Below are 136953 nucleotides of genomic sequence, written 5' to 3' on the forward strand. Positions count from 1 at the left end.
TTGAACTCTCTTGGCTCTTCCCAGTGCTGACATGCCTTGGCCAGTGATCCCACTGTGCAAATCTGGTGTTCCTGCTGCCTGGCATTCTCCTGCCTTGGTGAGCAAAGCGCGGCTGCGGGCCAGGGTGGAAATGGTCGATGGGTGAGATAATTCCTGGGATGCTTGTTCTCTGCTTCCAGCCCTCTTGGGCCATGTGGCAACCATCATAATTTCCTGTTAGCATGGACAAGAGCTGTAGCATCACCCCTAAGACTGCTGAGTGCTCAGTGGATCTCTTCTCCAAAGCAGGGGCTGATTGTGGACCTGGCAGAGGTTCCTTGCTAAAAGAGAGCTTTGAGTGGTAGCTCGTGGTGGGTTCCCCTTAAGCTGGAAGGGTGGCCCTTGCTCATCATTTGAAATGTCCTGTCCCTGCACCATAATGTGACCTGCAGGACCTGGGGGTTGTGAGTGATGAAACCAGCTTCAATAAATTTTATGATACTCTCCTACCAACAACAAGCAATAGTGAGTGTTCCCTGTGAAGCTTGCCCTAAATCATAGAACCTGGAATGGTTTGAGTTGGAAAGGACCTCAAAGCCCATCCAGTCCCACCCCTGCCATGGGCAGGGACACCTCCCACTGCATCAGGGGCTCCAAGCCCCATCCAACCTGGCCTTGAACCCCTCCAGGGATGGGGCAGCCACCACTGCTCTGGGCAACCTGGGCCAGGGCCTCCCCACCCTCACAGGAAAACATTTCTCCCTAAGATCTCATCTCAATCTCCCCTCTCTCAGCTGAAAACGATTTCTCCTCATCCTCTCCCTGCCCTCCCTGACCAAAAGCCCCTCCCCAGCTTTCCTGGAGCCCCTTTCCATACTGGAAGCTGCTCTAAGGTCTCCCCACAACCTTCTCTCCAGGCTGAATAACCCCAACTCTATCAGCCTGTCCTCGTAGAGGAGTTCCTCCAGCTCTCGGATCATCTCCATGGCCTCTTCTGGACCCTCTCCAACAGCTCTACGTCCTTCCCATGCTGAGGACTCCAGAACTGGACACAGGGCTCCAGGTGAGGTCTCGTAAGAGCAGAGCAGGGGGTCAGAATCCCCTCCCTACCCCTGCTGGTCCTGTTATCTCTGATACTGTGTTAACTTTGCTGTAACATGAGGAAAAAAAGATATCCTGCAGCTGGATTCTCCAGAGGGGGAGCCACCTTCTGGAGGTCACCAGCTTTGCAAAGAATAGAAATGACTAGATGAGCCAAAATACTTTCAGAATTAGACATTGCATGGTGCCTATGGAAGGTGACATTCGTTTGACCCTTTCTTTTGCTGGGCAGACTGTCTAGCTTGAAAATAACCAAAGTTCACTTGCTTTTTGTGTTGTTTCACTTCTCCACCTGTTTTGTTGTCCTGTGGATGCTGTTATTGCTGCTGCAGAGGTAATGACAGCAATTGAGGTTCCAATCACTCAAAAGAGCAATTGATGGAATTGATCACAGTGCCTGACCTTGATTGGACTAATTATCAGCTCTAAGCCAAGTGGGAGGCCAGCTCAGGTGATCTGTAAGTGTGTTTGGGTGTGGTGAACTCCCCAGGTGATGCTTGGGCCAGACAAGGCAGCCCTGGGACCCACTTCTTTTGTAAGCTGGTAATGGTGTTGTTTACTGGATTCTGAACATCTGCCAGGATTTTCAGCTGTTTCAGCTTCCTGTGGGAAGGGATGTTATTAAACTCATTCTCAATCACAGACAGTGTCTTTTGGTGCTTGCCCTGACCTTGTTCTCTACCTCTGCTCTCCAAGTGAAGAGGTCCCCAAGGTTCCAGCCCTTGGCTCTTCCCAGGAGCACTGATTGCTGCTGGCTGGTACTGAAGTTCTAGCAACTCCTTTGCTTATTCCCACCGTAGATCTTGATCATGAAGTCACCCTGATATTTCTCCTCTATTTATATCACAGATGCCATGTATATTGACTATTTTCCTTTGTGGGCGGCAGCTTCATATCGATAAAAAACATCATGTTTTCTTACACCACCTGGTCTATTTAACCCAGAGCTCATCCCAGTTTCCCCTACATCCTTGTCTATTTTCCTACATCCTGTATCTCCCCTTCTCCTGAAACCCTTTGGAGATTCCATCTCTGCCTTGCTCCTGCATCACACACCCCAGCTGGAAGGCATCAGCTGCAGGTTTGTTGTGTGTGGAGGAACCAGGACTTGCTCAGCCTTTAAAAGATCACAGGGATCAGAGCTGAGTTTTTCGCATTGGATCAGAGAATAAAGTCAAAAAAAACGGAATAAGCTTCTACCGTATCCACTCGCTGCAACTGTTAGTAATAACAGCAACAGGAAAATAACTTCATTGCGTTTGCGTGTTGTTTAATAAATTGATACTTTCACGTTCTTGTAGAGGAAATTGACGGCTATCGTAATCATGATTAGTATTTTCTAAATAGCTAATTTCATATTATAGGTGGTTACAAGTAAGTTGTTGACTTGTTTACCTTCCTATTAACCCAGAACAATTAGCCATTTGTTAAGATAGCCATTACTCATTTGTTAACGGGATTGCAAGGTAAAGTACTACTTTATTTTCTATTAGAAGAAAATTTGCTGGTCCAGACCTGAGACTAAACCCAACCCTTAACAGAGCTCACCCCTCTCCCTGTTCCAAGTTTCTCAAGCAGGAAAGACAAAGAAGGGAAGTGACCTCCCCCTAGAAGCAGGGGACATACCCCACGCCAGGTAGAATTCATCCTGCCTATCTCCAGCTTTCTCGAAACCAAAGTTCTCATCCAAAGCCATCACGGGCTCCCTGCACAGTCCAGGAGAGAGATGGCAGATCCAGGGGCAGCTCTTCTTGTCCTTCATGAGGTTTCTCACCACTTCTCACTTCTTATCTCCCTAGCTTACCTGGCTGTCAGTGTATTTATGAACGGAACACTTGATTCCAGTGTATTCCAGGTTGGCCTCTGTGGCCCCTGACATCTTGGTCTCCACCCTATTCTATTTGTTACCTCTCGTCCACCCAAAATGAAATCACTCGCATGCAAGCAGAGACCGTGGAATGGTTTGGGTTCGAAGGGACCTCCAAGCCCATTCAGTTCCACCCCTGCCATGGGCAGGGACACCTCCCACTGCATCAGGGGCTCCAAGCCCCATCCAACCTGGCCTTGAACCCCTCCAGGGATGGGGCAGCCACCACTGCTCTGGGCAGCCTGGGCCAGGGCCTCCCCACCCTCACAGGAAAACATTTCTCCCCAAGATCTCATCTCAATCTCCCCTCTTTCAGCTTAAAAACCATTCCCCTCATCCTCTCCCTGCAATCCCTGATCAAGAGCCCCTCCCCATCTTCCCTGGGGTCCCTTTCAGTCCTGGAAGCTGCTCTAAGGTCTCTCCAGAGCCTTCTCTTCTCCAGGTTGAACCCCAGCCTGTCCTCACACAGGACGTTCTCCAGCCCTCGGGTCATCTCCGTGGCCTCCTCTGGGCACTCTCCAACAGCTCCATGTCCTTCCTGTGCTGGGGGCTCCAGAACTGGACGCAGAGCTCCAGGTGAAGGTGTCATAAGAGCAGAGCAGGGGGTCAGAAGCCCCTCCCTCCCCCTGCTGGTCCCCCTGCTTTGGATGCAGCCCAGGGTACCATTTGGCTTTCTGGGCTGTGAGCACACATTGCCAGCTCACGTAGATCTTCTCATCCACCAGACCCCCCAAATCCTTCTCTTCAGGGCTACACAATGTAATGTTGCTTATTACTTTATTAAATGCTGTGGTCCTCTAGTTACTTCCTTATGCCTCTATTACAGAGCAGCTCATGACAGAGAAGCCAGTGATGGGTACTGTGCCAAGTTCCTGCTTATCTCTCCTCTGACCTCGCCTTGTTTGGAGTGGCTGGCTCTGCCTCCTCACTTTTGATCCACCCTGGTCCTGTGCAATTCAACTGAAGCATTTCCAGAGGATGCTTCTGTTTATTGAAGACAGAAGAACTTTTCCCCTCCCCTCCTGCAATCCCAACCAGCTGAACTCCATACCCACTCACATCAGTCTATGCAGGACAAAGCCCTTCCAGCTTGGGGAGTTCCCAGACCTCCTCTAATCGCAGTTTCCTTCTCTGGAAGCTTCATTTTACTGTGAAGAGTTGAGAACTTGCATAATTCTGAACATGCCCTGATGCGAGGTGATTTTCTTAGGGTCTAGCAACAACCTTCAGTCCCACCCAGACCTAGGTCAGGATGAGGAGAAGTGATGCCTGGTCTCTGTGGAGCATCGACCACGTGTGTGGGATCAGATTTGCGTTCCCACTATGAAGTTTCTGTATAATCAGTACAACATATTCTCACAGGGAAGGTGTTCTCCATGCTGGAGGACATCAGGATTAGAGCGGCATAAACCTTTGGTATAACACCAGCATTTCACTTCTGTTTTGTCATTACGGGTTTTTGGACACTTGTGTTGATTTTGACAACCTCCACTTGCAACCTAGGAAGTCAATTGTACCCTGGGCTGCATCCAAAGCCATGGGACCAGCAGGGGCAGGGAGTGGATTCTGATTGCTCTGCTCTCATAAGACCTCACCCAGAGCCCTGTGTCCAGTTCTGGAGTCCTCAGCACAGGAAGGACACGTAGCTGTTGGAGCGAGTCTAGAGGAGACCATGGAGATGATCCCAGGGCTGGAGAACCTCCTGTATGAGGACAGGCTGAGAGAGTTGGGGTTGTTCAGCCTGGAGAAGAGAAGGTTGCGAGGAGACCTTATAGCAGCTTCCAGTATGGAAAGAGGCTCCAGGAAAGCTGAGGAGGGGCTCCTGAGCAGGGCCTTGATCTTCCTTTCTTCTCTCCTCGGAATCTCTCACTGGCCATAGAAAAGCATGGTTGTTAGTCCCTGTGGGAGAAAATGGAAGTCTACACGCTGAAAGATGTTTTCAGTACTGTGCCTGTGTGATCTCAGTCCCATTTTCTCTGACCTAGGGCCCTGCTCACACAGGTATTTAGGCAACAAGCAATCAAGATCTGCTGTTTCAATCCTACGTGTGAACATCTCTCTGCTTTATCTATTTACAGCCATTAAATCTAAGCACTGTATTTGTTAGAATCATAGAATAGTTAGGGGTGGAAGGGACCTTAATGATCATCCAGTTCCAACCCCCTGCCATGGGCAGGGACACCTCCCACAGGATCAGGGGCTCCAAGCCCCATCCAACCTGGCCTTGAACCCCTCCAGGGATGGGGCAGCCACCACTACTCTGGGCAACCTGTTCCAGTGCCTCCCCACCCTCATTGTGAAGAAATTCTTCCTAATGTCCTGTTTAAATCTGTCCCTCTCCAGTTTATCCCCATTCTCCCTCATCCCATCACCACAAGCCTTTATGAACAGCCCCTCCCCAGCTTTCTTGGACCCCCTTCAGGTACTGGAAGGTCTCTATAAGATCTCCTCAGAGATTTCTCTTCTCCAGGCTGAACAACCCCAACTCTCTCTCAGCTCATTCTCATATAGGAGGTGCTGCAACCCTTGGATTATCTTTGTAGCCTCCTTTAGACCCGTTCCAACTACTCCATCTCCTTCCTATGTTGAGGACTCCAGAACTGGACACAGTCCTCCAGATGAAGTCTCACAAGAGAGGATAATGTGCTATTGTGCTGCTCTGCTCTGTGTCCGCTGTTCTGGTGTGCAGTGGTTATTTGATAGTAATGAGTACATTACTGTACTTAATTTATCCGTGCTCTGCTTGGTCAACATGGTTTGTTAAGGTCAGTTTGGCAGTGGTGAAGAGTAACTAGAACTTTCTTCTGAGTCATCTGCAGGAATTTACTTGTTTAAGCTTTTATTTGAGCTGATGAAAATGGTTCTGCGAGAATGCAGAGGCATCTCCTTGGGCTTTAGGCTACTTACTAGGATCCAGTATTGCTGTTGAGGGTGACTGGAGGAGGCAGAGATAGATGTGAGGTGTGGATGGTGCAGATTCCTGTAAGAGTTGTGCTCAAAGAGCTAAAGCTTGGGTTTGTTTGTGAATAGTCTTTATTGTTTGAAAATATTAATCCTTGACGTGGTCCCTGTGACAGAGGACAACTCAGCTTGCTTTACCGTCACCACCAGAAAGCCAAGAGTTGAGCGAGCTCTCCAGTTTCCATTATGGTCCATAGAGGGAAACCAGAACATCCAGAAAGCCAGAAAGTCTTCTCCGGGCAGGAGGAACATCACCAGCTGCTTCGTGGACTGTTCTGGATGGGAAGAATAGTACATAGAGGTTCTGTGCTTGCTCCAACAGCTGAACAAGAAGCCCAGGCAGTCAAATTTACATGGATAATTTTTTCTTAAAAATTCTCAACAATAAAAATCCAGGTTGACTCCTATGGCTTTTTAAGGAGCCCTTGAAGACTTCCACTCCCTGGTAGATTCTGTGACAACCCATCTTCATAGAAAGGTTGTTTGTTGAACTTGTGGTCCTTTTTTGGCCCATGCACATTGGGAACCCAGAGAGTTGGGGTGAATGGAGCTAAGTCCAGTTGGTGGCTGGTCACAAGAGGTGTCTCCAGGGCTCAGTGTTGGTACCTGTCTTGATATCTTTATCCATGATCAGGATTGGGGGATTGAATGCTGCCTTGGTGAGTTTGCTGATGACACCAAGATGTGAAGGAGTGTTGATCTGCTGGAGGATAGGAAGGTTCTGCAGAGGCAGCTGGACAGGCTGGATCCATGGACCAAGGTCGGTTGTATGAGGTTTAACAAGGCCAAGTGCCAGGTCCTGCACTTGGGACACAACAACCCCAGGCAACGCTCCAGGGTTGGAGAAGAGCAGCTGGAAAACTGCCCAGTGGAAAAAGACATCAGGGTTCTGGTCAATAGTGGCTGAACATGAGCCAGCAGTGACCCAGGTGGCCAAGGAGGCCAACAACATCCTGGTTTGGATCAGTCATGGGGTGGCCAGTAGGAGCTGAGAATGGATCATACCCCTGGACTCGGTGCTGGTGAGGCTGAATCCTGGTTCAGTTTTGGGCCCCTCAATCCTAGAAACACCTTGAGTGGCTGGGGCACATCAGGAGAAGGAGCCCAGGGGTTCTGGGAGCAGCTGAAGGACCTGGGGCTGTTTAGTCTGGAGATGAGATGGCTGAGGGGAGACCTCATCCCTCTCTGCAGCTCCTGGAAAGGACGACAGAGCCAGGCAGGTGCTGGGCTCTACTCCTAAGGAGCAAGTGGTGGGATGAAAGGAAATGGCCTTAAGTTGCACCAGGAGAGGTTTAGATCAGATATTGGGGAAAATTCCTTCACAGAAAGGGTTGTCCAGCCCTGGCAGAGGCTGCCCAGGGGGGTGGTGGAGTCCCCATCCCTGGAGGGGATCACAAACTGTGCAGCCGTGGCTCTTTGGAACATGATTTAGAGGACATGGTGGGGTTGGGCTAATGGTTGGACTGGATGCACTTGGAGATCCTTTTCAGCCTTCACGATTCTATGGACTGTTCTGTTGTTTCTCTTAAAGAACCACAGCAGGAGCTACCCTGGCACATCTGAGAGCAATGCTAACTCATCATAGGGAAGAGGAACATATGACAGGAAGCTCCCCCTTCATCTGCAGGATGTATGAACATATCTCGGGATGCATGGCTGCTTCTGAAGCCAGCTCAACAGGTTCAGGTGTGGCTTCGTCTCATGTGCCAAAGCTGAGCTGGTGCCAGTAATGGTCACAACAGCATCCTACATGCCATGTTCTGGATTATGTGGCACGAGGGGAAGGATGCCTGCTTATCTCATACATGGCATAGAATCACCAGGTTGGACGAGACCCACTGGATCATCGAGTCCAACCATTCCCATCAATCACTAACCCATGTCCCTCAGCACCTCGTCCACCCAGCCCTTAAACCCCTCCAGGGAAGGGGACTCAGCCCCCTCCCTGGGCAGCCTCTGCCTGTTCCCAATGACCCTTTCTGTGAATTTTTTTTTCCTGATGTTCAGCCTAAACCTCCCCATGTGGAGAAGGCCTCCTCATGGAGGACAGACCATCTTGGAGATTAATGCAGTGGTTCTACCTGAATTCCCACCTGGTTTGCTTCACGCAGTGAGATTATGTATGTATTTAGGGCAGTGATTTTGGATAGACATCTCTTTAACCACCATCCCACATGAAGCCGGCTTGTTCGGTCTGTGGGTGTTCCCTCCCTTAAGTCATAACTTCCTTCCAACATTCAGGTGGATGATCTAGAGCATTGCCTGGTCATGGAGCATTGGAATGAGCCCCTCACAAAATGACATGAGCAGGGATGAAGAGAATATCATCCAAAGCAGTCATTCAAAAACTCAACGGACAGGTGAAAAGCAGCAACCATCAAGAAACTCTTGTGCGTGGTGCTGGGGAACCATTAGTTAAGGCAAACGAAAGGGATGTTTTAGCTCAGATCTCACAAGGAAAATCATAGAATAATGGAATGGGTTGGATTGGGTTGGGTTGGAAGGGACCTTAGAGCCCATCTGGGCCCAACCCCTGTGCTAGGGGCAGGAACACCTTCCATTAGACCAGGTTAATCAAAGTCTCATCTAACCTGACCTTGAACTCCTCAAATCACGGGTCATGTGCATGGAGTCTCCCCTCCTCCTGACAAGAAGTCGTATATTGTCCTCTTAATCCTTACCTGAGCCTAATAATGGCTCCAAAGTCACACAGCAGTTTCAGTCTCAGCGTCTCCTCAGGAGTAAAGGAGAAGAATTTACATGGGTTTCTCTTGAGATGCTTTAGGACAATGTGAAGGGCCTGGAGAACAAGACTTAGGAGGAGCAGCAGAGGGAACTGAGGTTGTTTAACCTGGAGAAGAGGAAGCTGAGGGGAGACCTCATCACTCTCTGCAGCTCCTGGAAAGGAAGTTGCGGTGAGGTGTGTGCTGGGCTCTTCTCCCAAGGAACAAGTGATGGGACGAGAGTAAATGGCCTCAAGTTACACCAGGGAAGGTTTAGATTGGATATTGGGGAAAATTCCTTTATGGAAAAGGGTTGTCAAGCCCTGGCAGAGGCTGCCCAGGGCAGTGGGGGAGTCTCCATCCCTGGAGGGTCTCAAAAACCATGTGGCCATGGCACTTGGGGATATGGTTCAGTCAGCTTAGTGGGATTAGGCTGATGTTTGGACTGAATGAGTTTAGAGGGCTTTTCCAGCCTTAATGATTCCATGATTCTATGATGTACCAGCATCTAGAAACCACTGAGCCACAATAAAGTGCAACAACTTAGGGTTCTTCAGCCTGGAGAAAAGAAGGCTCTGAGGAGACTTTATAGTGACCTTCCAGTACCTGAAGGGGCTCCAAGAAAGCTGGGGAGGGGCTGTTCACAAAGGCTTGGGGTGATAGGACAAGGAACAATGGGTATAAACTGGAGAGGGGCAGGTTTAGACTAGACATTAGGAGGAAATTCTTCACAATGAGGGTGGGGAGGCACTGGAACAGGTTGCCCAGAGCAGTGGTGGCTGCCCCATCCCTGGAGGTGTTCAAGGCCAGGTTGGATGGAGCTTGGAGCCCCTGATCCAGTGGGAGGTGTCCCTGCCTATCACAAGGGTATGGAACTGGATGATCTTTAAGGTCCCTTCCAACTCAAACCATTCTATGACTTTATGAAGATAGATTTTGTGTAAAATCCTAAAGCTTTGGCAAAGCTCTCCCAGACATGTTGCAATGAATCCTGATTTCCAGATCTCCGTCCCTAATTTTTAAAATCATGGTCATCAAACATTTTTTTTCTGTTGCTATTATTATTATATATATAATTATTCATTCCAGTGGGACACAGAATGCTTAAATCAAGTCAGGTTTCTATATAATTACATTAAAAAGGGGAAATTCAGCAGGACACCTGGTTGAAATTCTCTGTGAAATGCAGGTAACTTGTAAAGTCCAATTACGAAAAGCAGGTCCAGTTGGTCATTCTTGGTGTGAGGCTTTAAGAGACCAAGCTTGGAAGGGAAAAGCAGTCCTTCTTGTTTGGTTGTCTGGAAAACACTGTGTCTAGTGCTTGGAAAGCCCTTTATCTGGACACTGAGCATCCAACCCTTGCCCACTTCTAGATCTATGAGCTAGTCTAATAACAGCCACTCTCATAACCTCTACCTGCAACCCTTTCATTTAGGGGATTTATGAGGCACTTTCCAAATGGAGCCAGAGCCAGAATTACAAAGCCCTGACCACATAACATCTATATAACTGAAGGGTTCACAGTGCAGCTTTATCCAGCACCTCTGGAAGGAAGAACATCCCTTTCAGCTCCTCTTTATGTTGTGTAGGGGACAAAGGGGGAGATCTTGCTGTGTAGAAATTCATAGAATCTTGCAATGGTTTGGGTTGGAAGGGACCATAACGATCATCTAATGCCAACCCCTGCGATGGGCAGGGACACCTCCCACTAGGTCAGGCTGCCCAAGGCCCATGCAACCTGGCCTTGGATGCTTTCAGGGAGGGGGCATCCCTACCTTCCCCAGGAAACCTGTTCCAGTGTCTCACCAGCCCCATCATGAAGAATTTCTTCCTAGCGTCTAGTCAAAATTGTTCCACCAGTGATTTTGGAATCAGTGTACCAGATCTCAGTTGTCTTCTTGAGATACTGGTCAAGGCTGAAGGCTCTCAGTGGCATTGTGGGCAGAAGGATTTGGCTTCCAGATGCTTTTTAATGAGACTGCGGCCATTGAGTCTGCACCAGAGTGGGCTTAGACTGGAATGGTCGAGGAGAAGAGGGAGGGATGGATCAGGCAGGTACTCACTGGGAGAATCTGGGTAGAAAAGCTTGAATCCCACCTCTGTATTTGATATCTCAGCTGTCCAGTAGTATGGCCATTAAAAAACCCACTCCATAAACAGGCAGCTTGAGTTCACGATGCAACAAGGAAGAGCAGGAGCAGGCATAGCAGAAGGGCCAAGGGTCTTTGTATGTGGAAGTGATGGATCATCAGTTCCCTAAAGGTGACATTGTCTTAATCATTAATGGTTAAAAGTTTGGTTTAATTGTTTAAAGTTTATCTCAGAGCTTTCTCTTTCCCATTTAAAAACCCACATCCATTTGATAGGAATGGTTGGACTCAATGATCTGGTGGGTCTCTTCCAACCTGGTTATTCTATGATTCTATGTTTAAAGTGAAAACTGATGCAGAGAGACTCCACTTTTACATTTTCTTGATCCTAGTTCATATTTATGAGCCAAAGGCAGTTTCTTTTTACTGCCATTAGCAAGAAGACTTAATCTCAGCACCTTCTGTCTCGCCGCAGCCTTATAGAGGCAACACTTACTCATGGGTGGTAATACTGGGAATGAGAGAAAAGAGAAGATGGGAAGCTAAGGGAGCTGTTGTCTTTCTGTGGTGGGCGCTCCTGGGGATGTGGTAAAGCCAGGTAAGCCCCCAAGTCAATGTGAGGACAATATCAAGGCCTCGTGTCTCATGAAAGGCCAAATAGGTGGGGGAATTTGAGAGGACAAACCCCGGTAACATGCATATGGAAGCATGGCGAAATGGATAACTGCGAGCTGTAATTAATGATGGAGGGCAGGCCGATGAGATAAGGAGATCTCATCTGAGCAAAGCTGATGAGTCAAGCAGGATTTGAGGAATTTCACAATTCCTCCCTTGCTGTGTGGTGTTTACTCTGTCCTTTCTTCAGGCAGCTGTTAATTGGTGCCTAATGAACCAAACCAAATAACAACATTAACAGACCTGCTAATTACCACGGAATGGAGACTAACTCCTCCAGAGCGTATAAAGGAGAACTTCCATCACCCCCACCAGACACAGTGAGGATCCTTCACTCTCGTTTCTCCTCCTGCTCTCTCATCTTCTCTCCACGCTCCGAAAACGACGCGATGAGCCATCATTTCTTCAGATTTGGGGATGGCAATTTCAGTTCTTCTTCTGCTCACTGTGGCACGCTGGGTGGCAGAAGTTCATTCATCCTAGGCCGTTGTGAAGACAATAGAGGAGAAGCAAGATACAGTGGTTATGGGTATGGTTACGGCAGCAGGAGTCTCCACAACCTTAGCGGGTTTAGGAGTGTTCCTACCTATGGAGGCTATGGAACAGGATATGGAAGGTGCCTGGGAGTTGGTGGTAGGAGAGATCTGGATATGGGCTTTAGTAGAAGATATTTTGTGGGAGCTTTTCCAGGTGGCGAAGCAGGGCTTGGTAGCATGTCTGGAGGAAGCTCAGGCAGGGAGGTCCTTGGAAGAGGCCTTGGAGAGCAAGGAGATGAGCAGGGTTTGGGGCAGGCTGGTGCCAGCAGAGGCATCGAGGAGGTCCGTGTCAACACCAACCTGCTGAGGCCAATACAATTGCAAGTTGACCCCGAGTTCCAGAGAGTGCGGTCAGATGAGAAAGAGCAGATTAAGGCTCTGAACAACAAATTTGCATCGTTCATCAGTAAGGTGAGTCCCTGATCTCTTTTTATTTGTTATCCAGGAAGGGGAAAACATGAGGAGCGCTGCTCTGCCCGTGTGAGTAATGGGGACACCTCTACATCACATCTTCTCCCCCCAAAATCACAGCATTGGCCAGATTGTCTTGCACTGGTGGGAAAATCCTAACAACTCACTATAAACGCTGCCACATGAATCACTCCCATTTAGCCCTGGGATAAGTTTCTCTGAGTTGTCATTTGTGGCAGGACAATAACAAACCACCGGGATGTCACTGACACGTTAATTTGCTTCCCTCTGGAGGAAAAGGAAAAGTAATGATCTGGGACCTGGGAATGGTTGGTGCTAGCAGGAGAAAGGGGTGATGGACTTGGCCATCTGTGGTACATTCCTGTTTCTTTTTCCCAAGCAAAGCAAAATGTTGCATTTCTCTGAATTACAAAACAACAAATGATCTCTTTGCTTGGAGGTCCTGGCCTCTTCCAGGTGGCCAGTGGCCCTCACACCTTTATTCTTTACCTATTCCCTTGGTCTACACTACAATATTTTCACCTCTGTCTGTCATCTTACCTTCTCATTCCTTTCTGCTCCCAGACACGGGAACAAAACAGCTGCAGAAACTCTTCCACCCTCGCACACTTGGCATGTACCTTTGGGTGGGGACGTGTGCCTCTGCATAGGGTGGAAGCTTCTATTTCTTAGGCTTTGAAGACCGAAGGGCTTCTTGTATTCCATGACAAGAAAAGGCGTTGATTATACCCAGAAGTTCTAAGCGTGCTTAGGCCTGAAAAACAGAATCATAGAATCACAGAATGGGTGGGAAGGGACCTTAATGATCATCCAGTTCCAACCCCACTGCCATGAGCTGAGACACCTCCCACTGGATCAGGGGCTCCAAGCCCCATCCAACCTGGCCTTGAACCCCTCCAGGGATGGGGCAGCCACAACCTCCCTGGGCAACCTCTTCCAGTGCCTCACCACTCTCATGGTGAAGAAATTCCTGCTTATATCTAGTCTAAATCTGCCCCTCTTCAGTTTATACCCGTTGCCCATAGTCCTATCACCACAAGCCTTTGCAAAAGGTCCCTCCCCAGCTTTCTTGTAACCCCTTTCAGATACTGGAAGGTCGCTGTGAGGTCTCCTCAGAGCCTTCTCTTCTCCAGGCTGAACAAGACCAACTCTCTCAGCCTGTCCTCATATGGGAGGTTCTCCAACCCTCTTATCATCCTCGTAGCCTCCTCTGGGCATGTTCCAACAGCTCCATCTCCTTCCTATGTTGAGGATTCCAGAACTGGACACAATAATCCAGATGAGGCCTCACCACAGAGGCATCTTTGTTTCAGAAACCTTCTGGAAGTCAATTGCCAGGTTACAATCTGTTCGGTGTCTCAGCTGGAGAGATGTTATCTCTCTGGTTTTATGAATAGACCATGTTAAAGGTCTTTCTGACCCTCTTCTCTAAGGCAAAATGTATCTAGGAAGAGAGCATATCTCCATGGTTTACTGTCTCATGTATTAAGTCTCCCTTAATGCCAATCACCCTCTTAGATATCGTACATTTAAAGCCAGCAAAAATTTGAGTGTCAGCTTTGAGAAGCAGCAACAAAATCATACCCTTCTTATGCAACAAACTGGGGGGGAAAAAGAGGTGTTCCTTCCTTGGTCTAAGCTGCCTTGTGTGTTGGTATCCGTGTTACTGCAGTTGGTCCCACCTGACAAAACCTCTAGATGTTACTGGAAATATTGATTAGGATATAGAGTCTAATGCTGATGTCGGTGGTTCCCCAGTGCTCTCCAGTGTCTGAGATGCTCTTCTGCTTTGACTTTCAGGTTCAATGTCTCGAGCGGCAGAACCAGGCTCTGATGGCCAAATGGGAACTTCTGCAGCAGCAAAGTTCCCGACCAGAGGAGAGCAGAAATATCACCTCTTTCTTCCAATCTTACATCAACAACCTGCAGAGGCAGCTAGAAACACTCCAGAGCCAGAAGGAGCAGCTGGATCCAGAAGCGTACAACATGCTCCAGCTTGTTGAAGATTATAAAAAGAGGTGAATAATCACAAATATGGGAAAAAGCATAGTGTAGAGTAGGAGTCTTCCAAGGCAATGGTCATCGTGCCCTGAGATGGCACAGCTCGGCTTTGCACCTTCATGAATTTTGTAGCTGTTACAGCATCACTCTGCAACAGGTTCATTGTGGGACTTGACTTGGATTCTGGAAGAATAAAGGGGATTTGTTGAGGGTAGAATGTGGAATGGTAGAGAAGAATTGAAGGCCTTGTATACCCATCCCGCTCTTCTCCTGTCCTCCTTTATGCCTTTCCTCCCCCAGGCAATGGGTAACCTAGAGCTTCTTGTTTCTGCTGGTGATTGTGGAGTCGTGGTCAACCTGGACAGCCAGGAGGGGCAGGGCAGGACTGAGTGGTGGGGGTCAAGTTGAGGAAAGTCATCACTTTTTCTGGCTTAGCTGCACCCCAAAAGATTGTAGATGTCCACATCTCTGAAAACAGGGGATCACAAGGTGTTAGAACTGGTCTGTATCACACTTTGTTGGCTAATTTAGGCTATAGATTTGCAGAGATCTTGAAATTATTTTTGCAGCTGACAGAAATTACATTTAAACAGAAACTTGACACATTCCCTTTTTGGATGATCCCCTTCGGTTTCTGCCCCCTTGACTGGAAAAGGGGCAAGAAGACAGGCAATGAATAACCTATTTCTTTTCTCTGCTGGAACAGGTTCGAGGATGAGATCAACAAGCGCGCGTCCAAAGAAGAGGAGTTTGTGGAGCTTAAAAAGGTGAAGTAATTCAAGACATTGAGCTAAATCAAAGCCTCAGAAATCAAGTAATAACTGAGCAGTTGCTGATGTTTTCAAATCCAGGTTCTTTGTTTAAATTTATCTGACTCTCCTCTAACTGAAGTCATTGAATACCTGAGCTTTTTACTGCAAGACTGGAGGGAAATCATTTCCTTTAGAGACTGACTGGGTCCTTTGTAAGATGGATATCTAAAACGTGCTGCACTTTCTGTGCTCAGTCAATCACAGCCTAGATGAGACATTGTTATTAGCAATTAATTAATGTGTATAGATGATGTAAACAGAATAGAAAATTCAGATAACATTGTATTAGAAGAACTGATGAAATCCATGTTTCTGCCTTTTACCCTGTTTCCAAGAACACATTTATTGGCACAGTAATTTTGCTTGGTTCCAAGGTGTTCTTTTCTTCTAAAAGTTAGAAACATTTACTGTGTTCCAACTGCTTTTCCAATGAAGTCTGGGATTTGTGGGTCATTGTTTGACTTCAGGAATGAAGGCTGTGAAAAACCATACCAAGTCTTGCAAACATTGGTCATCAGTAGAGAGTTTGCCATCAAAGAAATAGAAATATCCCTGTGGCTTTGTTTTACAGGAGCTGGACAATGCCTACATGGGGAAAATGGAGTTTGATGTTCGTGTGGAAATACTGAAGCAACACCTTGAGTTCCTCAGATGCTTACATGAAGCTGTGAGTATGCTTCTCAGGTTAAAAACACCCTCAGCTCTCAAACCTCTTGTGGGGGTTCTCAGAAATGTCACCTGAGCAGGATTTTTTAGGCTGGGGTGGAGAGCGGATCATCGACTTTTGATCATTGATCATTTTGATCATTGAATTTTGATCATATAAAGTCCTTTTTCATCTATTAATGAAAAGGGGTTCTGGTGGGTCATGAAGGATGGAAAAGACTCTTAAAAAATAAAACTGGTGGTGGAACAATAGGACTTGGGAGATGCAGGTAGAGAAGTTCCAGTGGGTAATGGTGAAAAGTGGCTATTTCTTTCCTTGTAACACAATCTGGAAAGTTCACATGGACTGTTAAACCTCTAAATCTTGTTTTCCTTGCAGGAGCTCTCCCAGCTGCAAACAGTAGTTGGCAACACCAATGTCATTCTGTCCATGGACAACAACAGAGAACTGAACATGGATGGCATCATTGAAGAAGTCAGGCAGGAGTACGAGACAGTTGCTCAGAGGAGCAAAGCTGAAGTGGATGCCATGTATCAGGGCAGGGTGAGTGGACAGGAACATGATAGAGGGGTAAGTCTGTCTGCTCAGTGGAAAAGAAACCCGAAATATCTGTTCTCTTCTCTGCACATCAGTTCCAGGACCTCCAGAACATGTGGGTAAATCAACGTGAGCAACTGAGGACCAGTTATCAGGAAATTCAGGAATATATCAGGCAGATCCAAAGACTACAATCAGAAATTGAAATGGCAAAGAAAAAGGTAAAGTTGATACTTTCCTACATGAACAAATTTACTCGCTTTTACTGGGGTCTCCATGTGGTATAACATGGCCTGACCTTTGGAGGCAAACCTAGAGATGATGAACCTACAGGAAAGCTGTGGAGGGTCTCTGGATCAGGGAGAGCAGTGATAGGATGAGGGGAAGGGTTTTGAGTTGAAAGAGGGGAGATTGAGATGAGATCTTAGGGAGAAATTTTTCCTGTGAAGGTGGGGAGGTCCTGGCCCAGGTTGCCCAGAGCAGTGGTGGCTGCCCCATCCCTGGAGGGGTTCAAGGCCAGGTTGGATGGAGCTTGGAGCCCCTGATCAGTGGGAAGTGTCTTTGTCCACTGCAGGGGGTTGGGACTGGATGGGTTTTAACATCCCTTCCAATCCAAACCATTCCGTGATTCTACGATTCTCCGTTCTCTCTTCAAACTGAAGCAGGTTTTGATTTTGGCTTTCTACATCGAGATTTCATTTGGGATAATTTACCCAGCCTCATGTATCTTCTGAGTTCTGTCCTCGAGGCAGGTCTTTTAATTTCCAAGTTCTGTCAGAAGAGTTTGAAAATCCCCTAGAAAGGAAACAGACACATTCTGTTTGTGCCCCTTGCAGAATTCTGGCCTCGAAGAAACCATCAAAGATGCTGAGCAGCGTGGAGACTCTGCTGTCAAAGATGGCTTGGAGAAGCTTCAGGAGTTGGAAAATGCCCTGCAGCAGGCCAAAGATGACCTTACTCGCCTTCTCCATGATTATCAGGAGCTTCTGAATCTGAAATTGGCCCTAGATATTGAAATTGCCATGTACAGATCACTCCTTGAGGAGGAGGAGAACAGGTAGGTGTAAACTCTTCATCTTGGATAGAAGCAGCGTGTTCCACTTGGATCTGCTGCTGGAAAGAGTGACTGAGAGCCTAGCCTGACTTCATTTTTATTGGATGCACTATCTCACTGTCCCTTTTCCTCCACAGGATACAGGAAGGCTCACCAGCCACAGTCTGTAAGTATCTCAAGACATTGCTTTGATTTAAGAATTCTGTTGCCGTTGTGTTAATTGTGGTGCTGAACTCTCACTACCAGAAGAACCTGTCTTAGCTCCTACCTCAGTTCTTTGGGGAAATGAAGCAAACAGTAGAATTGGGAGTGTGTGAAGACCCATGTATGTGCATTAATACGTCAACACTGAGCCTCTGACTTAAGGACTTATTCGCTGATATCAACCACATTTGGTGGAAGTGGGAAACATCTCACTCATTCCACAGGTCTCTGTGGTGTACATCAGAATTGAAGGAAAGTCAAAATCTAGTCCTAAACTTTGTGGGAGTTGGAGGCCAGTTAGAGGAGAAGGATGAATGTACTCTTGGTCTTCATAAAGAAAGGGCCACACCGAGTGCTCATGGGTAGAGAAAGATGTAAGTCCTGTTGAACATAAGCTAATGAAGCCAGAACCTCATGAGAATTCATTTCATATCTACATCTAGTAATGGAGATCTCTATTGTCTCTTGTCAAAGTTGGGACACTTACACTTGAGTTGGTACAGTGATGACCATCCGTAAGGACATATATCAGCAGGGCTTACTAGATTTTGGGGTAAAAAGAATAAACTAATTTCCATTTCTTCTAGGTGTCATTGGCCACAACACGAGCACTTCTGCAGCCTTTGCAGTAGGACCTGGAGGTGTGAAAAGTGGAGGCGGGGGAAGCTCTGGCAGTGGCAGCAAGATCTCTGGAGGAGGAACAGGCAGAAGATCTGGAGGATGCGGATCCAGCTCTGGTGGCAGCGGGTCTATTTGTGGAGGAGGAGGACACACAGGATATGGAGGCATGGGAGGCTCAGGAAAAGGAAGCTCCATGTCTGGAGGTGGCCACAGCTCAGGCAGTGGTGGATCCATCTGTGGAGGAGGTGGCTCAGGTCATGGAGGGATGGGAGGCTCAGGAAAGGGAGGCTCCATGTCTGGAGGTGGCCACAGTTCTGGGAGTGGTGGTTCCATTTGTGGAGGAGGTGGCTCAGGTCATGGAGGGATGGGAGGCTCAGGAAAAGGAGGCTCCATGTCTGGAGGTGGCCACAGCTCAGGCAGTGGTGGATCAATTTGTGGAGGAGGTGGCTCAGGTCATGGAGGGATGGGAGGCTCAGGAAAGGGAGGCTCCATGTCTGGAGGTGGCCACAGCTCAGGCAGTGGTGGATCAATTTGTGGAGGAGGTGGCTCAGGTCATGGAGGGATGGGAGGCTCAGGAAAGGGAGGCTCCATGTCTGGAGGTGGCCACATCTCAGGCAGTGGTGGTTCCATCTGTGGAGGAGGTGGCTCAGGTCATGGAGGGATGGGAGGCTCAGGAAAGGGAGGCTCCATGTCTGGAGGTGGCCACATCTCAGGCAGTGGTGGTTCCATCTGTGGAGGAGGTGGCTCAGGTCATGGAGGGATGGGAGGCTCAGGAAAAGGTGGCTCCATGTCTGGAGGTGGCCACAGCTCAGGCAGTGGCGGATCCATCTGCGGAGGAGGTGGCTCAGGTCATGGAGGTATGGGAGGCTCAGGAAAGGGAGGCTCAATGTCTGGAGGTGGCCACAGCTCAGGCAGTGGTGGATCCATCTGCGGAGGAGGTGGCTCTGGTCATGGAGGGATGGGAGGCTCAGGAAAGGGAGGCTCCATGTCTGGAGGTGGCCACAGCTCAGGCAGTGGTGGATCCATCTGCGGAGGAGGTGGCTCAGGTCATGGAGGGATGGGAGGCTCAGGAAAGGGAGGCTCCATGTCTGGAGGTGGCCACAGCTCAGGCAGTGGTGGATCCATCTGTGGAGGAGGTGGCTCAGGTCATGGAGGGACGGGAGGCTCAGGAAAAGGTGGCTCCATGTCTGGAGGTGGCCACAGCTCAGGCAGTGGTGGATCCATCTGTGGAGGAGGTGGCTCAGGTCATGGAGGGATGGGAGGCTCAGGAAAAGGAGGCTCCATGTCTGGAGGTGGCCACAGCTCAGGCAGTGGTGGATCCATCTGTGGAGGAGGTGGCTCAGGTCATGGAGGGATGGGAGGCTCAAGAAAGGGAGGCTCCATGTCTGGAGGTGGCCACAGTTCTGGGAGTGGTGGTTCCATTTGTGGAGGAGGTGGCTCAGGTCATGGAGGGATGGGAGGCTCAGGAAAGGGAGGCTCCATGTCTGGAGGTGGCCACAGCTCAGGAGGAGGAGGATTTGGTTCTGGCAGTGGCAGATGCAGTCCCCATGGTGGAGGGATGAGCTCTGGAGGAGGTATGAGCTCTCGTGGAAGCAGCGGCTCCTCTAGGAGAGGTTCCATCTCTGGAGGTAGTGGAGGAGGTGGCTCATGCTATGGTGGTGGAGGAAGCTCAGGCAGTGGAGGTTCCATGTCTGGAGGTGGCCACAGCTCAGGAGGAGGAGGATTTGGATCTGGCAGTGGCAGATGCAGTCCCCATGGTGGAGGGATGAGCTCTGGTGGAGGGATGAGCTCTGGAGGAGGGATGAGTTCCGGTGGAGGCAGCGGCTCCTCTAGGAGAGGTTCAATTTCTGGAGGTAGTGGAGGAGGCGGAATCTCAGGTCATGGAGGGTCGAGTTATGGCAGTGGTGGCTCCATTTGTGGAGGTGGTGACTCAGGGTTTGGAGGTGGAGGAAGCTCAGGCAGTGGTGGTTCCATGTCTGGAGGTGGCCACAGCTCGGGAGGAGGAGGAGGATTTGGCTCTGGTAGTGGAAGCTGCAGTCCCCACAGTGGAGGGATGAGCTCTGGTGGAGGCAGTGGCTCCTCTAGGAGAGGTTCCATCTCTGGAGGTAGTGGAAGAGGTGGCTCAGGATTTGGAGGTGGAGGAAGCTCGGGCTGTGGAGGCTCCATGTCTGGAGGTGGCCACAGCTCAGGAGGAGGAGGATTTGGTTCTGGCAGTGGCAGATGCAGTCCCCATGGTGGAGGGATGAGTTCTGGTGGAGGCACTGGCTCAGGTAGGAGAGGTTCCATCTCTGGAGGTAGTGGAGGAGGTGGCTCATGCTATGGTGGTGGAGGAAGCTCGGGCAGTGGAGGTTCCATGTCTGGGGGTGGCCACAGCTCAGGAGGAGGAGGATTTGGCTCTGGCAGTGGCAGATGCAGTCCCCATGGTGGAGGGATGAGTTCTGGAGGAGGCAGCAGCTCTGGTAGGAGAGGTTCCATCTCTGGAGGTAGTGGAGGAGGTGGCTCATGCTATGGTGGTGGAGGAAGCTCGGGCAGTGGAGGCTCCATGTCTGGAGGTGGCCACAGCTCGGGAGGAGGAGGATTTGGGTCCGGCAGTGGCAGATGCAGTCCCCACAGTGGAGGGATGAGCTCTGGTGGAGGCAGCGGCTCCTCAAGGAGAGGTTCCATGTCTGGAGGTAGTGGAGGAGGAGGTGGCTCATGCTATGGTGGTGGAGGAAGCTCCAGCAGTGGAGGTTCCATGTCTGGAGGTGGCCACAGCTCGGGAGGAGGTGGATTTGGGTCTGGCAGATGCAGTCCCCACAGTGGAGGGATGAGCTCTGGTGGAGGCAGTGGCTCTGGTAGGAGAGGTTCCATCTCTGGAGGTAGTGGAGGAGGAGGTGGCTCATGCTATGGTGGTGGAGGAAGCTCCAGCAGTGGTGGTTCCATGTCTGGAGGTGGCCACAGCTCAGGAGGAGGAGGATTTGGCTCTGGCAGTGGAAGTTGCAGTCCCCACGGTGGAGGGATGAGCTCTGGTGGAGGGATGAGTTCTGGTGGAGGCAGCGGCTCCTCAAGGAGAGGTTCCATCTCTGGAGGTAGTGGAGGAGGAGGAGGAAGCTGTGGTCACGGAGGGTCGAATTATGGCAGTGGTGGCTCCATTTGTGGAGGAGGTGGCTCAGGGTTTGGAGGTGGAGGAAGCTCTGGCAGTGGTGGTTCCATGTCTGGAGGTGGCCATAGCTCAGGAGGAGGAGGAGGATTTGGCTCTGGGAGTGGCAGATGCAGTCCCCATGGTGGAGGGATGAGTTCTGGTGGAGGCAGTGGCTCTGGTAGGAGAGGTTCCATCTCTGGAGGTAGTGGAGGAGGTGGCTCATGCTATGGTGGTGGAGGAAGCTCGAGCAGTGGAGGCTCCATGTCTGGAGGTGGCCACAGCTCAGGAGGAGGAGGATTTGGCTCTGGCAGTGGCAGATGCAGTCCCCACGGTGGAGGGATGAGCTCTGGTGGAGGGATGAGTTCTGGTGGATGCAGTGGCTCTGGTAGGAGAGGTTCCATCTCTGGAGGTAGTGGAGGAGGAGGTGGCTCATGCTATGGTGGTGGAGGAAGCTCCAGCGGTGGAGGTTCCATGTCTGGAGGTGGCCACAGCTCGGGAGGAGGAGGAGGATTTGGATCTGGTAGTGGAAGTTGCAGTCCCCATGGTGGAGGGATGAGCTCTGGTGGAGGCAGCGGCTCCTCAAGGAGAGGTTCCATGTCTGGAGGTAGTGGAGGAGGAGGTGGCTCTTGCTATGGTGGTGGAGGAAGCTCCAGCAGTGGAGGTTCCATGTCTGGAGGTGGCCACAGCTCAGGAGGAGGAGGATTTGGCTCTGGCAGTGGAAGTTGCAGTCCCCACGGTGGAGGGATGAGCTCTGGTGGAGGGATGAGTTCTGGTGGAGGCAGCGGCTCTGGTAGGAGAGGTTCCATCTCTGGAGGTAGTGGAGGAGGAGGAGGAAGCTATGGTCACGGAGGGTCGAGTTATGGCAGTGGTGGCTCCATTTGTGGAGGAGGTGGCTCAGGGTTTGGAGGCGGAGGAAGCTCTGGCAGTGGTGGTTCCATGTCTGGAGGTGGCCACAGCTCAGGAGGAGGAGGAGGATTTGGCTCTGGGAGTGGCAGATGCAGTCCCCATGGTGGAGGGATGAGTTCTGGTGGAGGCAGCGGCTCCTCTAGGAGAGGTTCCATCTCTGGAGGTAGTGGAGGAGGTGGCTCATGCTATGGTGGTGGAGGAAGCTCGAGCAGTGGAGGTTCCATGTCTGGAGGTGGCCACAGCTCTGGAGGAGGAGGATTTGGCTCTGGCAGTGGCAGGTGCAGTCCCCATGGTGGAGGGATGAGCTCTGGAGGAGGGATGAGCTCTGGTGGAGGGATGAGTTCTGGTGGAGGCAGCGGCTCCTCAAGGAGAGGTTCCATCTCTGGCGGAGGAGGAGGAGGAATGTCCGGTCATGGAGGGTCAAGTTATGGCAGTGGTGGCTCCATTTGTGGAGGAGGTGGCTCAGGGTTTGGAGGAAGCTCTGGCAGTGGAGGCTCCATGTCTGGAGGTGGCCACAGTTCAGGAGGAGGAGGATTTGGCTCTGGCAGTGGCAGATGCAGTCCCCATGGTGGAGGGATGAGTTCTGGTGGAGGCAGTGGCTCTGGTAGGAGAGGTTCCATCTCTGGAGGTAGTGGAGGAGGTGGCTCATGCTATGGTGGTGGAGGAAGCTCGAGCAGTGGAGGCTCCATGTCTGGAGGTGGCCACAGCTCAGGAGGAGGAGGATTTGGCTCTGGCAGTGGAAGTTGCAGTCCCCATGGTGGAGGGATGAGCTCTGGAGGAGGGATGAGCTCTGGTGGAGGGATGAGTTCTGGTGGAGGCAGCGGCTCAGGTAGGAGAGGTTCCATCTCTGGCAGAGGAGGAGGAGGAATGTCCGGTCATGGAGGGTCAAGTTATGGCAGTGGTGGCTCCATTTGTGGAGGAGGTGGCTCAGGGTTTGGAGGTGGAGGAAGCTCTGGCAGTGGAGGTTCCATGTCTGGAGGTGGCCACAGCTCAGGAGGAGGAGGATTTGGCTCTGGCAGTGGCAGATGCAGTCCCCATGGTGGAGGGATGAGCTCTGGTGGAGGCAGTGGCTCTGGTAGGAGAGGTTCCATCTCTGGAGGTAGTGGAGGAGGAGGAAGCTGTGGTCACGGAGGGTCGAGTTATGGCAGTGGTGGCTCCATTTGTGGAGGAGGTGGCTCAGGGTTTGGAGATCGAGGAAGCTCTGGCAGTGGAGGCTCCATGTCTGGAGGTGGCCACAGCTCAGCAGGAGGAGGATTCAGTTCTGGTAGTGGAAGATGCAGTCCCCACAGTGGAGGGATGAGTTCTGGTGGAGGCAGTGGCTCCTCTAGGAGAGGTTCAATCTCTGGAGGTAGTGGAGGAGGGGGATTCTCAGGTCATGGAGGGTCGAGTTATGGCAGTGGTGGCTCCATTTGTGGAGGAGGTGGCTCAGGGTTTGGAGATGGAGGAAGCTCTGGCAGTGGAGGTTCCATGTCTGGAGGTGGCCACAGCTCAGGAGGAGGAGGATTTGGGTCTGGCAGTGGAAGTTGCAGTCCCCATGGTGGAGGGATGAGCTCTGGTGGAGGGATGAGCTCTGGTGGAGGCAGCGGCTCAGGTAGGAGAGGTTCCATCTCTGGAGGTAGTGGAGGAGGAGGAAGCTGTGGTCACGGAGGGTCAAGTTATGGCAGTGGTGGTTCCATGTGTGGAGGAGGTGGCTCAGGGTTTGGAGGAAGCTCTGGCAGTGGAGGCTCCATGTCTGGAGGTGGCCACAGCTCAGGAGGAGGAGGATTTGGCTCTGGCAGTGGCAGATGCAGTCCCAACAGTGGAGGGATGAGCTCTGGTGGAGGCAGTGGCTCTGGTAGGAGAGGTTCCATCTCTGGAGGAGGAGGAATGTCGGGTCATGGAGGATCTAGTTATGGCAGTGGTGGTTCCATCTGTGAAGGAGGTGGCTCAGGGTACGGAAGCAGCTCTGGCAGTTCTGGCTCCATGTCTGGAGGTGGTCACAGCTCGGGAGGAGGAGGATTTGGTTCTGGCAGTGGCAGATGCAGTCCCCATGGTGGAGGGATGAGCTCTGGTGGAGGCAGTGGCTCTGGTAGGAGAGGTTCCATCTCTGGAGGTAGTGGAGGAGGTGGCTCATGCTATGGTGGTGGAGGAAGCTCGAGCAGTGGAGGCTCCATGTCTGGAGGTGGCCACAGCTCAGGAGGAGGAGGATTTGGCTCTGGCAGTGGCAGATGTAGTCCCCATGGTGGAGGGATGAGCTCTGGTGGAGGGATGAGTTCTGGTGGAGGCAGCGGCTCCTCAAGGAGAGGTTCCATCTCTGGAGGTAGTGGAGGAGGAAGCTATGGTCACGGAGGGTCGAGTTATGGCAGTGGTGGCTCCATTTGTGGAGGAGGTGGCTCAGGGTTTGGAGGTGGAGGAAGCTCTGGCAGTGGAGGTTCCATGTCTGGAGGTGGCCACAGCTCAGGAGGAGGAGGATTTGGGTCTGGCAGTGGAAGTTGCAGTCCCCATGGTGGAGGGATGAGCTCTGGTGGAGGGATGAGCTCTGGTGGAGGCAGCGGCTCAGGTAGGAGAGGTTCCATCTCTGGAGGTAGTGGAGGAGGAGGAAGCTGTGGTCACGGAGGGTCAAGTTATGGCAGTGGTGGTTCCATGTGTGGAGGAGGTGGCTCAGGGTTTGGAGGAAGCTCTGGCAGTGGAGGCTCCATGTCTGGAGGTGGCCACAGCTCGGGAGGAGGAGGATTCGGTTCTGGCAGTGGCAGGTGCAGTCCCAGTAGTGGTGGGATGAGCTCTGGTGGAAGCAGCGGTTCTGGTAGGAGAGGTTCCATCTCTGGAAGTAGTGGAGGAGGAGGAAGATATGGTCATGGAGGGTCGAGCTATGGCAGTGGTGACTCCATTTGTGGAGGAGGTGGCTCAGGGTTTGGAGGTGGAGGAAGCTCGGGCAGTGGAGGCTCCATGTCTGGAGGTGGCCACAGCTCAGGAGGAGGAGGATTTGGGTCTGGCAGATGCAGTCCCCATGGTGGAGGGATGAGCTCTGGTGGAGGGATGAGCTCCGCTGGAGGCAGCAGCTCAGGCAGGAGAGGTTCCATCTCTGGAGGTAGTGGAGGAGGAAGCCATGGAGGGTCGTGTTACGGCAGTGGTGGTTCCATCTGTGGAGGAGGTGGCTCAGGGTATGGTGGTGGAGGAAGCTCGGGCAGTGGAGGCTCCATGTCTGGAGGTGGCCACAGCTCAGGAGGAGGAGGATTTGGCTCTGGCAGTGGTATATGCAGTCCCCATGGTGGAGGGATGAGCTCTGGTGGAGGGATGAGCTTTGGAGGAGGCAGCAGCTCTGGTAGAAGAGGTTCCATCTCTAGATATGAAGGAAGTTCAGTTTCTGCAGGTTCTGGATCAAGTAGCGGCGGTGTCTGCAGTTCTGGAAGTGGAAGTTATGGATTTGGAGGTGGGGGATCCAACTCCAGGAATTTCTGCAGGTCAGACAGTGGTGGGTATTGCTCTGGCATTGGTGCTGGCTCTGAAGGGGAAGAGGATTATTGAGGAGGGAGCTATGAACGTGGGAGGTACAGCCCTGCAGGTGGGATTGGACAATGCTCTGAAGGATGATGGTTATTCTTAAAGGCTGTGTTGTAGGTCTGGGTATGGAATTGTCTTAGTTTCATCTGGAGGTGCTTTGTACCAGTAAAATATGCATTCAAATATCAACCAGTGGAATCAGAAGAAGATATTCCCTATGCTATTGATTGTGAAGGGATTTTCTTCCCACCACTGAGTCACCCCTCTTCTGAATGGTTCACACACAATCCCAAGCTCCTTTCTTCCTACCTGCCCACCTCCTGAATTGTCCAACCACAGACATTTGTTTTGTGACAATATTTGGACGGTTGCACTTCTTTCCTTCACCTTTCTCTGACCACTTCAACTCAAGTTGTTTGGAACCTTTGTATTCATCAACTAAAAGCTTGAAACCCTCTCTGTTGTGTGTGTTTTGGTCTTCAGGAAGTCATGACTCCATTGTGAGAGATGAGAGTTTTGAAAGAACTCTTGAAATATATAACCCGGATTATGGAGATCTGAAACAAACTCAAGATAAAAGTGAAAAAGTGGAAGAACGGGGTTACAAAAGGACATCTCTTTGTGATGGGAGGGGGCGCGTATGCAGAACATCTGTGAAAATGGGTTTCATGATACTAGCCGTATTGGTCTAATCCAGCCAGTCAAGCAGGACACTCCTGGGCTGCATCAGCAGAAGCGCAGCCAGCAGGGCGAGGGAGGGGATTCTGCCCCCCTGCTCCACTCTTGTGAGACCTCATAGAATCATAGGATTATAGAATCACTAGGTTGGAAAAGACCCACTGGATCATTGAGTCCAACCATTCCCATGAAACACTAAACCATGTCCCTCAGCACCTCGTCCACCTGTGCCTTAAACCTCTCCAGGGAAGGGGACTCAACCCCCTCCCTGGGCAGCCTCTGCCAGTGCCCAACGACCCTTTCCGTGAAAATTTTTTTCCTAATGTTCAGCCTGAGCCTCCCCTGGTGGAGCTTGAGGCCAGTCATGGACAACATCATCCCTGCCCTGTGGTGCGGAGGATCCTCAGCCACAACACCCCCTCCTCATCTAGAGCCCTGAGCCCAGGTGTGGATTCCCCACCACAGGAAGGACATGGAGCTGTTGGAGCAAGTCCAGAGGAGGCCACAGAGATGATTCAAGGACGGGAGAACCTCCTGTCCAAACTAGGCTGAGAGAGTTGGGGTTGTTCAGACTGGAGATGAGGAGACTCTGAGGAGACCCTAGAGCAGCTTCTGGTACTGAAAGGGGCTCCAAGAAAGCTGTGGAGGGGCTCTTGATCGGGGATGGATGAGGATGAGGGGAATAATTTTCAGCTGAAATTTGATAATTTGAACCCAGATAATTCGATCTCTTACCTCGAGGGAATGAGAGAACTGAGAAGTAGCCACATGTTAGAATCCTGGAATGTATTGGGTTAGAAGAGACCTCAAAGCCCATCCAGTTCCACTCATGTCCCATAGCAGGGACACCTCCCACTGGATCAGGGGCTCCAAGCCCCATCCAACCTGGCCTTGAACCCCTCCAGGGATGGGGCAGCCACCGCTTCCCCAGGCAACCTGTTCCATGGCCTCACCACCCTCATGGTGAAGAAATTCCTCCTAATGTCCAGTCTAAATCTGCCTCTCTCCAGTTTATAACCATTGCCCCTAGTCCTGTCACTCCATGGCTTCGTAAAAAAGTCCCTCAATCACCTATTGGAGATCACACCACCCCCCTGCTGCAGTTTACAGTTGCAGGAACCAGGCAGAGCAGCTTAAAGAAGAGATTGCTAATCCTCAGCTGGTGCAAGGGGCTCAATCACTATTCCCACCGTGCTGATCTAAGCAGTGTTTGCGCACCAGCAGTCTGTAGCCTTAAGTGCTGGACTGATGTAGTAAAGGGTTTGGAAGGGTATATCAAAACCTGTTCTGCTTGTCAGCTAAGCTATAATCAAATCTCTGGTTTGTGATGACACTTTCTTCCCCTTAAAACTACCCCTGTTTAAGTAGCAGTGAAAAATCTGGCCCAGGATTTCAGTTGTTTAAAACTATAATATTTCTTGTCACAGAATCCTGGAATGGTTTGGGTTGGAAGGGACCTCAAAGCCCATCCAGTCCCACCCCCTGCCATGGGCAGGGACACCTCCCACAGCATCAGGTTGCTCCAAGCCCCATCCAACCTGGCCTCGAACCCCTCCAGGGATGGGGCAGCCACCACTGCTCTGGGCAACCTGGGCCTCTCTACCCTCACAGCAAAACATTTCTTCCTAAGATCTCATCTCACTCTCCCCTCTTTCAGCTGAAAAAGATTCCTCCTTGTCCTCTCCCTGCACTCCCTGATCAAGAGACCCTTCTCCACCTTTCCTGGAATCCCTTTAAATATGGGGAGGCTGCTCTAAAGTCTTCCTGGAGCCTTCTCTTCTCCAGGCTGAACAACCCCAACTCTCTCAGCCTGTCCTCATACAGGAGGTGCTCCAGCCCTCAGATCATCTTTGTGGCCTCTGTACTTGCTTAATTATTGCTGTTCCTTTCCTTCAACACTTATGTGGTCCAGCTTCTGCTGTTATCTTCAAGGAGCTTGTGTATTCGACTCTGATCAGATGAAGGATGGGTTTCTGGTCTTTGGACCATAAAGATTTGAGCTGGGATGGTCAAGCAGATGATTTTATTCCCACTACCACAGCACATGCAAAGTGTGGAAAGTGGCTAGAAGAGGTGCTGTGTCCATGGATAACACAGGGACATGGCCACTGCTCAATTCTTGTTGACTCAATGCTAATTTAACATCAGTTAGACATTACACATGCATTTTTTGGGTGGAAAATATCACCAGATGGTCTACCTAAGGCTGTGCCCAGAGACAGTTTGATTTTTTGAGGTTCACGGGCTGAGCTCAAGTCATGAGAAGAAGAAGACCATAAGATAGGGCCTTCAGATTAATGGCAATTAATGTCCTGAGGCGTGTGTTATGGGTCATCACGATGCTGTAAACACGTCCAGGATGTCACACTGCAAGAAGGTGTCTACTGACACCCTGTGCCCAGGCAGAGCTTGAGCCTCCAAAAGCATTGAGGTGACAAACAGGATGACAAGTATGAAGGGAAGACCCCAGGGTGGTGAAGAAGAAGGTGACAGTAGGTTAGTTGTCATTAAAGATGGTGGTAACTCTATCTCAGTGTTGGTTTTCTGCCAGCGGAGCATTATTGGATGCCCACATTTTACAAAACTTCCCAGGCTCATAGTCAACCTCAGAGTACAAATCCGTACAAAACCCCACTGTCTCGCAAGGACTGAGGACGTTGTTTGTCCCATGGTGTAGTGGCTTCTAAACGCTGCCCTTTATACCTGTGAGTGAGCTCTTGCTAGTGGTATCCTGAGAGGTTTCTGTGTTGAACAAGGTGTGAACAGGCTCCTGTCACCACCAAGATCCCAACCATAAACCCAGGTGGCCAAGGAGGCTGAAAAAGCGTTAGATACCACCACCTAGTGGGAGAAAAAGTTGTACTACAAGGGTGTAGAACTGGTCTTTGCACCCGCTCTCCCACTCTCCGTCTGACTGATCAGGTTTTGGACTTGAGCCCTGTGGAGATGTGGCCAGAACAAGAAGTTCCCTCCTGGTTTACCTTGGCAAAAAGGCTGCATTGTAGCACAGTGAAGATTGGGGGCCTCCTATCTTCATTGCTGGGCCTCTTTCCAAAATTCTTGATGATTAGAAGCAAATTAATGAGCTGTGATTACCTTGGGAGCTCCTCCCCTTGCACCCACATACACATACAACCCTCCCTCTCCTGAAAGTCAAACACAATCCCTCTGACATGAATAGAACGGATTCCATCAACTGAAAAGAACTAAGTGCAGAAGATCTGGTATATTCCAAACCTGGAGAGTCTCCACTGACAAATGGCCTCAAGCTCCACCAGGGGAGGTTTAGGCTGGACATTAGGAAAAAATTTTTCATGGAAAGGGTCATTGGGCAGTGGCAGAGGCTGCCCAGGGAGGGGGTTGAGTCACCTTCCCTGGAGGGGTTTAAGGGCCGGGTGGATGAGGTGCTGAGGGACATGGGTTAGTGATTGATGGGAATGGTTGGACTCGATGATCCGGCAGGTCTTTTCCAACCTGGTGCTTCTGTGATTCTATGAAATGACACAGCAGAGCTTTGTCTCCTGCCACAAGTTGGGTGGGATGAGGTGAAGTTGGGAAGGGAAAGCAGAGCTGACGTTGTGATCCTCTAAACTACAGCAGTTGAGAACAGCCCAAGGGTTCCATCAGGTGGCATCATCTGCCTTTTGGGGACTCAGGGTCATCAGAGGATGTCAGGATTCAGAGTGAGAGGTGAGGTTGATCATAGAATCGATCAAAGAACCATGAAAGTTGGAAAGACCTCTGAGATCATCCAGTCCAAACATCAGCCCAATCCCACTGTGTTGATTGATCCATGTCCTAAAGTGCCACATCTACACAGGTTTTGAACACCTCCAGGGATGGAGACTCCACCACTTCCCTGTGCAAATCTGGATGGATGAACTTTTGCCTATCTGGGGGTGTGAAAACCCAAGTTCAGAGTTTTGCTTATCAAAGTGGGAGGAAAAATCTTGAAACTATCCATGAGCCTGTCGGCTCTAACCGCAGCAAGGAAACAAGAGCTTTGAGCTAACTCTTTCTTGCTTGAAAGGAGCCAACGTCTCCTTGCCAGCAGGAGGGCCAGGGAGAGTGCTGTGGGATCACCCACCCCTGCTCAGAAGCTGCAGGAGGACCACCAAGCATTGTGGCACCTCATCACTAGGGCCATGCAGATGCAGCGGTGGGATTCAGTGAGAGCCCAAGAAGAGAAAAACTGGAAGCACAGAACGAAGACCAAGTTGGAGCAGCTCTGGGACAAGTTCCTTCCTCCTGGGCTCCAATCCGGCTCTTCCAGCTGGGATTGTCATGGACTCTGCCTGCATTTAAGCAGCCAGGTGAGACACCCAGGACTTCAATCGTTCCTGCTCTTGTGTGTGGGTGTAATTGATAGTGCTGTCAAGAACCTGCAATTAAGCTAGAGTTGTCTTTCCAGCTGCTTCACACCATCAATTATGTCTCTCACTGGGCTAAGGGCAAGCTGTTCCAGTGCAGAACATTTGCAAATAATGAGGTACAAGAAAACCCTTGGCATAAGCTTCTCTTGCAGATAGAAGACAAGCAAGGTTTCTGATAACCAGTTTTGGTTTTCATCAGCCTTCTTGTGAAAGCTGGTGAAAAAGGCCTTGGATGAGCCCAGGGAGTGGAAACAAAGATCAAAAAATCGTTGTGAAACCAAAAAACTTGTGAAAAAAGATCCCTTTTCATAGAATTGTAGAATGCTTTGGGTTGGAAGGGACCCCAAAGCCCATCCAGGTCCACATCCTGCCATGGGCAGGGACACCTCCCACTGGATCAGGGGCTCCAAGACCCATCCAACCTGGCCTGGAACCCCTCCAGGGATGGGGCAGCCACCACCGCTCTGGGCAACCTGGGCCAGGGCCTCCCCACCCTCACAGGAAAACATTTATCCTTAAGATCTCATCTCAATCTCTCCTCTTCCAGGTGGAAACCATTCCCACTCATCCTCTCCCTGCGCTCCCTAATCAAGAGCCCCTCCCCAGCTTTCCTGGAGCTTCTTTCAGTCCTGGAAGCTGCTTTAAGGTCTCTCCGCAGCCTTCTCTTCTCCAGGATGAACAACTCCAACTCTCTCAGCCTGTCCTCATACAGGAGGTTCTCCAGCTCTCAGATCATCTCTGTGACCTCCTCTCGACTCACTCTTCCACATCCTTTCTGTGCTGAGAACTCCAGAACCAGACGCAGGACTCCAGGTGAGGTCTCACCAGAGCAGAGAGGAAGAATCCCCTCCCTCTCGCTGATGCTCCCACGGAGTCTGAGTGGCTCTCTGGTCTGCGAGCACAGACTTACCATTTCTTGGGAATTTGATATGTTTAGATGTTTAATTGGCAAAAAAATACACTGGCCAAGGTATGAGCCTATTGAAAAAGTTAAGGATTAATGTGGGATAATAGCAGGGGAAACCCATTTCTTTCAAATCATCTGGAATGAACCTCTACCTTGCTGTTTTGAAAGAGACGTTGGCAAGAAGCCGCAAGGTCAGAGATGTAATCTTAGCTCCACCTCTGAGGTATTGTGAGTCTCTCAGCAAATACATTAAACATATCAGCCTTTTCTTCCCTGTCAAACAACTCTAATAAATCTTTTTTACTCGCCTTGAGGTATTCCAAGAGTTTTAATTACAAGCTCAAATATAATGGGTCCTAACCGAGAGTGGCTGTGCAGCAGCTGTATTAATAAGGTATTTTTTTGCAGGATACTGGTTGCTGGTGCATTCATTGTCTGCCCACCAAGGCCAAGCCTACCACTGCTTCTAATTAAACGATTAACAAGCATCCACTTTACAGCCTTGTGGATGAGCTTCCTATTTTCTATGTTATTTATTGTCATCCCCATATGCGTCTCATTTTTCAATGTGTTCTACACAATTAAAGCCAATAAAACTTCATAAGAAGATGCAGCTCTGCTATTTCTTCCTCTAAAAGCTGGACATTCAATTCTGAGCTGGTTAAATTTTTTCCTAGATGAGATATTGGGAAGAAATGTTTTCATGTGAGGGTGGGGAGGCCCTGGCCCAGGTTGCCCAGAGCAGGGGTGGCTGCCCCATCCCTGGAGGGGTTCAAGGCCAGGTTGGATGGGGCTTGGAGCAACCAGAACCAGTGGTAGGTGTCCCTGCCTATGGCAGAGGGTGGAACTGGATGGACTTTAAGGTCCCTTCCAACTCAAATCGTTCCAGGATTTTATGATTTAAGGCTTTCTTGATTTCAAGGAAGAAGAGAGAGGCTCCCTGGAGAGCAACACCTCAGACAGCAGACCTAGCATCAAAAGTTAGAAGCCATGAGTCCTATCCAGTCACTTATTGTCTGTAACTGGGGACGGAGTGTTGGGGCCTCTTTATGAAAAAGAAATATTTTGCACTCTTGCACCAAGGCAAGGATGTTTGTGTGTGTCTTGTCCATGCCATGGTTCCCAGCTAGAGGGAACGGCCTCAAGCTCCACCAGGGAAGGTTCAGGCTTGACATCAGGAAAAAATTTTTCATGGAAAGGGTCATTGGGCTCTGGCAGAGGCTGCCCAGGGAGGGGGTTGAGTCCCCTTCCCTGGAGGGGTTTAAGGGACGGGTGGACGAGGTGCTGAGGGACATGGTTTAGTGTTTGATGGGAATGGTTGGACCCGATGCTCCAGTGGGTCCTTTCCAACCTAGTGATTCTGTGATTCCAAGCACTGTCCTGTCTTTGATTTTGCCTCATGGACTCATACTGTCCTTGTGAAGGGAGTGACTGTGAAAAGAACAGATACTGCAAAAAGGGCTCATAATTTGCTATCTGACAGAAGATTCCTTGACAGAGGGAGATACTCTTAAGGCCATTTGCTAAACTGTAATTAATGTAAGGAAGGAAGACAAACTAAAAAAAGAAGAAGAATCCTCATGAAACCCAGCCCGTTGGATCCTCTGAGCTGAGTGTGCAGACGCAGTGATTTAAAACCAGTAGAATTCCATAGGATTTCGCAAATGTTCAGTGTTATGCATGGTTTTGCATATTTAAACCTGCAAATTGCTGCCAGGCAAGGCAAACCCCAAGAAAACCCCCAATTATTCACCTGCATCAACCAAGCCCCGCTTCGGAGAGGTGTATAAAGAGGCACTCGGAGGTGGCGGAGCAGAGGGGCCCTTTTGGGTTGGATGTTCTGCTGTTCTCTTGCATCCCCTCCTCCATCACGCCTGCCGGCATGAGCCAGCAGCTGTCAGCTGGAAGGTCTTTTCATGGAAGAAAGTTCTCATCCTCTTCTGTGAGTGTCCTGAGCTGCTGCCGAAGCAGCGTTTTCCCCTCTGCTTTGCTATCTGGAAGAGGTTCCGGAGCCTGGAGTCACAACAGCGAAAGCCTTCGAAACACAGATGGGTGTAGATGGATTTCTTCTGGCCGAAGCCTCGCGCAGGAGGTCCATGCCAGGGGTGAAGGTGGGAGTCATGGGTTAAGTTTTCATGGTAGGTGCTGCAAAAGTGAAGGTATTCGTGCAGTGCATGTCAACGAGAGCCTGCTGCAACCTCTTGATGTGAAGATCGACCCTGAAATCCAGCAGATACGAAAGCAGGAGAGAGAGCAGATGAAGAGCCTCAATAACCAGTTTGCCTCCTTGATTGACAAGGTGAGACCTGAGATAGAACTTTAAGGAATGATGACATTTTGAGCAACCTGATCCAGTGGGAGGGGATGGAATTGAATGAGCTTTTAGGTCCCTTCCAACCCAAACGATTTGATGATTCCGTTAATTTTAAGCGTGAAGGACATCATCTTTTTTGCTTTTGATTCCTCTTTTTCTCTCATCATATTACATGAGCCTTGTGCTGTTTTTAACACGTGTGGTCCCAGTGCCAGGCATTTCAAGTGCAGATCTAGCTGATAATGTTCTATTAATTGAGCCTATGTGCTTTGATAAGCTGTAGCTGTTTTCATTATTCGTAGTGGAGAGGAACTTCTCCTCCGAGGTATCTCACTGAACTAGGATGTTCACTTCTCTCTATGTAGCTAGACCTTGTAAAGGCACATTGTCTCTTATCAATAACCGATGGTTTCCACTATCTATTTAAATATTCTGTTGTTTCCGTAGCTGCCAGAAAGACTGTGAGGTTCAGGGCTTTCTTGGAGAGTGGGAGAGCAGCATGTCCAGTTTGCTGTAGGATTATAGGATTAGGAAGATCGCAATGCCCCCTCTTTTTCCCTTCAAACTTAATCATTAAACCTGCAGTGCTGACTGAGAGGAGAAGAGGCCTTGCTTCCCCTACATCCATAAAATCATGGAATCACGGAATGGTTTGGATTGGAAGGGACCTCAAAACTCATCCAATTCCAAAACCCTACTACAGGCTGGGACACCTCCCACAGGATCAGGGGCTCCAAACCCCATCCAACCTGGTCTTGGACACCTCCAGGGATGGGCCAGTGCCTACCATTCATCTGGTCCCCGTACGAAGCATCTAAGCACGTGTCTGAAGAAGGTGCCTTTGTTTTCTGAATGCAGGTGCAGCACCTAGAGCAACAGAACAGGGTGTTGGCCACCAAATGGAACCTACTCCAAAAGCAGGTCCTGCCGTTCCGGAAGGACATCAACTGTGTCTTCAACAACTTCATCTGCAGCCTGCAGAAGCAGCTGGACTCACTGCTGCGTGAGAAGGGACAGATGGAGCCTGAGCTGAATGACATGGAGAAGCTTGCTGAAGAGTTCAGATGCAAGTGAGTGAGCAGAAGCCGTTCACGGCGCAGTGGGTTCCAACAGCTTCTCAGATTGGACTTTTATGCTTGTCGAGATAAATAGACATCTTTCTTACTAAAGATTGATATCCAAAAGCACTCTGATCCCTAAAAACCCACCCACACAAGGTCTCTAGGCTCAGAACGACCCACTAACCAGTGTCTTCTCTTCTTCAATAGATATGATCAGGAAATGAACAGACGTACATCTGCAGAGAATGAATTTGTGTTACTGAAGAAGGTGAGGAATTTGTATGAATGGAAGGGTTGGATGGAGAGATCCAAGAACTTTCCTCTGATCTTAAAGGGGGCTCCAGGAAAGCTGGAGGGGCTCCAGACCAGGTATTGCAGGGAGAGGATGGGGGGGGGGGGAAGAGTTTTGAGCTGGAAGAGGGGAGATTGAGATGAGATCTTAGGAAGAAATGTTTTGCTGTGAGGGTGGGGAGGCCCTGGCCCAGGTTGCCCAGAGACTTGGAGGCTGCCCCATCCCTGGAGGGGTTCAAGGCCAGGTTGGATGGTGCTTGGAGCCTCTGATCCAGTGGGAGGTGTCCCTGCCCATGGCAGCGGTTGGAACTGGATGGGCTTTGAGATCCCTTCCAACCCAACCCATTCTGTGATCCCATGATTCTATGATGCCATGATCAGCTCCTTGCAAGGCAAGGGTCAGGTCTTGAGAGTGTTAAAAGCCATTGGAAAAGCACAGGTGAAAATAAAACATTTCACGGATATTGACAGAGAACATTAAACCTCAATTTCATTCTAAACTGCTGGCTTCCTAGTTCCAAGGCCCAAAGCACGATGTTTTTCAATCAATCAAAGAACTTGGCAATACCGCGTATGCTTTTGGGATCCCTCAGCTGTTGCTGTTCAGGGGGATCCGAGCTTCCCAGTTATAGTTTTGAAACAAAATTTCTTGCTCTGAAAACACAATGAAACTTCCTTAGGCCTCCTTGTCTGCAAACTCTTTTAGGACGTGGACTGTGCCTGTCAGGCCAAGGCAGAACTGGAAGCAAAGGTGGAAACCCTGAAGCAGGAGATAGAGTTCTTGAAACGTGTTTCTGCTCAGGTATGGATGCTCCTGTCCCAGCCTTGCTTTTTCTACCAGCCACTCCTTGTCTGCGTTGGTTTAGGCCTGATTAAACCAATCCATCAGGCTCTCTTTGGCAGGCCATGAGGATCCAGACAAAGAAGATGTTGAGATCTCAATCCCACCCCTTGAACCCTCAAGCTGCATGCGTGACCAACCCTAGTCTTAGCCCCTGGGCTGTGACTTAGGTCAAGCTCTCAGTGCTGGTGTTATTTTCACTGGAGTGTGAGATAAGAAATCCAAGGACAGAGATGTATTGTCAACTTATTGCCACTTCACATGGCTTCTAGGATGTTGCTGAGCTGAAGAGAAGTCCCAGCGACACCTCTGTCATTGTGAAGATGGACAACAGCCGATGCCTGGATGCGGAGGGTATCCTCAGGAGCGTCGAGTGCTCTTATGAGGACATAGCTCAGAAAAGCAAGGCAGAATTGGATGTGTTTTATAGAATTAGGGTAAGTTGTAGCATCCAGAGCACATCCTTAATTCTCTCACTGTCAAGAGTGTTCGTGGAGAAGCAGTGATTTTACTTTCTTTCTGTCTTCACCATGTAACTTCTGGACCTAATTTTCCATTCCGTTTCCTAAATTTCCTCCTTAACGTAAGAAGATGGAGCTGTTGGAACAGGTTCAGAGGAGTCTACAAAGATGATCAGAGGGCTGGAGCACCTTCTCTATGAGGACAGGCTGAGAGAGTTGGTTTTTTACAAAGGCTTGTGGTGATAGGATGAGGGACAATGGCTATAAACTGGAGACGGGCAGATTTAGACTTGGAATAAGAAGGAATTTCTTCACCATGAGAGTGATGAGACACTGGAACACGCTGCCCAGGGAAGTTGTGGCTGCCCCATCCCTGGAGGTGTCCAAGGCCAGGTTGGATGGGGCTTGGAGCCCCTGATCCAGTGGGAGGTGTCCCTGTCCAGGGCAGGGGTGGAACTGTATGATCTTTAAGGTCTCTTCCAACCCAAACTGTTCTATAATCCTGCTACACTGAGCAATATCTCAAAGTCAGGAAAGCATCTCTGAAACAGATACAGTGCAATGGGACAGGATGGAGTTGAGTGGGGAGCTTGTGGGTGAGCTGAACAGTGAAAGCTACAGGAGGAACCCTCCAGTTTCTGCTGAAAGTCTCAGGAGCTGCAAAGTGCTGAGGACTACGCTGAAGACAGTTTAACTCACTCTGGAAACAGAAGCATGGCTCCTATATCCTTGCTCGGATCATCCATGGGGTGGCCAGCAGGAGTAGGGAAGGGATTGTCCCTTCCCTACCTTGTGCTTGGGGCTGCACCTCAAACCCTGGGTTCAGTTTTGGGTCCCTCAGTCTAAAAAAACACTGAGGGGCTTGAGTGCATCTGGAGAAGGGAACAGACCTGGGGAAGGGGCTGGAGCCCAGGGGTTCTGAGAGCAGCTGAGGGACTGGGGCCAGAGAAGAGCAACAAAGCTGGTGAGGGGGTTGGAGAACAGGTCTTATGAGGAGCGGCTGAGAGAGCTGGGGTTGTTTAGCCTGGAGAAGAGGAGGCTGAGGGGAGACCTCATTGCGCTCTATAACTACCTGGAAGGAGGTTGTAGAGAGGAGGGTGCCAGCCTCTTCTCCCAAGTGACAGGGGACAGGACGAGAGGGAATGGCCTCAAGCTCCACCAGGGGAGGTATAGACTGGACATTAGGAAAAAATTCTTCACAGAAAGGGTCATTGGGCACTGGCAGAGGCTGCCCAGGGAGGTGGTTGAGTCCCCTTCCCTGGAGGGGTTTAAGGGGCGGGTGGACGAGGTGCTAAGGGGCATGGGTTAGTGTTTGATAGGAACGGTTGGACTCGATGATCCCGTGGGTCTCTTCCAACCTGGTTATTCTATGATTCTATGATTCTATTCTAAGATCACGTACCTTACCAGTACTAATTTCCAGTTCTGTCTTTTCCTACTATCAGTTCCAAGAGCTTGAGGAGGCAAAGGAGAAACGCTGCAATGAACTCAAGTCCCACCAGCAACAGATTGAAAACCTGAGGTTTGTGATCCAGAAAAGACAGCGTGACCTTGAAAATGAGAAGAAACAGGTACGATGGATTGTATTTCCTCACTGGTCCAAGATGTGTGATCCCAAGTCATGTTTTTCTACATTTCCGTGGCATTTCTTTCGTGGCATCACCTCACACCAATTGCATTGGTCTAGAGAAGATCTTAGGAGTACTGAGCAGGAAAGAAGGATTATCTGCTGGCTTGTTTTCTGTTGAATCATTTTAATTATTGCAAAGAACTAATTGTGCCAAATTAGATCACTGGATTAGCTGCAGCCACTCAGAAAACTGCTAAAATCCTCCAACACAAATTCTGGCAGGAGACCGTGCATCTGACAGAGATTCAAAGCATCCAATAAGCAGGGTAGGATTATGACTCACCAGTAATTCAGCACCCATAGAAACTGGTCTAATTTTCAGACCATCAAATTCATTATGTAGTTTATAATGGGAAGTAATGGAGAGCCTTAATTATTAGTTCCAATTAGAACAAAGTATTGGTATCCTCAAAACAAGTCTTAAACACTGTCTGGCAATACAGGGGCACATCCAGCCCTCCTGTAGTATTTCAGAATTGATGTTTAATTGCAATCCATTAAAATCACCTTAAAAGGAAATAAGTTTTATTGAGGGGAGGCAAGAAAAATCCAGCATGGTTCCCTTACCCTGCTCTTGTGAGACCTCACCTGGACCCCTGCGTTCAGTTCTGGAGTCCTCAGCACAGGAAGGACCTGAAGCTGCTGGAGTGAGTCCAGAGGAGGCCACGGAGATGATTCAAGGGCTGGAGAACCTCTAACATGTGGACAGGCTGGGAGAGTCATGGTTTTTCATCCTGGAGAAGAGATAGTTGTGGGGAGAACTTAGAACAGCTTCCAGTGCTGAAAGCGGCTCCAGGAAAGCTGGAGAGGGGCTCTGGATGAGAGAGTGCAAGGATAGGACATGGGTGTGGAACTGTATGGGCTTTAAGGTACCTTCTAACCCAAACCATGCTATGACTCTACCAGTCTATAATTTCTCTTTTGAAGGTAAGTATAGAAAGAAAGGGGGTAGGGAAAATGAGGACAACATGTGTGTCCCCTGACAGGTTTCCTCTCTGCAAACAACTCTTCGTGATACTGAGCAGCGTGGAGAATGTGTCCTCAAAGATGCTTGGGTGAAGCACGTTGAGCTACAGAACACTCTCCAGAAGGCCAAGGATGAACGGTCTTGCAGGCTGCGGTATTACTGGGAGCTGCTGAACGTCAAGCTGGCCCTGGATATTGAGATCGCAATGTATAAATCTCTCCTGGAGGGTGAAGAGAGCAGGTGGGCACCATGGTTGTAACCGAGTGTGTGCTGTGTTCAGTCCTTGGAACTCCTCAGCAGAGGCAAGGAGGCTGGAAAATAGTGTATGTGTGATGGATAACCTTGTGACCTTCTTCTCCTTCAGGATATGCCTTGGGAGCCCTGTGAGATTGTGTAAGTAAGCTCAAGGTTTTCTATTTTCCTTACAACTTTAATTAATCTAGTTCTGGGAGGAAGGCTGGGACCTTCCTGCGAGTGATCCAGCTCGTTTTTCCCCATGACAGTTGTCACCACCCCTTGCACCACCACCTCTGGCTGTGAAGCCAGCTTGGGATGTGGATCTGCTAGACAGTTCAGAAGATGCAGGTCCTCCTGTAGTGCTGGTAGAGCATCCCTACCCAAAGGCGATGGTTCCTGCCACAGAGGATTCGCCTCCAGAAGCCTCGCAAGCTCTGCGGGCAAGCAGTGTATTCCTGGTGCTCCGAGCTGCATCCTTAGGAGTGAAGGAGGAGATGGGGGCGATTCACACCAGACCTCAGCTCCTCCACGCACTGGTGGGCTCTCAGGGAGCTGTAGAGAGAGCTGCAGGGCTGCAAAGAGCTTGGGAAACTCGGCTCACCCACAAGGAACATGCTGGCCAGGAGTGAGGATTTCAACTGGACGTCCATGCTCCGGGAACATCCGGGTCTAAACTTCAGCTGTGAGAGTCAGGACAACCAGGACATAAGACCTAAAGGAGAAAAATGAAATCCCCGCTCTACTTTTAGTGGTAGAAACCTCCTCAAGTCCACCTTACACACGAGGAAAAGGCAAACTGGGTGCAAGAACACTGTAGCATCATGAAACCACATCAGAGAAACTCATCAAAAAAAGGGACACAAACCATCTCCTTTTGGTTTCTGCTGTTTCTTTACAGGGCTGGTCGTTGTACTGGGGAACTTATCTTCTTATCATTTGATTCCTGCTTCCCACAAGCCTCCTTTTTTCCCCTGGATTAGGACTTCGCTGTCTATGAAATAACGTAAGACAGTTAATTCAGAATCCTTTTCCTAGAGCGCTCTGGGAAGCGTTTCTGGAAAAGAGCTCTTTAGGACTCATCATTTCATCAAAGTCTATGCGACATAATTTTAGGTGAGACAGTGAAGTTGGAGAGGTGAGACACATGGGGCCGTTTCATCTTCTGTAGTCAGCAGAGAGTAATTAATGTCGCTTGTGCTCCTGTTTGCTTCATCCTTGGTGTCCTGACGTACCTGTTGATCGCAGCCTTCTCTTTCCTTGACTCAAGAGCTTTACGTGTTTTGCTATTTTTCCAATAAATCGCATGGAGAACAAATGTGCCATCGTTTGGTTTGCAGCGTTTCCCAAGAATGCAGAAATGCCCCATTCCTAAATTGGACAAGACATATCAGCTAATTAGAAATCTTAGCAATTAAGCAGAGGTGGCAGGGCTGCCCAGAGAGTGTTGTGCAGAACAATTCCTTATGTGGTGCAAATGAAGGAAGACTTTTAAAGCCTCCTTATTTGTGCTGATTTGCACCAAATTTGACTCCTACCTAATGCTGTTCACTGGGTGTTTCAAGATTCATAGAAAAAGCATCACAGTCTCTTTGTATTTTTATAGCACATCTGCCACAGAGGTGTGACACCAAAACACATTTTATCCCTCTTCAAAATCTGCTGCAATAAGGTCATTAGAGAGAAAAAATCCTGGAACGTGCTTGGTTGTTTCTTTCAGCGTCGTTTTAGAAATCCTTCACCTACCAGTGTAGAATTTGAGAACAGATCAAAGGGAGACCTTTTATTGTACATCTGAGCAGATTAAAGAAAAGAAGCCAACAAATTATTAACATAAATCAACCACAAAGGACTAAGTTGTTTTTGATTAAACTGATGAAAGCCAATGAGCAGGACAAAGGAATCAACCAGGTTAGATAGATATGGGTTTTGCAAAAGAGGGAATCCAGAAGGAAGGTCTTTCCTATCAAAGTAATTATCATGGTGCAGAACTGGAAGAACTTCCTCTTCCCCCCCTGATTCTCCTGTGACAGGAAGTTATTTCCCAGTCAAATACAAGGAGCACAAAGGAAAATAGTCACAATCTTTAATGGATGAAACCACAAGAAAGATTTGACAAGAAAAGAACCGTCAAGCAGCCGTAAATATTCATTAAGATGAGTTTAAGTATCTCATAGAGGTTATGGTGTTCCCATGGAAAATGGATGATTCTGACACTTTTTATGCAAGAGAAGAATAAGTCAGGGAAACGACACAGAATTGGCTTTGCTTTCTCACATCCAGACTCCTGCTACCATAGACATTCCAAGATCTGATAAATTAAGTTAGCAAGTGCTTTATTTTAAACCCGTGACCGTCGTCATCATTGGTGCTTCAGCCATCAGCCAGTTCTGTCAGAAACTCAGCTGCACACCACAAAGCTGCACAAATCAAACCATGGGCTTTGGCACTTGGCTTTAAGCATAATGAAAGGAAGAGCTTATCTCCTGAATATGTTTCCCAGGTGGACCTGGCCCAACTTCCACAAGCAGTTCCTTCTGTATGGCTTGGAGAACCTCTTCTGCCAAGAAAACAGCTTCATCAGGAATGGAGAAGAGCTCCTGTAGGTTTATAGGGAAGCTGTTTTCACTGACTAACACCTGCAATGTTTTTTTTTCCTTTTTTAACCTTTTTGATGTAACTGGCAGGGCGATGCTGTCCCAGAGTCCTGGATTCCCGTACATGCCCCATTCATTTCCACCTTGTGAGGAAGACATCAACATGAAAAAGATCAGGACGACCCTTTGCTTCGTTCCAAGCCCTAGTTATACAGGCACTAATCACCGCACAGAGATCTGCGATGTGCATCCTTCAGGAACTGAGCACATCCGAGAACATGTGGTGTTCCGGACTCTCATTAAGACTTCAAAGGTGCTCAAGAAATCTGGAGCCCAAAGGATGGGACTAATTTCACCTGACTTTAACCATCTAGAAGTGGGGCGCCTGGTCTAGTTGTCTGGTTGTCTAGACTGCCTCTGGTAGTCAATAAAAGGAGAGGTAAGTGCCTCCCAAGGAGGATTCCTCCCACCTGTCTTAGGTGCCTATTTTAGGATGTGATGAGTCACCGTCTGGAGATGCCTATCTCCTTCCATCAGCCATAGAGGGAGTCTCAAAGATGAAATTGGCTAGTTTGATGGCTGAAGCGGGGAGGAAGGTGCACCCAGGCCCCGTGTTTGATGGCTTTTATAAGGAATATCCTTTGAAAAAACCCAGCGTTGACTTCTAACGTAAAGCAGATGTGGGCTAATGAGAGGAAAAAATACATTACCAGATCAAGTTCTCTTGGACAGCTTTGGCTTTAGGATATAAGGGAATGAGGCTGCACTAATGAAATCAATTCTTTTAACATCTTATGGATGATGTGTATGAGGGTCTACAAAGTCCATGAAACTGTGGGTATGAAAATACATATTCTGACCCAGTCTTACTGCTCTCAGCACAGGTAGGTTATTGCCATTGTCCCATCTGAATGCAGCGAGTTTTCTATGACTAGGGATAATTACAGGGACGGAGCACAGCTCTTTGAGACTATCGCATAAAACAGATTGGAAGAGCTAGTTTGGATTCATCTCCAGAGGCACCAAGCAAATGAGTGAACTTCACATGTTCTTATAATGAATTTCATTTTCAGCAGCGCGTTTGCGGAGAAGAATGCTGACAAAGGGCAAGATTGCAAGTTGTCAAAATGACTCATACAACCCCTCGTCAAATTATTTTCTTTTTGTGCTTCCTAAGTTCTTCCTGTTTTCTTTTGAGTCAAAAAGATGCAATTTTTGCATCTCCCACTTCCCGTGTCCATACTCACAATAAAAAACTGTTGATTCTTGAGGTCTTATGTGCCAAAAGGCAAAACACTTGTTGTTCTTTGAAAAGACCTAGAAGTCAGTAAGTGAACCTTCTGCACAGCTGCCTTCTCGATACGATTCAGGGGCAACAACAGGGACTTGGCTAACACATTTTACCCAATACCGAGCAACTTACTCCCCAAATCTCTTGCCTATCAGGAAGCAGCAGCTCTGGTGAGGAGTTTTGGAGCTGGGGCTGCTGCAGCCCAGTTGGTTCACAGACATTTAATTGCAGTCTCTGCTGCGTTCCAAGTGTCTCCCACACAGCTGCCATGTATAATGGGGTGCGGAAAGGGAGCAGGGGCACGGCAGCCTTCGTCTGCCTTGTCTACGACGCAGTTTTCCTCCATAAAACTCCTAACAATTGCCTTTTGTGCTCTTCTTTGGATTCAAATCTGCGTTTCGCTTCTGATAAATCTTTGTTTAGAACTTAAAGGATCTAGGAAGTAACAAGCTTTAGCTTGAAGTCTCTAATGTCTGTTTGAACTGATATTGCCAATTGTGTTGGCAACCCAGTATAAACTGTGAGCCTTAAGTACTATAAACAAAGGTGTAATCTGAAAGTCATGCTGTAAATACGCTGAATTATCCCATTTGAATAAGGCAGAAGTATCAGTTTACGCAACTAATTTCTACCACCGGCCCCTCAAATTCACATAAGTTGCAATTACACGTTCAATTAATAGCCTTGTGAATCTCGGTGCTGTAGTCACGTCCTATGCTTTCAGTGTGCATGTCTTCTTTTAAAGCCTTTGGTATTAGAAGGTTTAAAGTTTTAAGGAGGTTTAGCACTGGTTTTATGATTTGTACTGCCTGATCCTAACTCTTGGCATATCTTTTCAGAGGGGTTTAATGAGGATGAGGGAACACAGCTACTGAGTGCCCCCAGATACCATCGGGTTGTGTGTATAGCATGAAGACTTCTCCAAGCCTCGCTCCCCTTTGGTCAGGAAGGGCTGAAAGCATTTTGTTGTTTGTTCTATAATGTCTCTTTTTCTCCCAAACAATTTACTCTCAAAGAGCTGAAAGAGCACTATTGTTTTGCCTTTCCAAATGTGAGTTTGGAGAAGGCCCTGAGATGGTTGGCAGACAGGTTCACCGTCTCACTTCCTTGGGCTGGTGATTAGGAGAGATTCATCTTGTCAGTGTGAGTCAAAACCATCTCTGGTGTCCAGTCTAATCCATTCATTAAGACTTCCTCTGTTGATGGAGAAAGACTGGTGCCTGCGGAGAGTGAATCACCTCAGTTCCCCTAAGCATGGACCTAGGGGCTGTTTCTCTTCAAGGTGCATCTCCACTACGTGTCAAGGACGTGTCTGGCAAAGCCATCCAGCCTTTAACTGTTGTTTCTTGAATGAGGTGGATCTCACCAGGCTGAAATGTGCTACTGTTCCTTTTTTGTTCCCTGTAGAGACTACCAGAAGGTGAATCAAAAAGGTCTCTGACATCCAGCTTGGTAGAACCTCCAATATGGAATCTCAGAATGGTTTGGCTTGGAAGGGACCTTAAAGCCCACCCAGTTCCAAGCCCCTGCCATGGGCAGGGACACCTCCCTCTGGATCAGGAGGAGCATATGTTGTAGATCCTGAATGCAACCTGCTAAATTTCAGAGGTTTTATGGTGAAAAGAGAAGGTCAGTATGAAATACTGCATGGAAATGTTTTTAGGGTGCATTTTGAGTCCTTGCATATTAATCCAGATCCATAACTCAGTGAATTTGCTGGTGACTCAGGTGCAGAAACGATCCATCCATCACAACACGACTTCCACTACATTCTTCCATCATTGACTTTCTTATTTTTTTGGTGTTATTTTTCCGCACCCAAAACAAGCCTGGTGAGATGGAAAAAAAAGGAGTGATTGTGAAATTACCTCCACAAAGTGCAAGTCTGCAAAACATACCATCATCCACAGAACCCCATGAGACACAAAACCCCAAACGACACACTGAAAACAAATCACAAAGAGTTTCTTCAAAAAGTTTGCTAAACTATAATTAGCGTAAGTTAGGGGAACACTTCAAACTGTAATATATTCTAAGCCAACTTGCAAACAGAGCACTTTTAGATTCCTTTTTATTTCCTCAGTAGTTAGTATTTGCTGGGCTGTTTTGCATTTTGAGGAGCATTTATTGCTGCCAGGCAAACCAACCCCTTAAGTGCATTAAATTAATGTCCTGATCCTATCAAGGCCAGCTTCCCAAATGTATATAAGGGGCAGCATCACAGTTTTGCTGCAGCAGGATCTCTGTTCCTCTCCTGCAGAAGGTCTCCCCCTGAACTTTCATTTTCCACCTTCAATTAAGCCACGATGAGCAGACAAGCGCCTACAGTGAGATCTGTGCTGGGACGTAGAGGCTTCAGTTCAGCTTCGGAGATTTGTGGTCGAACCTACACGGCCTCTGCCTGCCCTCCTGTCCGATGTGGAGCTGGTGCCTACAGCAGCAGGAGCGTCTGCAACCTGGGTGGAAACAGGAGAATTTCCTATGTGAACGGGGTCTGTGGTAACGGATGTTTTGGAGAGTTGGGCTTCGGAGGTGTAGGCTACAATAATGTTGGAGGAAGGGTTGGCCTGTGTGGCCCCAGGGGATATAGTATCGTGAGAGGTTACCCCGACCGCAAGGCTGATGGCATCCAAGGTATCTGCATCGATGAACGGCTCCTGAAGCCCCTCTGTGTTGGGGTTGACCCGCTGGAACATGAAATACGCTGTCAGGAGAAGGAACAGATCAAGACCCTCAACACCCAGTTTGCCTGCTTCATCGACAAGGTGAGTGCCAACCTGCTTCGTACTTGCATTTCTTTGAGAAAAATAAGACACAACCAACCTCCTCCAAAACCGCAGTCCAGCTCGTGCTGTGAATCACAGAGCTGGGTCCATGAGGTGGTCCAGATGCGTGTTGGTTCAGGGCTGGTTCTTCAGTGTTGGGGAGGGCTCATTTCACCCCCACAACAGTTCTAGTCTTTGAAGGTGTTTGTATCATGGCCCATGTTAGTATTGGACCTTCTTGCAGGTATCTCCTGTCTAGACGGCCTCAAGTCAAGGGTTTCTCATTACAGTCTTGTTCTAGCTCAGCTAGAATTACGGCTCTGGTGGACTCATCCTTCTGTTCTGTATTAGTCCCTTTCCCCTCTTTATCTTTACATATCACAACTGTTCCAAAAACATCCCTGTGGGCAGAGGAGGTTGATCTTTATTCAAGAAACTAAACCTTAGATACCTAAGTCTGAGCTGTCACCTTAGAATCCCCTCCCAGATGGGCTTTATTTCTGTTCATTTGTGAGAACGGCAGATTTAGACGTACGACTAATCTAAATTTCTAAATCATTTATACATGAATTTTAGATTTCTAAATAAAAGCGGATAACTTTACAATCATCGTGGCATATAAACTCTTGCTTTCCCAAAATCCTATTATTAGAATCACAGAATAATCTAGGTTGAAAAAGACCTTTAAGATCATCAAGTCCGACTGTTTACCTGCAGTTTCAGGCAGTCCAACCACGTGTTGACTTCTTGCATTCACCTCTTTATTTGAAGAATTACTATTTTTTGGCCTGTAGGTCCGATTCCTGGAGCAGCAGAACAAAGTGCTGGAGACCAAGTGGGGCCTCCTGCAGCAATACGTCCTACCAAAGAAGGGGAAAAACCTTGAACTGTACTTTGAGAATTACATCTGTGACCTGCGGAAACGCCTGGACTGCTTGCTTTGTGAGAAGCAGAAGCTGGGCAGCGAAGAATGTGCAACGAGCCAGCTCGTGGAGGAGTTCAAGTGCAAGTAAGAGACCTCAGGTCTCCTCCAGCTGTTGGCATTTCGCTTCTCCTCTGGTTCATCTCAGGCAACCTCTCCCAGACATGAGGCGCATCCCTTTGGGGATGTCACATTCTCTTGTCTCGCTGGCAAACTCTTTGCATTGTTAATGTTGTTGTTCATGAAGCAGCTTCTGATCTTGGGTTGGTTTCATGTCTGGTGTCCAGCCACTGATCTTAGAGTGCCTGCTGGCATCCTCAGAGCAAGTGAGGGTTGTTATTACTACCTGGTGGTTAACGTCTCTGTGTCTGATAGCTCAGCCCTTTCCTTCTCCTATTCCAACAGGTATGAAGAGGAAATTAACAGGCGTACGGCTGTGGAGAATGAGTTTGTGGCACTCAAAAAGGTGGGGAGCGCAAAACACATGACACCTAAAACAGGTTTATTTGCTATAAAGCCTGGCTAAAACAGTGCTAAAACAGCAGAAGGAGGGAGGCCTGTGAAGAGGCACAGGGTCAGAAAAAAAGGCAAATGCAAGTAGAAAGTAAAAATAATGTATCCTCAAAGCTTACATCATCAGCATGACAGCAAAACTTTCATTAGCCCAAGCACATCCTTGAATTGCAATGGGAAGGTGTATTTGTGGAGAAGGGACAGAGCAGGAGAGGTCAGGCAGGAATATCTGGTGTCAAAGACAGAAGTGGTGGTTGCTCCATCCCTGGAGGGGTTCAAGGCCAGGTTGGATGGAGCTTGGAGCCCCTGATCCAGTGGGAGGTGTCCCTGCCCATGGCAGGGGTGGAACTGGATGGGCTTTGATGTCCCTTCCAACCCAAACCATTCCAGGATTTTATGACACTGGTTATTTTCTGACAGTCTCTTCACTTACGCTTGGGCATCAGAAAAGCAGAAATCATTTGAACAGTTATAAAAAATTCTGTTTAAACTCTCATTAGTCAGTTGTGAGTTTGTAGCTATGTTCTAAGTAATAAATAAACAAACTAATCCCTGTAAGTCATGTTGGAACGGTTTTGTTTTCCTTTAGGAGACGCCAGGGCATCTTGACTCACCTTTCTGCTCTCAAAATCCTGTTGAAACACGTTTCTGTTTTATTGGCGCTGCCTCTGGTTTCTGCGTGTTTCTCCAATGTTTTCAGCGAGATTGGGCTGGGATGTGTCTCCTCTTTTTCAGGATGCAGACTGTATCTTTCTGAACAAGGAAGAGCTGGAGGTGAAGGTGGATCTGTTAAGAAGGCAGCTGGAGTTGTTGAAATGTGTGTTTGAGGAGGTGAGTTTCTTTGGTCTGTCCCAGGAGACTGGTAGAACCGTCTCACCCTTCAGGTGCTGCAATTTTCTGCAGCCTGAAATCCCTCTTGGTCATCTCTCATCCCAAGCCCTGAATACTTGAAAGCATGGAACTACAGGGTTGATGTATTAGCATGATTATGGTGGAAATAGGGTGGTTCCCCTTTTCTTAATGCAGCTCCAGGTATGAATTGGCTATGTCCTAACTCTGCCCCTGAGAAAAGAGATGAGTCTGTCTCGTTACTCCGGATTGTCTGATTAGAGCTAAAGAAACTCCCAGCTCAATCCTGTCATTAACATCAGTAAAGCAGCTGAAGATGACAGGATACCAGGGGTTAAGTCACTCTGATTCCTTGCCCTTGATGTGGACAGAATTGCTGCAGGTCAGCGGCTGCAGCTCAGCTCCCTCCAGCAGGGAGGATTTTCTGCTGAGCCGACCTGAGGGGTGTTTCTTGACTTGTTGTATCCACCAGCTGAGCAGTTTGGCTCTTTGTCCCAGCCCTTCCTTGACTACAAAGGTTAAGAATGGCCAACAGCTGACTAAACCCTTCCTCAACCTGCAGGAACGAGCTCAGGTGGATCGCCAGCTATGTGACACTTCGGTCATCGTGAAAATGGACAACAACCGAGACCTGGACATGGAAAGCATCATCAAGAACGTTGAATGCTGGTACCAAGAAATAGCTCAGAAAAGCAAAGAAGAAGTCGATGCTTTCTACCAAACCAGGGTGAGTAAGATGCATCCTGGGCATCTGCCTGGCAACTTAAAAGGCTGCAGGTCAAAAATGACAATTGTCTTGTTCTTGGTTCCAGTTTCAGGAGCTTCAGGATAAGAGAGGCAAGTATTGTGACGATCTGCAAAGCAACAAGTGTGAGATTTCTGAGCTAACCCGGATGATACAGAAGCTGCAGTGTGAACTGGAGAACGTGAAGAAGCAGGTAGGAGAGGCCCAGAGGGGATGTTTCCAGGAAGGGAAAGGTCTTGCAGCACAGCTCAGATACGGGGGAAGATGACACGTTGGCCTTCAGTAGACTTCAGACCTGTTCTAGGCTGTAGTGGGAAAGTGTATAGTTGAAAAGTGGGTAGAGAAGAAGGGACACTGGTGGCTTCTTTCTCTTTTTTGCAATTAGAAGAGTTGGCTAATCCAAAATCAAAATGTCCAGGAATTAGGAAGCCTTGAAGACACTTACACCACTATCCTCCCCTCTGACAGGTCTCCTGCCTGCAAACCTCCATTTGTGATGTTGAGCAGCGTGGGGACTGTGCCCTCAAAGATGCCCGGGAGAAGCACGTTGAGCTGCAGAACGCCCTCCAGAAGGCCAAGGATGAGCTGGCTTGCATGTTGCGGGATTACCAGGAGCTGCTGAATGTCAAGCTGGCCCTGGATATTGAGATTGCAACATATAAGACTCTGCTGGAGGGTGAAGAGAGCAGGTGGGTGACAGAAACCTTGTCCCTTTTCTCCTGCATATCAGAGGCCAGAATGATTCCAGCTCCCAGGTGAATTTTGCAGCTCCAGGATCCTCCCAGGCTCACAGAAACAGGGGCTGGAGGCCCCTCTTGTGCCAGCAAAAACAGTTCCTGTCCCAGGGATAGTCAGACGTGTTACAACAAGGGATTAGGAGGGCTGGATATATGGATGGAAGTTATGAGTAACATCAGGTTTCTAGATGTGTATGCAACTTGTTAACAGGATAACGTAGATTTCTTTTCTTTCCCCCAACAGGATAAGTGTGGGGAACCCGGTGAGCGTGTGTAAGTAACCTCAAGATTTTCAGCCACAAGAGTTTCTCGTTTTAGGAAAGGCAGTTGGGTCTCACTCAGCCTGATGAAGAGAAGGCTCAGGGCAGAGCTTAGAGCAGACTTTTCCAGTACAGAAAGGGGCTCCAGGAAAGCTGGGGAGGGGCTCTTGATCAGGGAGTGCAGAGATAGGATGAGGAGGAAGGGTTTTCAGCTGAAAGAGTGGAGATTGAGATGAGATCTTAGGGAGAAATGTTTTCCTGGGAGGGTGGGGAGGCCCTGGCCCAGGTTGCCCAGAGACGTGGTGGCTGCTCCATCCCTGGAGGGGTTCAAGGCCAGGTTGGATGGGGCTTGGAGCCCCTGATCCAGTGGGAGGTGTCCCTGCCCATGGCAGGGGTGGGACTGGATGGGCTTTGAGTTCTCCCTGTCTCTGCTTCCCTTTTCCCTTTCAGCCCAGGCTGATGTTGAAGATTTAGCCCCAGAAATCTCAATTACCTCTGAATTTAAAAATAAAAAACCCTAAACAGCTTTTGGATGGAGGGAGAAAGATCAAATTCATAACCATTTTCTGCTCTTGGAGGCAACAGTGAGCTGACCTGGAGAACCTGTCAGGCCGATGTGCATGGAACCTGGGAAAGAATATGAGCAATGTGGGAACTGGGAAGATCTGTGAGGGGATGTGCTGGGACGTGGGGGAGGAGTTGGAAGGAGCAGGGGCTCGGATACATTGGACGTATCTAGAGGAAATCAGGTTTGGTTGGTTCTGTCACTCATGAAACAACTTGCCTTGCGAGAGTCTTCCAGTTTTTCCTCTCTAAACAATTAATCCCTTGTGCTGTCTTGCAGCTGTGGTCAGCAGCGGCTACAACGTCCCTGATGACTGTGGGATGCTGTCTGCAAACAGCTACACTTCCATGGGCAGACGCTCTGGTCGACAAAGCTCCCAGAACGGAGGATTCAGCTCCCGGAGTGCTGGGATCCACCCCAAGAGGGTCGTTAGCTCAGTGGCCAAGCCGTGTGTCCCAGAGGTGTTTTGTCAAGCCGGAGGGGTCAGCTGCAAAAATGGGGGGTTCAGCTCCCAGAGCGGGGGGCACCCAGCTCGCACCGTCATCAGCACGGGCAGCGGGGGCGTGAGTGCCAGGGTGGGGATGTGCCAAGCCGGAGGGGTGGTCAGCTTTGGAAACCAAGGCTGCGTCGTCAGGCAACTGGCAGGCCCTCCCGTCGTCGTTTCAAACAACCCTGAAGTCGTGGCGTGCAACAACGGCGTGGTGGGGAGCTACGGGGTCGTCAGGGATCCGTGCGTGGTGCCCTAGGAGGTGGCGCAACCAGCAACGTCGGAGGGGAACGCGTAGCCACGCGGTTCCTGCCACTGAGACGATGCAGGATAGTTTCTCTGCCCACTGCTAGTGACGTTTGTCACCGAGCCCACTCCCACATTAATTAGCCTCAGACACACCCCCCACCAAGTTCTGTGTTCAGAGTCCCCAAGGCGCATCTCTCAAGCTTCTCCAGCAGGTGCTCAACACAGTGTTACTTCTCTGAGTTTATACCATCTAGATTATCCCAGCTTTAGGGTTTGCTTGTTGCTTTGCCTTCCCTCTCTGGCTCTTCCCTTAATGAGCAGGTTCATTAGTGATGCTCTCCCCTACCAGACAGCTCTTTCTCCCAGCTCCTCCCAAAGCATTTCAGAAAAGACAGCGATGATTTAACTTTCCCAGGAGGCAGCGCAAAGAGCATGCTCCCTTTTGATTTTCTTTGTCAAAGAAGAAACCCCGAGCTGCAAATTTGAGCTTAAATTTTAAACAAGGCAATTTCAGCTTTCAAAGCACCTGCTAGTTACAGCGCAGCCATAGGCTTCTCGTGGAATTTGCTTGCAGACGGATACGTAATCCTTTCATTTGCTTCTGCATGTTAGGGGTGGCTAGTTCAAAGCGTGCTGATTTTTAGAAGAGCTCACCCTCCATTCCTACCCCCACAATGCTGAGGGAAGTTATTGGGGCATAAATAGGAGTTGACACCCTGTACTCGCATGGATGGAGCTTCTTTTCATTGGCTGCTCCAACTTCCCAGCTTTTCACTGTTCCTTCAATAAACTGCATGGAAAGTACATGGTTTGGCTCTGAATTTTTCCATAGGTGGCACATAAAGAAATGACAAAATGAGTGAAGAAGTGCTTTCTTGACGTCTGTATGTCCCTGGGGGAAGAAGGAACCAAACAGATCTTTTCATTCTCTTCAGGCAATTTGGAGCATGGTGGGACTCAGATACGGAGGAGAGTCCAATGTTGTTTATTCTGTTTTATTTACCGCCTTGTATCACCTATAAGATATTTTATAGCCTCTTACAATTGATGACAAAGATTGCTAGAATCCCCCCCACCCCAAAAATGGTTCTGAGCGCTGCAAGATGTCCTCTACCACAAGTTGGCCAGACTACAGCTTCATTCAGTGCTGCCACCTCAGATCAACGTATTTGTTTGATCCTTCTATGTTACAGCAGCTGAATGAAGAGATGCCAACGCTGAGCACCTGGGCTCAAGGGAATTATGACCAGTGTAATCTGCCAGAGCCATAGCTATTTAGACATAAAACCCTTTGCTTTGGTGGCATCAGGGCTGACAAAGTGTAACAATTCTGTCTCATGACTCAAAAGACAAAGGGACAATGAGATCTCTTGGATGTAACAGGGTGGGGGTGAATTTGTCCTGGTTTTGGTGTCACCCGTGTAGAACTCAACATGTGAGCTGGTCACTAGGGACTCGTTTCATGGAAAAAAACTAACATTTCCCTCAGGTGACTCATCTGACCAAACACCAGCGTCTAATTCCACATACAACACATCAAGCTCTCAACTCTACCAACTGCACCAAGGAGATCTCTCCTGACTCTGCAGGCAGCCCGGGGCAGGGGTATTAACGCAGATGGAGACATCACCACGCGAGACACCTACATTTAATCAGATGAATACACCCTGCCTGGCATCCGCTCGCTTCGCAGACGCTATTATCATAGTGAATTTCTTCCTGTCTCCAGCGCATGAAGAATTACAGGTCACACGGCACCACTAATCTCCCTGCTCTCACAGGGCAAAATTCTAATTGCAACCTAAAAAAAAAAAAAAAAGTGAATATTTAAAACAGATGCAAGGAAGAAGATAAAACCCTTTGGGGAAGGGCATGAGATATCATTTATATGCTAAGAGTAGAAGCTGTTTCATCTCACTTTGACTCTAGCTAGTCAAGGTGGACAATCCTCCATCTGAGCTCCTCTCTCAAATGAGGAGACCCAGCTCAGTGGTTCATCTGACTTCCAAGTAGCTACAAATAGAATCATAGAATCACAGAATGGTTTGGGTTGGAAGGGACCCCAAAGCCCATCCAGTTCCCACCCCGCCATGGGCAGGGACACCTCCTACTGCATCAAGGGTTCAAAACCCATCCAACCTGACTTGGAACACCTCCAGGGATGGAGCAGCCAGGACTTCTCTGGGCATCCTGGGCCAGCACCTCCCCATCCTCACAGGGAAAACATTTCTTCCTAAGATCTCATCTCAATCTCCCCTCTTTCAGGTGAAAACCATTCCCCATCATCCTCTCCCTGCCCTCCCTGATCAAGAGCCCCTCCCAGCTTTCCTGGAGCCCCTTTCAGTCCTGGAAGCTGCTCTAAGGTCTCCCCACAGCCTTCTCTTCCCCAGGCTGATCAACCCCAATTCACCCAGCCTGTCCTCATGCAGGAGGTTCTCCAGCCCTCAGATAATCTCTATGGCCTAATCTGGATTCACCTCAACAGATCCAGGTCCTAGATCCACGTCCTTCTTGTGCTGAGGGCTCTAGAACTGGAACTCATCTAGGTGAGTAAATTTGCATCTTAGCTTAATGCATTCACCACTTGTAAATGTAATTTTGAAAGAAGGCAAGCCCATCACCTTTAGTCCTTTCTAAGATATTAGGCACCTCCAATTACTTGTCTGAACGTCACTGACTCCTTGTGTGGTTTCTAGATGTCACTCTGGGTATCAGCCAGGCAACATGAACATTATGGCTGTCCAGGAACCACTGTGTCTCCAGGTGTGGGTCTTCCTTGTGTCTATGAGTTTGCATGGCCAACCCTTCACAATCCACAGCCAGGATGACTCAGCTCAGTTTTGTGCCTGAGGTCATAGAATCACTAGGTTGGAAAAGACCTCTTGGATCATCGAGTCCAGCCATTCCTATCTGCCACTAAACCTGAGCACCTCGTCTACCCATCTTTTAAACCCCTCCAGGGAAGGTGACTCAACCCCCTCCCTGGGCAGCCTCTGCCAGTGCCCAATGACCCTTCCCATGAAATATTTTTTCCTGATGTCCAGCCTGACCCTCCCCTGGTGGAGCTTGAGGCCATTCCCTCTCGTCCTGTCCCCTGTCCCTTGGGAGAAGAGCCCAGCTCCCTCCTCTCCACAACCTCCTCTCAGGGAGTTGCAGAGAGCAATGAGGTCTCCCCTCAGCCTCCTCTTCTCCAGGCTAAACACCCCCAGCTCTCTCAGCCGCTCCTCTTCTTCTCCAGCCCCCTCCCCAGCTTTGTTGCTCTTCTCTTGACTCTCTCCAGAGCCTCAACATCCTTCTTGTGGGGAGGGGCCCACAACTGACCCCAGGATTCGAGGAGCGGTCTCACCGGTCACAAGTCCAGAGGGAGAAGAACTTCCCTGGCCCTGCTGGTCACGCCGTGTCTGATCCAAGCCAAGATGCCCTTGGCCTTCTTGGCCCCCTGGGCCCCTGCTGGCTCCTGTTCAACCAACACCCCCCAGGTCCTTCTCCTCCAGGCATCCAGCCAGACTTCTCCTAGTCTGAAGCTGCTCAGGGTTGTTGTGCCCCAAGGGCAGGACCCAGCATTTGGCCTCATTAAATCTCCTGCCGTTGGTCTCAGCCCATGGATCCAGCCTGTTCAGATCCCTTTGGAGCCTCCCGACCCTCCAGCAGATCGACACTTCCACCCAGCTTAGTGTCATCTGCAAACTTGCTCAGGGTGCACTCGATGCCTTCGTCCAGGTCATTGATAAAGACATTGAACAGGGCTGGACCCAGCACTGAGCCCTGGGGACACCACTTGGAACTGGCCTCCAGCTGGAGTTAACTCCATTTCCCACCACTCTCTGGGCCCTCCATCCATCCAGTTTTCCACCCAGGAGAGTTTGCGCCTGTCCAGTCCAGAGGTGACAGTTTCTAAAGCAGAATGCTGTGAGAAACTGTGTCAAAGTCCAAGGCAGCTATGTCCACAGTCACAATATGTTGGGTTTGCTGTTGCTAAAAGGATAATTGCTTATGACGGAGCAGGTGGAGAAAGCCACAGCTTTGGGACCTGGGGTTGATCCTCCCCAGCCACTGCTGGGTGACTCAATCCATTGGTCTGGCCCTTGCTTGCTTTCCTTCCATGGCCCAGTGGAACTGGAATGGGCTTTGCATGATGTTCCCAGCCTCACAGCGGTGAAAGCCCAACAAGCTCCAGGTTTTCCAGAGCTTTCCCTTCCTGATCATTGAAGTCAGGCCATGGAGGTGCCCTCAGATAAAAGAAGACACCAGCCTGGGATGTCGGTTTGCAGTGCCTCATCCTCTTGCTTCAGGGCTGAACTGCAGACAGGAGCCTAAACTAGCTCCCTCCCATCACCAGGAGTGACTTCTCCCATCCCAGCGGAGGAAGCAGTAGGCGACTGCCTAATTTCAGTGGGAGAATAATTATCTTTTAGAGGACTGAATAATAGAGAGAAGAAAGGAAGATGATACTACCTCTTCCAAAACAAGGGCAGCTCCTTTCCTCCTCATGTTTGAGCCAACACCCAAATATTCTTTGCTGTAATTTCAGCAAACCAAAGGGGAAAATGAAGGCTGTGTTTATTTTCTCTCTATGGTTACAGCTGAATGGGCAAGCTCGTAAGATTTTGTCACAGTAGCAAAGGGAGAATGTTCATTTCAGATGGTTTCCAAGCTATTCATTAAAGCGTGTGTTACAAGCTCTGGAACATTTCCTGGTAAGCACTTGCTGTTTATCCTTCCCACATTTTTCTTTTTACTTCTTGAGGATTGTTTGGACTAATTTTTTTTGCTCTTCTTTGTAAGAGCAATTATCTTACACAAACAGTTGTTTTAAGTTGAGGAACTGGATTTTTCATCAGTTAAAAACAACCAGAAAAAAACTTTTGATAACTGAGGAAATTTTCCACTCAGTTCTTTTAGTAAAAGTATTAATAACTGTAAAATCCTATTGCATCAACTTATTTCTATGAAATGTTTTTGTTTTGATGTTTTGGCTGAATGATACGAGCTCTCCAAGCCAAAACCGACCATGGTCAAGGAGACAAAGAAGAAAGTGGTAAGAAGCAAAGACATCTGGACTAAGTGCATGGTCCAGATCTCCTTGATCATCCATGGGGACAGATGGGCACGTCGGTGGGTGCCCCCTCCAAAGCACAAGTGTGTCCTGGGCGTGTTGCAAAGAACTAGGTGAAGACAGGGGTGACTCTTCCTGCATCAGGCAACCTCCCGCAAATACGTCACCACCCTGTATAACCAGCATTTTCCATCCTGTCCAGGATGGAATCCTTCTGCCATAAATACATCTTCAAAAAACAGCCTTATCACACTGACCCACTCACCTGGAGCGATTCCTAGGCTCGAAAGGATGACTCACCTTCTCCTAAAGTGTCTCTCTGCACTAAATACACCAAGGCAAGGCCACAGGGAGAGGAAGAAGAGGTGAGACTCTTACAGGAACAGAGAGAAAGTCATCTCCAAGAAAGTCATCCCCACAGTGCGTCCCCGTAATTCAAGGCAGAAGAGATGACACAACCTCAGCAATCAACTGACAGAACACACTCCACTGTAAATATTTGAACTGGTAATTGACCTGAGTGGAATACATTAAACAAGGAAATCTTCTCTGAGCCAAGGTTGTCATTTAAGCTTTTTCACTTGCTCATTATTGTGTGTGTGATAGTTACGATAATGTCTTTTCATGTCAAAAGCAGATAGCAATTACCAGTAGGCAAACAAAACCATGCAGGCTCAAAAGGCATTTCTCTCATTCAACCATTCTTAACATAAGGGATATTTTCAAAGTCTGCCACTAGACGGGCTCTTTCCCTTCCTTCTTTGCCCCTTTTCTTCTCTTCTTACCTGGAATGAGCTAAAGATTCTAGATCTCTGTGGTCCAGCACTGGACAATGATGGGACTTTGAAGCCTTTTTAGCTCAGAAGCAGCAGAAAAGGCAGAATTGAACTCATCCAGCCTTTACATCGGCAGTGACAGCAAGAAATTTGAACAGCTTTGTGGAAACAAGAACCTTCTTTGGTCTCCATGCAAGGCTATGGAGACCTTGGTGGTGGACCACATAGAGGATGCAGCTAGGGCACCACAAGATTGGGACATACATCCCATAGCTTTGGTTTTAAAGAGCTCAGAGAATGCAGGGATGCTGGTGAATGCAGAAGGTTTGGATTTTAAAGCAGGGAAGCTTGCAGGAAGAGTCATGGAGACGACGATCCTGGTCCCACTCATTCTGCAAGAACTGAAAACGTTCCAAGCATTCGCAGAGCTGGAAGCTCCCAGCAGTGGTTCAGCTCTGGGGCTGAATCAGTCGGGCCTATAAAACACTCAGATAAAGAAATCTCAGGAGGAAATCTGCCTGCTTTGCAGATAAGGTAGGAGCAGGAATGCTGCTTTATTCTGAGGTTAATTCCTTTCAAAGCCAAACTGGGATGTCCCTAGCCACATCAGAAAGAGATGGTGATGAACAGCCCCCTATTTATAAAAACAACAACTTGTGTAATTTCAGGTTCTTCTCTTAGGTGTTAAAAAAAAGGATTTAGACAGCTCAGAATTTCTTGAAGGTCAGAAGTTGCATTTTTGTGGCCTGACAAAGTGGATGCAGATGTATTGCATTTTTTACCATCACTCAGAGAATCATTATCAGGAATCATCCTTTGGAACAGGTCCAGAGGAGACCACAGAGATGATCCAAGGGCTGGAGCTCCTCCAGTATGAGGCCAGGTTGAGAGAGTTGGGGTTGTTCAGCCTGGAGAAGAGAAGGCTCCAGGGAGACCTTAGAGCAGCTTCCAGTCCTGAAAAGGGGCTGCGGGAAAGCTGGGGAGGGGCCCTTGATCAGGGAGGGCAGGGAGAGGATGAGAAGGAATGGTTTTTGAGCTGAAAGAGGGGAGGTTGAGATGAGATTTCAGGAAGAAATGTTCTCCTGGGATGATGAGGAGGCCCTGGCCCAGGTTGCCCAGAGCAGGGGTGGCTGCCCCATCCCTGGAGGGGTTCAAGGCCAGGCTGGATGGGGCTTGGAGCCCCTGATCCAGTGGGAGGTGTCCCTGCCCATGGCAGGGGTGGAACTGGATGGGCTTTGAGGTCTCTTCCAACCAAACCATTCCATGACTCTATGTTCACTTGTATTTTTTTTCTCCAGCTCTCCGTTTCTGAAGCCATGTCTCCATCTCCCGGAAAGCACAGGGGTTTTATTTCCCTTTCTAACACCTGGAACACACAGGATGGTCTCTCTCTCCACCTGATACGTTGCTTTCTACTCTTTAAGGAACACACCATTTACTATAATTATGACTGTATTATTATTACTTCTGGAACATGGAAGAGGCAGCCAAGTGGGGGTCCCGTGGTGCCACAGAAGAGCAATTTGAGGGTCTATTTTCAGAGCTGCATCTGCAGCACAAGGGAGCAGATAGACTTTGCATGACAGGTGGGAACAAATGATACCCAAAGAGCCTGCCACAAAGCCGATTGGGGATAAACACAGGTAAGAAATTAGCCAGTAATTAGTTCCTCCTGTGAGCACTCGTTCCTTGCAGCCAGACGGCTCCATAATCCACATTACATTCAAACTCAAGTTGTTTCTTGTGATGTGGTCAAAATTACAAATGGGAGGGAGAGGTAAGGTTTTACTCAGAGATCTCAGCTTGAAAAAGGATGGATCAGGGTAGAAGCCAGAAATTCTGGGCTTGTGGTCCAGGCTCAGCGTGTGGGTGTAAGAGTCTCCACCTCCATGGGTACAAGCAATATAGAATCACAGAATGGTTTGGGTTGGAAGGGACCCGCAAAGCCAGTTCCACAGGCAGGGACACCTCCCACTGAATCAGGGGCTCCAAGCTCCATCCAACCTGGCTCTGAACACCTCCAGGGATGGGGCAGCCACCACTGCTCTGGGCAACCTGGGCCAGGGCCTCACCAACCTCACAGGAAAATATTTCCTCTTAAGATCTCCTCTCAATCTCCCCGATTTCAATTGAAAACCATTCCCTCTCATCCTCTCCCTGCCCTCCCTGATCAAGAGCCCCTCCCCAGCTTTCCTGGAGCCCCTTTCAATCCTGGAAGCTACTCTCAAGTCTCCCCAGAACCTTCTCTCCTTCATCCTCTTTCCTTTTAAGATAATTATAATATAAAAATATCAGGGTTTTTTTTTTGATGCTTTGACTCAGTTGCATTACAACAAAATGAATGTTGGACCTTTCTGTCTGGTGGCCTAAGTGTCATCTGGGTATGTTCTGACTGGGCTGCCTCCAAGACTTTTTTTGCCGTCTTTGGTCATATTTCAAGTTTTCTCTTCTACATCGTTGAATTGATTTTAGCACTTCTGCTCTTCTCAGAACACGGACCAGCAGCTTTAACTCTTTCCTTGCCTTTTCTAGGCTTGTGTCACTGAGGTGGCTTGAAGAAACTCCCAACCGCAGACAACACGATGCACAAATCTGCTTAGAAGAAATGAAGGAAACCCAAAGCAAAGCAGCCAAGCAATCCAACTGGCTAGTTGAGTGTGAACTGCTTGATGTCTGCATGTGGCTTGTTCTGTGTCGGCTCATGAGGAGCTGGACGGTGCACGCTGTGCCACGACAGACCCACGGGGCAGGGTGGATTTGTTGAGGCAGGAGCTGGAAGTGCTGAGATGTGTGTTTGAAGAGGTAGTAATTCCTCCCTTTCTGTCTGCAGGGAAATGCAGGTTAAGTTTGTTGGTTTTTTTTTTTTTCCTGGAAGCATCCTTGTCTTTAGCACAGCCCAGTTTAGCACCGACAGAGCTGGGGTTCAGAGCTGGACTGTCTACTTATCCAACACATTCACTAATAGGACTTATGTGCATATCGGAACAAGAATTCTACTGGTTATCCCTCAGGGTTCAGGTGTTGCCTACATGGAGAATCCTCTGTCTGTACCCCATGCTTATTGGCCACGGTCCAGATCAGGAGTGGACTGATTTTTTTTTTCAGGATTAAAGGAGGTTTGGTGTATTCCTCTAGGATGAATCACTGCGGGTCAGATTTTAGCTGCGGGACATAGTCTCCTATTATACAATCAGCTCTGCCTTTCCCCAAATGTGATACAAATGGGGTGGAATCACTCTGGACAGGAGCTTTTTGCAACCTTTAGGCACAAGCTTTGCAACGCCTATGTCACAATGAGAATGGACAATCGACGGGAGATGGACTCTGTCAGGAACCCCAGCTCTGAAAAGAGCCTGGAGCAGAGCAGGCTTCAAGGTTTTGTGCCATAAAAGGACACATCACCTCCTGAATATCATTGCACAAGAGAACTGCCAGCTCTGGGGGAGCCCAGATGTTGATCTAGGACAGGGTATAAAGCAGGAACTCCCTCAGCTTTCTTGGAGTGAGCTATTTCATCCAACAGAAGCTAAATTAACAATATTGTTATTTCTGGGTAGAAGCAGGTTGAAAAACATGAAGAAAGCAGGCAAGGGGAAAAGTAAAGCCCAAAACCCTTTAGATTTTACTCTTTCATTTATAGGGTCAAAGATAGAGGACTTGGTGTGAGTGAGAATCAGGGTCTGAACACTCAGCATCTGAGACCTTTGGCTTTGGAGAAGAGACGGTGAGCTTGCTTGGCAGCACTTTGCTTGTGATGGTGATGAAGCGTTGGATTGGGAAGGAGGTGTTAAACCTCTGCAGAGCTACAGGTAATTATGCCAAACCCAGTGGCAATGTCATAAGCAACTGGTTCTCTTTATCATACGCTCTTGGAGTAACTTGAAAGAAGTCACTTTAAGCGAGTTTGACGCTTTGGGGACCGTGTGCCTCGGGTGTTCGTCAGTCCCGAATTGAAATGAGGGCAACGAAACCACAGTTGTCGTGCTCAGTAATTAAAGGGAAAGTAAAGCCACTCCTCTATCCTTTGACAGGTAGCCTGGCTCAGCTGGATATTTGTGATGCTGAGCAGCACGGTGATGGTGTTTGCAAAAACGCCTGAGAGAAAAACCATGAAATGCTCTCTGTGTTAAGTGAAGAAGGAGCTGGAAAGCCAAGTGTGCAATTATTAGGATGCTTTGGACACCTTGCTGGCTTTTGGTCACTGAGATTTCCACATGCAAGCCATTTCTGGAAGGAGAACAAGAGAGGCAGGTGTTTTACACTCCCTGGTATCACACACAGTGCCCAGCAGGTGGATTACCCCGTAGGATATCCAAGGAGAAAAAGCAACCACATAATAAGAAGAACAAAGAGAATAACAAGGCAAAACACCCATGTGTGGATGTTGCTTCAAGAAATGACACCGGAGCTCCCCAATGAATCTCCTCAGCATGTGCATCCCCACCGAGCGGAGGAGGAGGAGGGGTGCCCGATTCACCCAGGATTGCTTGGTTGCAGAGTTAGAGCACCTGTTAAATGATATCCTGGATTTCTAAGATTCCACTCAGTGCAGTTTCTTCTGAGAGCAGCAGATTTGCCTAATAATATATTTCCTTTTATCCTCCAACAGAGCATGGCCAGTGAGCCCTGTTGGCACAGTTGTGAAAAATGAATGCGTGATTCACAGGAGGGTTCTCTATTTTCCATTTCTCTTTGCCGTTCCTGTCTTTCTTTTCCAGGTACTGAGCACTGGCTTTTCTTGCAGTGTAACTTCCCAAGTCTGGTGCAATGGAAAAAAAAGTGCAAAGGGCCTTGAAGATGATCCAAGGGCTGGAGCACCTCTCCTCTAACAACAGGCTGAGAGAACAGGGTTGTTCAGCCTGGAGAAGAGGAGACTCTGGGGAGACCTTGGAGCAACCTTCCAGTTGATAGAAGAACTAGGGACAGACTTTTTAGAAAGGCTGGTTGTGAGAGAACCAAGAGCAAAGGTTTTAAAGTAGAGGAGGAGAGATTTACACCAAATATAAGGAAGAATTCTTTACAATGAGGATGGTGAGGCACTGGCCTAGGTTGCTCAAGGAGGCAGTGGAAGCCCCATGCCCAGAAACCTTCAAGGTCAGGTTGGACAGGGCTCTGAACAGCACACAACAGCAACATTTTCATTTGTGTTGGATGAGATGACCTCTAAAGGTCCCTTCCAATCCAAAGCATTCTATGAGGTTGTAGAGAGGAGGGAGGTGGCCTCTTCTCCCAAGTGACAGGGGACAGGACAAGAGGGAATGGCCTCAAGCTCCACCAGGGGAGGTTCAGGATGGACATCAGGAAAAAATTCTTCACAGAAAGGGTCATTTGTCCCTGGCAGAGGCTGCCCAGGGAGGTGGTTGAGTCACCTTCCCTGGAGGTGTTGAAGGGCCAGGTGGACGAGGTGCTAAGGGACATGGTTTAGTGTTTGATAGGAACGGTTGGACTCGATGATCTGGTGGGTCTCTTCCAACCTGGTTATTCTATGATTCTATGATTCTGTGATCCTGTGATTCTATGGTGACAGCATCCCAGTTGGACTGAGTTGGACTCAGTATGGGCACATCTCTGGCCATGGAAGAAAGAGTTTCCTAGGACAGGAAATTTAGGTCAAGAAGTCAAGGAATTCACCTCAGAAATAGAGTGAACTCAAAGCGTGACTTGGCATCTTTGAAGGCTCTTGCATGCTGGAGGACCCAGCAGAGAAGTGCTTAGCTTTGGGAGGAGGGATTGCCAGGCCAGAGGTGTAATTATTACTGTGTCTTGCCTTTATCTCGCTGAATGGGTGGTTTGCTAGCAATTCAGAGTTACCCTCGGGAAGTGGAGGTTACAACCCTGTAGGCTTCTGAGGTGGCAAAGTGAGGGCTGTGGTGCCCCATGTTCCAGCTGGCCACTCTCCAGGGCCGGTAGCACCGCGGCTTCAGGTGCCTTTGGAGAAGGCATTTTTGGAGTATAAGGTCTGTGATGAATAGAAGTTGGTTGCAAACTCCTCTAGGACAAATACTGCTCTTTATCTCTAGTTAACCCATTAGAGACAACCATAACACAGCTTATGCAGGAAGCCTCCACCTCTGGAGTGACACACGGTGAGTTTTTTGCATGTTGGTGGCAAAATGAATCACAAAAGTGACTCCAACCATTCATTAAGATAATAGGTATGTCCTCTAGAAGCTCTGCCTTCTGTAATCTCCTTAATCTGAGTGTCCATCTGGAAAGCCTAATGAATGGGTGCTCGTAAAGGCAGCATTGTTATTGCTCCTGTTTCACATTTGTCCTTTTATTCTGCTGAGCCTGGTAGCCACGGATAGATACCACCTCTGCTTTTGGATCACGCCCCTGTGGCCCCACAAAGCATGACTCCTTGTTTCCAGGCTCTCCTGCTCTGGTGACTTTAGAAAACCATCGTTTGCTTGATGATACCAAGCTCTCTCACTGACTATTCATGGAGCTCCAATTTAGTGACTGGTTTCTGGTAGCTGTACTCAGGTAAGAGGACGCCCACACTAGAATTATTTTTATTTTTTCATGCTATCTCACCTGCCAGGTCATTTCCACAAGGCCAGTGACAGAGTTTGCTCTCTCCTGAACGTTTCTCCTTGCTCCCCTCTACAGAGTGATGCTTTTAAATTCAACACAGAGATCGCATTGCTGATAAAAGCTCCGTGTTCTCTCCTCTGCTGCCAATAAACTGCACGCAATGTCTATGCATCGTCTCTACTTCACTTTTTTTCTTCAAGAAACCTGTTTATAAGGTTGCAAAATTAACTCTATTACATTAACCGCACACACTGAACAGCTACTTCCTATGGTCAATATTATATATTCTCCTGTGCACACACAGGCATGGATTCACAGATCTATTGATGGGAACTAGTTGAAATTCAGTGGCTGAATTTCCCTCCTCCCACACTCTCCCTTTTCACTCAGCTGCTGGAGGGCATCTCTGCATTCCCTGCTTGGCTCAGTGCATGAAGGAACATGCTTTCTAGTTATAAAAAAGTCTGTACCATCAAATAGAAGAGACAACTGTCCCAGGGTACAACAGCACAGCAGCATTTCCAGCCTCAGAATCCAATGTGGTTCTCAAGGCTGCTTCTTGCAAGGATTGCAAACCTCCTGCCCTGGCTGCCCTCCCTCCACAGCAGCAATTCCCAGTGCTTAGTCCTGGCTGGTGAGCTTTCATCATGACCCTGCCACACCAATTCTACTGGATTACGCAGAGCCCTAATAGTCCATCAGCCCCGAGTGCTGACTGGATGATGCAAAGGAGCCTTACAAATTCCTATGCAAAAGAGGAACCTTACAAAGGAAGGCAGGGGTGGACACCTGTGGTGTTTGGTACGAAACCTATTTGTCGCTTGCAAAATAAGACGGTAAATAAGAGCTGGGAAAGAGAGTTTCTCAGCTTAGGTCACCTGGTAACACCATCAAACAGGAGATTTTAAAAATCCAGACAGGCTTCCTTGTGCTGCTGCTGGCACCCCGACTCCAGCAGTCAAACACTCAGGAGTTACAGGAGCTCTCTCTGAGAAATGCAGACAGATCTGCCTCCAGTGCCCAGGTTTTCCACCACATGAATGAAGAACTGCCCAGAATACGACAAAGTCGCCCTGAATGAAGCACCTGGATTTGCTGTCAGGGCACCAAACATGGCCAGGGCGTCACAGGCATCCAGCCCTGGCGAGGAGGTGGCTCTCCATGTGCCTTTGGGAGCGATATTCTCTTCTGCCTCGCTTACTGCCAGGATGCGCCAACATCTTCTCATCAGCACTGGTGACCTGACCAATGCTGGCCACCCACAGTTTATTAGCATCGAGCAGAAAGACCACAGCAGGAGGTTAAAGGTTTTGGCGAGGTCTCACCTGGGGGCACAGCAAATACAGATGGTGCATAAGGGCAGTGACCACCAATGCTCTGGGAACAGCCCAGAAGGAACCTCAGGAATTATCTTGTCCATCTTTTTGCCCTGAAGCCGCATAAATGGCCAGGGACAAACCAGGCTGAGGGTGAACAGCTGCTGTGGAGCAAGGTTACTGGGAGGAAGCCAAAGTGCCCAGTGGCAATGGAAGAAGCCCATTCCATCATCTCTACCCCAGTCCCCACAAATCCACCATTTGCTTTGATGTGGGAGCAGAATCAAACTGCAGTTAAGAGAGAGGGAACAGCCACTTTTGGAGGGCTGGACACATGAAACCAGAAAGAAATGTCCCAGGGGCCTCATTAGCCATTTTAATGGTGACTTCATGGTCCCTTCCACAAAGAGCCAAAAAAACTGCCCAGCCTGCAGGGAAGGGGAGAGAGCAGCAGTGTGGCCGAGCCCTGCCAGCCCCATTTTCTCAGGAGAGGGTCTTAAAAGCGGTTTTCATACTGGGAGAAAGGAGACTTGGATGACTGGGTTGTTCCAGCTGGAATCAAAACAGGAGGTTGGAAAACCCTCTAGGCTCTCTCTGTCTGCGCGGATGGCTTAACAGGTACCAAGCTAGTCAGGTGCTCAAGCAGAATTAATTTGTCCTTAATGCATCTGGGTGCATGTAAATCTCAAAGGCGTAAGTCTCATGGAAGCCACCATAGTTTGAGGTATATTTAGGGCCAATGACCTCAGGGGTTTCCCTGATAAATCTGGGTGAAAGCTGCTGCTTTAAAACTTCATTGAATCTCATCAGCTTGAAAACAAGCTTCATGTCTTCCTTGTAAACAGGAAGGTTAGCCCCTTCCTACAGCTCTTCAAACTCTGTCTGACCTGCAGTGAACCAAGGGAGAGCATGGAGACACGAAGAAGGTCTCTATGAAGAAGGTTTTAGTGACTGACTTGAGCTATTGCTGTGCTTGCGTGAGGCCAATGAAATAAAAGCGATGACAATTGTCCTCTTCAGAAGACCAAATCACATCAGAGTGCTTCCTCCTTTGAAGTCGAGGTAGCCAGGGCTTCCACCATATGACTGCGCAATGGCTTTGTGAAAGCTCAGCAGATGGAAACCACAAGTGCTGCCCTGAATCGTCTCTCTCTGATGTGCAAGGCTGGGCATCGAGAAGAAGCCACTTCTTAGGGCTGCAAGGAGGAGCCAGAGGTTGAAGCGCAGGTTTGCTGCTTTCAATCCAGGGAGAAAAAAGGCCTGGCAGTGTGTCATATGTAAGAAGGCATCTCAGGGCTCTCAGCTGGTGGAGGAACGTGGATAGTTGTCCCATGAGTAACATTTTCCCTACTTTCTAACAAAAACAGGTCTTGGAGGGTCTACAACCTCAAGTAGTGCCTGTACCACCCATGTGGCACACAGGACTCTACAGCCAAGCAGAGATATGGAGGAAAAGCAGGAACCTCACCCAAACCAGGTCCAGGTTTCTCACAGCTGGAAAATCCTTTCAGCCTGCCCATGTTGATGCTCACCTGTAAGAAAGTCATGTTGTATGGACCTACCTAAAAGCTAAAGGGTGCTTTAGCCCAGCCACGAGTGCCCTGTTCCTAGACAGTGCTCCAGGCTCAGCTTCAGACACACCCAGCTGTCCTCCACAATTCTTGCTCCAACACTTCAGCGCAAAATAAAATACGATTCCAAAATAATTCCCCCTTTCACTCAGCAGCAAGTGGTTCCAGGATCACCTTGAGCAATGACAAGAAGGATGCAACACCCAAAATCTTGACTGCTTTCTCCAGATAACTCAATCTCATGATTGAGAGTACATCTCATTGCAAGACGTGCATCCTAATATTCTCAGAACAATGCAGCGACAACAGAACTACTGCATGATTAGAATGACGTAGGTTGTATTTTATAGTGTATTTTGACCCATTATGAGACCTGGGGAAAAAAAACCCAGGAAGATCTTTACCTGAAGCGGCTCCATAAATATTCTAAATCAAAATTCTTTTGCATTACTTTTAGTTCACACAATTCTTTTGCATTATTTTTAGTTCAAGACAATCTATTTCCAATTTACAATAGCATTAACTAGGAATCCTCCCAGAACCAGTTAAGTTTGCTCTGGCAAAGACGCAAAGGCTTCTTAGGGCAAGGTACAAAATTGGTTGCGATTCTGAGATTAGACTCCTTTGTTAAGGCAAAAAGAAAGAACATTATTTATTTCCAAGCAAATTCAAAAATCTCTTTTTCAGAATTTTAATTAAGCAGGTAGGGGAGCTTCTCATTAACAGATATTACCAGAATAATTTCGTGTCAAACAGGTGTGTCACGGGAACAGGAGGAAAAAGTTCACTCCGGCTAACATTTCTCAACCTGTTTGCTTCACTTCTTCGTGTCATTTGCATTTGTGTGGATTTGCCATGTGTGCCACTCGCATCATACCCTGATACCGAACACAAGGATCGCCTTCCCCAGCCACAGAATTTGATAATAAATCTCTGAGGGCAGCCAAGCGTTCCCCAGAAATGCCTTATCTTCAGCTCCACACATTCTAAGGGAAACCACCAACCCCATCTCCGCAAGCCAACAAACACGGCTACAGCCGAATCGTCTGCAAGAGCAGTAGCTGTACCCAGGAGAGGAAGAAACGAATGCTCACGAGAATGAGCTTTGCCAGATATGCCTTCCTTCTCCCCTGTTACCACTGGTCATTGCTCAAGAGCCAGCCCTGAGCTGGCTCAAGGCCCTGGAAGGGGCGGCATCTCCGCGACATTTTGCAGGAGGTCCTGAAACATAATTAAACGCTGTGGTGAAACCAAACCGTAAACAAGCCATGAATAAAAACTCCTTGAATTATTTTGCTAAACTATAATTACACAATAAGGAAGCAGATTAATTAAGTAAAATATAAGTCCTGAAACTGAAGCTTGCAAGCAAAGCAGTTTATTTTAATTTCCACATTATTTCATATGAGATACAAGTGTTTGCTGTGGGTTTAAAATGTTGGAAGCCATTCCTTGCTGCCAGGCAGACCAAACCCAGTGGATAAATTAAATTTTTGCATCTCAGGCACCTCCTGCAACATATATAAGGAGAAGGGCTCTGCCTCAGAGAAGCTAAAGGAGATCTCCTTCTTTCACTCCCTGCTCCTCTTTTGATCTTCTGCTTTGCCATTACTGCCTCCCGTCTCCCCCGGCCACCATGAGTCGACAGTGCTACACCTCCAACTCTCTCCTGGGACGACGGGGCTTCTCCTCCGCATCCGCCGTCTGCACCCTTGGCCGGGTCAACAGCAGCTCAGCCTCCGTCTGCCAGCCGGTGGGGCGGAGGTGTGGAATCGGAGGCTTCAGCAGCCGCAGCGTCTGTGACCTGGGGAGAGGGCAAAGGATTTCCTTCGGCGGGAGCTGCCGCAGTGGGGTCTACGGTGCCGCCAGCGTAGGACGTTGTGGCGTGGCTTACGGCGGAGGTCGCTTTGGCGTGGGCCCCGTCGTGAGCTTTGGTAACTGCGGAAACTACGGGGGCCTGGGCAGCTACAGAGGTCTTGGAGATGGCGTGGCTATTGGAGGCTACGGTGGCGGAATTGGCATCGGCATCGGCGGAGGCAGATCTGAAGGGATTCGGGGCGTCAGCATCCACCCGGAGCTCCTCAAGCCCCTCTGCGTGGGGGTTGACCCCGAGGAGTGCCAAGTGAGGACCCACGAGAAAGAGCAGATCAAGAACCTCAACAACCAGTTCGCCTGCTTCATTGACAAGGTGAGACCCCCTCCGTGCAGACTGTTAGGCTCATTTCTCTAGGATCTGATGGGTGGATTGTCTCTAGAGAGACAAACGTTGGTAGCACCCTGACTTTGCAATGGTCCCTGATAGCCCGTGGAGGTCCTAAATTGGAGACTTTGGATCTAAGCCTTGCACCAAGGCAACTGCACCAGTATTTTAGGGTTTGATGGTCACCAGTCTGATAAACAGCTAAGTCAGGAGTGGCTCCAGTAAATCAAAACCTGTGAGAGAAGGGAGGGATGCATGGAGATGTAAAAGGGCAAAATAGGAACTTCTCTTACAAATGTCTAATCTGATGTTGCTCTCACACCTCTATAAGCTCCAAAGGAACCGTGCATTTCAAAAATAGTTACAGAATCATAGAATGCCCTGAGTGGGAAGGGACCCACAAGTCTCACTGGGTCCAAATCCTGTCCCTGCATAGGAGCTCCCCAAAAATAGAATCATAGAATCATAGAATAACAGAATCATAGAATAACCAGGTTGGAAGAGACCCACCGGATCATCCAGTCCAACCATTCCCATCAATCACTAACCCATGTCCCTCAGCACCTCGTCCACCCGGCCCTTAAACCCCTCCAGGGAAGGTGACTCAACCCCCTCCTTGGGCAGCCTCTGCCAGGGACCAATGACCCTTTCTGTGAAAAATAGACACCATGTGTCTAGTTTGTGGGCTTCATCAATGAGCACAGACACAGAGCTAAAATAAATTAAACTATTTTAACTTCTCTGTCCTTCCACTCTGTCAATGAATTGATTCAGTGGTTTCCTAAACAGATACTGTGTATCCCTGTTTTCTAAGCTAAGCCTAAGTGTTCTCATTGCTGTTTAGAGGTCACAGGACCATGGAATGGTTTGGGTTGGAAGAGACTTTAAAGCCCATCCAGTGCCAAACACCCCGCCATAGGCAAGGGACACCTCCCACTGGATCAGGGTGCTCATAGGAAATGATTTTTCAAACAGCAGAGAAACCTTTGCTCTCTCTGATCTTGATTTTCTTTGTGAGTAGTTCTGCAGCTGGAAAAACCAAACTCATGTAAGAGCAGCCAGTCTGCTTCCTCTCATTTGAAAAATGACTTATTCATGATCTACAAAGGTTCTCAAGTACTAGAGAGCTCTTTAATCTAGAAGTGAAAGGTTTAGATCAGATAAAGTCAAACGACATCCTGGATGGGGCTCTTGGTGTCATGAAAGACTCGTTATTGTTATCAGCCCAGCTGAGAAAGCAGTGGATCCTCCACCAGTGAGATGTTGCAGGGGAAGAGATGGTGTTAGGCTGAACTTGCTCTGGTCCAACAGATGATTGGCCTTAACACAGAGCTAACGCCCCAGCATTGTTCAGTCTGCATTACGAGCCCTGGGTGGGACCAGGTTTAGCTCAGAGAAGATGCTCTTCTCACTCAGGCTGCTGAGAAATCAACGCTTAATTATTTGCAGTTCTGAATTTATGTCTACTTTTTCCTGTTGGAACTGGAGAAACTCAACTGGGACAACACGGGGTTGCATGACTCTCGCATCTCTTGCTTCTCCAGGTCCGGCTCCTGGAGCAGCAGAACAAAGTGCTGACCACCAAGTGGGAGCTGCTGCAGCAGTACGTCCTCCCAGCTTCCCGGAGAAACCTGGAGCCCGTTTTCGAGAACTTCATCTGCAACCTGAGGAAGCAGCTGGAGTGCGTGTTGGGAGAGCGAGAGAGGCTGGAAAACGAGGAGCGGTGCCTCAGGGACCTGGTTCAAGAGTTCAAGTGCAAGTAAGTAGGACGCAGAGAGAAGCTGCTGAGCAGGGTGTTTGCTGGACTCAGAAGTGTTTCTGAGCATGAAGACAGTGCAATTACACGGATGGGTCCAAAAAATGCGGCACAGGGAGGGGAGCAGAGCCAGGCACAGTAGCGTAGAGCTGGTTTCCCCACTGCCGCACCTCAGATGTTGGTGATGGATTGGGAGAGCTCTTCAGGAACTTCATTTCCTTAGGGAGAGGAACAGGGAGCCACTTTTCCTCTCCCTGATGCTCCTGCACACCACCACGGTTTTTCATATCAAATCTCCCTGCACCATCTGTGCCGGTGGCTCCCCCAGGTCCCCAGTTCCATCCATTCCCACAAAACCCTCAGCCTATTTGTCTCCACCCCATGGTTTATCCACATCACTTCTACTGGGCTTCATTTTCTCTTCCCAGAGGGAATGTGTGATTTTTTTTTTTTAACCTAAGATTCAGATATTCCTTAATTGCTCCCTTTTGCTCTCTGCTAAGCCATGAACCAGGACACTTGGTGATCGGTGGTGTGCAGAACAGGAGAAAAGAGCGGTCCTTTCTCCAGAGATCTTGCAGACAGGCATCTCAGATGCTTTTCCTTGTTGAGCCACCTCTAAGGAGGTCAGACTGGACTTGTGAAAGCTCTGGATTCCAATTACTTACTCATTACACACCAACTTTCCTTCCCATTGCACCGGGGAGTTTCATAGGTTGCTCAAGCTCCTGACCTCCCTTGAGGCATTCTGGCCACAGTCTCCCCATAAACACTCAGAGTAGAGTCCTGGATGCTTCAGAAAAACATGACATGAAGGAGCAGGGCTAGAAGACGCAATCCAAGCCTTCGGCTGAGCTGCACAGTTTTGCATGTCTAGTGGTTTGACCTGATTTACTGCCATCTCACTCCAGCCACCCAGGTGCCGGTGTGGGATACTTCAAACTGCTGAACAAAGCCCAGGGGAGAGGAATGAAATAGCAACAAAGCAAAAATCAAAAGGGACCTGCAAAACAAGTAGGGAGAGGCCCTGGTTTTAATCATGATTCCCATGCTCTGCGCTGGCTGCTCGGGTGGTAGGGATGGAACCCTCATCATCCCACCCATCTCCTTTCCTCCTGCAGATACGAAGATGAGATCAACAAGCGCACAGCCGCAGAGAATGAGTTTGTGGTGCTCAAGAAGGTGAGTCACGCTAGGGACAATGCTGGAGAGACCAGCTGAGGGTGGCAAGTGTGTGGGCAAGACTCAGGCATGAGGTCAGGGAGAGAAACGGGGAGTCCTGGCAGCACAACACTGCCTGAGCCCTCATCGGGTAGCCCCAAAACAGAGGTAACCCAAGGGATTTGGAGAGCCCCCATCAGATTGTCAGCATATACAATGCAAACCTAGATAGACCTAAGGGCTGGTAATGGTTGGGTTTCCTCCAAATCTAATAGAAAACGTGGGCTTTGCCACAGTCCTTCTTCCTTCACCTTTTTTCAATGAATATGTGGTGTGTCTACAGGATGTGGACTGTCTCTACCTGACCAAGGAGGAGCTGGAGGTGAGAGTGGGTCTCCTGAGGCAGCAGCTGGAGTTCCTGAAGTGCGTCTACGCTGAGGTAAGAGCTCCTGGCCCCCTGTCTGCTGCCCCACAAAGCTCCCACACCAAAACTAAATGTGTGGGGGGAAGTGGTTTTGCTGAATATCCTGAACCTGCAACCCAAAACCCTCACTTTCTTTATACGTGTTTGATAACAGCCCCGTGGGAAGGCAAAGGGTATTCTTGGTTTTCTCCCATATTGCTGGTAACAAAGGGAAGGATCTTTTTCATGAAAACAAACCCTCAATTTCTTATCCAAATCATCCCTGGGAACTACAGCTCACTCTAAAAAAACCACATTTTTCACACTTCATTTTTTTAAAGTCACATTCATCAAAATATTTTGGTGAAAGTGAAGCTTCTGTCTAAAATATAACAATTTTTTAACAAAACACACAAGGGATGCTGGGTATTTGCACCTTTTCCAGCCAAACACCTCCCAGCAGTCTGCAGGTAATGGGGCCCAAAGCACTCACCCCTGAGGGATTCACCATCCAGTAAACTGCTGAGGCAGCCCCAAACACCACGTTGCCACAAAGCGAGTTGCTCCGCCAGGATTCCCCACCCTTCCTTAGGGAATTGCATGCAGCAATCCCATATTGTGCCTCCACAATAGGTCCCTGCTGCCAGTTCTTGCTGGAAACCACGCAGAGAACGCCATATCCTGGTTGGGCGTTCGTAGAAGAGCCTCTGCCTTCCCACCGATCCCATTTTGCCAAAGATGCTTGTGTGCCTGGCTTGGGCTGGTTGAGGGAAGGGGACTGATGTGCGATGGATCTTGCAGGAGAGAGCTCAGCTGGATTGCCAGCTGTGTGACACCTCTGTCATCGTGCAAATGGACAACAGCCGGGACCTGGACATGGAAGGCATCATCAAAAGTGTCGAGTGCTGCTATGAGGAGATTGCCCAGAAGAGCAAGGCTGAAGTAGAGGCTTTCTACCAAACCAGAGTGAGTGTTCCCACCACCAGCACAGAGGGAAATGAAATCCCCCGGCCAACAAAACCCTGAGGGCCAATTCTGTGCACCAGGATGCAACTCAAACCTACCCCACAGTTTTGTGTGCTGTAATTTGAGAAAGCAAGCCATGCAAAAAAAACCTCAACCGACCCCACACAACCCTTAAACCTGTGTTTTAAGGATTTTCTGTAAAACCAAAGCACAGCAGATCACAGTGTTGCTTCAGAGAGGTCTCCTCTGTGCATACCTATCAGGAACACCATCCCATTCCCAAAAACCAAATGCTCGGGATGCAACTTGTACCCAGGACAGTCACCTTGTCTGGGCTGAGGTCACGTTTGGGTGCTTCCCTGGGAGCACCGACATCACGGTGGCTCTGAGGGGTTGCCACCATTCCTGGAAGGGGTGATCTGGGTGCATTAAATCATCCTCTTCCCATGCAATAGCTGGAGGAGCTCCACAGCAGCAGGGGCAAGTTCTGCGATGACCTGAGAAACAACCAGAGCGAGATAGCCGAGCTGAACCGGATGATCCAGAAGCTGCAGTGCGAGTCGGATAATGTCAAGAAACAGGTAGGATGAAGGGTTGAATGCTGTATGGGCAGTGGGGTGTGCAGCTTCCCCAGCAAAGGGGTTTGTCCTCACCAGCTCCTACCCAGCGGAGCTTCAAAGAACTCCCCCACCCCAGCTTAAGCCTGTGTTTGTAACTCATCTTAAGGCTGTTGATCTGCAAAGAAGCAGATTTATTTCTCACTTAGCTAATGAGCAGAAGCCAGTTGGATGGGTAGAATATAAAGCATTTCCTATATGCTTCCTACTGGGCTGCAGTCAACTGGTCCCCTTCATCCTAGACAGCTTGTCTATTATGTGCCCAGCCTAAGTCCAAGCTCTCTAGCAGCTCCAAGGTGAGAAATAAGGGGGAGATAGAGGTGAGATAGAGTAGCTATCTCATGGAGATATCCCTTAATATCACCGCTGGGCACTGTCTCACCCATTGCTGTCCCCAGATCGCAGCTCTGCAGACTGCCATCTGCGACGCCGAGCAGCGGGGCGACTGCGCCCTCAAAGATGCCCGGCAGAAGCTGATTGACCTTCAGACCGCGCTGCAGCAAGCCAAGGACAAGATGGCATGCTTGCTGAGAGACTACCAGGAGCTGCTAAACGTCAAACTGGCCCTGGACATTGAGATTGCCACTTACAGGACGCTGCTGGAAGGAGAAGAGAGCAGGTAGGAGCATCCCTGTCTGCACCATGTAGTGAGAGCTGGCAAACCCCAACAGGAGAGGCAGTGAGAAGTGCTGGGTGAAGGCAGCTCCCCATGGGTGCGAAAAGGGAGCATCATCCCTTTTAAGTCCCCCTGGATGCAGGGGGGAGTGTTGCCCCTTATCTGGCCAGGGCAGCTGGATCTCAGCATGCTGAGCATGCTGCAGTCAGATCCCCTGAGCGCAGTACGGAAGGAGGATGGAACATTAACACACCTGTGGGATTTTGGGATCCAACCCTCCAGTATTTCAGTGGAAAATTTGGACCTGAAGCTCAGACTTAGGTGCACAGAAAAGCTGGAGTACCTGCAGGGCTCCTATTTGCTTGTGTATTTGGGGGATATTTCCCTAAAGATAACTTTGAAATCTTTCTTCTCTCAACAGGATATGTACCGGCAACCCTGTGAGCGTAGGTAAGATAACGAATGCCCTTAAATTTCCTTACAAGTCTTTCAAGCTTTTAAGTTTCTTTGTAGCTGGGTTTTAGCTGCTCTGGGAGTGACCGATCCTGTTTTCCTCCCGCAGCTGTGGTCAGCGGCGGTGGCACCGTTGGAGAATGCCGATCCCTGTCTGGAATCGGAGGCAAATGCGCCGTCAAGACAGGAGGGGCTGGCGCGGGGTTAGGGGTGGTCTCGTCCTTTGGGGTCGGCAACGCCGGCTTTAGCACCCGGAGCGTCGATTGCCTCCCCAGGGTGGGGGCTGGATTTGGGGCGAGGAGCGCCGTCAGCTGCGTGGGGCGAGAAGTCGTCTCCAGCGTGGATGGGGTGCAGTGTGCCACGGGCGTGGGCAACCTGGGGAATGTCGTGTGCGCCGGCGTGGAGCAGTGCAGCCCGGGAGCCGTCATCATTCCCGGGCCAGGGGTCTGCGCCCCCGGGAACAGGTACAGCACGGCTGTGCGCGTGGTCAGAACAACCCGGTAGAGCCGGGAGGGCAACACCACCACCACAAGATATTTTAAAATAATCAGCAGTTCTGCAATAAAACAGTATTCCCCTTTTTTTGACAGCTACAGGGATCTCACAACCATGCACTGCCCATGCCCACACAACCAGGCTGATGCTCTGCTAAAAACTCTTTGCATGACCAAAACCCACCTTCTCTTGCTAGAGGAAAGTCCCCGTTGTGGCCTCAGTCAGGCGAGATTTTCATTTCAGAGTCTTCATCCCTGCCTTCACACGTTGTCTCAGCTCCTCAGCCAGACTTCTCTGCTCGACCCCTTTTTTGGGAGAGATTTTCTTTCCCTAATGCAACAGGACGAATAATTTGGTCATCCCAACTTGAGAAAGAGAGGCCACATTTTAATTGTCTGAGACGGAGCTGCAGCTATTATTTACCTTCTTTTATGACACCAGAAAATCCAATTTCTCCCTGTTTACGAGACGGTTGGTAATGCTTATGTAAATTGGTCCGAGTTGCTACACCAGCTTTGGCAGGGCAGAGTTTAATTACACGCCGATGAGCACCTTATATCTCTGTAGTTCAATGCATGCGTTGGTTTTCCTGTGTGTGTACTAAGTAGACGGATTTAATGCTTTTCATGTGTAAGTGAACAGTTGATCACACTTCGCTTACTCCAGACTTTCAGCTGTACCTTCAATAAATGCCACGCATAATTCATGCTTAGCTTCATGGGTTTTATTTCCCTCCCTGATGTCATAAAAGCACAGGTCTGGAAATGCAGCATAAATCAGGATATTTAACCCCGTGGGGGATGTGAGGCTCACTTGGGGTCTCTCACACAGTCTGGGATCTCTGGAGGTGGAAGAAAAGAGCAGTCAGGCCCTTGTTTAAAGAAATCAGTGAGAACCCAGGTAGTAATAACAAGAAAATAACCACACCTCCTGAAAACCTCCCCGAAATTTTAGAAGAAAACAAGAGAAGAGTGTGCCTTCCAAATATTGAGAGGGTGAGGAGGCCCTGGCCCAGGATGCCCAGAGAAGGGGTGGCTGCCCCATCCCTGGAGGGGTCCAAGGCCAGGTTGGATGGAGCTTCGAGCCCCTGATTCAGTGGGTGGTGTCTCTGCCGATGGCAAGGGTGGAACTGGATGGGCTTTGAGGTCCCTTCCATCCCAAATCATTCCAGGATTCTACAAAAACACAGCATCAGACCCTTTCCTCCTCAAATCCCCCACCTTCTTCAAAACACACAACACTACACGAAGAGCAGAGTCTATAGGATGCGCCTGGACCTTCCTCACTAACATTCCCTTGTAGGAAGGGAAAACCCTCTCCTGCCATTGTAGGAGACTGGGATTTAGGGGAGATCAGGCTGCCCCCTCCCTTTTCTTTGCAAGGGTCCCCACTTTCCAGTGGACACTGACTCATTGAAAGGTCTCTATAATATGGATGAGGAAGGCTTGCCACTGTGAAGCTCATCACAGCTGGATGAACAGCTGGATGTCGGGAAAACCACCCAGCCCTGCTGGCTTCTCCTCTCCCACGGTTCACCTGGGTGCAGCCAAAATTCCCTGAGGCAATTTCACTCCAAATTGCCCTTTGGAGAAATCTGTCTCTCCTCACCCAGCCTGGAAGCAGCACAGGGTGTGGGCAGGTTAATTTGCCCCATGAAAGCTACTCTGAGGACCGGCTGCTGTAATTTATTCCCCAATGTCTCGCTCCACTTCCTAGACTTCACTGCTGACTCATGGCTTGTCTGCCCCAGCTTCTCCATGGCTGGAGGATGAGTTCAACATTCCCATCAGGCTTGGTCTGTCCATGCTGGTGTGCTGGTGATGAACTGGAGGCTGTGACGACCGCGGTAGATTCAGGCTCCTCCTGATGGAAATCATGATGGTTTATTGGATGGAATAGGCAGGTAGCAGATCACTATTTGTTTTTCAATAAATGACGTGCCTTAGCAACACTACTTGGGCTGGGAGGTGAAATCCAAATAGATCAGCCCTGTCGAGAAGGCAAAACCCACTCACCTGAAGAGGATGCTTTTTGAAACGGTTATTTTCATCTTTTCCGTCTCACTGCATGCAACTTGGACTTCGTTTAATTTGTATGCAAATAACAAGCAGAAACACCCAAAGGAGAAGCTCCCAGTGCCCCGGCGGCTCATAATTTATGTTGATCACCTCCCTGCAAAACAATACCTGCACACAAAAACCCAGCCGGCTCCCCGGGGTACCAAAGCAGCCCAGCAGCTCTTGCCTTTCTAGAAGAATAACATTAATCATCCCTGCCCTTCTCAGTGCCTGAGTATTGCAAAATCCATATTTTCTGCTGCCTGCTTGAAGATGCTTATGTAGACCAGGCTATTTCAGAGACAAAAAATGCCAGGAGCAAGTTTTTGGGAGCAACTTGGGGGGCAACTCCTGCCCAGTGTCACTCTGGACATTCCCTTTTGTAGATCAACCGTGTCTACCAGAGTTGACAGCGTCTTGAATCCTGGGCTCAGTTTTTGGTCCCTCAGTACAGGGAAGACATTGAATTGCTGGACCATGTCCAGAGGAGGGCAACAAAGCTGGTGAAGGGTCTGGAGCACAAGGGTTATGAGTAGGAGCTGAGGTTGCTTAGCCTAGAGAAGAGGAGGCTGAGGGGAGACCTTATCACTGTCTACAGCCACCTGAGAGGAGGTTGTAGTGAGGTGGGTGCTGGTCTCTTCTCCCAAGTAACAAGCTATAGGATGAGAGAAAACAGCCTCAAGTTGCGCCAAGGGAGGTTTAGATTAGACATCAGGAGAAATTTCTTCATTGAAAAGGTTCTCAAGCACTGGCAGAGGGTGCCCAGAGCAGTGGTGGAGTCCCCATCCCTGAAGAGGTTCAGAAAACATGTGGACATGGCACTTCAGGACACGGTTTAATCAACACTGGAGCTAGCCTGGATGAGCTTAGAGGTATTTTCCAATCTTTATGATTTAAGATCTGAACTGACAGATGCAAAAAGCCACATCTGTCTGTGGGCATGGACTTGCAAACACCACACAATAAACCTCCACACAATAAACCATCCTGGTAAAGAAATGGGGCATATTTCACCCAGCCCGCGCGTTGCTCACATACCTTGTGGACAACGGGCTGAAGGAATAAGAGTGTGGGAGCCAAAATTGACAATTCCCTCTTTCTTGTTGGCAGCCCCACCTTTAATCCCATTACATTCACTTGGCTCTAATATCTGAACCCGTTTGTCAGCTTTCAGGACAATCTGCCTTTATTGGGGTCAAGAAAGCATGAAGACAATCTCATTTTCCCATCGCACCCGGGCTTTGAATTTTATGCAAATCATCAAGGGAATAGATGTTCATGAATTTCAAGTGACATCCCAGGCAGACTCAGCCCAAGATTTTTTTACAAAGAGAAGCGAGAGAACCTGTACCAACCAGGAATTTTGCTCTGCAGTGGGAAATGCTATTGGAATGACCCCACTCTCCTGGTCTGATCCAGCCTGGCAGCATTTCTTTGAGGATAATCAGATATTTGGTTGTCTGTATTCAGCAGAACATGAAGCACCGGCGTAATTTTTCTTCCAGAGATGCCAATGGTTTTTTAGCTCGTACTTAATGGTTTTGTAGCACTGGGGTTCATGAATGGGCATGTAAAGTCCTGTATTGCAAACATATTTAAGCTTCAGTCATGCACACAGTATGGGCAACGCCACCAGGACAGCAACATGCTGAAAACGAATGGAGTTCTTAAATCTGAAGAATAAAATACTCCAAACACTGCAATTCCACAAAACCAGAAAGTGTCAGCACACCCTAGTGAATTTGATTTTTGCCCCTCAAGGATTCCAAGAAGTAAATAACAAGAATTTGTGGGAATGTTTTTCATGTCTGTTAAGTCTTTGCTTTTGGCAACCTTATAAATGGAAATATTCAAAGGTCTGTAAAAGAAATAATACCTGGGAAGAGCTGGAAACTCATGACTGATTGCACCTGAATGTTAATGTGAAATAATACAGATCCACAAAGCTGGGCAAAAGGCATTTCAGCAAATCCGCCTCCTTCATAGAGTCATAGACTGGTTTGGGTTGGAAGGGACCTTAAAACTCAGGCAGTTCCAATCCCCAACTTCCTTGAAAAGCCTTTTAGATCAAGATGAAAGTATATTGATCACATCACCAGTTGCAACAACAGCCTCTGGGTGGGACGGGGTTGTCCTCTAGAGGTGCCAATATCTCTAGAAAGGAAGCTGAAGAAACCTGCCCTGCACTAAACCCGTAACACTTAAGTGGCCAACATTTGTGGTGACACCTAAATACAGTGTCATAGACTCATAGAATAGAATCACAGAATCATTAAGGCTAGAAAAGACCTCTAAGATCATCAAGTCCAACTGTGCATCAGAGGAAAATCATGGATTGGGATCTCTTTGCACTAGGTACTGAGTCAGCTCAAAAGGATGGTCCTGCCTAACCAGTGTGAACAGGCAGAGAGGATAAATTACAACCCTAAAGGAGATGTCAGGCTTGGCGAACATCACACCCGCACTGCCTTCAGGTGAAGAAGCCCTGAGAATTTCTCTGTTCAGATGTTGCTGTTTTAGTCTCCCTGCCTTTCGTTCAAGTTAATTCAGAGGAGTCTCCATGAAGCTCTACACTGATTTACTATATCATATCTGCAGCAGGGCTATCCGCGTGGTTATTCCCTGTGATTCTCTTCTCCCCCTTACCCCCCCTTTTTTTTTATTTCCTTTTTCACAGAATCACAGAATCACAGAATCACAGAATCACAGAATCACTAGGTTGGAAATGACCCACATGATCATCAAGTCCAACCATTCCTATCAATCACTAAATGATGCCCCTCACCACCCGTCCTTTAAACACCTCCTTCGCAGTGAAGAAATAAAATAATATCTCTGCAAGCCCGCAGAGGTTTTGCATCAAGGCTGAGCTCTCCCTGCCAAAACCCAGGCAGTTAGATAACTCTTCTAGCTGGGCAGATTCACACCAGCTCCAGTAGGTGTGTTTGAGTGCAATCAGTGTTTAACGAGTTTCAATAAGACAGCTGGCTGCCTGGCACGTCAAAACCATGAAGGTACCAAATTGATCACTGAACTTCCACGCAACCAAGCCCAGATCCCCAGGGAGATAAAAAGGGCACCCCACGCTCCCTTCCACCAGAAAGCTGCACTCTCTGTTTGCTGCTTCTCACCAGCGCTGGGTTGCTGTCTCCTACTGCGATGAACCGGCAAGCTTACAGCATGAGAGCGGGAGGTGGAGGCAGATCCTACAGCACTGCCTCAGCTATTATTCCAAGCGGGAACAGGGCTGGCTTTAGTTCGATGTCTGTGGCACGCTCTGGAGGAGGCGGAGGTGGTTTTGGAAGGCTCATTGGAGGAGGTGGCAGTGGTGGTGGTGGTGGTTTTGGCAGCAGGAGCCTCTACAACCTTGGTGGTAGCAAGAGAGTAGCCGTTGGTGTTGGAACCAGCTACCGAGCTGTTTTTGGGGGTGGAGCTGGTGGTGGCACTGGGCTGGGTGGTGGTGGTGGCTATGGACTTGGTGGTGGTGGAGCTGGTGGTGGCCTTGGACTTGGTCTTGGTGGTGGAGGTGGTGGCTATGGCTTTGGTGGAGGTGCTGGGGGGCTAGGCTTTGGTGGCGTACAAGGAGGCGGCGGAGGCTTTGGCTTTGCTGGAGTTGGGGGTTTGGGAGGATTTCCTGGAGGACTGGGTGGTGGCAGAAGCCCGGGGGGATTTGGTGGTGCCCCACCTGGAGTTGGCACAATCCAAGAAGTGACCATCAACCAGAGCCTCCTGGCACCGTTGAATCTGGAGATAGATCCAAACATTCAGCAGGTGCGAAAAGATGAGAAGGAGCAAATCAAGACCCTCAACAACAAGTTTGCTTCTTTTATTGACAAGGTGAGACTTCATCGAGTGCTGTGGAATCAAGATAGAGAGGGAACGAGATGGTCTTTTAGCTACAAAAATATGACTTCATAAATCTGCAGCCTCTTGCATATTTCCTATCTGCATGGCATCATGGAAGTAATCAAAAAGGAACATTCTCCTAAAGAGTTACAAGGCAGAAAACTGGATATCAGAAGCTAGGAATAAGAGGGTTAGATTCAGTTCTGTGCCTGAGAAATGAAATCCGCTAGCTCAAACGTAGTAAGCCAGCTTCAGGGCCAGATCTGGCTGCTTAACCCAGTTCTCTCTGTGGGGAATCACAGCAGCCGGGTTAGTCCTTATTGCTTTACTGCCTGCAAGCTAAAGTCCTCTTTATATTGACCCAACTTAAATCATTTCTTGGCTTTTACTTGAGTAAATCCGTAGTCTGTAAGAGCAAAAGGAAAGGCAATTAAGTGCTTGCCTTTTAACCTGTAGTACTCAGGTCTTAGCTTTAATGAACAAAGATCTGTATCTCTTACAAAGGAGGAAAACCAAAAGGAAGCAATGAAGAGCTGAACCCACATTTTCCAATGACTGCTCATTGTCTTGCTAAATTAAACTGTCTCTGAAGAAAACTGTCCACTCAGAGCAGATTTTCTTAGCTACTGGATGGGCTAATATAGTCCTAGATAACCTGGAGGATCTTAACATCTGGATTTAGTACTCTTAGTTTGTGATTTCCGAGGTTTGTGTCCCGGTTCCTGATTATGGCCATCAGCACGTTCACAGGTATCTTCTGCTAAGGCTCTTCTGCTTCCCAACACTCAGGTTCGCTTCCTGGAGCAGCAGAACAAGGTGCTTGAGACCAAATGGACTCTCCTGCAGGACCAGGGTCAAAAAACAAACTCGAGCAAAAGCAACCTGGACCCACTCTTTGAGGCTTACATCAACAACTTAAAACGGCAGCTGGCCAGCCTGCTCAGCGAGAGGGGACGCATGGATGGGGAGCTGAAGAACATGCAAGACCTCGTGGAGGACTTCAAGAACAAGTGAGTGCCTGTTAGTGGCACCTCCAGGCACCCTGGGGTGGAATGGGATGCAAATGGTTCCACTTAGCACTAGGCAGCAGGATTATTCTTGCTTGATCTTTTTGAAAGTCAAATATCAAGCCAGAGATATTCATCAAACTTTACAGGAAAGGCAAAAAAGAGCATCTCCTGTTTGTCCTCTAAGCCTGTAACAGCACCTAACTAACCCCTGCAGCCTTCCAGTACTTGAAACGGGGCTACGAGAAAGCTGGGGAGTGGATCTTGATCAGGGAGGGCAGGGATAGGACAAAGGGGAATGGTTTTCATCTGAAAGAGGGGAGAATGAGAAGACAATTTAGGAAGAAACCCTTTCCTGTGAGGATGGTGAGGCAGTGGCCCAGGTAGCCCAGAAAAGTTGTGGCTGCCCCATCCCCGTAGGGGTTCAAGGCCAGGTTGGATGGGGCTCTGAGCCCCCTGATCCAGTGGGAGGTGTCCCTGCCCATGGCAGGGGAAGTGGAACTGAATGAGCTTTAAGGTCCCTTCCAACTCAAACCATTCCATGATTCTACGATTATTAGGTATCTCTTCCTGAAAAATCTCTGTCCTCCTTTACAGCAGCAGAAAGATGCTCCACTGACATTTTTTCTAATTAGAAAATGCAGATTCAGCCAGGACACACAAACTTGTGATGGCTCTATCAAAAGAAAATAATCTAAACCAGCTTTGCCCTCCTTGTTCCAGCTGCATTAGGTCAAAACTTCTGTTTGACCCTTTGAGAAATCAGATTCTCGTAAATCCGAGATAGGCAGTTTCCAGAGGTTGATTTGGAATCACCATACCCTTCCCAGACAATCTTACAGTCCCATCTGTTCAACTTTTCTGCTTACTCAGGGATGAATCAACACATCTTTCGCTTTGTCCCTGTAGATATGAAGAGGAAATCAACCGACGCACAGCAGCAGAGAATGATTTTGTGGTGCTGAAGAAGGTGTGTGAGACGCGAGGTGCTACGGATGCTGAGCTAGACCTGAGCATTGCGTAGGCTGGGAGAGTCCAAAAGGATGGGAGATCTCATGGAGCTGCACCCTCGTATTTTAAAGTGGTCATTTGGGTTGTGGTTCTGGGGGAAAGGAATGGAGGGGCTTGGAGGATGGAAGTAGGAGGCTACAAAGATGATCAGAAGGCTGGAGAACCTCCCGTACGAGGACAGGCTGAGAGAGTTGGGGTTGTTCAGCCTGGAGAAGAGAAGGCTTTGGGGAGACCTTAGAGCAGCTTCCAATATGGAAAGGGGCTCCAGGAAAGCTGGGGAGGGACTCTTGATCAGGGAGGGCAGGGAGAGGATGAGGGGTAACAGTTTTCAGTTGAAAGAGGGGAGATTGAGATGAGATCTTAGGGAGAAAAGTTTTTGCTGTGAGGGTGGGGAGGACCTGGCCCAGGTTGGCCAGAGAAGTCATGGATGCCTCAAGGTGTTCAAGGTGGAGGTGTTCAAGTCCAGGTTCCATATGGCTTTGAGCCCACTGATCCAGTGGGAGGTGTCCCTGCCCATGGCAGGGGTGGAACTGGATGGGCTTTGAGGTCCCTTGCAACCCAAACCATTCTAGGAGTCTGTGATTCTAAGAAGATTCTTGTCCTGCTCCCCTCCTACACTGTTCATCCACACTTACCCGGGCAAAACATAAACAAAGATGGTCAATAGTGCCAGGAACCCCAGGTATCAAAGCCAAATGGCCTGCACCCTCGCCCATTAATGAAAGTGCACACTTCTTTTGGCCAAGTGATGTCCTCTTGGTGCTCTCCCATGGGCATGTGGCAAGCGCAGCTTCTCCAGCCAGGCAGCAGTCAGGAAAAGGGGGAGCCTCATCTCCAGGCTTGGGCAGCTCTTGGCTGAACTAAAGAAGAGGCACCGAGTGCCTCAGTTGTCCCCACTGGTTGCTCTTTTCCAGGATGTGGATGCTGCTTACATGAATAAGGTGGAGCTGGAGGCCAAGGTGGATGCTCTGACCGATGAGCTCAGCTTCCTCCGAGCCCTCTACGATGCGGTACAGACTCTCTCCTCCCCTGATTTCCATCCTCTTGTTCCCCCTTGGGCAGTGACTACCATCATTTTGTGGCGTTTGAAAAGGTGAGTGCAGCTGGCCTGGGATTTTCTCTGCTTCTTCGCAGGAGCTGGCTCAGCTCAGCGCACAAGTGTCCGACACGGCTGTCATTCTGTCAATGGACAACAACCGAAACCTGGACCTCAGCAGCATCATCGCAGAAGTCAAAGCTCAATATGAAGACATCGCCAACAGGAGCCGCGCAGAGGCAGAAGCTTGGTACCAAACCAAGGTGAACAGACCCAAAGATGCCATGGAGGCATCTCTGGGGATATTCCTGTGTCCCTATATGAGGCTCTTTGAGCCACGTCTTGTCCACCTGGACGCCTCAGATGGTTTACCCTTCCTTCTGAACCTCAGTTTGAGGAGCTGCAGGCCACAGCTGGGAAACATGGGGATGACCTGCGCAACACAAAGGGAGAAATCTCCGAGCTCAACCGGCTGATCCAGAGGATCCGGTCAGAGATAGAGAACACAAGGAATCAGGTAGGAACGGCAAATGAGGCCATGGAGACCTGCTCTGCAGTCCCTTAGCAGGGCCACCCTGCTTTGCCAGTGACTTTAACAGCTACGGTGCATGATGTACCTCACTAAACATTTTGAATTCCCTCTGGAAAAGGATATCACGCTGTGTGATGAATTAAATCATTCTTGTCAGGCTGGCATTTTGCCTCCAGCTCCGTTAGAGATGGGTGAACGACCTCAGTCATAACTGTTGTTCTTTAGCAGCCCAGCCAGAATAGTTTTTTTTTTTCCCTTGAGTGACCCTTACCCCAAAAGAAAAGCAGCATTTAGGAGCCCCAATCCTCCTCTTGCAGTGCGCCACCCTCCAGACTGCCATCGGAGACTCTGAGGAGCGTGGGGAGCTGGCCCTGAAGGATGCCAAGGCAAAGATGATAGAACTGGAAGATGCCTTGCAGAAAGCCAAAGCTGACATGGCCCGGCAGCTCCGCGAGTACCAGGAGCTCATGAACGTCAAGCTGGCCCTGGACATCGAGATCGTGACCTACAAGAAGCTGCTGGAGGGCGAGGAGAGCAGGTAGGAGGAAAATTCCTGCAGGAATAACAGTGACTATCAGTTTGTCCCTGCCAACAACTGGTCCCTGTGCCCGCCTCCTTCATTTTGCTTCAACCTTCCCTTTATTTGCTCTCCAACAGGCTGAGCGGAGAGGGACTCAACCCCGTCAGCTACTGTAAGTACCACAGTGCTCGTCTTTCCCTGGCCTTGTTGGCAGCACAGGCTGTGAGCAGCCTTGGGAAAAGGGAATTTTCACCCAGCATAAGATGTTCAGAACTACCTGAAAGGAGGTTGTGGAGAGGAGGGAGCTGGGCTCTTCTCCCAAGGGACAGGGGCCAGGACGAGAGGGAATGGCCTCAAGCTCCACCAGGGGAGGGTCAGGCTGGACATCAGGAAGAAATTTTTCACAGAAAGGGTCATTGGGCAGTGGCAGAGGCTGCCCAGGGAGGGGGTTGAGTCCCCTTCCCTGGAGGGGTTTAAGGGCCGGGTGGACAAGGTGCTGAGGGACATGGGTTAGCGATTGATGGGGATGGTTGGACTCCATGATCCGGTGGGTCATTTCCAACCTAGTGATTCTATGATTCTATGATTCTAACGTGTCTACTAAACCATGTCCTGAAGCACCACATCTACACCATTTTGAACTCCTCCAGGGCAGGTCCACTTTCCTGTGGGCCTAGATCCTGATGATGGTGCTTTCTGGAGCTGGGTGATTGCTAAGAAGATGTCTGACCCTCTGGTTGTTTTTTCTTGCAGCTGTCATCAGCTCCAGCTCTGGCATGGCTGCTGGAGCTGGCTTAGGAGGAGGATTTGGTGGACTGAGCCTAGGTGGAGGAGGCGGTGGAATCGGATTAGGTCTTGGAGGAGGCGGTGGAATCGGATTTGGTCTTGGAGGAGGCGGTGGAAGCGGATTTGGTCTTGGAGGAGGCAGTGGAATCGGATTTGGTCTTGGAGGAGGTGGTGGAAGCGGATTTAGTCTTGGAGGAGGAGCTGCTGGTGGAGGTTACAGCATTGGAAGTGGAGGAGGACTTGGACTCGGGGGTGGTGGTGGTCTCGGAGGTGGATATGGAGGAGGAAGTGGTCTCAGCATCACAGGTGGTCTTGGCATTGGAGGAGGCAGCAGCGGTGGCGGCAGCAGTCTGAGCACCAGCGGAGGGAATTTCAGCTCTGGAAGTGCAAAAGGCACCAACCCAGGTGTGAAAATTGTCTCCAAAACCTCCTCTAGCAAAAAGAGCATCAAAAGCCAGAGCCTGAAGAATGCTACACAGCCTGAGTAAAACCAGTGCCAGACCCTCCCTGAAACCATCTCTCTTTCACATCACTCCTGCCTTGCTCCCGTATCGCTCCTGCTCACCACCGTCCCCTCCACCTACCTCTATCCCTGCTCCTCGCGCTGTAGCTCTTAAGCCTTTGGGTCAGTGGTCAAGAAAAACAGCGGAGCACGTGCTAACCAGATCTCACAAAGTACCTGAAACAGGATTAATAGGAAATACAGGCCTAAGTGATTTTCTGTGCGGGGAATTTGGAGTTTTGTTTATTTGTTTATTTTTAACGAGGCTGAGAAGTTGTAATTGTGGCTAACTGACAGCTGACACAGGTCAGTTCACAGTGAAATGCAAGATCTTGGGGTTTATCTCAGTTCTGGCCCACAGAAACCCTGGGATGGGCTGGGAACTTGGCTCCAGCTCAGCCTGCTTTGTCTTCACTGCTGGGATGAACCAAACTCACTCCTTCCAGTGAAGCAACTCATCTTTATCAGAGATGGGGGTAATTTTTCTGCTGTGTAGAAATACCCCAGGAGGTTGCTAAAAGATCCCAGGCAGTGGCTTGCAAGCGTGGATCCCCTCTTAAAATCCCCCTTTTAGTGGGAGCCTGATCGGAATCACTTCTGAATCACTCAAGTATGATGGAAAAACCCTTTTTTACCCATTCACAGCCGAGCTTTGAAAAACATGTTTCTTCCAGATGAGCCGAGCCCAGCAGCCGCGTGAAGCCAGGCACTGGGAATATCAGGAAAGAAACTTGAGCTCCTTCCATCTGCAAAGTACCACCCACGGGGATGCAGCGTCACGTTGCAAGGAGATTATCTAAAAGGAAGTCCAAACTGCTCTTTTTTCATGTCATATCTCTTCTGAAATGAAGGTTTGCCCATAGTGGTGCCCTGCACGAAATCCCGTGGGTGTATTTTGTCAGAGGAGCCATCAGGGGCTGACTCAAAGCATACGGAAAAGGGCTCATTTTCTAAATTATAGGATTTTTTAAAAAATTCTTAATAACTGAGGCAGAGAGTTCTTCAAAAGCAAGATCAGGGTTTGCAGGCAAGCTGGGTCACTGTCCTGTCTTGTGTTAGGTTTTGTCGGAACAGCTTAAAAAACACCCAAATCTTCCATCAGCCCAAGTCGTGCTTGACCTTCCCCACGGTCTCGGTAGCAGCAGCCGAGGTGAAAGTCTGCAACAGTGAAAATTACACTAAAAAAATGCCTGAAAGGCCAAGTCCACACTGCTCCTGGGGGTATTTCAGCATCTCCACCACACCTGGGTCTCTCTGCCAAAAGAAAGATGTTTGGTAAACTGGAAAGGGCAGTCAGGGCTCAGTCCAGTCCAGAGGCAATCAGGAGCAGGAGCCCAGAGGCACCCCAGTGCCCCACGTCTCCTTTCCCTTCTCTGATGCTTTTTACCCCCTCTCTCACCTTTCATCAGGTTTTTTTTTTACTTATGTGAACGTGCCATTTAAAAAAAAAAAATCGTAGCTTTTTATTCTTCAACGTTAACGATACGACCCTGTGTTTTCCTTCCTCTCTCTTTTTGGAATGTGTCCAATAAAACTGGATTGTAATTTAGTTGTTCCTATATCTTCTTCCTCTAAAGCAGGACCAGTAGCAGGAAATATTAACAATATTCCTCCTGGAAAAATGTTTTTGCTTTAATTTGGGGAAAAAGTTTCAATATTCTGATAAAATCATAATGAAAACCTGGAAATGGTTATCCCACAGTGAACTGAAGAATTGGAGAAAAGGGGAAGAGGAAGAAGAGGGTGGTGGTTCATCCATTGAGTGAGAAAGCAATTAATCACTGTTCACTTCTTAACGTATGATTGGGATTAATCCATGTGCCTTTTTTCCATGGAAGGGAGGGGATTGCACAACTCCTCCAGCTTGGGGGGAAAAAAAACAACTCAAACTAAACTAGTATTTAAGTTTTGCTTTCTTAAAAATCAAAACCAAGCAGATATGGGGCTCTAAGGGAGATTTTGGGGCCTGCAGGAAAGCTGGGGAGGGTCTCTTGATCAGGGAGGGCAGGGACAGGGGAATGATTTTGAGCTGAAAGAGGGGAGATTGAGATGAGATCTTAGGAAGAAACGTTCTCCTGTGAGGGTGGGGAAGCCTTGGATGCCCAGAGCAGTGGTGGCTGCCCCATCCCTGGAGGGGTTCAAGGCCAGGTTGGATGGGGCTTGGAGCCCCTGATCCAGTGGGAGGTGTCCCTGCCCATGGCAGGGGTGGAACTGGATGGCTTTTGAGGTCCCTTCCAGCCCTAAACATTCCATGATTCTATTTTGTCACGGCAACCTAGAGCTCACCACCCACTGCAGTTCTTTTGGTCAGAGATTTTGGTCAGGGATTTTGGTCAGCCCTCATTGCAAAAGGAGAATAAAAAAGAAAATGGGGAAAAAAACCCACCCACCAGACCAACCTTCCCACCTTATTGCATTTCAAAGAGTCAGAGTTGAGCTCTTCCTTGACCTCTAAACATCCCGGCTTTACATAACCCAGCCCAGCAAATGGGAAGAGCAAGCAAGTACACGCCAGCCCAGCAGGTTTTGAGCCGATGCTCACAACTGCTTCAGCAAAACCCCAATGAAACCCACACGCATTGAAACACAGGAGCATCCCATCTCCCTTTGCCCCGTAAATCAAAGGAGCTGCAGTCCGAAAGAGCAAAATCGGGGGACAAACTCCATCTCCCCAGTTCCTGCTGAGGCAGAGGACGACGCAGACACAGGCCAAAAATCAGTGAAGGATAAAAATAAAACCTGAGTCACCCTGATTTCTGTATTTGCCTGTGTGAACACTGAATTACACAGCACGGGTGTGAGGAATTAATACAGTTAATGACAACCTAACCTGAACTAACCTCCCAAGGTATGAATGTCTTTCTTTCAGTCTGTGGTGAATAAAAGAGCAAATAAAAGAGTCTAAAGGACTCACAGGCAGCTAAGCTCCTGCAAACATCTTGGCTAGCCCCGTTCCTCCACCCTTTGCTTGGCATCCCCAGCCCCTTTGCCATATCCTCACCCTCCAGGCAACCTCTCTACTGCAAATCCTGACTTCTAAATCCTTCCTCCTCCTCCTCTTCCCTGCCTGAGGGGGCAAACAGAGCCCCCCTGCCACAACCCTGAGAAGCTCGTAGGACAATGCACATGAGCAACCCAAGCTGAGATCAGAAACTGCATGAGATTGAGAGGTTCTACAAGAATTTTCCTTATTTTAGTGCCTAAACCATCGTCTGCTTTACTCTTCCAAATCATTTGTAATATCCCATTTAATTACCCCTGTCTGCAGCAACAGGCTTTCCTAGAAGAGCTGGGGAGGTAATGACTGCCTTCGAAATGAATCCTTTCTCTTCGTTTTAATTAAAATCTTAGCAGGCTGGGCTCTGGTTCCCAGGTGTGACTTTGCATAGTTTTTTGGAAGTCAAAAGCAGGTTCCCTGCCTGGCCCCTATCCACAGGATCTGGCACACGGGAGTCAATTTACATCTGCAGGCTTAGGAGAGCGAATCTCCATACATTGGCCATGCCTGTAATAGAATTTGTTTATTTTCGGTATCAGTGGGGTTACTATTAAAGTTACCTGCTGCTGTGTGTCACCTGGAAAATGGGGATTCGTTGCTTCTGAACATGCCAGTGTGGCATGGAACAGGTAGGAACTGGCATAGATTGTCCAGAGAAGTGGCTGCCCCATCCCTGGAGGTGTCCAAGGCCAGGTTGGATGGGGCTTGGAGCCCCTGATCCAGCGGGAGGTGTCCCTGCCCATGGCAGGTGGTGGAACTGGGTGGGCTTTGAGGTCCCTTCCAACCCAACCCATTCCAGGATTCTATGGGTGCAGTTTTCCCTGTGAAACTCCACACTTCCAGCACCCAGGAGGTTCCCACATCTCCACTCCCGAGGTGAGAGCACCCCCTTGCTACCGCCCAGCCCGTCCAACCATCGGCTTCCCGATAACTCTCCCGAAGGCGCTGCGGGTGCCGGTGACTCACGCTATTGGCAATAGGCAGCGACAGGACTGCTTGCAGGAGATGATAGTTGGGAGCGCTGGCTTTTTCTGATTGCAACGAGGGGGAAAAAAAAACAACAATACAAAGCAAAACAACAAAAAAACCCCAATCTTCTACTCAGGTTCTTTCAAGTTCCCAGACAAGAAAACAGTGGTTGGAAACACATCAACAGAAACAAGCTAGGAGATGCAGCAGATAGCCCTAAGCTGCTCAGGTTGGATTAAGTTCCTGTACTTACTGCTCACGTAGCTGATTTTGGGAACCTTTTTGATTTAGGTGCTTAGGGTTTCATCTGTGCCTCACGCTCTTATTTTATTTGATATCTAACATCCCCGAGGTGGGCAGCCTTTGTGGCACAAGGATGCTGGCAGGCAGAATCCAGTTTGCAGATGTATTTGGAGAGTTGTGGGGGGGGATATCATCTCTTGTAACCCGTGGACACAAGAGAAGACGTCCCCTGCTCTCCTGCCTTCACATCATCCTGAAACATCACCCAGCCTGGTCATGGTGATTGAAGCTCCTAGGTGAGGGTTCACCCCAGAGCCTGAGATTGATGGGCAAAGACTCTTTTGGAAGAATCTTCTGAAGGAATGATCTCAGCGGAGTGAAGGAGGGGGTGGAAGAGAGCTGGAGGAAAAGTGGGTGAATTCCCTTTCACTAAACATCTCTGGGAGCCAGCAATGTTGTGGAAACTGCTGGTTAAATGGGGGGGGGCGGAAAAAAAGGGATAAAAATACCACTTCAGAGGGAGCCTGTGAAGTTCAAAAACCCTGAGCCTGACAAGCCGATTCAAAGGAAGAACAATCAAGCACCTTTTTAAAAACTATTTTATAGGTCTCATAGTATTATTTACTGTAGGCTGAAGCTATTTTGGAAAAGGGATTTACTTGCTCTCTTTGAAAGCCGTGTGTCCTAATTTCTCAGTTTCCTCTGCAATGAGGCAGACAATTTTTTTTGGTAAGATCCCAGAAAATCCAACCACAAGACAACTCCCACTTGTCTCACTTCTGGAAGCCGATGATCCTTTAGATCCCTTTTCCTAAAGAAATCAAGAGCGCCACGCTGATAAATAAAACCACCTTCAGCCCCAGCTTTCCCAAACCAGCAACGGGACGTGCACATCCCGAGCTTGCCGACTTGGAAAAGCCTCTCTTTGCACTGCCCTGTTTGCTGTCGCAACGCGTTAAACCCTAAATTTCACCTTGCAAAAGCTTCAGCGCAAAGAACCTTATTCAAAGGAGCAAGCCCTTGGCGTGCCTGAGGAAAACCGGCTCCCAGGGTCTCAGGGGAATCGTGTTGCATCCTGCTCCTGAGCGCAGACCTCAGCAAGTCGTCCCATTCAATTCTAATTCCATGAGTCAGAGCGGCAGGCTTTGGTAGCGGGGGGAGCTCCCTCACTCCGTTACTTTCTTGCCTGCAAACAATGCATTTTTCAGCGCCTTGCCATAGCCTAGGTGTGTTTGACAAGGCAAGTTGCTGCAAGGCACGTCAAGTTCTGAATTCCCGTGCCAAGTTTTCCAAGCAGATAAAAGAGGAGGCTCCCAACCTCTCCCATCACAGGGGTTTCTGCCTCCGTTGCCCTCTGCTCTTTTCCTGCCGCGCAGCTTTTATTCGCCAGCCTTTTTTTTCCCCTCTCCTGCTCTTTGCATTTCCAATTGAACAAGCCACCATGAGTCGGATCTCTTTCAGATCATCTACTGGAGGGGGCGTGAGGGGCTTTAGCTCAGGCTCTGCCATCGTAGGAGGTGGCGGTGGTACCAGGAGCAGTTTTAGCTCCGTCTCTGTCTCCAGAGTTGGAGGAGGAAGAGCCTCCGGAGGTGGAGGAGGCTTCGGAGCAGGTGGTGGCTTCGGCAGCAGAAGTCTCTATAACCTAGGTGGAAGCAAAAGAATTTCCTACAGCTCAGTCGGTGGAGGTCTACGGAGCGGAGCCGGTGGTGGATACGGCTTTGGTGGAGGAGCTGGCTTTGGTCTTGGCTATGGTGGTGGAGCAGGCGCTGGTTTTGGCTTAGGAGGAGCTGGTGGTGGTGGCGGCTATGGGCTGGGCAGTGGATTTGGGCTGGGAGGTCCTGGATTTGGTGGCCGAGGTGGCCCCGGGTTCCCCGTTTGCCCACCTGGTGGCATCCAAGAAGTGACTGTCAACCAGAGCCTCCTGGCACCCCTCAAACTGGACATCGACCCAGAAATCCAGAAGGTGCGAACACAGGAGCGGGAGCAGATCAAGACCCTCAACAACAAATTTGCATCCTTCATCGATAAGGTGAGAGTCTGGTTTTAGACATCAACCCATGCACATCAACAGTTGCCTTGGGAAAGAACAACAGGAAGAATCTTCCTTTGGATTTAGGGGCTTGTCTGAATGAATCTCAGCCGACAAACAGCTTGGGTTTGGCTGGAAACTAAGAACTATCTTGTGTTTCCTCTTCGCAAGGACGAGTTTTTCAACGCCAGAAAAAACCATCCTGGAGGCTGGATGGATCTTCTGCTGGTTTTAAAAAGGCAAAGCTCTACACAGCTCAATAGGATAACACCATTTTAAACCAGTAAGGTGGGCTGAGCACCTAGTCGGGGGAGAAACACTTAAAGTTGCAAATAAAGACATTTGGCCTGCTCAATAGCTCTTGAAAAATCTCACAACATCTGAGCTGCTTTTGATACTCCCGAGAAGCCAGTACCCTAAATTAGCAAGATCCTAATAATTTCCCTCCACCTCCCCAGTGTCTCTTGACCTTTTCTTTCTGTGTTGAATGGTTCCTCCTTTTCCTGGCAATGGGGTTTTTTGTTCCGATGGGCTTCAGCGCGTGCTTGTTTTTGTTTCCCCAGGTGCGATTTTTGGAGCAGCAGAACAAGGTGCTGGAGACCAAGTGGAGCCTCCTGCAAGAGCAAGGTCACACTATCACTAGGAAGTCCCTGGAGCCCCTTTTCGAAGCCTACATCAACAACCTCAGACGGCAGCTAGATGGCCTCTTGGGAGAGAGGGGAAGGTTGGACTCTGAGCTGAGGAACATGCAAGACATGGTGGAAGACTTCAAGAACAAGTAAGAAATGGGGCTCGGTAGCATAGAAGATTAACATCTAAAAACTGGGGCAGGCAGTTCGTGCTCACTCATGCACACCTTGTGTCTGCACTGGGTTCCTCTTCCAGTTTGGCAAAACGAACACATAAAAGCAAAACTTAGGCTCAGAATTCCCTGGAGTTATGTCAGATTTCTTACGTGTGGGATCAGGGCTTAATGCAGAACACACGCACCCATGCGAAGCTGCTCCAGGGTGGTGGAGGTCACAGTCTGATCCCTTGAGTCTCCCAAAATAATTCACCTGGAGACAGAAAAATGCAGAACACGAGTATAAAGTACATGCAAAAAAGGGAATTAGAAAGAAGCCCCTATTTCTCTTCTTGCCAAGGAAATCCCAGCCTTCCCAGGGGGCCCCAGGTGAGCGGCGTTCGCTCAGCCTCTCTCAGCTCCTGGGGCGTGAAAGATGCTCAGCTCTTTTCTCTGACCGTTGCCAAAGCAAATAATTTCCCTGGGGAGGCGACTAAGCCCATTCCGAGATAAGGTGCCCAGCGGAGGTAGGATGAGTCACTTTAGGGAGGTGCCAGGCGGCGTCTGCAACTAGAAGGGACACTTAGGTGGTTTTTTAAGGCGAGGCTGTTAATTTTCATTTGGCGAGAACAATCTCTCCCTTATCCAACCAGGTCCAGCCAAGTGCAAGTTTGAGAAAACCACCCTGGAGGCATGAAATCTGTTTCTAACAGAGAGTCGAGCATGCGGAGAGATGATTTTCTAGGGGAAGGGACAGGGAGATGGCACTAAGAGCTGACAGGATGGACTGACATAGTTCCTGGTGTGTTGTATGTGGGTGAAGTTCCATAGGTATTATAGGCTTTTAGAAATACTAATTATGCTAAAAATGACAAATGATATTGTCTGGATTCTAGAGCTACTGCTTAGGAAATAGAAGACATTTGATTTCACATCTAGAATTTGTTCCCATCCTACCAGCTAATTCCCACTTCTCATGTCCACTCGGAGATCCATCTGCAGGGATCTCTCTGCCAATATTTGTGAGAGGACTGGCACGAACCTGCTTCTAAACTCCCAGTCTTTGCCTCAGGAGCCTACATATTATGTCTACTTTCTAGCGAAGCCCTGCCCTGATTTATCTGATGAGAGGACGTTGCTCAGAGCCATAAAAAGTTTTGCAGAAACACAGTCTGAGGTGCAATGATCTGTGCTTGCACAACCACGGCTGGAGAATTACAGCATTTTTTTTCTTAATTAAATGCAGCAGTGCGTTATTCAGAGCCATTAACATTCTTATAATATCAAATACCAAATAACTAGATTATTAGATATTTGTATGCGTTGCAACGCAGCTTTGTTGAAAACCTTTTGCATAACTTTGCTTTAGGCAAAGGTCACCGAAAATACCTGCTCCTGCTTCCTACCAAAACAGGTTCTGATCCTGAGCACGTTTATGTACAAGCTTGGCTTTAACGGCAGTGACTAAAATCTATTAATCTTGGCTGGGACTGTTCACACCATGGAGTTTTGCAGGTTTGGAGTCAGGAATCATTTTCTCTTCATCTGCTCTGGACTGTAAAGAGGTGGGAGTAAGGAATCTGGGAGCCACAACCAACAACCTGGGGCTGAAGGGGTCCCGTCTCTGCTTCCCATGCTGGCTTTGCTCTCTGTTTCCAACAAAACCCTCTCACTCTTTTATCCTAACAGATATGAAGACGAGATCAACCGGCGCACTGGTGCAGAGAATGAGTTTGTAGTCCTCAAGAAGGTGAGTGAACTGGAAGTTACGGGATGGACGATGAAATTAACTCAGCGTGCACAGCGATCCAGCAAAGCTGATGAGTCCTGGGGTGCTCCAGCCTCACAGATGGGTCAGGATAAGATGTTAGAACATCTAGGAGTAAGGCTGGGGCCATGAATGGCTTCTCCGTGCTGATGGAGATGCCTTGTTTTCTGAACATAGCTCCTCTGGTTGCAGTCGCAAACCACGTGGCCTTTAGTGGCTCAATTCAACCCTCTCTTGGGTCACATCGCTGTAAGTCAGAGCTTTGCCTTCTGCTCAAGAACTGAGTTCTGACTCATAGTAGATGTATATTACATTAAAAAAATTATACCTTGATCATAGCAATATGAAAACAAGCCTGAAGAATAACAGACCTGGAAGCAGAGAGATGGTCTCATTGGTGTCCTGAAGCCTCTTTGCCTTGTGGTTTCATCAGAATTCTTTGCTTTTCTTTTCTTTAGGATGTGGATGGTGCTTATATGAACAAGGTCGAGCTGCAGGCCAAAGCGGATAGGCTGGCAGATGAGATTAACTTCTTGAGAGCTCTCTACGAAGCGGTAAGCAGTCACCCCTCCCTGCAACAGCGTCCTCCACAGCTCCCCACCGCCACGCTCAATGCTGTACAGCAGTAAAAGAGAAGGTGATCACTGCCTTTCTGTTATTATAATGCAAGCATAAGGTAGAAAAGCATAGGTAGGTAGAGACAGAGCAGGGGGAAAAGCAAGAACATGGCTCCCCAGCATCTCTTGTCTGTGTGGTTTCACTCCTGGATATCAGTTCATTAACTTCATTTTTCTTGTATCTATCTTCTGCAGGAACTGTCCCAGATGCAGCAGCAAGTGTCCGACACCTCTGTGGTCCTGTCTATGGACAACAACCGCAACTTAGACCTCAACAGCATCATCGCAGAGGTCAAAGCGCAGTACGAGGACATCGCCAACCGGAGCCGGGCAGAGGCTGAGGCTTGGTACCAAAACAAGGTGGGTAACGAGAGTGACAGGCAGAATCCTACGATCCATGGGGCCTCACGCTGGCTGATGGGAGGGAGGACCGATGGAGGAAGGATCCCAGCACTACACCAGGGATGGGTTTATCTTTCTGAGCACATTGCACTAGGCTCTTGTATATAGACCCCATCATTTGCTTGAGGACAACTACACTCAATCAGCCTTATATTCCTTGTGGTGAAACCAGGGGAGAAGATGCTTAGATGCCTTGACTCTGGCCTCACAAGGAGTCATCAGTAGATCTGACCTCAGAGGCATAGAGCACTCTCTCTTTTCTAGGTTCTTCATAGTAGGTGATGACCCGTAAGTGCTCTATGCACTGCAATAGCATGCTTGATAACTAATGGCAAATGCTGTTATTCTGTGAGCAGGTTGCTGAGAAAAACGTTGTCTCCTGCCCCTTAACCTGTATCCAGACCTGCACTTTATGCCCTGAAGTCCCCTAACCCTTCCCAGAGCCCTGTGGTGCCTAACCAACACTCTCCTTCCTTCTGCACACCAGTACGAGGAACTCCAGGTCTCTGCTGGGCGGCACGGTGATGACCTGCGGAACACAAAGATAGAAATTTCGGAGATCAACCGGGTGGTCCAGAGGCTGCGGAATGAGATCGAGAGCGTGAAGAAACAGGTAGGAGAGGGCTGCTCCAGCAGAGCAGTGGCTGCATGGTGGGAGGTGGTGGTGGTATGGTAGGAAGGGTCACATCCTGGCATTGGAGCAGGATCGGAAGACCAGGTTGTCACCTCTGCATTAAAGAGGATGTGGCCACCTCTGTCTCTGCCCACCAGAGAAGGTTGTTTGGTGCAAGGACATGCTGTGACACCCGCTTTCTTGCTGGGGAGGCAGGTTGTGAGCCACTAAGCTACCCTAGCCAAGGCAGATAGCGAAGCAAAGAGATGGAGATGTCTCTCTTCTTCTCGGGGGACAGGATTACGGCTACAGCTTCCCAGTTACCCATCCTATGGCATCTTCCCAGTGGGACCTATCAGGAGCTCCCTGTGCTGTGCTGGGAGCCACCAGCCAGTACCTACAACACCATAGCGATACTCAGAAGAGCATTTTGGGGTAGCCGACGTTAAACAACTCTGTGGTTCCCTTCCTTTCAGTGCGCCAACCTCCAAGCAGCCATCGCAGAGGCGGAGGAGCGCGGGGAGTTGGCCCTCAAGGATGCCAAGGCCAAGCTGTCTGAGCTGGAAGATGCTCTGCAGAAGGCTAAGGCTGACCTGGCCCGGCAGCTCCGTGAGTACCAGGAGCTCATGAACGTCAAGCTGGCCCTGGACATCGAGATTGCGACCTACAGAAAGCTCCTGGAAGGAGAAGAGAGCAGGTGAGAACAAGCACATGGACCTGTTGTATGTTGTTCTTCACAGAAGGGCACATCTCCACGGGCTCAAAGAAACAAATCACTTCAACGGGCCGAAGCACCAAGTTGGTGAAGGTGGAAAAGGGCACCAAGATGTAAAACAAGGGCAGAGAGAGGGATAAGTTTAAATTGTGAGCTTTCTAGGGAAAAGATGAGTTTCTCCAGCTCTTGGAAGCTGATGCACTAAGAAAAATGAGTGATATTCCCTGTCATGCAGACATACCCCACCAGAAGACAATCCCTGCTGAAAGTCACAGAAGATTAATGATGGTCCCAGTGGCTAATGTTGTATCTTGTCTGTGCTTTGGCATCATTACTTATTTTCTCCTTTCCCAACAGGCTTGCCGGAGAGGGAGTTGGAGCCGTGAGTGTCTGTAAGTATCTCATCCCCCTTCCACCCCTGCTCCTTCCTCGCCCGCTGCAGGGTTGATGGTGCAGGTCCCCCACCCTGGGAAGCCGGCAGGACCCTCAAGCGGGTTTGTGCTGTATCCTCTTGCAGCTGTGGTCAGCAGCTCGAGCGGCATGGGCTACGGCGGCGGCAGCAGCCTGGGTCTGGGCGGAGGTCTCGGCATGGGCGGAGGTCTCGGCGTGGGTGGCGGCGGCTACAGCATGACCACCAGCAGCACCAGCGGTGGCTTCGGAGGCAGCGGCGGCGGCTTCGGTGGGGGGCTCGGTTATGGCGGAGGCAGCAGCTTCAGCTCCGGGAGCGGCCGAGGCATCAGCTCCAGCACGGGAGGCAGTGTGAGGATCGTTTCCAAGACCACCACTAGCAAAAAGACCATCCGATAAGGATGGCGAGTACGGGGCCCCCTGTGTGGATGACGACGTGTTTCCTGCCTTCCAAAAGCAAGTGCCGCCCTACGAAACCAATGGTGTAAATAGCTGCGCTAGACCTTCCTCTTCCTCCGTCCTTCACCCACCACTTCTGGAGCAGTGGGGGGAGACCAGGACTCCGCTGCAAGAATCTGGAGCATCTTTGGTTGTAACAGGTCACTGACAACGGTTTTGTAGAGCCGTCGTGGACCCGGTGGTGGCCCTCCTTTAGCACAGTCCTTGCTCTTCCTTTCTTCATCCCCTGAAGTCACACGTTGAAAGCGGAGTGGAAGCACTTTGCTGAATGGGGACGGCCGCGCTCGGCCACGCACGTTTGTTCCGTTTGGCCTAAAATGAGTGAGGATGACAGCCTGGTGAGATCATTAGTCCTCAGCAATGAAAACAGCTCCAAGATGCTCCAAAAGCCTCTGCCCGCTGCACTCGTTACAACCTGCAAAAGTTTTGTCTGCAAGTAAAGATTTTTCCAGCCCCTTCTGTTTTCTCAGGCCTGTGGGAAAGGTTTTTGCTTTCTGTGTATAAGAATTGCTGGTATGATTTCTAGCTCCTTGTCCTCATGGCTGCAGCCTCTTCACTTCCAAGCCTACCATGCTGTGTGGTCCAATAAAGAGCATTTGTCATTTGTAAAGCCTGCTGCCTCCTGGCTTTTCTTTTCCACTGCTCTGGGTATGGAGTGGAGTCCATAGGCAAAAAGGACCATTGTCTTGAGGAAAAAAAATCTATTTTAGGAGTTAGGCTCTCACCTAGCTCTGGGGTAGACTGGGGAGGGTGGAAGGAAGGGTGAGGTGGATGGAGAACTGAGGCATGGAGAGGAAAATCTGCTTCAGGGCTAAGCCAAAAGCTGGATGGATCCCACTGCAGTGGTAATTGCAAAGGTGCCTTTTCTGTCTGTCTCTGCAGGAGAAAGAAAGGGCAAGAAAGTAGGAAAAGGAAGGCGATTCCCAAAGGTTTAGCTGGATTCATGAGTAAAGCACACGGGGCACGGCTCAGAATTCCTCCTCTTAGGAGGAATTTTTAAGGCACAGCAGCTCAGTGCTGGCATCTGGCAAGAAAGCAGCGAGAACAGCATCAAACAGGGATGGGAACAGAGCAGCCAAACATTGCTCTAACCAGAAACACCCCTTGGAGGAAGGGCAGCACGAGCAAGAGAGGGCTGAGCACAGGGCTGAGCACCCAACATCAGCACTTGCAGTGTCTGCACATTAAGGTTTCCTTAGCGCACGCAGATACCTCACTAAATATCCCGGCTGCTCCTCTGGAAGGGTTCTTTTGGGGCCTCAGATTCATTTTGAATGAAACTAAGGTCTTCTGCGGTGCCCGCACCACCCAGCCTCCCAACTCCAATCCAGCCCCCAACCCAGGAGGTTTTGGAGACCTGCCAGGATGGAGGGTTTCATCCAGGTTCTCCTGCAGCTCTATGTGCATCCTCCAGATCTTGTTCCCTGCAGAGCTGTAGGGTAGCCACGAATCCTGGAAGCAGCGATTAGGAAGCGTGGGGCAAGAGGAGATCCCAGCCCCAAAGGCAGGAGCCAAGGGTGAAGAAAGGGGCCAAGGCAGGAGGGGAGCTGACAAGGAAGGATCTGCAGCCCACTGGGGATGTCGGTCCTGTAAAGAGACCGACCAGTGTCCACCAGACCCCTCCTCATCCCCTGCAAAGCGTGCACCCAGGCACGACCCTAGGGAGTGAGAGGACAGGGGGGCATCACCTGTGTCTGCGAGGCAAAAGCTCCTCATGGACACTCACTGCAGGGAAACACCTCCGAGCTCCTGAGTCAAGGGGACCTGGAGCACCCATCTCACTGCACAGAGGTGTGCAAGCACCTGGAAAGCCAGCGTGGTGTCTCCAGCAGGTGGGGACCCAGAGCAAGAGAAAGGTTTGGTGCCTCTCTGCAAGGGCTTAAAGGTCTGATCATCCTCTGGTGGGGCTGCTGTGAGGCTCATACCCACAGGTCTCCTCTCCAGCACATGGGAAGGGACAGGAGGCAATGGCTTTGGAAAGCTGGGGCAGCTAGTTTGCACCTCAGGAGGTTTTATGAAGAGTGGGTGGGCTGGACTTCATCTATTTAACAGTTTGCAGCTGTTTTCAACCATCTGCCCATGTTTCTTAGAATGGTTTAAGGAAACAGTGAAGCTTGCAAGGCAGAGGCATTTCTAACAGGCAGGGCGTCCCAGCTATAGAATCATGGAATGGTTTGGGTTGGAAGGCACCTCAAAGCCCATCCGGTTCCAACACCTCCTACTGGATCAGGGGCTCAACTTGGCCTTCAACACCTCCAGGGATGGGGCAGCCACCACTTCTCTGAGCAACCTGGGCCAGAGCCTCCCTACTCTCACAGGAAAACATTTCTCTCTGAGATCTCATCTCAATCTCCCCTCTTTCAGCTCAAAATCCTTCCCCGTCATCTTCTCCCTGCACTCCCTGATCAAGAGCCCCTCCCCAGCTTTCCTGGAGCTCATTCCCATACTAGAAGCTGCTCTAACTTCTCCCCAGACCCTTCTGTTCTCCAGGATGAACAACCCCAACTCTTTCAGCCTATACACACTATATAAATATGTGTATATATATATATATTTATATATATATTCTTTTTACAGAAGGGTACCCAACATGTTGCTGTGCAATGAGCTGCAAACATGTGGTCCACCACCACTGAACCCTCCATGGAACTTGACTGTGAGCCCCGCAGCCAAGTCCTCACCCATCCCCACAGCACCTGAGCATCTCAGCAGCTTTGATCAGTCTGGTGCCGCAGTCAGATGTTGGGTTCTTCTGCAGTCTGAGGATGCTACAGAGGATGCAAAAGACTCGTTGAGCAGCTCTCAGTCTCTTCTGTTTGCATGGGAAGTGTTTGAAGAGCCCACGCTGGCACCTCGTCTCTGAGAAATCAGGCAACAGGTACCAAACATCATCTTCTGGTCACCTTCTTGTGATTTGCAGAGACCTAGAAAACCCACATCATCAGGTCAGAATTGACCAGTTGTTTTAGCCAGCAATTTCAACATTAGGTAAAATATTTCTTTAAACCAACATTTAATTCCACTGTTTCCCATGGGATCCCGTCTCTGGAATGCTGATCCCCAGTTAAAACTTTCCTCCTTTTTATTCAATACCAGAATTTTCATTGAAGAAAATGGTTTTGTTTTAATTTGCGAATGGTTTACACAGCTTGCAAATAAATAAAGCACGAAATGGCTGCAGGGAAGGGAACACGGGATGCACCAAAACCAGCAGCAGAACAATATTCCCAGCTCCCATCGATGGGGCATGGGAGCATTGTTATTTAATATCCTGCTGCCTAGAGCTGTCAGGGATTGGTGTCCGGCTGCACACGATGCCAAGTGCCATGGGACAGCAGCAAGGACCTCCGGGCTCACCCACAACGCATGGTAAATAAACATGAGGCTTCATAATTCTGATGTCCCGTGACTGGATGCGCTTTCCAGGACACATGAATAATCCTTGTTTATCTTACCAGCTCCGAGAATGGTGTTGTGTGGATCCAGGTTGTTTTATTAGGGAGAAATTTAAATTCACAGAAGTACTACAGCTCTTTCCAAGGAAACTTGAACCAGAAGTGACACTCGGTGCAGGATGGAGCTGGGGTAATGCCATGTGCAGGCACAGAGCTGACCTGAAATCATGAGACTTCCCAGTGAATCCGCATCCAGGGCTCAGTTTTCTTTATCAGGAGAAAAGATGCACCCTGGGACTACAAGGAAGGAGAATCACAGAATCATAGAATCATAGAATCACCAAGTTGGAAAGGACCCACTGGGTCATCGAGTCCAACCATTCCCATCAATCACTAACCCATGTCCCTCAGCACCTCGTCCACCCGGCCCTTAAACCCCTCCAGGGAAGGGGACTCAACCCCCTCCCTGGGCAGCCTCTGCCACTGCCCAGTGCCCCTTTCTGTGAAAAACTTTTTCCTGATGTCCAGCCTGACCCTCCCCTGGTGGAGCTTGAGGCCATTCCCTCTCGTCCTGTCCCCTGTCCCTTGGGAGAAGAGCCCAGCTCCCTCCTCTCCACAACCTCCTCTCAGGGAGTTGCGGAGAGCAATGAGGTCTCCCCTCAGCCTCCTCTTCTCCAGGCTAAACAACCCCAGATACTACAATACTGCTGTGATAACCTTCAGTGTTGAAAAAGCTGGATTTCCACACAGAGCTCAGTGGAGGTCACAGACCCAGCAGACCCACAAAGGGGTTAAAGTTCAGAGAACATTTGCAAGGCAGTTTGGACAAGGCAAAAGCCAACCAGGTCCTGGGCTGTGTCCAAAGCCATGGACCAGCAGGGAGGGAGGGGATTCTCCCATTCCACTCCGGTCTCATGAGACCTCACCTGGAGCCCAGTGTCCAATTCTGGAGTCCTCAGTACAGGAAGGACATGGAACCATTGGAGCAAATCCAGAGGAGTTCACAGAGATGATTCGATGGCCGGAGAACCTTTAATATGAGGACAGGCTGAGAGAGTTGGGGTTGATCAGCCTTGATGAGAAGGCTGTGGGGAGGTCTTAGAGCAGCTTCCAGTGCTGAAAGGGGCTCCAGGAAAGTTGGAGAGGGGCTCTTGATCTGGGAGGCAGGGAGAAGATGAGGGGAAAGGTTTTCACCTGAAAGAGAGGAAATTGAGATGAGAACTTAGGATGAAATGTTTTGCTGTGAGGGTGGGGAGGCCCTGGCCCAGGTTGCCCAGAGACTTGGAGGCTGCCCCATCCCTGGAGGAGTTCAAGACCAGGTTGGATGGGGCTTGGAGCCCCTGATCCAGTGGGAGGTGTCCCTGCCCTTGGCAGGAGCGGGACTGGATGGGCTTTGAGGTCCCTTCCATCCCAAACCATCATGATTCCATGATATTTAGCTTTCTTTGGGTACCACTGCCTAAGCACCAGCGTGGCATTTGGAATAGGAGGTATCAGCTAAGACCCACCTAAGGTCAGAGGCTCTTTCAAGGTAAAACAAAGCTACAGGTGGATATGGGACCTCTCTGCTCTGGCAACAACAGCAATAATGAAGATGAAGTTATTCCAAACCCCTGGACCGCATGGGTGTCTCTGTGCTAGCACAGAAAACAATTATCTAGAGAAAGCAGGTCACACCTACACTTCAAAGTCATCTAGTAGTTATAGCTGACTGGCCTCCAGATACCGCTGGGAACAGGCTCAAAGGACGGCAACACCCAGCACGGGGCAACACCTATGGGAAAGCTTCTGAGGAGTTCATCCTAATTCATCCCTTCGGGAAATGAGATTCATGGACACTCGGCTCCTGCTCAGGAGTCTTGGAGATCCCCATCCCCACAGCACAGGGATGCTGAGTTGTGTGGTCCCTCGTGGAGCAAGCTCAGAGCGACCAGCAGGATGTCGTTAACTTGGGATGAAATAGTAAATTGCAGTCAAAATGAGTAGAGTTTGAATTTAGGTTAGCAGCCCAAATTTAAACCAAAGGCTTTAATTTAAGCAATTAACATAAATTGCAGCCTTGACTTTACCGATAATTAAACTGAGATTAGGCCGCACAGGTGGACCAACCCAAGTTCATAAGACACGCTCTTTTTTTACAAATATGTGTATTTTTTTACAAATGAAACACATAGAGGCACTTCTAAAAACTGCAGCCTTGTCTGAGGAAGGGCATCCATCATCAGATAAAACTTCTGAGACAGATGCTGGAGAGGAGTCATGGTGCAGAGAGATGGAGAGGAGATGCTGAAAAGCTGTTGGAGGTATCCTCTTGGTATATAGAAAATGGCTCAGTGTCTTACGAGAAGTGTTGGAGTTGCTTTTATTGCCCTGGTAGTGTCAGAACTCACTTTTCTAATCTCAAAGGAGAGTTATTACCTTGATATCAGCATGATGCCAAAAGCAAACTAAGCCAAGACTTTACTCCCAGGGTTACAGCGTGGTGTAAAGGGATCTCCGGACTCTCAGTCTGGGACTTGCACCCCCTCTTCTCAGCCTGGTAGGAAGAAATGAGGAGAGACAGGGAAGAAAAAGGCTTTGGAGCCCCCTCAGCCCCACAGACAGCCCCTGCCACGTCGGGAGGGCTCTCACCCAGTGGGACCTGCCCAAACACAGCTCCCTTTGACCAAGAGGAAAAACTACGGAGAAGCTTGAGTGAGCTCAAGCATTGTCCTGTGGTGGAGGAGAGAAAGTCCATATCAGAGCAAGCTATCTGTATCAGAGAAGCAAATTAATTACATGCCTGGAGCTGCAAGGTGCAGGGGAGACTCTCTCCCAGGAGCTACCTGGAAACCCCGTGTTTCACCAACAGAACAGGGTGGGGGCCCCCCATGCCATCACCCCATACCCCAAAACCTGTAGCTACAGCTCCTTGTGCTCACAGCTCTGCCTTTTGTAATTACCTCTCAAATTCCTTCCAGATGAGTGACAACCGCATCACCTCCACCCTAGTGCCAGCGTGAAATGGAAAGAAATTAATTTCTTTTTACTTGGTTGGAGGAGTTGTATTATTACTAACAATGGACTCCAACGCAGTTGGCATATTCTTCAGCCAAAAAAAGACAAATTTCATATGTAAAAGGAGCCTGAGGGGGAAAAGGAAAGTACTGACGCATCACGCTGTTAGTAACCAAGGGTGGGTTTCAGCCTGGTTAGCTCTGCACACCTTGAGTCAGCCACCTGGTCTACTCACAAAGGGTTGATGAAGGTGGAAAGCCACCTCTCCATCCATCTACCTCAGGCTGAGAGAATCAAAGCCCTCTTAGGATGGGGATTTGACCCTCTGGTACAGTGGAAGATGTCCCTGTTATGGCAGGTGTGGGGTTTGGAACTGGATGGGCTCCTTCCAAACCATTCTATGATTCTATTATCAACTGGTTTTTGGTGCTGATCTCCACCGACTGCACGACAGAAAAGCTTTCACAATGTCACGGTTACGTGAGATGGAGACCACCTAGGAGTGCAAGTCCGAAAGGAGCCACCGGTATTTAAGAAGGCTGCCAATTTGCGTTTTTCCTTCAAAGATCTTGCTGCCTGGACTTGCATCTATACGAAACAAGCATGCTATGTGGAGGGGGAAATCAATCTCATGCATTCGAGTCATGACATCTGTCAATCAGTGAGCAAAACTTGAAGGCTGATCAATAATCCACAGCCTTTGGGATGCAGACCTGTTGGTCACAGCCCATTTACTTCCAGCTCAAATGTGCAGTGTCAGACCAAATGACACGGCCCTGCTGGGTAAAAATTGCAGGACTAAGCCCTTCCTTACAATAAAAGCTCAGTCTTATAATAAACACTAAAATAAACTAACAATTGCTGTTCACAAACCCAATTGCAAGCAAGCAGCTGAAGAAACAACAGGGGCAAAGAGTATTTCTGGGTACTTCCTTCACCTTGCAAGGCAGGTGTCAGCTCCCCCCTCCACCAGGGTGATTCCTCAATATGACGTTATCCCTGTACTGCAGCCAACAGGCAACATGAGAAGAAGCTCTTGGTGGGGGGGGATGCGTTTGTAAGTTCACCCTCTTATATAAATAAATTACGGATGAATCATGTTTTCCCGAACAACCCAAAACACAATGAGCCCCCGAAACCTTTGCTGACCTCAAAATGATTAGGAATTCATATTTTTCTCTCCGACTTGGTACTCGGAGTGCATGCCACGCTAAATACAAAGCCAAGGGCTGCATTGGTACCTGCGGCAGAGAAAGGGAATCTCCAGGGTGTCCTACTGTGTTCAGATTGCAGTGGATCTGGGCAGAGGGAAGCCTGGGGAGCATTTTCCTAGTGGATTCCAGCAGGCAGGATCACGCTTTTAGATGTGCAGGGCTAAAAGAGCGGCTTAAATCGTTGGGAAACAATGTCGTGTTTATAAACTGTGAGTTGGGAACAGCCCTGGAGCATTCCATTTCCAAAGAGCCAGTGGATTCAAAGCAGTTCTCATTCCCACAATCTTTCCTCCTTTTTTCTTCTTTCTGTTTCGGTTTGTTTATTTGCTTCCATTCTGCTCAAATACTAAAGTTCAGCTCTTCAAAGCCAAGGTACCAGCATGTCTATTTGTGATAGAACTCAATGGCTGCGGTCCAAATCTACAGAAGAACAAAAGACCTGGTCAAAACATCTCATTTTCATCCCTGTATTTTTTTTCTGTGACAGAAGAAGTCGGGAGAAGAGGGATTTTCAGAGGAGATCAGCTCAAGGAGCTGAGCCTTTCTAGGGATGGAAGAAAAATCATTTCTGCAGGTCTGTTGTGGCGGCATAGATGGGACCACAGAGGAGATACCATGAATAATCAGGACAGAACAATTTCCTCGGGGTTGCTATAAAACCCTGCTCTGCCCAACACGGAACCCTTTCCTAAAATACAAAGGGCTGTAACTTTTTCCAGACCCAGCTCTGGAAGAGAGAAGAGGTGAAAGCAATCCTGAGGGATGAAGTTTTCAAATGAGAGAGGTGTTGAGTGACAGGCGTTCTGAATGGTGTTTTCCTCCCTGTGCCCAGGGTGACTCATTGCAACTTTCAAACGCTTTGATATGGCCAAGAGTCTGTCTGTCTACAAAGACGGCACAAGGCGACAGTTATTCCCAAACAATACCACTGTTGCTCAGAACCTGGCCGTATTATTTCAGAAGGGCGTGTTTGTGGAGTGAGTTCATTCTCCAGAATGCTGTTGGACATGCCAAGCTTAATTAATCAGAGAGATGATCCACCTCATCAAACCCATCCCAGTCTCATAAATGCATAAAAGGGCTCTCCTGAGCCCGTGGAGAGCACAGGTTCATCTTTCTCCTTTCCCTCCTACTCCTTGCTCCAGGCCAGCACCTTTGCTCCTTTATTTCTGCTGTAGCATCCATCCCAATCCAAAAGCCAGCAATGTCTCGCCAGTCCACCGTGAGGATTCAGAGGGGAAGAAGTGGCTTCAGCGCTGCTTCAGCCATCGTCCCAAACACCTGCCGCACCAGCTTCAGCTCTCGCTCCGTCACCCGCGTCGGAAGCTGCAACGCTGGCAGCGGCTTCGCTAGGGTTGGTGGTGGCTTTGGAAGCAAAAGCCTCTACAATGTTGGTGGATGCAAGAGGATCTCTGTGGCTGGAAGGGGTGGCAGCTTCTATGGATCTGCAGGTTTCGGTGGTGGTGCTGGTAGCGTGTACGGAGGCAGCTTTGGCATGCCGGCTAACCTCGGCTATGGGTTCCCAGCTGGGGGCATCCACGAAGTCTCCATCAACCAGAACCTGTTGAAACCTCTCAACTTGGAGATCGACCCCAGCATCCAACGGATCCGAAAGGAGGAGAAGGAACAAATCAAAACCCTCAACAACAAATTTGCCTCCTTCATTGACAAGGTGAGACATGAGCTTCTCTAACTCTCTTGTCCTGATTTTCTTGATGAAGACTCTTTTCTTAGCTGCTTTCTGAGCACATAAGCTGATCAAGAAGGAATAGAAGTAAGGAATGAAACTGGAAGATGCCCCTGGAAACACCAGGGAATGGTACCTGCTGCATAGTGGTTGCTATGAATTAACCATCTGGTACTTGAGGTCCTCCACATTTGCTGCTTGACATCTCATAAGCAGTGGAGAAAAAAAGCTCTAGAAGATAATCCAGTCCTTCTAGAGAAGTTGGGCTCGCTCCATTGAGCATTATAGGGGTTCCAATAACAGGTTTTTAGGTGGCTACAGTGAGATGCGAGCAACCCATTGACCAAGAAAGGAGTCACATGAATTGGCACGGGGGAGAAGTAAAATTCTTATTGCTTGAATCCCCTTAAAGGCATTCAAAGCTGCCACTGCAGCAGTGTCAGCACATCTGGACTGTTAGTTCAAAGTAACAACATCTGATCCAACACTGTCTGCCCTCTCTGTTGCCTTATTAACTATATCAGGTGCACAACAGCATCTCCTTGATTTCTGCTCTAGTTGAGCAGGTCCTCTTTGGTTTCAAGGAAAATCCTTGTTATTTTGAAACTTTTGTGGGATGGGGGAACTCTCCTGAGGGGAAGGAGAAATGCACTTTGCTATGGTTTTCTTAATAAAAGTGCAAACCCTGGTTTGCTCAATAAAAGTTCAAACCCTGCTGTGCTCCTTACCTGATTTTGCAAGCATCATTCACACAGAATGCATGCATCTTGTCTTGATTTAGTGACAAGGAAGCGTGGAGCAAGAAGTCATTCCAGAGTTTCTTTGTAATACTGAGCAAGGTCCTGCATTTAAATAGCAAATTCTTTCTTCTGCCAGATGAGAATCTGGCTATGAAAACCTGCTGGAAAGAGTATTTCACCACCCCAGCTGGTACCGAGATTCCACATCTGCAGGGAAAGTGCTCCATAATCTCTGCTCTTTCGAAACACCTTCAGGATATTTCTGCTTGCAGGTCCGATTCCTTGAGCAACAAAACAAAGTACTGGAAACCAAATGGAGCCTGCTGCAGGAGCAGGGGATGAAAACAGTCAGGAACAACTTGGAGCCGCTTTTTGAGACCTACATCAACAACCTCAGGATGCAGCTGAACAGCTTGCTGAGCGACAAAGGGAGGCTGGAGGGAGAGCTCGTTAACACGCAGTACCTGGTTGAGGACTTCAAGAAGAAGTAAGTCTATTGAGCTAGAGATCTCCTTACCTAGGTAGGTGTAGGTTCTCTTCATTTGATGCCCTTAAGCCAACTGGGGGATCCAGGAGAGCCCAGGATGTAGGAATTCCTGACAGTGAAGGCTGTGACATAGTCTCAAGACAAACGGTAACGGGGTAGCAGATCCAAATACACAAACGTCAAGGGAATAATTTAGAATATGATCAAAGACTTATTAACTAAATTACCTACTGAGAAAAACAATTACATGGCAGGTCTGTGAGTTTCAGGACAGCATGCTTAATTTGCTTACAACAGGCACAAGGATTATGAGTAATGACTAGAAATAGGAAAATAAAGAATAGAATCATTAGATTTTTTTTTATGTACTTGTTTTAACTAGTTTAGCCTAGGAACATGCTCGTGATCTCTTGTTCTGATGCTCCGAAGGAGAAAAGAACATTGTATGCAAAGTGCTCGTAAGGAATTTCATTCCAGCAAACTAAAATCACCTCCGTCTGCTACTTGCCTAAACAAATGCTCCTTCTGCCTCTCTCCATTAGGTATGAAGATGAAATCAACAGGCGTACAGTTGCAGAGAATGAATTTGTGACCCTCAAGAAGGTGAGAGTAAATTACAGAATAGCACCTGATGGTTCCTTGTAGAGCTCTACCCACCTGCTCATTCACAAATCCATCCATTCATATCCCAAAAGCTCTTTTGCCTGGACTTTCATTGCAGAGATATGCATGTGCCTGACCTGCTAATAGGAGTTTAAAGCATGTTACCTAAATCTCTCATCCTCCAGGATGTAGATGCTTCCTACATGAACAAGGTGGAACTCCAAGCCAGGGCAGATGCGTTGACTGAAGAAATTAATTTCCTGAGAGCCCTCTACGAAGCAGTGAGTACAACCACCTCCCAAGACAACTCAGCTCTTCGTTAAGAGCTTCCCTCCCTCCTTTCCTCAGAAAGCCTGTAATTTCTTCCCCCAGGAGATGCTAAATCCTTCACCTCTTTAGTGTTATACCAGCTGCCTTAGCTGTTTAGATAACAATCTGGAGCCTCTCCCAGCTCTGCACATTCATCTGCAAGGATGAAAAGGCATCTCCCAAGTGAATTAACTCACCTAATCCCCTGTGCACTTTGCAGGAGCTGTCTCAGATGCAAACCCAGATCTCCGACACCTCTGTCGTTCTCACCATGGACAACAACCGAAACCTGGACTTGGACAGCATCATCTCAGAGGTCAAAGCACAGTATGAGGACATCGCCAACAGAAGCCGGGCTGAAGCAGAGTCCTGGTACCAAACCAAGGTGAAGAAACTGGGGGTTTCCATGCTGTTATCTCCATGTCTTGCCTTGAACAGATAAAGACTAGCTTTTCCAAGAAAACCTGCTCAAATACTGCGCCTTGCAGAGCAGCGCTCCGGCTGCTAGTCTGGGTTCAACAAGGGACCTAGGCTTTGAGGCACCTATGTTGCTTCAGAAATGATGGATTTTCCCTTGGCTGATTGTTCTTCTCTCCATCACAGTACGAAGAGCTGCAGGCTACGGCGGGCAGGCACGGGGATGATCTCCGTAACACCAAGCAGGAGATCTCTGAGCTCAACCGCCACGTCCAGCGGCTGCGCTCTGAAATCGACAGTGTGAAGAAACAGGTAAAAAGCAGCAAACCCCACACTTTTAACCAATTTCCCTCCCTGAATTGCAAGGAAGAAGAAGGAAAAAGGGGCAGCCTAGGACAATTCTGCTCAGCTTCAGGCTTTTTGTCTCAAAACCTGAACTGTTGCTGGTTGAGCTGATGGGGCTGGAATAAGACCTAGTAATTTTGGAGTAGAAAAAGAACAAGTCTTAGTCTTGTATGGGGGATTCACCTGGGGATTTCTCCTCCGCAGTGTGCAAATCTGAAAGCGGCCATCGCAGATGCCGAGGAACGTGGGGAGCTGGCCCTCAAAGATGCCAAAGCCAAACTGGCTGAGCTGGAAGATGCTTTACAACAGGCCAAGGCAGACCTTGCCCGGCAGCTCCGTGAGTACCAGGAGCTCATGAACGTCAAGCTGGCCCTGGACATTGAGATTGCAACCTACAGGAAGCTGCTGGAGGGCGAGGAGTGCAGGTAGGTGGGAAACACAAACTGTCTAATCCTGATGATGGAGAAGCAGAGAAGTGCAGCACTGGAGGTGCTCAGCATTATAGAAATGCTAAACAGGGCATTAGGGGGTAGGGAACATTGTCCTGGCTGATGGAAATAACATTGTTGGAAGCATCCCTGAACCACACCAAGTTTTTAGTTTTCTCCCCAAAGGTCTCTAGGAAATGTACCCTAATTTCCCCCCTCCATGATCAACAGACTTCTCATCCTCTTACTTTGTTCTGTCCCCTAACAGGCTGGCTGGAGATGGAGTCCCAGTGAATATCTGTAAGTCTCTAACATAGATGAGGTTACCTGATTGAAGTGTTAGTGCATCTCTGCCCCAAGAACCCAATGCTCAGAGACACTTAACACCTTCTCCTTCTTGCAGCCGTGACCAGAACAACTGTGGGAACGGGATACGGAGGGAGCAACCTCAACATGGCAGGGGGAATCTGCAACATGGGCAACAGCTTCAGCTGCGGAAGTGGTCCCGGGGTCAGCAGCACCACCCTGGGTGGCAGCAGCTCCAGCGTGAAGTTCGTCTCGACCTCCTCCACCAGAAGAAGTTACAGAAGCTAAAAGTTTCCCTTTAGACACCATCACTTGCCAGAAAACACTTTAACACTTGTCCTTTCCTGAAGTATAGTTAGGGTCAATAGAATGAGGGCCACCCAAACCTTATGTCTTGTCGCAGAAGAGCCTCACTTTAGGAACTCTTTCTCAGCTGTGTTGTCTAGCACGCATCGTGTAGGGCTCTGCTATTGAACACGAGTCCAATTGCTTTAAATTTGCAACTTGCTTGTTAAAGCTCAGTATTTCTTGGCCAGATTTTGTATATAAAATGTGTCCCATGACTGTTTGTCTCTCTTCACTTTCTGGTGTTTGTCTAATAAAAGTGCACATGTAATTTATTCTATTGTGTGGACCTTTTAATTAAAGACGTGGAGCAGCAAATGCAAATACAGATAACAAGCCCTTTCCCTGGGGCCCTGCCCAGTTCAAGGTGCAGACATTTGCTTCTCATTCACTTTTCCTGAATGTCTCCATCAGCAGCCAAAACACCCAAGCAGAGCGCAGCACCAAAGACTTTGCTGATGGTTTCAATGTTCTCCCCACTGTGCAAGTCAAACACCTGGGAGCTAAACACGGGACACGCCAAGGCAGGAGTCGGGCACGAGGGAAAATGTGCAAGATTCACTTACTATGCAGCTTTCAGCCATATAACATCCAACAGCCTGGCTCCCAGGGGTTCCAAAGGGCAGTGCCAAGTGAGTGATGTACCCGCATAAACTTATAACAATAGGGAACTAATTAGTAGGGGAGTCAAAGCAACCACCCAACCCGTTCAAGGATATCAGTCCATCTCAAAACCCCATTTACTGAGAGATGTCTCACCTCAGCGTTGATGCCAGCAGCGCAAACACCTGCCTGAGCGAGTTGAAAAAAACCTCCTTTCTGTCCAAAACACAGTTTTAGGTGTTAATCTTGGGCCTTGATGCTGATGTTCCCTCTCCTTTGACTATAGGTGAAGGATCTGGTTCATATGCATTCACACGCTGCATTGAATGAGATGGTGGAGTCTCCACCCCTGGAGGTGTTCAAAAAGCATGTAGATGTGGTACTTGACGTAGTTTAGGAGGCACAATGGTGTTGGGCTGAGTGTTGGTTGGGACGATCTTAGAGGTCTTTCTCAACCTTAATGATTCTGTGATTCTATGTCACTCACCCAATAGCAATAAAAAATATCCCAGAATGGGATACCTATTGCAAAGTGAAAGTCTTCAAGACCCAATATTTCTTCACTTTGCTAGAATACACTGGAGACAAGATCTTGTTTGGAGAAGGTGGAGAAAACCCAGAGTAGGTGTAGAAATTTTAGATGTGGTTCTGACTAATGGGGTGAAATTAATTGAGAAGTAAAAGCAGAGCATCACTCAGCTGAAAGCTACGGAGTGACAGATCTCACTGCTGGAAGATCAGCTGAACCTCCCATACAAGAATAGACTGAGAGAGTTGGGGTTGTTCAGCCTAGAGAAGAGAAGACTCCAGGAAGAGCCTAAAGCAGCTTCCAGTATGGAAAGGGGCTCCAGGAAAGGTGAGGGTCTCCTGATCAGGGAGTGCAGGAACAGGATGAGGGGAAGGGGGTTTGAGCTGCAAGAGGGGAGACTGAGGAGAGATCTTAGGAAGAAATGTTTTGCTCTGAGGGTGGGGAAGCCCTGGCCCAGGTTGCCAAGAGCAGTGGTGGCTGCTTCAACCATGGAGGTGTTCAAGGACAGGTTGGATGGGGCTTGGAGCAACCGGATCAAGGGGGTTGGAACTGGCTGGGCTTTGAGGTCCCATCCAAACCAAAACATTCTATGATTCAAGAAAAAGAAAGTCACAACCCTCCCACCCCCTGTATTTCAATAAGTTCTAGGAAGGGGTAGAAAAGGACTCTTAGGAAAATACTCGAGAAGATGAGCAAATAGAGGGGAGCTGGCAATGCCTGGATGACAGACTGTATTCAGATTTTCCTTCAAGACCGGTAGTTTCCTGTCATTTTCTAGGACAATCTTTAACTCTGCATGTTCTTCTCTGTATCCCTCCAGAAATCTCCTTCCCAGAGCCTTGCAGGTTGGATTCTGGGTCTGCTGTGCCTCTCCACCCCAGGCTCCACCACCTCTCCCTGCTGATTACTCACAGTGTCTTCCCAGAAAGGAGTATTAGCCACACTCTGAACAGCAATTTGAGTGGTGTAAAGTAATAGTGCTCCTCATCGCTGCCCAAACGCACTCTCCAGATGAAAAGGATGTGATGTATGTAACCAACAGGCACGTCAGATGGATGCCACCTATTGCATCAACACCTGGGACATAACCCAGAGATTATGAAGCTTTTCATCTACATGGGATGGGCTGGGGACTGAATATTTGTTCTCCCAGGGCATCCCTTTTTGAGCAAGATATAAAAACCCACCCTGGCAGAGGTTCGCATCTCGATACACGTGGAGCTGTCCTTGTATGTCCACATACATGACTTTGTTCATCCATTCCTGCTGGAGAGCTCAAACAGATGTAGGGATCACCTGGGGCTTTTATTTCAGAGAAAGAAGGAAATCCTCGTTAATTCTGGCACAGCCCAGATTAAAAACTAAGTCATAGTGAAATGAATGGTGCTGGCACTCAGGGGCTTGGATTTGCAATGCACGGAGGGAACTAATTGCTAATTGATCCCCATAACACTTGGAGAGAGTTCGTCAGGACAGACATTCAGGAACTTAGTCAGAGAAGATCCTCACTCTTAAAACTGCTGCTTGTGGTAATACACAGGAGCTGAAACACTCCCAGAACAGTTATTTTAGCATTGTTCCTGGATGCGTAATGGAAACATTAGAAGAATAGAAAGGAAAATAGAAAAAAAAAATGTATTGCTGAAGTGTAAAAAGAGATGATGGGCATCTGCAGACTACTTTCCACGGACCTTCTGGTCAAACTCACTGTATTGAGCAGCCTCCACATGTGAAAAGGCAAGCACAAACACACACTTGAAATATCTGTCTGGGAATACCTGCTCCATAACCCAGTGCCCACACGCGTCTTTTTAAAGGCATGGGAAGGTGCATCTTCCCAGCAATGCTCTGCCAGTGGGCTCCTTGGGTGAGGAGGTGTTCAGCTTGGGCATGAGCATCCACAAGAAAGACACACCTTGTAGAATCATAGAGTCAAGAAGGTTGGAAAAGACTCCTAAGCTTATCCAATCCAACTCTCAGCCCAAGAACACTGCGCCAACGAAACCATGTCACCAAGTGCCGCAGCCACACAGATTTTTGGCACCTCCCAGAATGGAGACCCCACCACTGCTCTGGGCAGCCTCTTCCAGGGCTTCACCACTCTTTTAATAAAGGTATTTTTCCTCAATATCCAATCTAAACCTCACCTTGCACAACTTGAAGCCATTTGCTCTCATCCTATCACTTGTTCCTTGGGAGAAGAGCCCAACACCCACCTCACCACAACCTCCTTCCCAGGAGCTGCAGAGAGCGATGAGGTCTCCCCTCAGCCTCCTTTTCTCCAGAATAAACATTCCCCAGGTCCCTCAGCTGCTCCTGGAATCCCTGGGCTCCAGACCTTTCTCCAGCTCCATTCCCTTTCTCCGGACGCACTCCAGTCCCTTGAGGTCTTTCTTGGAATAAGGTCCCCAAAAATGAACCCAAGATTCGAGGTGTGGCTTCACCAGCACTGAGTGCAGGGGGCTGATCCCTTTCCTACTCCTGCTGGCCACACCAAAGTTGATCCTTGTTGCCCTTCTTGGTCACCTAGGCCCCCGATGGCTCATGTTCAGCCCCTGTTGATCAACACCTCTATGTCCTTTTCCACCACGCAGCTTTCCAGCTGCTCTTCCCCAAGCCTTGAGTGCTCTTTGGCCTTGTTAAATTTCACACAAGTGACTCCAGCCCATCGATCCAGCCTGTCCAGGTCCCTCTGAAGAGCCTTCCTATCATCAAGCAGATCAACACTCCAACCCAATTTGTCATCTGCAAACTGACTCGGGGGTACTCTATCCCCCTCATCCAGATAAAGATATCAAAAAAAACTAGCCCCAACACTGAGCCTTGGCAAACTCAAAGGGCTGCAGGGTCCTGGAGAAGTGTGTCCTTGCCTGGGCATCTAGACAAGACACTTGGAGTGACTTTTAAGCATCTTTCCTGCTCTGGGAGAAGAGTCCATGCATACGGTGCCACCACTCAGAGTGCAAGACAGCCTGTGCCTTTTCCCACAGAAATGCACTGCTAGACTTTTCTGGGTGCTCTGCAGGATAAGGGGAGGGAGTTGTAAACCTGGATTCCACGCACTGAATTTCCTTGTAAGTAAGAGATGTCGTAGGGGGAAAGACAGCAGCTTGGGGAGGGCAGCCTGGGAACAGGTGTAGAGAGAAGGTTACCTGTGAGTCAGGAAACAACGCAAAAATCTGGGAAGTGAAGCCGTGAGAAATTGCCGAGTCAGATTTTGTGTCGTCACAGCCAGCGGTAACTCCCTTCCCGATATTTCATCATTTATTATCAGTCTGAATCAGGATCATGGAATGGCTTGAGTTGGAAGGGACCTCAAAGCCCATCCAGTTCCAACCCACTGGATCAGGGGGCTGCAAGCCTCATCCAATCTGGACACGTAGACATTTTTTGCAGAAAGAAAAGTTCTGAAAGTACATATCCTTCCCTCTTCCCAACTGGCTTTTGAGAGCTCATGGTCCAAGGCTTCCACTCATGCCCCACCACCACCCTGGTTTTCCCTCCATCATCTCTCTTCTCCCTTCTTTGATAGGAATGGTTGGACTCGATGATCCAGTGGGTCTCTTCCAACCTGGTTATTCTATGATTCTATGATTCTCTATCAGTTCTGGTTTACATGACTCGTGTTTGGGTGTGAGAAGAAGAGTCCAGAATTTCCAGCAAGTCAGGGCCTGAGGTGCTGATAGGATTTATTCAAAACCACAGTAGACGGAAAACATGGACCCAGAATAACAGATTTCTCAGGCTTTGGACCACTGCACTGTGAAATAACGCACCTTTACACAACAGAGGGATTGATTCATCAATGAAAGAGAGATGAGCAAGCACTTGCCCAACACGGGGAACCATCGACGGCAGAGGTGAAAGGAGGGAGTGGGAAAGGGGTGGCTGCAAACAAGAGTTGAGCAGGCAGTATTTTACTGTTTTCTCAGATATTTCGACAGTCAGATCATGACTGTCATCAAAAAAATGCAGCTCCTGCACTTTGTTACCACTGCAGAGGTGCCTGTGCTCATGGTGAACTCACTGTCCGCTTCGCTGCGGGGTGTGCCGAGCCCAGTTAATCAGCAAGATGAGCACCACGCCAGACCCATCCCCAGCTCGGAAGGGTATAAAAGAGCCAGTCCCAGCTTGAGGGAGCACAACCTCACCTTCCTCCTTCGGCCACCTCCTCGCTGCTTTATTCTTTGTTCCGCTCTCACCCTCTTCACATCAGCTGCCATGTCTCGCCAGTGCGCTGCAAGGAAAACTGGCTTCAGTGCTGCTTCTGCCTTCATCCCACAGGCCAGCAGCATCAGCTTCTGCTCATATCCTGCAGCCCAAGGTGGAAGCTGCAGTCCTGCCCCTGGGTACGGAAGATTTGGTGGAGGTTTTGGAAGCAGGAGCCTCTACAGTCTTGGTGGATGCAAGAGGATCTCCGTGGCTGGAAGGGATGGTGGCTTCTACGGGCCTGCAGCTTTTGGTGTTGGCACTGGGATCTCCTGCGGGTTTGATGGTGCAGTCGGTGGTGCCTTCGGGTTTGGGGGTGGCATGGGGGGCCCTGTAGTCCCCGCTGTCCCAGCTCGGGGCATACATGAAGTCTCAGTCAACCAGAGCCTTCTGAAACCTGTCAGACTGGAGATTGACCCCAACATCCAGAGTATCCGTAAGGACGAGAAGGATCAGATTCAAACCCTCAACAACAAATTTGCCTCCTTCATAGACAAGGTAAGACACAAAATTTCTCAGTTAAGCTCTGTCAATCCTTCCATGGGGAAGCACAGATGAGGACAAGTCAAACTTTATCAGAAAGTTTGCTCTTCTTGTGCTGCCACTTCTAACATCAGCAGCCTGGGAATAAAACCAGGAAGGTTCCAGGTTAGACACCATTCATCCCTCACATTAACACAGAGATTAAATCAGCCAACAGGGGGAAAAAGGTGATATAGGATGTAGGGAAGCAGAGTTGGCAAAGAGAGCAGGAAAGTTAGTATCTAATGTGTATTGCTCACTTATCAGCTGTTCCTCAAGGCCTGAGAATTCCCACTTTTCAGCAATCTCTGCCTTGCCTAAACCCATCCAAAACCCACTATTTCCAAAACATCTCCTTTCTCTACCCAGGTCCGATTCCTTGAACAACAGAACAAAGTCTTGGAGACGAAGTGGGCTCTTCTGCAAGAACAGGGGAACAAAACAGTCAGAAAAGACATTGAGCCCCTCTTCGAGAGCTACATCAACAACCTCAGGAGGCAGCTGAACAGCTTGCAGGCAGACAAGGAGAACTTGACAGGGGAGCTGAGCAAAGTGCAAAGCCTTGCTGAGGACTCCAGGAGCAGGTAAGTTGATCCTTTTGTGGTCTGGCTGGAGAGCAAGGTGGGCTGCAAGAGATGCCAGCTCTCTGGTGCAATCAAACAAGGAAAGAAACTCTTTTTGCTGATAGAATCTTCTGAGCAAGGTCTGAGTTAATTTTAATATTAGACATATTCAGCCTCAGTTCCCCGTGGCTGAAAAAGTCACAGGCAGTAAAGTCACAGGTCCTGAAAATATGAAATAACTTTTGTACAAGCCTCAATCAACCCCAATTTTCCATCCCACAGATACGAAGAGGAAATCAACAAGCGCACGGCTGTCGAGAACGAATTTGTCATCCTGAAGAAGGTGGGTGCACACACGCTGAGCCTCCCCACCTTGTGCACAGCCTGCACGGCCACAGCAAGGAACATGTTCTACAGCTTCTTGTTTTCTCCTCCGAAACCGGCTTCATTTTTGTAACGTCTTTCCTCTTCTAGGAGGTGGATGCTGCCTACATGAATAAGACAGAGCTGCAAGCCAGGCTGGACTCCCTGCTGGAGGAGATCGATTTCCTCAGAGCCCTCTATGAAGCTGTAAGTGCCAGAATATACACCCTTCTCCCAGTTCCCGAAGTCCTTGGGCTCCCTTTCCCACTTCAGAGGTTCAGGAGATACAATCTTCCACTCTGTTGAACTACAGGATTCACGACTTTTTCCATTTCACCTCTGCCTTATGCCTGCCTGAAAGTGCCTTGAAAAAATCACTTTGCCCATGCAACCTGGGGGGTTTGCTCCCCCTGAGCAAGATTTGTGTCTCACATCTGCAGCTCACTGAAATACCTGCTGCTTTTCATAGAATCATGAACAGTTTGTGTTGGAAGGAACATCAAGGTTCATCCAGTTCCATCCCTGCCATGGGCAGGGACACCTCCCACTGGATCAGGGGCTCCAAGCCCCATCCAACCTGGCCTTGAACCCCTCCAGGGATGGGGCAGCCACCCCTGCTCTGGGCAACCTGGGCCAGGGCATCCTCACCTTCACAGGAAAAATATTTCTTCCTAAGATCTCATCTCAATCTTCCCTCCTATCCCTGCACCCCTGATCAAGAGCCTCTCCCCAGCTTTCCTGGAACCTCTTTCAATACTGGAAGCTGCTCAAAGGTCTCCCCAGAGCCTTCTCTTCTCCAGGCTGAACAAACGCAACTCTCTCAGCTTGTCCTTGTGCAGGACGTTCTCCAGCCCTTGGATCATCTTCTTTTTGCAGGAACTGTCTCAGATGCAGACCCATATCTCTGACACCTCTGTCATTCTGACCATGGACAACAATCGCAGCCTGGACATGGACAGCATCATCGCAGAGGTCAAAGCACAGTATGAGGACATCGCCAACCGCAGCCGAGCAGAGGCTGAGTCTTGGTATCAGACCAGGGTGAGTCCTTAGGAAGGAAACAACACACTCCCTCTCTAAAATCCTCACAGTGAGGAGGGAGGGGAGAGGATGAGAGGGAATGGCCTCAAGCTCCACCAGGGGAGGGTCAGACTGGACATCAGGAAAAAATATTTCATGGAAAGGGTCATTGGGCACTGGCAGAGGCTGCCCAGGGAGGGGGTTGAGTCACCTTCCCTGGAGGCATTTAAGGGCCGGGTGGACGAGGTGCTGAGGGCCATGGGTTAGTGATTGATGGGAATGGTTGGACTCGATGATCCAGTGGTTCTCTTCCAACCTGGTGACTCTATGATTTTTATAACACAAGAAGTCTCCAGATTGAACAATCCTATAAAATTTGGACGTGCTAATTCAAACTCAACAACGAAGCAAAATTCTGAGTGCAAACACCCACATGCCCATATTCTTCTTGGCTCTAAACCCAATATATTTTACCTTGGCTGACTGTTCCTCTCTCCGCCACAGTACGAAGAGCTGCAGGCTACAGCGGGCAGACACGGGGACGATCTCCGTAACACCAAGCAGGAGATCTCTGAGCTCAACCGCCACGTCCAGCGGCTGCGCTCTGAAATCGACAGCGTGAAGAAACAGGTAAAGGGCAGCGTAAGACTTAACTCTTGCTGTAGTTGAACCTCCTGGTTGTTCAGTCAGCTCCAGGGAATAAAAATGAACGCAACTCATCGAGTTCTGTTGGATCAGGAATGAATTTGACAGCATTTATCTCAGCACAGTAACATCACCAAGAGTAACTTAATGCAACATACACAAAAGTCAGGAGATGCTAAGAGGTGTGGAGTTAGGTTTAGTCCAGATTATGACCTGCCTCAGAACACTGATAACTCAATAGCTGTTAAGATCAAACCTGTAGCTGTTAATCCAAACCCATAGGTGTTAACCCAAACCCTTCTGCGTCAAGACCAGGCATCATGACCTCAGGGTACAAAGAATGGGTTTATGCTCTAAATAAGGAATGCAACCACTGTTTTCCCTCTGCAGTGTGCCAGTTTGCAGACAGCTGTGGAGGATGCTGAGCAGCGCGGGGAAATGGCCCTCAAGGATGCCAGGACAAAGCTGGCTGAGCTGGAGATGGCTCTACAGAAGGCCAAGGCTGACCTGGCCCAGCAGCTCCGCGAGTACCAGGAGCTCATGAATGTCAAGATGGCTCTGGACATCGAGATTGCAACCTATAGAAAGCTGCTGGAGGGCGAGGAATGTAGGTGGGTGCAATTTCATCTCCCAGTTTTCAGAGGTGCAATGGAATTGCAGACCTTTCTTAAGTTTAGAAGAGACCCCTGGGCTTCCCACATTCAGAAAACTTGAATCATAGAACGGTTTGGGTTGGAAGGCACCTCAAAGCCCATCCAGTTTTAACACCTTGTCATGGGCAGGGACACCTCCCACTGGATCAGGGGCTCCAAGCCCCATCCAACCTGGATTTCAACACCTCCAGGGATGGGGCAGCCACCACTGTTCTGGGCAACTTGGGCCAGGGCTTCTCCACCCTCACAGCAAGATATTTCTGCCTAAGATCTCATGTCAATCTCCCCTCTTTCGGCTCAAAACCCTTCCCCTCATCCTCTCCCTACACTCTCTGATCAAGAGCCCCTCCCAGCTTTCCTGGAGCACCTTTCCATAATGGAAGGCTGCTTTAAGGTCTCCCCAGAGCCTTCTCTTCTCTCAGCCTGTCCTCATATGGAAGGTGTTCCACCCCTCAGACCTTCTTCAAGGCCCTCCTCTGAATCCTGTTTAAAGCCAAGCAATTGCCCAGGAAGGTGTGGGTATTGAGAAAATCGTAGCCTTTTGCATAAACTTCCTAACATCCAGCAAAAATTTTCCAAGGAAGTTCTCCTGCCTTTTCTATCTCCTGTTCACAGATTCCTCTCGAATTCTCACTGTCTCATTTTGCTCTCTAACAGGCTTTCTGGAGAAGCTGCCAACGCAGTGAACATCTGTAAGTAACTTTTAAAGACAGTTTAACGACTCTTTCATTTGTTGCCCTGCCGCTTGGAGCCCACTGTTTGTGGTGCCTCTACAGAAGGTGTTTTCCTCTTACAGCTGTGACCAGAACTGCTGTAGGAACGGGATATGGAAGTGGACACTGTCTCAGCTTCGGAGGCAGCAGTGGTGTTGGAGGTGGAGTCTGTGCTGGAGGAATGGGCTTCAGCTCTGGAAGCGGCCAAGGTGCAGCTGGGTCGTGCATGGCTGGTGGAAGCAGTTCCAGCGTGAACTATGTCTCCACCACCTCTTCAACCAAGAGATGCTATTAAAGCCAGACGTCGGCACCGTTAGCCTGTGTGCTGTTCCCTTTCATATCGTGTGCGTTCCCTCCTCTGTTATTTGCACAAGATTTGGAAGTCAAACCTGTCTGCCCTTATTTATATGAAACATGCCGTGCTCCTCTTTGTGCTTTGCCTCTCTGAAATCTTCATTTCCTAGTGTTTGTCTAATAAAAGATGTGGAATTAATCCTATCGCATCTTCTCTTTAATCCAATCACTTTATAAGACCTCAGGGAAAAGGCAGAGTGGAGCTGAAGTGTCATAAATACAAAGGTTGAGACCTTTCATTCCTCTGCACTCACTACAACTCGATGGACACCTCTGACATCCAACGGGAATAGGAGGGTTGGATATTCCATTCCCATTTAGAATCTCTGTCTTCCAGAGGATGGGAAAACATCAACTCTTCAAAGCAGGCACTAAAGGAAAAGTCCCTCTATCTTTGTTTCCGAATTACATCATCTCAGCATTTTCCTGCCACCTCAATCTTGCCCAAACCCCTGTAATCTCTTAAGGTTTTATGCAATGAGTCATGTAGGGATATAAAACTTGTTCTTCCCAAGAAAGAAAGTACTTCAGTTCATGCTGTTCTGTACATGCAGTAGCTGCAGGGGCTAATAAAATGCCATCCCTGCAATTACCATAATTAGAAGTGGAGAAGATCCATTGAACTCCCAAACTCACCCTCTTTGGGAAGAATAACGTCCCCGGATTTAAGCTGTGAGATAGTTAAAGAGCCTGAGGGTAAGGAAGGTTTAGTTCCCCTTCTCCAATCTGCTCAACAGCAGTAATGAGAGACAAACTACAGGAGCACCAAAGCTCATGTTAATTAAACAAAAAAATGTGCTGATATTGCCAGAGCAGGTTGTGCTGGTTAAGCCTCTGATACAACCCGAACAAGTGACTAAAGCACTAGAGGTAAACGTGACGCACATGAAGTTCATGCTGACTCCCAGCCTAAAAAGAAGGCAAGAAAATAAACCTCAGCTCTTCATTAATCCTCTCAATCAAAGCACAGTAACACAGTGCTGGAGGAAACGGGATGTCCTCGTCAACACCTGCCCATCTTCCTCTGGCATCTCCTTCCACTGACACCAGCAGAACCGGCATTTGGGTTGTTATTGAAACACCATCCAGCACCCAACAGCCACTTGATGACCTGGACTCGTGCAAGTCAGGCTGTTTTCTCTCTAGAGGACTTTTAGCTATCACATCACTCAATATTTCAGCCAAGCAAAGCATCCAAGCTCCTTCTGTAGCCACCAGAAAGGCACAGGTGCCTCCCAAATAATCATTTTTATCAGAACCACCTCTGTGCAGATGAAGCATTGCCTGCAAAGACAAATAGCACAGACCAAGACATCCAACTTCTTCCCTAGATCAGGACAGGTTGCTCCTGTCACAAGGCGATTGGCTATCGGGCAGCAAAGTCAGTTTTTAATTCAGCAAAGCACATCAAACTGGCATTATCAACATCTCTAGATTCCCTCTTGTGGCAACTTCAGTCTCATCAGCTTTAAACTAAAGGGGCACCAACACCAGGAACCAAGTTAAAAGCCCAAATGAAACTTCCGGATAGAAATGTGTGTGTATATATATGCATGTATGTGTATATATATATTTCTTTTTTCCCCACCAGTAATCTGAAAAATACAGGTTAGAAAGTTGGGGTAGTTTTATGAGCCAGAAGGTTGCCAGCCCGTTGCATTAGCGAATTTGGTGATTAACGGGTTGGGAAAGGTGGCCACGTGCCAGCATACCACATCGCTTAGCTCAGCCAACTGAGCTGCGGTCCTCTGTGGACAAGCCCAGCTCTCCAAAAGGATAAAAGGACTCCTGATCCAAACTCCCCAAGGCTTCCACTCACCTGCCATCTCACCTCACTGTCCTTGGCTCTCGCCACAGGTGAACGATTGCACAGAAGTTCAGCCAGCGTGAGGTGAGGACAACTTAGTAAGAGTTCCAGTGCCATTTCTGCCGCTATGTCCATTAACCGAAGTGGCTTCAGCTCCATCTCCATGTCCCGCAGCGGAGGTGGAGGCATGGGACGCATCAGCAGTGGTTTTGGCAGCAGGAGTCTTCACAATCTAGGGGCAAACAAAAGGATTTCCATCAGCGGAGGGTATTTTCCTACTAGACCAGAACACAGCTATGGGTCAGGTCAAGCTGGGTTTGTGTATCGAGTTGGTGGAGCCGGGTTTGGGTTTGGAGGAGGTCCTGGAGGCATTCAAGAGGTCACAGTCAACAAAAACCTCTTGGTCCCTCTTAACCTGGAAATTGACCCCAACATGCAGAGAGTGCGGCAGGAGGAGAAGGACCAGATCAAATCCCTCAACAACAAATTTGCCTCTTTCATCGACAAGGTAAGAAATTTTCTCTTTCATCCAGCCTGGTACATTTGCCATTGCCTGTAGCGCAGGGTCAGGGTTGCTCTCAATAATACAAATCAATTAAAGATTTTGTTCAGCTTGTTACCACCATAAATGCAGCTTTGTTCTATCAGAGCTCTGTAGATGGTCTAGAGTATCATAGAATCATAGAATCACCAGGTTGGAAGAGACCCACTGGATCATTGAGTCCAACCATTCCTATCAAACACTGTATGGTGCAAATAATTTTTGCATGTTTCTTTGCACTTGAATAATGCTCCTACCTGCCAAGTCTTCCTATTCGTGAGCTTTCAATGATAGATCCATCTAACCCCAGTTCTAAATGGCATAAAACCAAAAGCTGCCCCACATTAAAGCTCCCAACTCATGAAAATTGTTCTGATGGGTTTCAGGTGCGGTTCCTGGAGCAACAAAATAAAGTCCTGGAGACAAAATGGACCCTTCTGAAAGACCAAAAAATAGTGAAAAATAACCTCGAGCCCATGTTTGACATGTACATCAGCAACATGAGGAAAGAGCTTGAGGCTCTGGAAGGGGATCGGCTGCGGCTCAGCTCCGAGTTGAAAGCCATGCAGGATGCTGTTGAGGACTTCAAGATCAAGTAAGCAACACACACACAGAAAGACACCTTCCCAGTCCTTCTTCACTCTGTCTTCTTCCTGGATGAGTTAAAAGACCCAGGGAAACACCCAGACTGTGAGATCTCAGACCAGACTGGGAGATACAGGGTTCCCTTCACTTTAGCCGCTCTATAAACGCCGACAACTGCACCTGTTGTGCGACACGTGCTTTTTTTTTTTGCAGGGACAGCTGAAATTTTAAAGGCTCAGATGGTCAAACAGCCACAGGAGATGAGGAGCAGCTTCTCAAAAGCTTAGATTGAGATGAGATCTGAGGGAGAAATGTTTTCCTGTGAGGGTGGGGAGGCCCTGGCTCAGGTTGCCCAGAGAAGAGGTGGTTGCTCCATCCCTGGAGGGGTTCAAGGCCAGGTTGGATGGGGCTTGGAGCCCCTGATCCAGTGGGAGGTGTCCCTGCCGGTGGCATGGATGGGCTTTGATGTCCTTTCCAACCCAAACCATTCCAGGATTCTATGGTTGTAATACAGTCCAGGATGAAGCCCAAACCCTCTGAACACTCACATTTCATACTGATGTGGGTTCCTTTCCAGGAGAAATAATGTGTCTAAACAGAAAGATTAATGTTAAGTGTGTGTTTAAGTGTTTTTCTTTTCTGCATTATTACAATATCTCTTTAATATCAACATATTGGATAGTTTTAGCCCTCCTGAAAGCCAGGATGTGGCTTTTACCCCATGAAAAGTCACTGAAATCCTGGTCAAGGATTTCAGCTCAGCTCATTAACTCTTCGTGCTGTTAGGAGAAGGTGTCCCCTCTCTCATCCATTCTTCACTTTGGAAAAACATCTGTGGAGCAGTGGTGTCTGCTACCCTGCCCTCAAGGGATCCACTGCCTAATGGAGCTGAATAAGTAAGGAGCTTAAATGGTCAATCTGGAACCAGAAAAACAAGAGATGAGAGCTGAGTGCAGGCTGCAATTCAAAACACAGACACGTGCACCCTGCCCAAACCCCTCTGCTTGCCCTTTCTTGGGAGATGGTGTGTCTGACTCTCTCTGCCACCTTCACCAACAGTGCCTCTGGCCTCAAAGTAGCATCAGAATAGAAATGACTGCCTCAGGGAAGGGAAATCATCATCCACAGTCTACTTTGAGACTTCTTTTTCATGGTTCTCCGTGCCTTCAGAAAAGAAATATTTACCAGAAGAAAACCTGTCCTGTGTCAGTTTGGTCATGTAAGACCTTGTGGTCTGCTGCAAATCAACCCTTCCAGAGCTTAAAGAGGGCCAGGAGGAAAGCTGGGGAGGGGGTCTTGACCAGAGAGGGCAAGGAGAGGATTTGGGGAAAGAGTTTTCAGCTGAAAGAGGGGAGATGGAGATGAGATCTGAGGGAGAAATGTTTTCCTGTGAGGGTGGGGAGGCCCTGGCTCAGGTTGCCCAGAGAAGAGGTGGTTGCTCCATCCCTGGAGGGGTTCAAGGCCAGGTTGGATGGAGCTTGGAGCCCCTGATCCAGTGGTAGGTGTCCCTGCCCAGGGCAGGGGTGGAACTGGCTTGGTTTTGAGGTCCCTTCTAACCCAACCCATCCAGGATTCTATGATCCGTATTTCCTGTGTTCATTCTAAGATGGGACTGGTGGCATTCCAAAGGTAAATCTCTTTCTCCATCATCTGCAGAAGAACCCCTGAAGAACAGGACTTAGCCAAAACAGCCACATTCCAGGTAGCTGGGTTGAGATGAGTCCCATCAGCACAATAATGATATTGATAAATGGGGTCAGAGAGTTTCCTCTTTCCATTATCATCACAGGTCTGTGGTGAAGGTAATTTCAGATTTTGAGAAATAACATCTACGTTAGCACAGTCTGCAGCAGCAATGGAGCAACAAAGATGGCTTAGCTAAGAGAAGATCCTTGGGTGTTCCATGACCTCCAACAAGGAATCCTTTGTTAAGAGAAAGTCATAGGAAAGGTTCAGACTTTAATACTCTGCCTGCACCTGACATAGAATGGCAAATAGTCCTTCTGGCTCCAGATTAGGGAATCTTTAGGCAGAAACTCAATTACCTCATGCACGTTGCTGGGCAGGGACCATCATCTTGTACTGTGGCAAGAACACCTACGCTTACCTTGGCTTCTGTCCCCATGTCCTAGGAATTTGTTGTTCGTATCTTTATTTGTGGATCTCAAAGTAGCCTTCTAGCACTTCTCTCTTCTGGGTTGAATACTGATCCATAAGGCAATTGTAATTAGAAATTAGACATCTGCCAAATTAGTTTTCCTGTTCTACGCAGCTGAGACCCACAAATCTATATACAGGCTGGGACTTAATGGAAATTATTTTAAGGGTTGGATATTCCTGATGTGAAGAAATCTTCCCTCATTAATGGGTCATGAAAGGCTAACATTTTATTACCTGCATGGACTCCTTCCTTTGAACTCCTCCTTTCATCTCCCCCATTTAATCATTTAATTGGAGTTGGGCATCAGTCCATGCCTATTACTGGTTTTTATCCCTTCCCAAGAGCAGGACTACACGCTGCTGCTGATCCAGACCTTGGCTTCCCTTGCCCAGGACATCATTTTCCCTTCCTTCTTGGCCATCCCCAGCTCTCCAAAACCCACCGCAGGGGCTGGCGTCAGAGATTCCAGCTCTTCTGACTAACCCAGGTGTGGTGGTGATGAGCTCAGCTACAGCTCCACCCAGCCCTCCCGGCCTGAGAAAATTGAGAGAGCACGAGGCTCCTCTTCACAACACAAGCTTCTGGGAGGATAAAACATGCCTTTAACGGAGGCCTGAAGCTTTTCTAGGAGGCCTCCTCTCACCACCTAGCCCAAGGGTGTTGTCTTTCTGTCGTAATAGGTGACATCTCTCTATCTAATAATGCTACATATAACATCTGCACTGACAAAGCGAGGACAGATGTGCATTGTTAGGTCACTCTTGTTGTTGTTTCCTCCAAAGATCCATGCGTCGGTGGGAACAGACTCTTTAGACTCTGTTCAGTTCTGGGCCCCTCACCACAAGAAGGATGTTGAGGCTCTGGAGCGAGTCCAGAGAAGAGCAATGAACCTGGGGAAGGGGCTGGAGAAGAAGAGGAGCGGCTGAGAGAGCTGGGGGGGTTTAACCTGGAGAAGAGGAGGCTGAGGGGAGACCTCATTGCTCTCTCCAACTCCCTGAGAGGAGGTTGTGGAGAGGAGGGAGCTGGGCTCTTCTCCCAAGGGACAGGATGAGAGGGAATGGCCTCAAGCTCCATCAGGGGAGGGTCAGGCTGGACATCAGGAAAAAATTTTTCAGGGAAAGGGTCATTAGGCAGTGGCAGAGGCTGCCCAGGGAGGGGGTTGAGTCACCTTCCCTGGAGGGGTTTAAGGGACGGGTGGACGAGGTGCTGAGGGACATGGGTTAGTGATTGATGGGAATGGTTGGACTCGATGATCCAGTGGGTCTCTTCCAACCTGGTTGGAATGATTCTATGATTCTCTGAATGCATGGAGGAGGGATTTCCATACACGCACTGGGGACAGAGTGGGTTGCAGTATGGGAGCTGTAAAGACATGGTCATCTCCCCTTCCCAACAGGTACGAAGAGGAGATCAACAAGCGCACGACTGCAGAGAATGACTTTGTCTTACTCAAGAAGGTGAGGCACCACCAACAAAGAAAGGACACACTTCTAGGAGGCAAAACACATTTGAATGCAAATAACCCTTTTTATCCAGCACTGCCAAGCTGGGCAAAGCACTTAGCAAATGTACAGTCATCCCTCCTTGAAGCAGAAACACCCGATTGTGCCAGTGTGTCAGTCCTTAGCAACAGCTCATTCTTGTTTCAGGCCCCTCATCCAAAATTCAAGTGAGTCCCAGTCCTCCACACATACCAAATCAGGTCTGGGTCATCCATACCTTGGAGCCACTCCATAGATGCTGTTACTTCTGCAGCTTTGATGTGTTCATTCCCACCCCTGGGAGACAACGAGAAACTTTCACCACTTCAAGCATCCTCCAGAAACATCTGTCTGTGCACTGGTTAAAAAAAATATGGAAATTCAGTGGCTTCTGACATACCAAAATTTGCTTAGATCTATGGACAGCACCTCTCCCTCACCCCCAAAAAAGGATGGGGGCGAAGAAACAAGTTCCTTCTTCGATGCATTTAAGACACAGAGGTCAAGAAATTCTTCAGAAGTTTGTATGAAATGACCACTGGCCTTTGTACAAGGAAGCAGGGAGGCAAGGTTGGGTTCTCTACCTCTGTTGTTGTGCTTCTAGGATGCCGATGTCGCCTATCTGAACAAAGTGGAACTGGGGACCAAGGTGGACGCACTGGCAGATGAGATTAACTTCCTGAGAGCCCTCTATGAAGCAGTAAGTATCTCCCAAATTTCCCTGTTCTTCTATTTCCTCATTTTCCTTGTACCAATAGGATCGTGCCAGCCTGAGAAGGACGCTTGGAGATGCAGAACCCCTCCGTTCCTACCTCTCTACCCACACATCATCTCCGAGGCAAGAACAAGAGTGAACGCTGGGGACAGAGAACTTATTTGTTTGACTTACAGGAGCTGTCTCAGATGCAGTCGCAGATCTCTGACACCTCCGTGGTTCTCTCCATGGACAACAACCGAAACCTGGACCTGGACAGCATCATCGCAGAGGTCAAAGCACAGTATGAGGACATCGCCAACCGGAGCCGGGCAGAGGCCGAGTCCTGGTACCAGAGCAAGGTAAGAATGTGAAAATTAACCAGGTGAGCTAGGAAACCTTTTGTTTAGCATTTCCCAAGGGCTATTTTATACCAGCGAGCACGAGCAGAGAGGACAGGGGAGTAGGGTGCAAAATCCAGGCAATTTGGATAAGCTTTCATTTAGAGGTTTTTGGGCTCTTGATCAGGAAGGGCAGGGAGAGGATGAGGAGGAATGGGTTTGAGCTGCAAGAGGGGAGATTGAGATGAGTTCTTAGGAAGAAATATTTTTTGGTGAGGGTGGGGAGGCCCTGGCTCAGATTGCTCAGAGCAGGGGTGGCTGCCCCATCCCTGGAGGGGTTCAAGGCCAGGTTGGATGGGGCTTGGAGCTCCTGATCCAGTGGGAGGTGTCCCTGCCCAGGGCAGAGGGTTGGAACTGGCTGGGCTTTGAGATCTCTTCCAATCCAAACCATTCATTGATTTTATGACACGTGAAAATGCCATTTTGGCAATGAGAGGCAGAGGAGCATAAGGAGATACGGGGAGCAAGGAAACACTAAAGCTCATGAGGAAGAACTTGGATTGAGTCCAGAAAGAGATGGAGACCCGGTCAAGAGAGGATCAGAGCAGGGTCAATCTCTACCAATGAGCTCAAGCTCCTGCCCAGATCTGACTGTGCTCTGGTGTCCCACCACCTCCCCCCCACCTCAGTACGAGGAGCTGCAGCTCACGGCTGGCCGACACGGGGACGACCTGCAGAACACCAAGATGGAGATCTCGGAGATGAACCGCATGGTCCAACGGCTCCACTCAGAAATTGACGGTATAAAGAAACAGGTATGGCGCGCAGGACCCCTCCGAACAGGAGGCACCTCCATCTCCACTACCCTGCCCTCCCCGCACCTGGAAACTAGGGTCCAAACCCTCACCTGAGGGTTCACCAGATGTTTCTGCTTCTTACAGTGCACCAGTTTGCAGGCAGCTATCGCAGACGCTGAGCAGCGCGGGGAGCTGGCCCTCAAGGATGCCAGGGCCAAACTGGCTGGCCTGGAGGATGCTCTACAGAAAGCCAAGGCAGACCTGGCTCGGCAGCTCCGTGAGTACCAGGAGCTCATGAACGTCAAGCTGGCCCTGGACATTGAGATCGCGACCTACAGGAAGCTCCTAGAGGGAGAGGAAAGTAGGTGGGTGGCTTTTCCCACAAATCAAATAGCATCCAAACCCATAGATGTTTTCTCACCTGCCTTGCAACAGGGCCACAAAAACCTTCTGTGCAGAGAAAACACCTCCAATCCCAAGCAGTCACACCAGTTATTTCAATTCCCATCAGACACTCATCATTTCACTTGGACTTTAACACCCTAGAAAATTCTGTTATTCCACATCCCTAGTGCCAAATTGCCACTTGAAACTGTCCTAAATAACAAGCTTTTCCTTCTCTGTCCTCTCTTTCCTCCAGGCTGGCTGGAGAAGGCGTTGGCACGGTGAATATATGTAAGTACTCTGGCTCTTAAGCAATAGATTGGGTGGTCATAGAGTTATCTGGAGCTGGGGAAATGAAAATTAGCTTTGCAGTTAGTAGTTACCAGCACAAAAATGGACCATTCCTAGGGTTTTGCAGAACTCTGCAGGGCTCAGGAAGTCGAAGAGCCTGATTCATCTTTCCTCTGACCACCTCTGAATGGTTCTGTTGAGACCATCCCTAGGAGGCTTGGATGCCTCAGGCCAGATTTGCTGCTGGAAGAAAACCAAGAGAATGTGCAAAATGCAGGTGGTCCAAGAAAAACAAGGCTGAAATTCCTTTGTGCTATTCCAAACAAACTAATGCTCTCCCCATGGTTTCCCATCGCAGCTGTGGTCTCATCTGGGAGCAGCTACGGAGCTGGGAACATGCTGGGATCAGGCTTCAGCAACAGGCTCAGCACGGGGGGAAGCGGCATCAGCTCCAGCAGCGGGAGCTGCCTGGCTGGGGGATTCAGCTCTGGTGCAGGAAGCAGCTCGAGCGTGAGGTTTGCATCGAAAAGCACCGCCAAGAGCAGCTATCGGAGCTAAATCACATCAGCAACCAGCTCACCCGGAGCAGAAGTAGTTGAGCACCACATCCTGCTGCCAGCACAAAGCCTACTCACCCCACCCGGAGAGCCACGCTTATCACTTTATCCATTAGGGGAAAACATATTCCCAGTGCTACTTACTGGCTTGGGAGAGATGCCTCTTCAAGTCCAATTAATTCCTCTGCCTAAAGCTTCCCCCCGCTGACCAGAAGCCCAGCAGGGCTTCTCAATGAATCATCAGCTTCCCAGAGCTCCCTTTTGCAAACCCAGAGTGTGATACAAGTGCACCTGAAAGCAGAAAGTGTCCCTTCACCTGCTTGTAGAAATCAGGAGATGCTTTGAATCAGGAGATGATTTGAGGAGATGCTTTTTTTGATAGGAATGGTTGGACTCGATGATCCGGTGGGTCTCTTCCAACCTGGTTATTCTATGATTCTATGAGTCCACAGTCTCTTGAGCTCCCTCCTCATCAGCCCCGCTCCCTGCTGCTGGGCTTGCTCTCCCCAGAGCCTTAAAGCATTGAAAAATTAAGTGTCTTTCAATACAGCAGTTGCTGTGTTTCCCGATTCCTCTTGCACTGCTGTCATTTCACTCCAGGGCTCTCTAGCTCTACTTGCATCTCAAACCACAGCCCTCACTTCCCAGCAGTGAAAAGGGTTGGAACTCTATGATGTCTAATTCCTCAGCCACCCAGTACACAGAAATTAAGTCAAAAAACCATGTAACCTACAGGTTGCTAGAGCTTGTCCCAGCTGTTCCCCTTTCCACCAGCCAGAACGAGCTTAAAGCAGAGCCAGGGGTTAAAAATAGAGGAAAAACAAAGAGAAAAAACAAAGAGGAAAAATAAAATAGAGGAAAAACAAAGAGAAGAAACAGCAGGCTTGGGGAACATAAATTTTGCATAATGGAAAAACATCTCTGGTTCAGCACCTTTGTTCTTAGTTTGCTCTTTGTTTTTTTTTTTTCTCTTTTCTTTTATGGAAGGGGCTGGGGAGGCAAAGAGGAGGATTGGAGAATGATGTGCCAAAATGTAAAACTAGCTCATTTTCTCTCATCTTCTGCATGAGTTTGATGACTTTTCTTCAATAAACAGCAATCAAACTGTGGGGTTTCTGTGTCATTATGAAATTCACCCAGAAGTGTGATTTTAGGATAAGGTTTAGATTTTCCATCAGGAGTCGCTATCACTCAGAGCCTTCCCATCTCCTCCTCCCTGTTTTGTTCCCAGAGAGGACGGGGGTCACAGAGCAGTAACGCTCAAGAGCTTTGGGAGGGTTCCCAAGCTGCACAACCAAGCAGAGCAAGGAACTGGATTCAGTGGAAGGTGTCCCTGCCCACACCAGGAGTTTGGAGATGGATGGATTCCTTCCAACCAAACCATTCCAGGACTCTACCTGACCAGCGCTAGTCAATATCCCCTAAAACTAGGGACAAAAACGAACTCCCTCTTCAGAGCACTCAGCACACAGAAAGCTTGAGAGATCACCTCCATCTAGTCCACCTTTGCCTTTGGTTTTACTCCCAGCTGGTGCAAAGGTCTGAGCTGGGGAATCCTTTGCAGCTTTCTCCAGCTCTCACACCCCCTTTGTTGTACCCCTTTTTCTGCTCATAGTTACAGTGGAGCCCCAGCCCCAAGAAATACACTTGCACGGGTCCATCTCCAGTCCCAAGGGAATTAAAAGTTTGTTCTTAAGGCCAAGAAAATTACAGAGGTCAAATGAAAGAAAGAGGTAAATTATAGCATTAGGCTTTCAAAAGGAGCAACTCTGGCTAAAGCTAATGTAATACCAAATCAGCCCCACCATTTGGATCCCTAGAATATTCCCAAGAGTTTACTCAGATTCTTCTTTTCCCATGCGTAAAACAAAGCAACTCTCCTTCCCTTGCTTCCAGTGCCCCACAAACATCAAAAGATGGGTTCTGCATCTCCCTTTCATGCTTACTATATAAAAAAAGGGAAATGTAAATGCAGTTTTTATGGGGCCAGGGGTTCCCTCCCATTCAAACTAGAAATGCAGCCTATAACTGAGCAATAGGTGTGTGCTCAAAAGCAGCTCAGGTGAGTGGGATATTACCAAACCACCTGAGTTCATAACCATCTTTAAAAATAGTTTTCTAGAGCTGGTTGTGCAGCCAAAGCCTGTTTGCCTGGGACATAAAAAAAAAAGTGAAAGCTCTGCTTCTCATTGCAGAGGGTTTCTGGTCAGGTTAGCTCACGTGTATTGCCACCCACTCCTGCATTCAGGTTCTCCCTTTGCCTTCATTCCCTTTTGAGCAGGTCTTGACACCTCGCCAATCCTGTCATGTCTGCTCCAGAGTTGGGGGAATGAGGAGTTTCAGCTCTTGCTCCGCTGCGATCCTGAGAATAGTGAAGAAAAATCCAGGGAAGTCATGGATACCCCATCCCTGAAGGTGTCCCAGGCCAGGTTGGATGGGGCTTGGAGCACCTGGATCCAGTAGGAGGTGTCCCTGCCCATGGAAGGGGATTGGAACTGGATGGGCTTTGAGGTCCCTTCCAACCCAAACCATTCTGTACTTCTATGTCCTGTTTGGGTTTTATGGGGAGGACCATTTGCACCACCTTAGAGTAAGAAGGGACCCTCAAAGAGTGGTATAAAGCAAAATTACAATCAAGCTTTGCTAGTACATGCAGAGAAGCTGACTCCATAATACATTTTCATATCAACTGAATCCTAATTTCACTGGAATTCCCTCTGACTTGCCCGGCTCAGTGTTTAACTTTATGCATTCTGCACAATAAAAACAAAGACTTTTTTCTGAAGAACCTTCATACAAAAAGACACTGTGTAATATTTTAAGTGCGTGTTTTCTCCTTCGCTTGACACGACCCCAAATAACTCACAGGTTTTCTCTCTCAATTTGCCAGTTCTGGGACTGCAATTGTTCATTTCCGCGTCACCGATCTAACAAATCACCATACCCTGAAATCTTCACTTCCAAATCCAGGTCCTGGAGCAACGGAAGGAGGTTTGGAGACCAAACGGGGATTTCTACAGGAACAAACGTGCTACAGGAGCAACTTCAAGCCAATGTTTGACACATGTATTGGCATCTTGAAGAAGACTGCAAGAAAGTTAGTTTAAAAAATGGTAAAAGCTCCTAAATGAGGGCTGGAACTGATCTCATTCAGTTTTTGGACGGCGAAGGCTGCACAGGGTGCAAGATCTCCTCCAGACATACACGTGCGTGACTTGCATCAGCAGCTGGTTTCCATGCTGAGGTTGAGCCTTTGAGGTGGTGGAGGAAGATAAGATTCATATTCTTGCTTAAGCTGAATAATGAGGAGTAACGTGATCTTTTTTCTTCTCCTTGCAGGTATGAAGAGAAAACTCACTGACAAATGTGCAGAGAATGAGTTTGTTAAGCTCAAAGATCTTCAAACCAACTCAAACACTTATTCCAGGCTTTTAGTATGAACAGCAGCCAATATTGCCAGAAGGAGAGGGTGAAACTGCCTCTCGCTCTCCAGAGACTCTAGAGGGACCTAAAGGCAAACTTTTGGGAAGGTTTAATTAAAATAGTTGAATCCCACCTTAAATGAGTCAGTTTTAGGTAAGCTTGTTCATATGGGACGTTTGCATACTTCAGCTGGTCCAAACTGCTTTGCTTCTTCTCTTCAAGAGGATAAGAGAGCAAAACAAGTCCATAGCATGATAAAATCTCTGTCCTCAGAGAGAACAGCCCCAAGAGTTTGTAATCGCATCACTTGCGGATCACTCCATCATTTCATAAAAGCTTCAGGATGAGGATCATGCCTATGTGAACAAAGCTGAGCTGGAAGCCAAGGTGGAGCCCCTCACCCAAGAGACCGACTGCCTGAGGAGTCTAAGGCACGGGTGGACGAGCTGCTGAGGGATATGGTTTAGTGTTTGATAGGAACGGTTGGACTCGATGATCCGGTGGGTCTCTTCCAACCTGGTTATTCTGTGAGTCTGTGATTCTGTGAAAGTGGTCACAGCTTCTTTTCTGCTCCCTTTACCCCCAGCTCCAGGCTTCTTCAGGGGATCTGTGGGGCTGGGTTCCCACAACCCATCACTGAAGATCAGAGAGATTTTTGGTGTTTCATGAGTACATCAATCAATTGCCATGGGTTTCAGAGGTGTAACTCTTGCACTGCACAGGCAAGATCCTAAGGAATCTGTTCCAACTTGATGGTGAAGGTAGAAGCTAGAGAGATGGAACCAGAAAATCCCTCTTTGGTTTTTCTGCAGGGAGCCTGAAATCATGGTACGTGGAGCACAGCACAGCTCTTTGTCTCCATGTGTTGGAGATCTGCAGGGAAGACACCTCCAGTGTAGACAACAGAGAATCTTGCTTGCTGCCCTTCAGAAACCACTCAGCTCCAAGCATCCCTTCTGGACATCCCTGTTATTGTGCGAATTGACAACAGATAAAGCCTGGACATGGGAGACACCATCACTGATATCAAAGCTGATGACATTTATGAAAGAAACTGGGCTGGTGCAGAGTCGTAGTGCTACAGCAGGATGAGCCATAGAATCACGGAATGGTTTGGGTTGGAAGGGACCTCAAAGCCCATCCAGTTCCAAGGCCTTGCCGTGGGGTTCAAAAAACGTGTGGCTGTGGCACCTGGGGCCACGGTTCAGTCAGCACCGTGAGGTTGGGCTGATGGTTGGACTGGATGATCTTAGGGGTCTTTTCCAACCTTAAAGATTCTATAATTCTATTTCTTCCTTGCAAGCATCCTGGAGGGTTGTACCAGCAGCCACCTATTCTCTTCTTCCTCCAGCAGCTTCCCATAGGTCATGATCTCAACCTCTAGGGCCAGCTTGGCATCCATGAGCTCCAGATATTCATTGCCTGTGTCCTGCTTCACCTTCTGAAGGTTTGTCTCTGGCTCGGAGGGTTTGCACTTGGTATCCTTGACCACCACTTCCCTGAGCTCCTCAGCTTCAACAAAGGATCTTTCCAGTTGGCATCTCTGCAGGTAGGAGACTTTCATAACTGCCCCTTCTTTGCATGCGCTTTGAAGAGCTCAGAGCTCTTGGACCTGCCTGTGCACTCATTCACCTGCACAAACTCTCACTCTAGGATGATGTTCTCCACCTAACTCAGACTTTTTTGTACACGTTGTCTTCTCTGCTGATGGTGGC

The 136953-nt window shown here is 48.8% G+C and overlaps 11 protein-coding genes across 11 annotated transcripts; all 11 read left to right on the forward strand.

Annotated features, from left to right (window-relative positions):
• Nucleotides 1–11656: 11656 nt before the first annotated feature.
• On the forward strand, nt 11657–17442 carry LOC138732404 (keratin, type II cytoskeletal 1-like). Its single transcript, XM_069879013.1, has 7 exons — nt 11657–12343; nt 14165–14382; nt 15072–15132; nt 15749–15844; nt 16223–16387; nt 16477–16602; nt 17218–17442. Exons 1-7 carry the CDS (start codon nt 11657–11659, stop codon nt 17440–17442), a joined length of 1578 nt encoding a protein of 525 aa, XP_069735114.1.
• A 976-nt stretch (nt 17443–18418) lies between these two features.
• LOC138732372 (SUMOylated effector protein AmpA-like) lies at nt 18419–19822 on the forward strand. The gene has a single exon (XM_069878957.1). It carries the CDS (start codon nt 18419–18421, stop codon nt 19820–19822), a length of 1404 nt encoding a protein of 467 aa, XP_069735058.1.
• Nucleotides 19823–22548: 2726 nt separating this feature from the next.
• On the forward strand, nt 22549–25288 carry LOC138732373 (uncharacterized). Its single transcript, XM_069878958.1, has 6 exons — nt 22549–22565; nt 22842–22927; nt 23144–23956; nt 24011–24130; nt 24572–24826; nt 25074–25288. The coding sequence occupies exons 2-6, from the start codon at nt 22864–22866 to the stop codon at nt 25286–25288; spliced, it is 1467 nt and encodes a 488-aa protein (XP_069735059.1). The 5' UTR covers nt 22549–22565; nt 22842–22863.
• An 84-nt stretch (nt 25289–25372) lies between these two features.
• On the forward strand, nt 25373–42515 carry LOC138732374 (keratin, type II cytoskeletal cochleal-like). Its single transcript, XM_069878959.1, has 12 exons — nt 25373–25516; nt 33443–34024; nt 34898–35109; nt 35308–35368; nt 36098–36193; nt 36505–36669; nt 38139–38264; nt 39310–39530; nt 39655–39683; nt 39794–39875; nt 42028–42126; nt 42212–42515. Exons 1-12 carry the CDS (start codon nt 25373–25375, stop codon nt 42513–42515), a joined length of 2121 nt encoding a protein of 706 aa, XP_069735060.1.
• Nucleotides 42516–45626: 3111 nt separating this feature from the next.
• Nucleotides 45627–51514, forward strand: LOC138732400 (keratin, type II cytoskeletal 4-like). Its single transcript, XM_069879004.1, has 9 exons — nt 45627–46177; nt 46972–47186; nt 47505–47565; nt 48348–48443; nt 49024–49188; nt 49274–49399; nt 49675–49895; nt 50188–50216; nt 51048–51514. Exons 1-9 carry the CDS (start codon nt 45719–45721, stop codon nt 51512–51514), a joined length of 1839 nt encoding a protein of 612 aa, XP_069735105.1. The 5' UTR covers nt 45627–45718.
• Nucleotides 51515–68297: 16783 nt separating this feature from the next.
• LOC138732397 (keratin, type II cytoskeletal 4-like) lies at nt 68298–76139 on the forward strand. The gene is made up of 9 exons (XM_069879001.1): nt 68298–68948; nt 70505–70719; nt 71838–71898; nt 72221–72316; nt 73082–73246; nt 73702–73827; nt 74262–74482; nt 74901–74929; nt 75042–76139. The coding sequence occupies exons 1-9, from the start codon at nt 68397–68399 to the stop codon at nt 75434–75436; spliced, it is 1860 nt and encodes a 619-aa protein (XP_069735102.1). The 5' UTR covers nt 68298–68396; the 3' UTR covers nt 75437–76139.
• A 4214-nt stretch (nt 76140–80353) lies between these two features.
• LOC138732393 (keratin, type II cytoskeletal 5-like) lies at nt 80354–86710 on the forward strand. The gene is made up of 9 exons (XM_069878992.1): nt 80354–81321; nt 82120–82340; nt 83247–83307; nt 84263–84358; nt 84483–84647; nt 84776–84901; nt 85234–85454; nt 85574–85608; nt 86190–86710. Exons 1-9 carry the CDS (start codon nt 80644–80646, stop codon nt 86708–86710), a joined length of 2124 nt encoding a protein of 707 aa, XP_069735093.1. The 5' UTR covers nt 80354–80643.
• Nucleotides 86711–92248: 5538 nt separating this feature from the next.
• On the forward strand, nt 92249–98863 carry LOC138732395 (keratin, type II cytoskeletal 6A-like). The gene is made up of 9 exons (XM_069878995.1): nt 92249–92963; nt 93527–93741; nt 95437–95497; nt 95974–96069; nt 96328–96492; nt 97022–97147; nt 97624–97844; nt 98220–98254; nt 98380–98863. The coding sequence occupies exons 1-9, from the start codon at nt 92376–92378 to the stop codon at nt 98667–98669; spliced, it is 1797 nt and encodes a 598-aa protein (XP_069735096.1). The 5' UTR covers nt 92249–92375; the 3' UTR covers nt 98670–98863.
• Nucleotides 98864–107423: 8560 nt separating this feature from the next.
• LOC138732405 (keratin, type II cytoskeletal 6A-like) lies at nt 107424–112277 on the forward strand. The gene is made up of 9 exons (XM_069879014.1): nt 107424–108007; nt 109035–109249; nt 109792–109852; nt 110038–110133; nt 110382–110546; nt 110765–110890; nt 111128–111348; nt 111620–111651; nt 111755–112277. The coding sequence occupies exons 1-9, from the start codon at nt 107540–107542 to the stop codon at nt 111943–111945; spliced, it is 1575 nt and encodes a 524-aa protein (XP_069735115.1). The 5' UTR covers nt 107424–107539; the 3' UTR covers nt 111946–112277.
• Nucleotides 112278–117258: 4981 nt separating this feature from the next.
• On the forward strand, nt 117259–122298 carry LOC138732415 (keratin, type II cytoskeletal 5-like). The gene is made up of 9 exons (XM_069879026.1): nt 117259–117841; nt 118235–118449; nt 118711–118771; nt 118903–118998; nt 119668–119832; nt 120316–120441; nt 120847–121067; nt 121767–121801; nt 121906–122298. Exons 1-9 carry the CDS (start codon nt 117356–117358, stop codon nt 122115–122117), a joined length of 1617 nt encoding a protein of 538 aa, XP_069735127.1. The 5' UTR covers nt 117259–117355; the 3' UTR covers nt 122118–122298.
• Nucleotides 122299–123995: 1697 nt separating this feature from the next.
• On the forward strand, nt 123996–131816 carry LOC138732357 (keratin, type II cytoskeletal 6A-like). Its single transcript, XM_069878943.1, has 9 exons — nt 123996–124491; nt 124911–125119; nt 128667–128727; nt 129356–129451; nt 129643–129807; nt 130476–130601; nt 130728–130948; nt 131224–131258; nt 131617–131816. The coding sequence occupies exons 1-9, from the start codon at nt 124111–124113 to the stop codon at nt 131814–131816; spliced, it is 1494 nt and encodes a 497-aa protein (XP_069735044.1). The 5' UTR covers nt 123996–124110.
• The last annotated feature ends 5137 nt before the right edge of the window (nt 131817–136953 follow it).

The sequence above is a fragment of the Phaenicophaeus curvirostris genome, chromosome 30, assembly GCF_032191515.1.
Source record: "Phaenicophaeus curvirostris isolate KB17595 chromosome 30, BPBGC_Pcur_1.0, whole genome shotgun sequence".
NCBI lineage: Eukaryota > Metazoa > Chordata > Aves > Cuculiformes > Cuculidae > Phaenicophaeus > Phaenicophaeus curvirostris.

Bases quoted from the DNA above. Each gene is read 5' to 3' on its own strand.
- LOC138732400 (XM_069879004.1), top strand. From the start codon at position 45,719: ATGAGCAGACAAGCGCCTACAGTGAGATCTGTGCTGGGACGTAGAGGC. The intron at 47,566-48,347 runs GTGGGGAGCGCA...CCTCTTTTTCAG, and splicing joins AGTTTGTGGCACTCAAAAAG to GATGCAGACTGTATCTTTCT. The intron at 48,444-49,023 runs GTGAGTTTCTTT...CTCAACCTGCAG, and splicing joins TGAAATGTGTGTTTGAGGAG to GAACGAGCTCAGGTGGATCG.
- LOC138732395 (XM_069878995.1), top strand. From the start codon at position 92,376: ATGAGTCGGATCTCTTTCAGATCATCTACTGGAGGGGGCGTGAGGGGC. The intron at 97,148-97,623 runs GTAGGAGAGGGC...CCTTCCTTTCAG, and splicing joins TCGAGAGCGTGAAGAAACAG to TGCGCCAACCTCCAAGCAGC. The intron at 97,845-98,219 runs GTGAGAACAAGC...CTTTCCCAACAG, and splicing joins CTGGAAGGAGAAGAGAGCAG to GCTTGCCGGAGAGGGAGTTG.
- LOC138732397 (XM_069879001.1), top strand. From the start codon at position 68,397: ATGAGTCGACAGTGCTACACCTCCAACTCTCTCCTGGGACGACGGGGC. The intron at 73,247-73,701 runs GTGAGTGTTCCC...CCCATGCAATAG, and splicing joins AGGCTTTCTACCAAACCAGA to CTGGAGGAGCTCCACAGCAG. The intron at 74,483-74,900 runs GTAGGAGCATCC...TTCTCTCAACAG, and splicing joins CTGGAAGGAGAAGAGAGCAG to GATATGTACCGGCAACCCTG.
- LOC138732393 (XM_069878992.1), top strand. From the start codon at position 80,644: ATGAACCGGCAAGCTTACAGCATGAGAGCGGGAGGTGGAGGCAGATCC. The intron at 82,341-83,246 runs GTGAGTGCCTGT...TTGTCCCTGTAG, and splicing joins GTGGAGGACTTCAAGAACAA to ATATGAAGAGGAAATCAACC. The intron at 84,902-85,233 runs GTAGGAACGGCA...CTCCTCTTGCAG, and splicing joins TAGAGAACACAAGGAATCAG to TGCGCCACCCTCCAGACTGC.
- LOC138732404 (XM_069879013.1), top strand. From the start codon at position 11,657: ATGGAGACTAACTCCTCCAGAGCGTATAAAGGAGAACTTCCATCACCC. The intron at 16,388-16,476 runs GTGAGTGGACAG...TCTGCACATCAG, and splicing joins ATGCCATGTATCAGGGCAGG to TTCCAGGACCTCCAGAACAT. The intron at 16,603-17,217 runs GTAAAGTTGATA...TGCCCCTTGCAG, and splicing joins TTGAAATGGCAAAGAAAAAG to AATTCTGGCCTCGAAGAAAC.
- LOC138732405 (XM_069879014.1), top strand. From the start codon at position 107,540: ATGTCTCGCCAGTCCACCGTGAGGATTCAGAGGGGAAGAAGTGGCTTC. The intron at 109,250-109,791 runs GTAAGTCTATTG...TCTCTCCATTAG, and splicing joins GTTGAGGACTTCAAGAAGAA to GTATGAAGATGAAATCAACA. The intron at 110,134-110,381 runs GTGAGTACAACC...TGCACTTTGCAG, and splicing joins TGAGAGCCCTCTACGAAGCA to GAGCTGTCTCAGATGCAAAC.
- LOC138732373 (XM_069878958.1), top strand. From the start codon at position 22,864: ATGAGTTCTGGTGGAGGCAGTGGCTCTGGTAGGAGAGGTTCCATCTCT. The intron at 22,928-23,143 runs GTGGCTCATGCT...TCTCTGGCAGAG, and splicing joins CTCTGGAGGTAGTGGAGGAG to GAGGAGGAGGAATGTCCGGT. The intron at 23,957-24,010 runs GTTCCATGTGTG...CTGGCAGTGGAG, and splicing joins GTCAAGTTATGGCAGTGGTG to GCTCCATGTCTGGAGGTGGC.
- LOC138732357 (XM_069878943.1), top strand. From the start codon at position 124,111: ATGTCCATTAACCGAAGTGGCTTCAGCTCCATCTCCATGTCCCGCAGC. The intron at 129,452-129,642 runs GTAAGTATCTCC...TTTGACTTACAG, and splicing joins TGAGAGCCCTCTATGAAGCA to GAGCTGTCTCAGATGCAGTC. The intron at 130,949-131,223 runs GTGGGTGGCTTT...TCTTTCCTCCAG, and splicing joins CTAGAGGGAGAGGAAAGTAG to GCTGGCTGGAGAAGGCGTTG.
- LOC138732415 (XM_069879026.1), top strand. From the start codon at position 117,356: ATGTCTCGCCAGTGCGCTGCAAGGAAAACTGGCTTCAGTGCTGCTTCT. The intron at 119,833-120,315 runs GTGAGTCCTTAG...TCTCCGCCACAG, and splicing joins AGTCTTGGTATCAGACCAGG to TACGAAGAGCTGCAGGCTAC. The intron at 121,068-121,766 runs GTGGGTGCAATT...GCTCTCTAACAG, and splicing joins CTGGAGGGCGAGGAATGTAG to GCTTTCTGGAGAAGCTGCCA.
- LOC138732374 (XM_069878959.1), top strand. From the start codon at position 25,373: ATGGAGGGTCGTGTTACGGCAGTGGTGGTTCCATCTGTGGAGGAGGTG. The intron at 36,194-36,504 runs GTATGGATGCTC...CATGGCTTCTAG, and splicing joins TGAAACGTGTTTCTGCTCAG to GATGTTGCTGAGCTGAAGAG. The intron at 39,531-39,654 runs GTGGGCACCATG...CTTCTCCTTCAG, and splicing joins CTGGAGGGTGAAGAGAGCAG to GATATGCCTTGGGAGCCCTG.
- LOC138732372 (XM_069878957.1), top strand. From the start codon at position 18,419: ATGGAGGCATGGGAGGCTCAGGAAAAGGAAGCTCCATGTCTGGAGGTG.